At 39.2% G+C, this 144179-nt stretch overlaps 2 protein-coding genes across 2 annotated transcripts; both read right to left on the reverse strand.

Moving 5' to 3' along the window:
* Positions 1-2580: 2580 nt before the first annotated feature.
* Positions 2581-27095, reverse strand: LOC121638039 (multidrug and toxin extrusion protein 1-like). The gene is made up of 27 exons (XM_041982458.1): positions 26599-27095; positions 25269-25370; positions 25099-25167; positions 24854-25002; positions 24712-24754; positions 20505-20549; positions 20314-20411; positions 18558-18655; positions 18231-18412; positions 17825-17933; positions 16473-16516; positions 11996-12415; positions 11575-11676; positions 11415-11483; positions 11059-11207; positions 9146-9188; positions 7999-8043; positions 7820-7917; positions 7592-7689; positions 7222-7403; positions 6997-7105; positions 5551-5626; positions 5266-5335; positions 5047-5179; positions 4856-4950; positions 4704-4767; positions 2581-4275 (listed from the first exon to the last, which is right to left on the reverse strand). Exons 1-27 carry the CDS (start codon positions 26758-26760, stop codon positions 4040-4042), a joined length of 3090 nt encoding a protein of 1029 aa, XP_041838392.1. The 5' UTR covers positions 26761-27095; the 3' UTR covers positions 2581-4039.
* An 899-nt stretch (positions 27096-27994) lies between these two features.
* LOC121638970 (FERM and PDZ domain-containing protein 1) lies at positions 27995-88793 on the reverse strand. Its single transcript, XM_041984096.1, has 16 exons — positions 88594-88793; positions 67910-68023; positions 56740-56862; positions 56159-56322; positions 51757-51859; positions 51613-51658; positions 48774-48878; positions 46613-46708; positions 46203-46328; positions 45966-46085; positions 44861-44997; positions 41258-41477; positions 39362-39544; positions 39029-39170; positions 35814-37124; positions 27995-33534 (listed from the first exon to the last, which is right to left on the reverse strand). Exons 3-16 carry the CDS (start codon positions 56856-56858, stop codon positions 30038-30040), a joined length of 6369 nt encoding a protein of 2122 aa, XP_041840030.1. The 5' UTR covers positions 56859-56862; positions 67910-68023; positions 88594-88793; the 3' UTR covers positions 27995-30037.
* Between the last annotated feature and the right edge of the window lie 55386 nt (positions 88794-144179).

A 144179-nucleotide genomic window follows, 5' to 3' on the forward strand; every position in this document is an offset into this window, starting at 1 on the left:
CAACATTGCACATGCATCTTATCGTCTGCCTCATGAGGTTTTTGCAGTTAATCATTCATTGTTGAATTCTTATATATCTTTATCTTCTATCTAGTTTTTATGTTTTTTATTTATTTTTATTTTATAATCTTTTATTTAGTGTGGACGGCAAAGTAAGAATTTCATTGTTCAGGGAAACTTGTTTCCTTAAAATGGAAAATTGTCTGTATTTATATAGAGCTTTACTGTACCTGGAATGACACCCAAAGTGCTTTACATCATACATCACATTCACCCATAGATAGCAAAAGCTGCCATGCAAGGCACTAATCACCATCAGGAGCAATTTGGGGTTCAGTGTCTTGCTCAGGGACACCTCAACATGAGCTCAACAGGCCAAGGATCGAACCGGCAACCCTCAGGATACAAGACAACAACTCTACCCAGTGACCCATGCCAACCCTGTGCAAATGACAACAAAGGCTTTGAATGTTTGAATCTTGAATAACCTGCTTTCTGGAATAGGGACCAGGTAAACCCAAATGATTTGTGAGATTAAACTGGGATTAAACAGAGGCCTTTATTCATAAGACCTTCAACAGTATGTGTGGAAAAACTTTTTCACACACACTGGGGGAGGCTGGAAACAGAATCCAAGTGGGTCATGTTCAAAGCCTTTGTTGATGTTGCCAGGAGGCCATCAGTGGTGGAAATTGGATGGCCCCTGGTGGTCGCTGACAGCAAGGGAACCCTCAAGCCTTTCAGTCTTGGTTTTACCTGGCATCGCCTGAAGTCCCTCAGGGTGCAAAGTGGGGAAAAGGACTCTGGTACTGTTGTTTGTGGAAGCTCTGGTGTTGGTTTAATTTGCTCAGGCCATGGAGAAGGACTTTAGATTGCTCTCTAGGATATTCTGGCAAATAAGGAAGGGAAATTAGGAGCATGTCGAGTGGAGGACTGCTGACTGAGATCTATTTAATCCATGGTCACAAGATCAGGATAAAGATCATGGATACTAGCAGCTGAAATGAGTTTTCTTCTGGGGTTAACTCGACTCAGCCTAAGACGTGGAGTCAGGAGCGACAGCAGCTGTGGAGATGAGAGAGGTCCTCAGCTGTGCTGAAAACAAATTATATTTATAATTACTTATATTATAAATAAATGATATATTTATAATTATATTTATAAGTATTTTATACTTTCTTTAAACACAGCACAGAAAGTAATTTGCTAATCCCGATAAAAAAAAATAAATTACCAGTTACATATAACAATTTTTTTTTTTCACTTTTTGTCAAGATACAAATAAAATAATTTAAAAGAAAATATATTTTCTTTTAAACTATAAATATATAGGAACATCCAGTAGTTCTTCATTGTGTTCCAATAGTTCATGTCCAAAACTGCAAACCAGGAACACCTAGCAATTATTCATGTTCCAGTGGTTAATGTACAAAAGTGCAAACCAGAAACATCCAGTAATTATTCATTATGTTCCAGTAGTTCATGTACAAAAGTGCAACCCATTCTGTTCTCAGGTTAATATTTCAGGCAGAGGATTAAATCATGAGAATTTCTTGTTTCATGGCAAAATGTGCACATTTGGCTAATCAATGGCCTTGCACAGAGCAGCATAATTTAACCAAGACAAGAAAATGTTTATTTAAAAATACAAACGGTCTAAAAAGCTACTGAAGAAACACCACCCTCTGCTGGATAAAAATGTTCTTTTGTTTTTTTATTCGGTGCAAATGGATCCATCATAGTAACAGTGGTTACTATTTGTAGATTTAAATTTCCATACTAACAAGAGTTTTAAACGCTTTGTTTTTGTATTTAAAATTGTAAATTAGAACTACTGCCATCATTACTATAACTACTATCACAACTAGCGATAGACCTTAAAAAAGACATTAACAAAATTCCTCAAGTGGTTCGGATATTTAATAAGTCAAAGTAAAAATAATAATTCAAAGACATGTTAGGGTATTTTAATCTATTCATACTTACTATGATTTTTGTGGATAGATATGAGGTAAGGAGGACAGATGAGCAGCCTAAGACATTCTTAACTTTTCTGCCTTTTTATTTCAGCTAATATTTCATATTAGTAAGACATGATACCTTATTTTACTGATATATTTTAACTATTCTATACATCATCATGATTAAATTACATTAGTATCTAGTGACTAAATTATTATGTATGATTTAGATACTAAATCTATATTCAGCAATAATAAATGGATAAATTCCCTAAACATCTGTAGTTTCAGGGCTGCAGACCTGAATCACACCTCAGTTTAAGTTTGATCAGATTTTGATCAGTTAAACAAGAGGATGTAGGATCAAGACATTTCTGGATTAGAAGTCTTGAGATGGGAAAAAATAAATAAAAGGTGTTTTATGCTGGTGTCACCATAATAATCTTATTTTGTGAGGATAAAGACACAAAGCACCACACATACACTTGAATATCTGCTTATTCATACATTTATCCAGTCAAAAATTCATGTGGCAGAGAGGCACAGTCAGTAGTTCACATGGAAGTGAGAGACAAGAAACAAACATGGAGACAACTGCACATAAATACACAACACAATCCATCATTTAACAGTTTATTTGTGACAAAGTTCTTTGGTATCTTGTAGTTTGAGCTATTCCTATTTTGTTATTGAAATATTTGAAAACAACCACAATGTTAATGAAACTGGAGCAGAAAAACATTGCAATTTGTATGATTTGGTGTTGCAAAAGCTATGCTAAGAAAACAGAATGATAAATACCCAATAATCTTAAAGAGCCTCAGCTATCCCACCGCAGCACACAGTCTGCATTCCTACATCAGAATTCAACCTAACAACAGATTATTGCTCCAATATAAAATTCCTTTCTGTAACCACACATGAGCCACTTGGATGTGGATGTTCTGCACCTCATTAAAATAAAGAAAACATACATGAATGTGATATACTTAATTCAGTTTGTTTATGTTCATGCAAGTTGGGAAGCTTTGTACAAAGTTCATAAAAACATAAAATAGTAATCTGAAATTCTTTACATTAAATGTGTTTGTAAACAGTACAAAGACAATTTAATAAATGCTCAGAGTAAAATCTATGTATGTATCTATCTATCTATCTATCTATCTATCTATCTATCTATCTATCTATCTATCTATCTATCTATCTATCTATCTATCTATCTTTCTATCTATCTATCTATCTGTCTGTCTGTCTGTCTGTCTGTCTGTCTGTCTGTCTGTCTGTCTGTCTGTCTGTCTGTCCATCCATGTTCTACTTTTAGATAAATACAGACTTTAGATCATTGCGTTATGTTTTTATCTGCCTTTTACAGAGTGTCCCAACATTTAAGGCTACACATTTATAAAATCTGCAGCGTGACGATCCAGAATGTACCGTCCTCAGCTGGTGTTTTAATTAAAAGCCTCTTTGCTGAGAACTCCCTGAACAAACTGGCAGTGGCTCACGGTTCGGTCCTGACGCAGCTGGAGCAGCATTGTTGTTCTGTGGAGCGTCCTGGGTTCTTTGGAGTGTTTTTGCTTCCATTTCATGTTATCATGTTATCTACTCACACAGCATTTAAACCATCGCAAATATTTAGCAGCTGCAGGGCTTCTGACTTTCCTGTGCAACACGTGCTTCACAGAGAATCGGTTATTTACTTTGTCTCTGTTTAGTGGGATCTCTCCAGGTCTCTGGCAGGTCACAGTGTTTGAACACAGTTGGGAATCATCAACACCTCAGAAGAGCAGATTTGGAAAATTGTTGCAGTTGAAGTGGAATGTTTAATTAACTACATTCAGTGTTGTACTGCCTTTACTTAATTTCTTTATCTCGGGACCCTCATCATCTTATTTGTTTCAGCTCTCAGGCACCGAGTGGCTGCAGCATTGTGTACGTTACGGATGTCTTTTAAACATTGCATCACAAGTGACTCTCATATGAGAAAGTGATGCTATGCTAATGAGAATAAAACTTAATGGAACTTGCTATCAGACCTGCCTACCATCAATTTGATTGCCAGTTTTACATCAGAGGAGTCACTTCAGCAGATCGGTGAGGAAGATTGAGGCAACAATTCCAATTGCAAGGGTGATGATCATGACCAGCAACGTCAGGCCACGACGTAGAACCAGCTGTGGAACGGACAGAACATCTCCCACTGTGGTGGTGGAGGATTTATTCTGGGCAGGAACTGGTGCCTCCTGGTATGTATGATCCTCCTCATCAAAACCGGATGCCGTTACACTGACCTGGGTCTGGCTGTGGTTACAATCTGTGATTTAGAAAGGAAGCCTTTAATATTAAATGCTGTAGTAGTAGTTGGAAAACAGTCATGACAAGGAGAAAATGCATCCTGTGTTATTCTAAAGTTTTAGAATAAACAACCCGAAGTGACCAAAAAACAAGATCATAAACAAAAGCAGCCGACATGAATTTCCTCCGCAGGGAGTCTGGACTCTTCCTTAGAGATGGGATGAGAATATCAATCATCCGGGAGATGCTCTGAGTAGAACCACAGTGCTCACACATCCAGTAGAGCCAGATGAGGTGGCTCGGACATCTGGTTCAGATGCCTCCCTGGGGAGATTTTCCAGGCACATCCCACTGGGAGTAAGACTCAGGACACACTGGAGGGACACTGGCTTTGAAAACCGCTCAGAGGAGCTTGAAGAAGTTACCTGACTCAGTTTTCCAGCTCACCTTTTTCTTCCATCTGGATTGTGTCCTTTTCTTCCTTATTCTGAACCCCTGCCCTCACAAGAGCCTTATAAGAGACAAAAAATATATCATTCTCAGCATGTTTTGACTGAGAAAGTGAGCCATTAATAAGTGGAGGGATTGCAGATACGCACCTCTTCTGCAACTTTCTTCCAATCAAGTCTCCACACAAATATAATGAAGAAAATCGCCTGCATTAACACACATATTGTAAGTCCTGTCCATAGTCCTGTTGGAGAAGATAAGAGAAGAGTTTAAAGACTTTCCTGTTAAGCACGAGGATGAGGATACATCCCAGCTGCAACACATGCTAAGCCATTCTTACCCACAATCCCCATGTTGGCTGCAAACATCAGGGTGACACCAATGGGGAAGCCAATGAAGTAGAAGCCCACCAGGTTACACAGAGCACCAATCAGTTGTTTTCCTACTCCTCTGAGGACACCCCCGTTTACAGCCTTTTAGTAGCAAACACAAATTTGATGAAAATACTAACATTTTTGGATGATTTTAAAGTTCCACATGTCTGCATAGTGTTTCTTACCGCAACAGCATCAGCAAGATGTGTGAAACCAAATATGATCATGACATCAGCAACCCTTTCTAAAATTTCACTGAAACAAACAAACAACCAGGCAGACTGAGACTTCATTGATACGCATCTGAAAATATAGCTAAAAATTACTGTTTAATTAAAAAAAATGGCATCTGAAATATGTATTTAGATTTGTGAAGGCATAAAATTGTAGCTTAATCCAAGTCATCAGAGGCGACTTCAGTTAATGTTTAACAATCTAGACAGAAAACGACCTTTTAATGCTCGACTTACGGCTCTGTGGTGAAAATGTATCCGATGACAGTTCTGGAGGCGCAGAGGGTTGCTCCAACAAAACACGCAATTATGACTGCCAGAAGAAAAAAAAAAGAGAATGGCATGAAAAAATTAATAATGAACAAATGTTTGCATACATTCATTTTAAAGGTTAAAAGAAAAAGACAGCCCAGCTCATCCATCCATCCATCCATCCATCCATCCATGACGATATGGATGTGCTTGTAAAAACAGATTTTCTTAAACTCAGAGATCCATGCCGCAGCACATTTCTGATTCTAGAAGAATCTTTCTGAACAACACATAGTTGGGCTGCCCAATGCTGCAGCACTGGACTGCTAGAGCATCACGACCAACATCCGGCTTTTTTTTACTTTTACTACAATTTTAACAAAAGGCATCTAGGATTTGAATAAACACCAAAACAAAACTGCAAACAATAGGTTTAGTCTCTCCTTACCCTCACTGGTGTTCTCATGCTCCCCCTTAGCGTAAGCGACCCCTTTACAGAACATACTCACTGTGACATTTGGCCTTGTCTCAGCCAGATTCATTATTATTAAACACCCACCTTCTCATCGTCTAGCCACAAACATCCACACACCCTCTGACACTTCAATAAGAAGCTACAGCCACATTTAGCTTCTCTAGGGGTGTCCAACTCCAGTCCTTGAGCGCTACAACCCTACAGGTTTTCATTGTTTCCCTGCTTCAACACACCTGATTCAAATGAATGACTCATTGTGCAGAACTTCATAGGCTGTTGCATCCATTCAGTTTGACTCAGGTGTGTTGGAGCAGGGAAACATTGAAAACCTGCAGGGCAGCGGCCCTCGAGGACTGACTTTGGACATGCCTGACATTGCTAGAGAACTTTATGCTGCAGCTGCAAAATTATTTAAGAGTGGTTCGACTTGAGAGGAACTTATTCAGTCACAGGCAAATGATCCCAACCTACGTTACTTGCGTCACACACACACTGCCTGTAGGACTGATATTGGTGGATCTGATTATAGTCGTGCTCCTCAAGCTGTCAGTGTGTCATTTTCTTTTCCCACAGTACTTTGATTATAAGACCAAATGAATCTTGTTGGATTGGGTTTTGTTGTAAAGCAGCAAAGCAGTGCAATAGGTAGGATATCTGAATATATGACAATAATCACATAAGATGCAGTTGCAAGCATCTGTATGACATTTAATTACCAACTTTCCTGCTTGGTGGTAACCATATGCAGCTTGTTGAGGTACATGCATTTACAGCAGTGGCAAGCAGATGGTTAATTTGCAATAATATTTTAAGCTAACTGGAGCCAACAAGTTTAAATGAGAGTCCAAAAAGGAAAGTATAAAATACTTATTATTGAAAAAATATAGCCCTAACAAATGTTTACATGTTAAACATGCAGCAGGTGAATGTAATCCATCAGTGTGTGATGTTCTCACATGCACAGATGATGGGGAGTTTGCACGACAGCTTGGCCTGTTCTACGTTTCCTGCACCAAGCGCATTCCCGACCCGTACGCTGGCAGCAGCAGAGAATCCTAAAGGAAACTAATGGGAAAGTCAAGATGCACTATTACTCCTAAAGTCTACAAAAGACATTTTTTCATTAACTACAACGTCACTAACGAGGAAGTTTGATAACTGAAACCATTTGGTGGCATTACCATATACGCTATAACAGCCAGCTCGTACACGATCGACTGTGCCCCCAGCTCGGCTTCGCTGATCACACCTGCCAGAAATCCTCCCACTTCAAATATCCACCACTCCAGACAAAGCATGAGCATACTGGGGATGGCCAGGTGGATGAACGGCCCCCACTCCTGCAGACAGTCAAGTGACCAACCTGTGGGTGAAAGTGAGTGATAAATCACCACCTAAATCTCTCATCTATACTGTATTACATAATCATAAAAGGTGAAGAGTTCTGTCAACCATTACAGACTGGAAGGGTCAGAAAGTCCAACTACTGTAGCAAAAGACCACAGAACTGAAGAGTGAGAAATGAAAGACAAATAAAATTGTACAACTGACCTCCCCATGTGGACTTATGCAGACCCTTTACGTATATGTATATAAACAGGACCACAGCCAGTGAATACTGAGAGATTGCATTGGCTGCTGCAGATCCACTTTAAGATAAAAGAAAAAGAAGATGAATGAATGTGAAGCAGAAACAAGAACTGAAATTAAAATGAAATCATTAAGATATTTAACTACATTTTCTTTTACTCAAAGACACATGTATGTAGGAAAACTTACGCAACACCCAATTCCAGATAGTATAGGAAGACATAATTTATTATTGCATTAACAACATTTCCAATTGCTCCAGTTATAACCTGAGGCCATATAATTCCCTGTAAATGAGATCACAACAGGGTGTCAGTGTTAAATTCAATGAGCAATTTACTGGTCTTCTGTGTGTTCAGAAGCTGCACCTGATTCTGAAGGTATCTCCCCTGCAGCTGGTACATAAACGCAGCCTGAGGAAGGAAAACACAACGCTGCATAAGTGTCATTTTAACTTAATAAAAGAGAACATTTAAACATGGAATTAATGATTAAGCAACAAGTCTACTGCAGAGCAGCGGGCAAAGGTTCAGTACTTTGAGGATAATGCTTCAAGACTGTGCAAGGAGGATGTCCAAACATGAAGGGACATAAACGAAATAATTTAAAGAGTATGCATGAGTTCTGAGATCAGTATTTGGTCCGAGCAGCTTTTCTCTTTAGAAAATATAAGAATTTGCTCTTAATGTTTTGCGTCTTAAATTAAGGTTAATAAAAAAAACAACACACACACAAAAAAACGAACTCTTCTACACGGCCTGAACCCTCTTAAAGAGACTGAACAGCTGGTTCTGTGCTGGGCATAACTCTGGAGCTGATTGTCTAGAGAAGAATGATAGACAAGCTGCTAAACGGACAATCATTCACATCCTCTACACAACAGTGTGTGTTCAGTGTGAGGCTTCGTCAAGTCCAATACAAGACAGAAAGCCGGAGCCAGAGCTCATTCCTGCCAGCAGCCATCACCCTTCGAAACAAAGCGCTAGCATCTTCTTCTGATGATGAATTATTATAATTTTGTAAAAAAAAAAAAAGTGTAACTGAAGTGGTGGTGAAAGCCAGTTTGAAATGTAATTTAATGGAAAACATACTTTGAAGAGAATAATTGAATAAACTAAGATGGTCATTGTTTCCAGCAGGAGCTAAAAGCAGAAAGAGGGAAAACGGGCTTCACATATTCCTTATTAATTCCCTTCAGCTGGGAATGTTACAGGATTATTATTTCATATCTGCGACTGGTGGACGTTTATTCCCTAGAAACAGAAACATGGATTTTCTGATAAATGTCATGTTTAGCACCCGTGAGCCTGAGTTTGGGTCCTCCTTAACCACGGATTATGACAGTCTACGAACATCCCCGGAGCAGAAATATCTTGGAAAATCCCGGCAGAAACAAAATCCTCACACGTTCTTATTGTGGCTTATTGGATCACATTTTGATGCTGTGATTTCTGTTTTTGGTTTCACTGAATACAATCACGTGCTGTGTAATGATTTATAAACACTGAAACTTACCGGCAGGGCAGGCATAAAGATGTTCACATACAACTGAGAGAGTCTGCGGGTAGAAACACAAACAGAAGTTTTCTTGTGAAACTGTTCATGAATGGAAATATAATTAAAAACTATTTTGATGAGTGTTTGAGTCAGAAATTATAGTAACCTTCAATGGAAAGTCAAAACCAAAACACACACTGGCCTAAATGGACCCATCTTTGCAATTCTGTTTAACCTTCTAAAACCTGAGGTGCCCAAATAAGGACAGATGGCCAAACTGGGCCAAAAAGGTCACTTTAGGGACCCTGCCTGGCCTGTCCGTAGAAAAACCTAATTCTAATTTTTTTCTGCTTTATCGGAGTGGAACATTGCAGAGATAAAGTTCACATATTGCTCTATGATTTCATAAAGACAGGGTAGAGTCTGAGAAAAGGATTGGAAAAGGGTGGGTATTAGTTGTTTAACTTTGCATCGTCATCACATCTGGTGGTTTTATGACTTTTGGACAGACAAATATCATCACCCACGTAGCCAGTTAGCTAGATGATGTTAATGTGCTGTGTTCATAAGATAATGATTGACCATGTGAACACAGGGGCCCCTCAGGGATGTGTGCTGAGTCCCCTCCTCTTCACCTTGCTGACCTACGACTCTACACCAACACACAGCTCTAATCTTCTTGTCAAGTTTGTGGGTGACACGACTGGGGTGGGTCTCGTCAGCAACAGGGATGAGACAACTTACAGGGGCGGCATGGCTCAGCAAGGTACAGCGGTCATCTTGTAGCCTGAGGGTTGCCAGTTCAATCCTCGGCTAGTCGAGTTCATTTCGAGGTGTCCATGGGCAAGACATCAAACCCCTAAATGCTCCTGATGGGTCGTGTTTGAGCGCCTTGCATGGCAGCTTTCGCCATCAGTGTGCTATATAAATACGGACCTTATATCAATTTACGGAGCGAGGTGAGCCATGTGGTGCAGTGACAACTATCTCCTTTTGAACATGGATAAGACGAAGGAGACTGTTGTGGACTTCAGGAGAGAGCACACCCAGCATGCTCCTCCAAACACCAATGTGCTGCTGTAGAGAGGGTGAGCAGCACTCAGTTTCTGGGGGTGCAAGTCACCAAAGATCTCTCCTGGACCAACAACACTACACCACTGGCTCAGTTAGCCCAGCAGTGACTCTACGTCCTCTGCAAGCTGAGAAGAGCCAGAGCCCCGGTCCACATCCTGCACCACCGTGTGGTACGGAGCCTGCATGCCGTCCTGCCGCAAAACCCTCCCACACATTGTGAGAGCAGCTGAGAGGATCATATATATATATGTATATATATAAATGTCTGGGATAGGTAACCGTGGGTGATGAGTCATATAGTAATTATCATAATAGGTTTGCATGGAGTGGCTTCGGGTTAAAAATTGGGATCCATGCAGCACTCTGCTCACAACTGGATATTTAATACATTCACCTTTATAACTACATGGCTGAGATGGGCCAGTTCAACAACATTCATAATCTCCTCCAGTTCCCCCAATTTGAGACACACTGCTTTTAATGAATAAAACAACAGTTTTTCCTTATCCCATATTAAAAATCTGAATTTGACATTATCTTGGCCAGAGAAGCTGATTTTAGGCATGTAGGTGCTTTGTTACAGTGATGAACCAAATCGATCAAAACCCACTTTATCCTTCTGATTAATAAAGTTTTAGGTTGACTCTCAGAATGGATGCTGGTATTGAAGTGCATCTCCAGTACGTAAAAGGTCATAAATGCTATATTAACAATTCTGTTGTGTAATTACAGCTTCTTTAGGATGCACACAACTCAGAAAATATGCTGTTGTGAGTTTAATTTGGAGGTGTAAGTTAATTATTAAATTAACCGAATCACTCTTAATGAGAGCAGACAATGAGGTGTTGGGGGCTGACCTGGCCACGTCGGGACTTTGTCTCACAGCAAGTAGAAGAGGTTCGGTGTTGATGAGGACGGCCCAGCAGGGGAAGCAGGCCAGCAGCAGAATCAGAATCCCCCTCTGAAGGATCACACCCACCCGCTTCAAGTTACCGCCCCCATACGTCTGCATGAAACAGGTAGACAGAGGCTCAACTAAGCAGAGCACCAAGAAACGGTGTGACTGATCAAAGAAAACTAACTTGATACAAAAGCTCACTGCTGAGTTGTTTAAAAGTGAACCCCAGGATAACTTGGGAACCCAGCAGTACTGGCTGGCTTTGTCTTGGTTAGGTAAATAAAGTAAAAGAACAGCCTGTGGTGAGAACAGTACCTGAGATATGAGGGTATCACAAGTTAATGACAAACCGGTGCCAATGGAAATACCGGTGACGTTGACCACCTGCCAGGGGAATAAAGACACACAATGAAGGGTAAATCACACACATCTGTACTGGGATGGAAGAAAAAGACATGACTCAAGAAAGTCTCACCGCAACTGATAGTGAGACTCCTGCCAGCTCCGTCTTTCCCAGGTGACCACAGAAAACCATGCTGACAAAACTGATCATAAAGATCATCATCTGGGAAATGACCTGGAGACAGACAAGCATCACAGAAGAGACCAAACTGAAATAGATTTCACCTACTTTGAAAAAATATCAGAGGAAACATTTCTCGAGTCATTTAAAATTAAAAATGTCAAATGTAGACCCTGATGATTAATGGTGATCTTACACATTGTTATGGGTCTGAAAACTGAAGGGTTCATCCTTAAATTAGGACCCTTTGATATGTGGCACCCCGAAAAGCAAACTTATTCTGTTAGTGTCATTTCTAAGATCTGGAGTATATGCACGCGCAGCAGATGACTTCACACTCATGTATCTGAGGTGCGCCCCCCGTGCGCCTTACCACTGGTCCCGCAAGTTTGAAAAGTTGCACCAGCTCATTGCGGTACTCCGGCGGAATTAAGCCACGTATTCTCTTCAGACAGGAGCCCCAACCTTCACCAGAGTCCTGAACACAGGGAGCCGCTTCACCGGACTTCATATCCACCTTCACTTTCTCAGAATAAGAGACTTTTGTTTTTCCAGAACCATCCATAACAGTTGTTCTTGTCTGTTGCTGCCGGCGCGTCAGAGGGAAGCTGCTGAAACGTGAGCTGGATGTTGTGGAGTCAGAAAGGAGGTTGGAGCACAGATTACATACAGTCCACTGGTTGGACACGTGCTGTAAATTGAGGAGTGTCCTGAGAGCCAACCACCTCCTGCAGCTGTCGGGGTGCTGCTGCCATTGGGTAAATCGCATGTTGCGTTCAAGTGCGTATAAGATCTAGATAAGCGGGAACGAGTGTGTGAAGAACATCAACCTAAAATATGACAGAAAAACACATTTACTCTTTTATAATAACTTTTCTGTACAGACACGGGGATGGTTTCCAGGTAGAAGCAACCAAGTTATGCAACTTTGACTGATTAAATCAGACTGAATATTAAATTTTGAGCTCTTTGAATTGTTGCTAAATTTAATAATAATGATAATAAAAATCTAATAAGATTCCTAAAGATAAACATTCCTTAGTTTTTTTTTGTTTGTTTGTTTGTTTTTTTTGTCTGTTGATGAGTTTGGCCGGTTTACTTGGTATGTGGTTTTAATTTTTATTGGCACCTATTTTGTTTGGTCTCTAACTGAATTCTAATTATTGTAATAATTAATCATTAATGTCTTTTAGCATAGCCTGTAAATTAAATGTTTTGATTTTATTCAGTCGTATCTTGTTTTAGTTATTTTTGGTTCAGTAGTACCCTTTTAGAATTTAGTAAGTGGACAGTTTTCCAGTTTTTAATCTCTCTGGTATTCACACTGACATCTACAGGACATGGGATCTGAAAATGACACCCCTTACTCACTTCCTCAGTTATTAAGACTTTTTTCTTTTGAGGGTTTGGTTAGTTGTTTGGTTCTTCTTTGTCCTTTTTTTTTTCCTTAAATCCAGAACACAATTCTTTATTGGGCTTGGATGTGGGTTGGAGCTGGTGAAGGTGGGGTATTTCTTTTGTAATGTTATTTGTTCTTCCACTCTAAAGAAATTTCTACACAAATATGGTCTGTTGCTTAATTTCTTGTATAATAAAACAGTAATTTTCCGATGTAACTAGTTCTATAGCTGACTATTCCTCTGAAAAATCTCACCATTTGTCGTGCAGCGTGGTTATGTCTACCCTTGTCCCCCATCTCTGGCCTGGACCCTGAAATGGTGCTTGAGGGTGGCAGCACATCAGCTCTGAACCTGTCAGCTAATGATGCCTTCACAGATGTCTATGTATGCTTTGAGCCACCTTAATGACATCACTTTGGATGTTCCTTTTCTTGCTCTTCTTCCTGCTTGCACATCTGGTTACATTTTCCAGAACAGTGCTGCATGTCTGGTGTTTGATCAACCCAAAAAGACATGTCACTCTGGGCAAGGCAAGTTTATTTGTACAACACATTTTACGAGATAATTCAAAGAGCTTTACATAAAACATTAACAGCATAGATGGAGAAAAGAAAGCATTAAAAGGCAGCAAAAAATAGTAAAAAACTCACAATAAATCATAATAAAATGATAAATTAAATAAAATGATTTAAAGCTAGATAATTATAATTGATTAAATTCATGGAACTCAAATTCAGGCCATGAAGGCCTTGTTGGTTATTTAATTTTTTCCTGTGCTGATCATTCATCCCTTTTTGCAGCCCTTCTCATTTTGATTGAACTTATGCCAAATTCTAGGCACAGCTGCCTGAGAACAACCAGTATGTTCACATAGTTGAATTACCTTCTTAAAAGTTAGAAAATCCGTTCCACTGTTTAAACAACTCTCTTACTGGGGTCATGCGCTCTATCAATCATCTCACCTGACTCAGCCAGCACTCTGATAACCGCAGATTAACATGTACAATGTTAAAACTTGTACATGGATTAACTGTACAAATATGTCACAAATGTCACATTCACACACTGATGGCGGAAGCTGCCATGCAAGGTGCTCAACCACAACCCATCAGGAGCAATTAGGGGTTTGGTGTCTCGCTCAGGGACACCTTGACATGAGCTTGACGGCTGGGGATCAAACCGGCAATCTTTGGGCTATAGGACGACCACTCTACCCACTGAGCCATGCCGCCACAAAGTCCCTAAGCTAAGGGAAGTCTTGGTGATGCATTTACAGTTCTAAATTTACTTTGGGCTTGTTAAGCATTAAAATCTGCAGTTTTCTCCAGTTAAACTTTATGGCAAATCTAAATGTCTCTTCAGTTAGTGTCATTTAACCAGTTTGACACTGAAATTTATTGGGAAACCAAATTAAACCATGTATAAAATATAACTGTGAAATTGTCTATCTAAAACACTTTGTGCACTATTGTTTCATGTTTGATTTTTTTCCTGTCCAACAAAATTTCTGGCACTTTCCAGGCCAACAATGTAAATGAGAATTTGTTATATCCATCAAGGTGGAGGTCGTGTATTCGGCTCCGTTTGTCTGTCTGTCTGCTCAACATAACTCAAAAAAGTATGGACGGATTTTGATAAAATTTTCAGGAAATCTCAGAAATGGAATAAGGATCAAGTGATTAGATTTTGGGGTGATCATCGTCTGGATCCAGAAATTTTTTGGAGGATTCTTTACTATGGGAAGATGGAAATAATTTTGCCATTGGAGCTTCTAACTCAATAACAATGCCCACACTCACTGGCATTTTTTTTTACAGTGGTTTGGCAGATCTCTGTGCTTCGTTTTTACTTTTATTTAACCTTTATTTTACAAGGCAAAACATTAACGTAAAATAAATTTGCTAACCAAGTAATTAAATAAATGCTTAAAATAAAATAAATCAAATGTTGGAATTAAAAATAAAGCAGATATTTTAAACGTTTTATTTAAAGTAGAAAAGGCATACACCAGTTTGAGTGCATTTAAACTATGTATACAGAGATGTTGCAGTATGAAGTGAATACATACCAGTGCAATAATTTCATTTTAATCAATGGGAAAGAAGAGAAAGCACATTTAATTCAGTGAAAACAGGAAATGCTGTATATATGTCCAGAAAACAAAGAAAAATGTTGATTATTTAGGCACCAGCACAAAGTAGCTGCATATAATTCTCATTTTGACCTCATAACTTATGACAGGTCTCAGAGTATTTTTTTTTATTGTGCAGTAAAGCTGCAACTCTGAACATGAACCAAGCATGAAAAATGTGCTCTCTGATTCTAATCTTTTTAAAGCAATAAATCAACTGCATCAATGACTGGGATAACTGAGACATTTTTATACATGCATTCATGACCTCTGCAGTGCAAGGTCACCATTTACTACTGATGTCTGGGTCTGACTCCTCAACTGACTGAATCCCTTTAAGCATCAAAGGTGAATTCATCAAAGGATATGATGAATCCAAGAAGCCATTAAGTTTGGTTGGAAATGTAAATGCTGAAATTCTTTAGTTTCCTCTTTCCTCCTTTTCTTTGGCCGAGTCAGCAAACACTGTGGAAAAAATCTCTGCTAGCTAAAGCTTTACTTGTCTTTGCTGTTCCACTGTGTATCCTTATGAGGGAACAGTCAAAAACAATTTCTATACGCACAGTGAAGTTCAAGAAGAACCAACTGGTGACTATCTGATCCATGATCAGTTCAGCCATTTCTGTCTCAGTTTATAAAGGTCAATCTTCAATGTGTGTTCATTGGGCTATAAAGAGCTAAACAGACAGAACTAAGACGTAAACCTTCTGGCATCAGAAAATATCTTCAGGTGCTTAACCACCTGATTTACATGACAGAATGCAGTCAGATTTGTGCTCTGTCTATCAAAGACACCAACATAAAAACCTCCATGTCTTACATTATATCTGGTTTTTAAAGGAGGTCAAGACATTTAAAATGACAAATATAATCTGGGCCTTATTTAGCTGTTTCAACAATTTTTTTTCAGCAAGTTGTAGAGCAGCAAATCAGAATTTAAAGCTAACAGTTCTGGAGACTTCTGTCATTTCAAGAGAGCGACCAGGAAGTTGCTGATGATAACTCCAGCCACCAGGATTACGATCATGATCAGAAGAGCCAGACCACGCCAAACAACCAGTTGTTTAACAGACAAAACATCTCCCACTGTGGTAGTGGTGAACTCTCTTTGGGCTAGGCCGCTGGCAACTGGCTGTGTTTCGCTTTCAGGATCATCTGTGGACTGAGCTGCACAGACTTGGGACAGGTTCTGATTTGATTCTAAACGTTTGAGAAAGAGTTTGACATGTTTGGCAAAGGTTAACAACATATGTTTCAAGAATACTTAAAAATGGTGAAAGGGTGTAAATTAGGTCTAACCTGGATGCTCCAACTCAAACGTCTCTTTTTCTTCTGTGATTTGGACCCCCGCTCTCACAAGAGCCTGTTCAGAAACACGAAGAGGAATTAAAGAAATAACTCAGTGTTTTAATCTCAGATATTGCTATAAGAAATATTAAAAGTGCCCTCTTTTAGTTGTAAGATTTAACATATTAGGACATTTAAAAAATTGGGGAAATACTGAATCTTATAACAAAATCTTGCTTCTGATTAACAATGCAATATATTACATTGTATCAATATATATTTAACAAATCTCATTCAGTCTACTTTACAACACTGCCTCCTTCAGTTAATTGTGGTTTGCAGCAGTGGTTTCTGCACAGGTCCACTGAATGACTGCAGGTGTCCAGGTCCTGTGGCTGCAAAACAAGCCCAAATGCTCTCAAAGTGTTGTCTCAAGGGAGCGGAAGAAGGCGTGGAAGAAAAAGGTGGAACAACCAGCAGGGATGACCGCATGTGGGAGAGCTTTACAAGTAGTGGACTGAGGAAGGAGTTTGTGCTTCGAGAGCCACCACACAGATGGATCCTGGACATGAGCTTCAAATGTCGTGTTCCTTTTACTAAGCCGCTCCTGAACAAAACAAATCAGAAGCGTCTTACCTGGGCTAAAGAAAAAGTGATGTCCACTGGGCTTTATTAAGTCCAGAGTCCACGCAGTGTCTACCAGGAGACTTTAGAGCACTTAATGCTTCCTTCAACAGAAAAGCTTTTTGGAGATGCTGACTTTATTTTCCAGCAGGACTTGGCACCTGCCAGAAGAACCAAAACTTGGTTCAATGACCAAAGATTACTGTGCTTGTTTGGCCGGCAAACTCTCCTGACCTGAACCCCGTAGAAAATCTATGGGTCATGTCCAAGAAAAAGATGAGACACATGAGACCGAGCAATGCAGAAGAAGCCGCTATTGAAGCATCCTGGTCTTCCATTAAACCCCAGCAGGGCTGCAGGCTGATAACACCCATGCCACGCCGCATTGAGGCAGGAATTCATGTAAATGGAGCTTAAACCAAGTACTGAGTTCATATGCATGACTATACTCTTCGGATGGTCAAATTTCTGTATTCAGTATTCTTTTTTTTATTGAATTCATGTAAGCTGTAAGCCATAATCATCAAAATTATAACAAATAAGACAAGATCTCACTTCGCATGTAATGAGTCTATAAAACATTAGTTTATCTTTTTAAGTTGAAGTCCTGAAATAAATTAAGTTTTGCACAATATTCCATTTTTTTGGTGTTACTGAAGCTGTTTTATTGGCACATGGTTTTAATGTTGTTGCTTTCTGGTATGCACAGAATGCGTTTTTTTGTGTTTGGAACAGTTTTACTATATACACTGGTTCTTACATGCACAGATGATGGGGACTTTACAAGAAAGCTTGGCCTGCTTGGTGTTTCCTGCACCAAGAGCGTTCCCAACCCGGACACTGGCAGCAACAGAGAATCCCAGTGGGCACTGTGAAAGAACACATAATGACAGATATCACTACTTTATTTTGTATCCAGGTAAAACTCTTTTGTTGTACATTAAAGCAACACTTTCGGGATGTGTTATTAATATTTCCTGCTGAGAGTTGGAGAAATATGATGTCTGCAGAGTCCGAGATGTAGCTTCTGGGTTTTACATTCAGTAACATAATTATTCTTTAGAAGTTATTAAATATTCCCAAGTTAATGTTTCATGGAAGGAATTATAAACACGTTATAAATGTCAACATCTTTACGTTTAGGAAGGATAAGTCAATGGAGTTACCATGTAAGCCACAATGCACAGCTGGTATGCGATGGACTGAGCGCCAAGTTCCACCTCACTGATCACACCTGCCAGGAATCCTCCAATTTCAAATATCCACCATGAAAGGCAAATCATGAGCATACTGGGAATGGCCAGCTTGATGAAGAGACCCCACTCCTGCAGACAGTCAAGTGACCAGCCTGTCGTTCAAAGGTATAAATTCAAAGACAAGGACACACAGCAATAAACCAGACGTGGCAATCAATCCGGATTAAATGATTACAATAAGAATGGTACGGGAGTCTGGAACAAAGACAAATCATTTTAAATGAGAAGTGAACTGGCCTCCCCATGTGGCTTTGTGTAGACCCCTCCAACAGATGTAAACGTACAGGAACAAAGCCAGGAAGTACTGAGAGATGACATTGGCTGCTGCAGATCCACTTCAGTATCACCATGAAAAACAGTTTGAGCAAAAATACAAGCAGATAAAAATGCTATTATTTTATTATTAAAGACATTTGTTTTACTGTAATCATATCTAAAATCATGTCATAGGTTTTATTAATTTTGCTTTAGAGGTTTTGAAAGAATAAAGATTTCAGTCCAAGAACACTATAATTTTATTAATCTTTGTAAATTCCCAATTAAAAATATATTACAACCTCCGAGTGAATAAGAGTGCCAGTGGCATTAATTTGATCATTTTATTTAGTCCCATTTTCCCTGACAGCTTGTGTTTTACCTCATTTTGTTTAATTTTGTCGGCCTCCACAGATAAAAATAGGACAGTTTGCTAATAACAAAAGATTCTACTTCTGCCATTGAAATAAAAGTGTTTTCGGGAATAAGCATTGTCAGGGTTTACACCCATTCAGATGGGGTGCATTTGTAAAAAAAAAATAATTTATTGGTTTTTTTCAGACTTGAGCTTGATGTCCTCTCTTATTTAACAGCCTGCAGTAATATTGAGCTGTTGTAGACTAGCTTGCAGTGTTATTTTTTCTGACTAAATGAGAAGACGTACTGTGTGTGGAACAAGAAGGCAACATCATGGCTGCGCATTCCCGCCTCTGAACTAACATATATCTAGTTAAAATCTCAAAATCCAAGAATCAAACAGCCAACGTCTTAGGGGTCCAGCCACCTCAGCTGCTGTAACATAACACGTTATCAAATCTTAGACTGCATGCTGCAAATTATTTAATTAGATATAGGAGGGGTATAAATCACATGTTTGATCACAATTTCCTATTAATATGAGAAATGCTGATTTAATTAAATCACTTCCATTCATATCTAATCACAAAAACATTAACAAAAATAAAAAATACAAATATTAAAATATATTTTTTCCTGAGCTCAATGAGACATTTAAATGAGAATCAGTCTGTTCATATAACAAAAAAAAAGACTGCGCCACATTCTGTGTATTGACCTTTAAGATGTTCGCATCATGGAAAAGAAAACATGAATAATAAATTTCTGTTTCAGACAGGACATAGATGCTATTGGCTCATCGATATCTGACTTCATATATCTTTTGTCTGTAGCTGAAGCTCTCTCTGATTTCCCAGTTCATTTCCTGGTAAAACTAAGGGACATGGTAAAAAGCTGAGGAGTAATCATGACTCAGCATGGTGGTGCCATAGACAAAACTCCTCCTGGTCTTTGCTGTAGCAGACTTTGCTGACAACATGCTGTGGATTAATACAAATTGTTAACACTTTAATGTAGATGAGTAACAACAGAAAGGGGGGTGAAGAATAACTCTTTTACATGGACTTTATACTTTTTTTTATCTATCCTGTACTTGTACATAAAAAACTAAATAACACAGGGCTTGGTCTTGTGAGAAAGATGAGAGGAAATTTTCATATTCATGTTAATCAAAAGTCAGAAATTCACCAAAGTGAAATTTATCACTGATTATCTCAAACAATTTCTGTGATGATCCAATGAGTTACCTCACATTTTAATCTGGAATCAGGTGATGGAGGGGCAGACCAAGAAACCAAATGAGATTTTTTCTATGTGAAAAACCAACAGTAAATACTGATTTTCTCTATACATTAATCATTCATGATCATACAAAACTCACGCCACACCCAGCTCCAGAGGATAAAGGAAGATATAGTTGATGATTGCATTGAGGACATTTCCAGCTGTTCCAGTTATAACCTGAGGCCACATAATTCCCTGGAATCAACAGAACAACAGATTTTAGTACGGACTATATGTAATGGTGTTCATTAAATTCCATGTAAATAGTTTTGTGTTAAGGGGTTGCACCTGATTTTGTAGATATTTCCCCTGAAGCTGGTACATAAAAGCAGCCTGAAGATAAAAACAAGTTGAGTAAAGAAGCCATCCTAATGAATATGCTAATATCTATAATCCTTTCTTGTTTATCAATCAATCAATCAATCAATCAATCAATCAATCAACCTTTATTTCTATAGCACCTTCTCATACCCCAGGGTCCCCAAAGTGCTGTACAGATTAAATGACAACAAATAAAACATCAAATCACAATAAAACAAGCAGTTTAAAACAGTAAAACAGACAGATAAAAATATAATTAAATTAAAAGACCTAGCCTAATGATCCTGCTCTCCAGGGTTAAAAGCCAAAGTAAAAAGATAAGTTTTCAAAAGACATTTAAAATTATTCAAATCTTTGGCAGACCTCACAGAGAGAGGAAGTCCATTCCAAAGTTTTGGAGCCACCACGGAGAAAGCTCTGTCTCCCCAAGTGACTAACCGAGTCCTCGGGACTACTAACCTGAATTGATTTTCCGACCTCAGTGCCCTACCAGGACGGTGGTGGTGAAGCAATTCGAACAAATAAAGAGGTGCTAGACCATGTAAACATTTAAAAGTCAAGAGTAAGAGTTTAAAAGAAATTCTAAAAGCAACAGGCAGCTAGTGAAGGGATCGCAGCACTGGCGTAATGTGCTCCCGCCGTCTAGTACCCGTTAGTAAGCGGGCAGCTGAGTTCTGAATCAGCTGGAGACGGTTTAGAAGAGACTGATCAATCCCAGAATAAAGGGAGCTGCAGTAGTCCAGTCTAGAGAAAATGAAAGCGTGAATAACTCTTTCTAGGGCATCACGGGGAAGGTAAGGTTTAATTCTGTTGATAAGCCTCAGCTGATAAAAGCTAGACTGGACTACTGCACAAACCTGCCTGTCAAATTTGAGGTTAGGATCAAATAAAACACCAAGATTTTTAATAAAAGAAAGAATAAATAAGTCCAGGGTACCAATAACGCTGCTGCATCCTGCCAGCAGGTCAGATTTACCAAAAATAATGACCTCTGTTTTACAATGTTCTTCAACAGATATAGTGTACAGTGAAATCTAAAAGCAAAATATACCCTCTTTCAAATCTAAGGTTTTACATTAGGAAGTCATTTAAAACTTCATAAGTTTTTTACCAGACTTGGAAATTAATTAAATACCTTCACTGTTTCCATCGATATAAAGAGGGTAAGGAGCAGCCAGGAGCTCCACTATAAAAGCAAACATTTAGTCAGTTTGCGTCTCTGTAGCGTTCAGGTATGTTCAGGTATGTATGTTCTGTCTGGGGAGGGTTATAAGATCATTTCCAAACTATTCTGAATCCATCATTCTACAGAAAGAAAGATTATTCACAAGTGGAAAACATTCAAGCCAGTCTTCCCTGTCGTTGATGTCCCAGCAAGTTTGGCCCAAGGTCAGGCTCTATGCTTACAGAAACCACAAAAAACCCAAGAGTTACATCTCAGACTCTACAGGCCTCGATTTGCATTTTAAATGTTAAAGGTCCCATATTATGCAAAATTCACTTTTTAATGGTTTTGGAACAGTCATACTGGTCCCCCCGCATGTGTAGGAGACCCGTAAGTGTGAAACTCTTTCAGGCGCTCTCTCTCCCCCCTGCTCCACCTCTAGGGAAGTAAGTGCTGAAATGAGCTTGTTTGAAAGCGTGTACGTTATGACGTCATAAGGGACAATAACCACTCCCCACAGAGCGATGGACCCGTCTACCGGCTCTCAAAGCACGCCCTCTAAAAATCACCTAGCGCCTAGTGTTTTTCCCTCTTCGGCAACCCTCGTTAGCGGACATGGCTAAGCGACAGAAGCACTGTTCTGATTGTGGCTGCATAAATGAACACGAAAACGTTTTTTTACTTCCATCCACTGAACCCACGAGGACTGAGTGGATTAATTTTATTTTTGGAGGAAATGTACCCGGAAAACTTCCAAAGGTTTTGCATGTCTGTGGCCAGCATTTCAAAGAGGACTGTTTCCACAACATGGGGGCATGGAAAGCAGGCTTCGCCGACCGTTTGAAGCTGAAGCCAGGTTCAATACCAACTGTCCGTGACACAGCTGGAGAGGTAAGAGCTGGCAGTTATTTTATCGTTTCGGCCTTATTAGTCTGATAGCTTGAAAATATATTAACCTGTCAATCACCTCATGACGGGCGATGCGATGGGCGGAGCCAACAGCTGAGCTGCTCCACCAGGGTTCCGCCCACCATAAACGGCACATTTCTGAAGCTGCTAAAAAGAGGGAGGTGAAGAGAAGCCGCTGCACTCAAACTGAGGGTCGATTTGTCCATACCATGGCGGAAATATTTCATTTAGATATTAATGAATGGTCTCAGATTGGGAATAAAGTGTATAATATGGGACCTTTAAATTCATGACAGTACAATTAGAAAAAGACTAAACAAGTACGGCTTGTTTGTAATATTGCAGGAGAAAGTCTCTTCCCTCTAAAACAAACATGACAGCACAGCTTATAGCAAAGCTGTAACTGGAGGACCTGGTAGAGAGGTTTAGTCATAACACACAGCAGCATGTTTGGAGAAAGCCAAGCACATCTCAGCACTATGAGGCCAGATCAGTCTCAATAAGAATGAACTCACGCCAGGTGTTTCACAAATGCACACGCTCTGGTTTGTATTCGTATTTCAGAATCGGAAATGCACACGCTCTGGTTTGTATTCGTATTTCAGAATCGGAAATGCACACGCTCTGGTTTGCATTCGTATTTCAGAATCGGAAATGCACACAATCTGTTTCACAAATGCACACGCTCTGGTTCACAAATATAATTTTGAGGCACACTTGTAAGATTATACGAATTGCTGAACGTGCATTTACGAACTGCTTCTCATTTGTGAACATCTCTGCATTCGTGAGAGAATTCTCTGCGGTGGATTTTGAGACTCCCCTGACGCCGCAGTGTAACGAATCTCACCATTGGTTGACTAATCTGTCAATCAAATTTCCGAGTGTGATTGACAGATTCATCAGTCAATCAGTTAATTCGATAACATTACATGATCTACAACGAGGGAATGTAAGATAAATGTGTTACTTACAGGTTGTGATTGTTGCGTCTCCTCCATGTCTGCCCGCTAGTTGGACTTTAACTACCATGCTCAAATAGCAGTATTAGCTCTGCGACAGGTCTAAAAGTGTGGAGAAAATGTAAGGAGCAGTATGATTGGCTGAATGCAAACACACCTGATTGACCGATGAATCTGTCAATCACACTCGGAAATTTGATTGACAGATTAGTCAACCAATGGTGACATTCGTTACACTGCGGCGTCAGGGGAGTCTCAAAATCCACCGCAGAGAATTCGTAAATGCACGTTCAGCAATTCGTATAATCTTACAAGTGTGCCTCAAAATTATATTTGTGAACCACAGCGTGTGCATTTGTGAAACAGATTGTGTGCATTTCCGATTCTGAAATACGAATGCAAACCAGAGCGTGTGCATTTCCGATTCTGAAATACGAATACAAACCAGAGCGTGTGCATTTCCAATTCTGAAATACGAATACAAACCAGAGCGTGTGCATTTCCGATTCTGAAATACGAATACAAACCAGAGCGTGTGCATTTGTGAAACACCTGGCGTGAGTTCATTCTTATTGAGACTGATCTGGCCTCATACAGCACAAACACCTCACATCAACTGTGAAGCATGGTGGCGGAAGGCTGGTGATTTTGGCTTGTTCTGCAGCCACAGGACTTGGGACACCTGCAGTCACGGAGTGGACCATGAACTCCTCTGTATACCAAAGTATTCTATTCCAAAGTATTCTCACATCACCCTTCATGATGATGTAAGAGACTCATAATATTTAGAAAATCATAACTTCAAGGTACTGGTGCTAAAGGTGGTTCTACAAGCTACTGCATGATGAGGTGTACTTGATTTTTCACACACTGTATCTGCATCTTGACTTAGATTTTGTTCAGTAAATAATGATAGTATATTTAATGTGTTGTTGTTCATTTTCGGCTGTATTTGCTCATTTTAGGACCTGGTGATGTCCTGATAGATAAAACCTTTGAATTGAAAGCGAGTGTTCATGTTTTTGACATGAATGTGTTTTGATAGAACTGCAGTGCTACACAGGAGCCTTCAACATTTACTGATCAGGTGTCTGTGTTTCACAGGCTTGTTAGAATAAACAGCAGGCATGAAACTCACTGGGAGAGCAGGCATGAAGATCTTCACGTACAACTGAGCAAGGCTTGATAAGAAACAAGTAAGGATAAAGAAGGATAAATACTTCTGGAACTGGATTTGTAAAACCTACAAAGAAAGATGTTATATTGCATTTTCTATAGACCTGGCAACCTCTGGGCTCTGCTTGACAGCGAGTAGAATGGGCTCAGTGTTAATGAGGAGGGCCCAGCAGGGGAAACAGGCCAGCAGCAGAATCAAAACCCCCCTCTGGAGAATCACACCAATACGCTTCAAGTTACCGCTCCCATAGGTCTGCATGAAACAGGTAAAACAGAGAAACAAGGAATAAAAACTTGATTCAAAGCACTGTTGAGCTGTTTGCAGAATAAACTGAGCTGAGGACTCTACCTGAGATATAAGGGTATCACAGGTTGTTGACAAACCAGTGCCAATAGAAATACCAGTGACGTTAACCACCTACCAGGGAGAAAGCAATATCCACCAATCATATTCTGAATCAATGAAAACAAAGAGAAAGTTTATGAAAGGCATCAGTAGGTTCAAGCTCGTCTTCCCACCGCAGCTGCCAGCGACACTCCTGCTAGCTCTGTTTTCCCAAGGTGACCGCAGAACACCAAGCTGATTATACTGATCATGAAGACCATCAGCTGGGAAAAGACCTGAAACACATCAAACACAACACACCAGAAATGAATAAAAATAAACAACCTTGTGTTGAAACAGTGTTTAAAAAGCCTAACTGATTGTGAAACTCTGCTGGAGGGATCTCTCAGTATACTCCGCCTCCACTTTTTGCTTCAGATACATACTAAAATATAGTACATGAGAGTAATTCAGCAAAGTATTTTGTTTGTTTTACAGCCCATTTTAAATTCATCTGCACATGTATGACACACACAGTTCCTGTAATCTATGTTATTTGATATTGTAGCGACAGATGCACTTGATATCATTTCAGCTGTTTATTTTAAGTAAAAAATAATAGATAAAGCTTCCAAGGAGAAGCAACAGCAGTCACGTGTTATTACCTCCAGGTATAAGATCATATTTTTGGCTTTAACATACTCACCAGTCTGGTTGTTCGATAAAAGACAACCACAAATGAAAACCAGGCAAATGAATTCATAATAATGTTCATTAATCTACCAAAGCCTTGGGCCAGCCCTCATTTCTTTTTATTTAGCCAAGAAATCAGAATAGGTACAGCTACTTACTTTAAAAAAAATCTACAAACATTAAAACAGTGTCTAAATAAGACAAAATTTTACTTTGTACTATTCGAAAGAGCTTGAAAGTCAATATTTGGCACAAGCAATTCTATTCTTAATCACATCCTGAACACTCTTGCGATTTCTTTAACATGTCTTCAAAATTACTTCTCCAGGCTTCTTGAAGGACATGTCAAAGCATTTTGAGCTCGGGGTTCTGGAGAGGATTCATCCCTCTATCAGACCTGCTGCTGCTGATTATCAGTACAGTTCTTGTGTCATGCAGTGGCATACCTCGGCCTTTCATTGCAGAGGAACTTGCCTACGAATTATGGCGATTAAAGATTACATTACTCTCAAAGTAACTCAGTCAGTCTATATAGTGGCTCAGTTCAGTTCATAAAAAATGGGAATAATAAACAACTAAATTCAACAATCCTACATTTCAATTCAATTAATCTTTATTTATATAGCGCAAATTAACAACAAAGTCGTCTCAGGGTACTTTACAGGCAAAATAATGAACAATAACAAAAAATCGGAGACGCTCGTATTGCAATCCTTCCTGTAACTCCTTGTATCCATGGCAACATTGTTCTTCCTGTTTCCCTATAACTAACACATCGGTGGGCTATCCATAGCTACCATACAGTTTATAAAGAAGACGTTTTATTCTCACCACTGGTCCTGCCAGTTTGATGAGTTGCACCAGCTCATTCCTGTATTCTAGCAGGAGAAAACCTCGGATGCCTCTTGAACCGCAGCCTTTACCGGGGTCCTGAAAAGAGGACGCTTCAGTCAGGTCTGCGGTAAATTTAGTGTCCGCCGCCGAGCTATCCATAACCACAGTGTAGCGCTTTAAAAAGACGCGAGTCCGAAAAACGCCTCCCCCATTTGACACCTCTATGAATAAATGTCCTCTGGTGTCACAGAAAACGGAAAGAAAATCTGCTGGAAATGAGTTTTAACGGCTGGGAGCGAAGTTCGAAATCTCCTCGCGCTCCAACTGAAACACGACGCGGTGACAGTGACAGGACCACCAGGATATTTAGAACAAAAACACGTAATCACGGTCTCATTCACTAACACTGCGTAGTTTTATACAAAAAGTGTATTATGAAATCTAAAAGTGTCAACATCAGCATGGTTTTCTTTGCACGCGCGCTTCTGTCCTCCTTCCGCTCCTTCAACGGCAAGGACGTCACGCTGACGGAGAGATCACGAGATCTAGAACGGTCCACGGAAGTAGCGTAATTCCAAAGAAAACTGTTCCCGTGTGGAAATTTTTATTATATTCTAATTTTATGTCATTTACTTAAGTTAATCATTTAAATTTATTTCTGTGGAACCAGCCAGTTTAAATCCTGACAGAACCTCATGACCAGATGTTTCGTTAGGACAGGGTCACAGGAGAAATGATTTCTTTGGCAAAAAAAACATGTCGTCCAACACAATACCTCATATGCGAATCTAAATTCTCCAAATATCCTGAAAAAAGATAACCGAATTAATTTATCATAAATAAATATAATAAAAATAATATTTTTGTAAAACATACTTTAACGGTTAAACAATTTGCCTACATAGTGATTAAAAGAGAATCTCTTACCTATTACTTCTTAAACTTCTTCTTGTGTTTGAGTTATTTTTCAACAAAATAGAGTAGATTATAAAATTATATTCTTGCAAAAAATAAGCTTTAAAAGATGAACAGAGATGCCATTCTGTGATGCATACATGCAATGAAATGCCATCTTTTTCTTTAAGTTGTATAATTTAGTTAAAACATTTAGAAAAAAAAATATATATATAAGCAGTTTATATTTAGCGCCAATAAACGGCTGCATGTTACATTCTCTGGAGTGATTATAGTGGCAAAAGCATCAGGTTTATATGTATGAAATTTAAGTTGGTAAAAACATTATTCCAAGGTCCATGACCATCAACAGATGCAGTTTTACTGAGATGTAGTAATTTCTTTCTGAGAATGTTAATCCTTCTTTATAACAGGCGCAACATAGATGAAGTGTGTGTCTTTTTGCTGAGAAATCTGCAATAAAGAAATTAAACAGAGATCTTAACATGGATTTTAATGGTGGGAGTTGAGGATTACAAAGCAAGAGCAGACATCACCATTCAGTCATTCACAGATAAGATCCCTGATAAAATAACAAAGCATTTTATGGCTTGTAACAGCATGCTTCGTGAGCACAGATGATTACAAAAGAACACACTCCTTCATTAATTTGAGAGGGTATCCAAAATGGAAGTTGTGGTAAAAAGTTGACGAGTTCTCCTCTGATGCAAACTGGGAAGAAAGTACAGAAAACGATTTCTTGCTGCAACCAAACAGAATGAAACAGTACATGTGAATATATAAATTCTTTTTGTTGTCTTAATATTAATACAAACACTGTTTGCAGTATTTTGTGTTTCCAGCATGGAGGTGGTGAAATCTCTTCTGATGTTGCTGCAGTGAACATGCAGGTCCAGTGTACTTCAAGGCTTTTTTATTTTAAGAAACATTCCAAGTGAAAATGCTGCAATGCAACAGCTTATCCACTATAATAAGCTTTAAGCAAATCAGTGCTGAACGGTGTTGTTCATGATTTTGTGACAGATGCATTCAGCTTATTGACTTTTGATGAGAGGCTCTCAATCTCCACTGCATCAGTTTGACCAACCCTACATAATAAAGGCTGAACAAATCTCATAGTCAGTAATAACAATAATAATAATAATAATAATAATAATAATAATAATAATAATAATAATACTGCATACTGAAATCATGCTCTGTTTGGGCTATTTGTGGCCAAATTCTGGTACTGGATTACTACGTTTCGTGATCACCTGCAGTAATAAAGCACTTAGTGTTAGAGACAGGTTGGTATGAGTCAGTCTTTTCTTTCTTCTTTTTTTTTTTACTGTCCCCAGAGTTCAAACAGAGCTGTGCAGGATTTTATGATCTTGAATCAAAGTCTGAAACTCAAAACAAGCTCTCATAAAACTATGGAACATCCTACAAATATCATTTACTAATTATCTTTCATAAGCTGCAGACTGTTGTTATTAATATGTTTGTGCTACATAGAAAAATAAATAACTGTTTTGAAAAAAAAAACAACAAACAAACAAAACAGGTTTGACAGCATCGTCACCATGCACAAGAGGGTTCAGTCTTTTACCTGCTGATGGAAAAATAGGGTGTTGATAAAACACTAAGGGAAAAGCTGTTTGCAGTATTACAGTCCCATAAATCACACCAAAATGTGTGTGAAAAACTTCACCAGACTTGAACGTAACTCAGCCAAAATGTTATTTCAAGAAATCACATAATGCACATACATCAGCATACTTTATACTAGGTTTATAAAATGGCAAACAGCTCAGGCTCAATTCAATCAAATGACTTCTCAAGCTAGTTTTTGGTTTTTGTAAACAACAACATTCAACAAAAGTCCTCACTGACAGCCTGGACAACATTAAGATACCATCATTACGCATCAGAAAACTGCACAGTTCTCAGAGGATCAGAGGAAACAAAGTTTTGTCACAGAAAAATAGACAGCTGAATCAAAGGCCTGTGTATGAATGACTGAATCAAACAGATTTACTCTGCAAACAGTATTATGTGTATGTGTGTGTGTGTGTCCTTGGCCACAACGCTACTCATCGGTATAAAGCTTTAAGTAAACATTTCCAAACTTCCTTTTTCTTTGACATTTCTTACTTTCTCACAAACTGTTGCAACTTAATAATTAAATAAACACAAAAAACGGATGGAAATTATAAATAATACATTCAAGTACATCAGTTCCTCAGTACTACAGAGTCTAATCCTGCAGCTTGCTCCACCCAACACTTTTGGCCGTAGCTCTGAAAGTGATCAGTTACCACATGCACCTCTATGTTTGTTCTCTGGCTTAACTGGACAAAAAGTGGCTCTATGATGTTGAGTTCTCGTGGCTATTTAGACTTTTAGCTGAACTCCCAGAAATCTGCGCATCAAGCTTCTAAACATGCTGACTGTCCCAGATCACTTTGCCCTGTTCTGCAGCAGCTGTGGGCTCACCAGTGACCTCATGTACGTGGAGTCCTCAGCGGCTGTGGTCCACTCACAGTGCGGTGAGGGTGCGGAACAGCTGAGTGAGGCAGAAGACGGACGCTGTGAGCGCTGTGCACTGTTTGGCCAGCAGTTTGGTGCTCAGGTCGTGGCAGCTGCGTTTGCTGCAGGCTCTCTCCGCTGCCAGACAGAAGTCCCTGAACGAGCGCGCCACGTCTGCCAGACCTGCAACCGCCTCTGCGTTCCTTCGGTCACACCTGTCACAACCGGAGAACCAAAGGCAGATACCTGCCAGCTCCACCAGGGTTCGGAAACTGTTGGCCAAGGAGTGAAGCATTTCTTCTGGGCTCTGCCCAGTCCCCACTACCTTCTGACAGCCGGACATAAGCCGCCGGGCCTCTATCTGCAGCACCCTCTTGTTTTCTGTAAAGTGCACCGGGCAGCTGTCCCTTGGGTGACGACCTCCATGACCAGCCATGGATCGGTCAGTGCTGCTGCCTTCCAAAACAGAAAGGAGCTTGTCCACATCTATACGGAGAGCCTGGAAACCTGCTGGAGGGTCTGAGTAGCGCTGCTGACCTAAATAACTGATCATGTCCTTGTGCATTTGAGAAGTGTATGAATCAGAGGTGTTTGACAGAGGCGAGAGGAGAGGGCTGAGCTCAGAGGTGGAGGAGGAGAAGAGGATGGAACGAGGAAAAGAGGGGGAGTGGGTGGGAGAGACAGAGAGAAAGGAGGGAACAGGGGGCGATGTAATGAGAGGAAGACCTGCTGCAGAAATCTGGGTAACACTGCTTCTCTGAGCACGACAAGAGAACTCGTAGACCGTCAGCTCCTCATCGAAGCTGTCCTCCCCGCTGAAACAGTTTGAGTAAACTGCTGGGCAGCCACAAGCGTCCAGTGGTACCTGCACCCCCTCTGCAACTGATTCACACCCAGACGCGAGCACAGAACTGCAGCCGAACTCAGACTTCAAGGGTTGAGCAGACCCCGCTTCCACTGAGGTCTTTGTCTGGGACTGGTCTTCACAGATGGTAAACACCCTGCAGCCTGTGGAAAGTTTTGCTGAGTCTGAATTCTGCTCTGAAGGCTGACAAAGACCAGTTAAAGGTCTATCGCTACTGGTCTTACTTGCTCTTTGGGACTGACTATGAAACGCAAGTCCTGGTCCATTTAGATTCTGTGTAGTCACCACGATTGGAGGAGGAATGGAGCGAGACTGAGTTCTCCCTTTAATGGCTTGACTGTTTTTAGTTGGACTACTGACTTTGATGATTGGTTCTGGAGGATCTTTTATAGGTCCTGGAGGGTTTACCTTTAGGCTGGTGGTATCTCTTTGGAGTAGGCTCACTATGGAGGGTGGAGGCGCTGTTACCGGCCCAGGTATGTTCTCGTTAAGTCTGCTGTGCAGAGGCTGACTTTGATGTTGGGATTTGGGCTCAGTTTGGACCGGCATCTGAGGACAACCTTCTTTAACCTCAGACCCTGATGGAAAACTCTTCGCTGAGGTTGTTTCTACAAAAAACTCCCCGTCCACCTCAGATCCTGTTAGTGTTGTATCCGAGTCGTCTGATTCGGCCGATTCAGCTGTTGCGCCCATCTCTAAGTCAAGAGTTTTTGTGACATCATGAACATCTGTCACTTTGATGGCAATCTTTGAGTCGTCTCTACTGTTTTCCTCAGCAGGACTCTGGACTGTACTTCCATCTCCAGCTCGATTCAGACTGTCTTGGGAACGCGATAAATAAAGGGGCAGACTTTGAATCTTTCCCCTGAGTGTTGATGCAGACAGCCGGCCCATAATGGTTGGCGAACAGGTCTGGAAGAGGAAATGAGTCGGAGTAGACGGGTCTTTAGAGAGATCCTGGACTGTGGCGGTTTTAGCCATTATTAAGTTTGGACTGGTTAGATTCGTTTTGGCTTCAGCTCTTGGTATGGTGGAATCAGATGTGGTATTATCTGTGTTTGGATCTGAAGATGAAACATTTTGAGGAGCAACCTCACTTTTCAGTCTAGCATCTGAATTAAAAGTTGGAGACGTGATGCTGGTCGCAGCTCCGAGCTTTGCCGTGATAGAGTTTATAGCTAGAGTGTAATCAGCATTAATGGAGGGACTTCCTGTCTGAACTTCATACTTTGGAAGGGGCTTAATGTTGATGTGCGATTCATCTGTATCTGCTCTGGCTGAGGTATCGCTGATGCTACACTTTGCCGACTCAGTCCTGTCATTAGTTTTATCACATGAGCTATAATTTAAGGAGTTACTAACATCATCATCATCATCATCATCAAAAACATTGTCTGAGTTTGTGCTGTCTGTAACTTCGTCGCTTGTGTTGATGGTAGATTCAAGAACTTCGGTGGCTTCCTTATCGTGGGCGGTTTTAACTTTGACTGACGCCACTTTGTCAGCATGGTCGCTCGTCTCTGGAATGAAGGCTGAACTTTGCTCCGAATGATTGAAAACACTCATTTTGTTTGAGGTGCCCATGTTTTCAGAGTTTCCTTCTTCATGCATCAAATGCCCACTTTCTGATTTGTGTAGATCGGGTGCTGGTGGCAGAGGGGATGAAGGTGGAGGGGGTGGTGGTGAATATGTTGGAGGGGAATATTCATTCACATATGTGTCTTTCTGTGAGGAAATTAATTCAGAGCACAAAAGGTCTTTGCTACATTTTTCATTCCCGTCTGTTAAACATGTAGACAGTGTGCTGCCCTCTTGTGGCCTTTCAGCACCGAGAAGAGGCCTCTTTAAGCTGGATGAAAATCCTCTTATCCTTTGTTTCTTCTCATCTTCCTCCTTACCTTCCTCCTCAATGATGTCAGGCAAAAACATGTGACTTGTGAAAGGCCCATTCCCTGTCATGGCCACGGGCTCCTCCTTGTCTGCCTCATCTTTTCCTTCACCCACCTCCTCTTCTCCCTCCTCTTCCTCCTTCCCATCACCTTGCCGATCTGTGCTCTCCTTCCCGTCTGGATCAACCCTACAGCGGACAACAGTGATGATTGGAGATACGGTTTTCACTAGATCCGTGACTGATTTGGACTCCATTGCATCAGGCTCCATCTCCATTTCCTGTTTCCTGGTCCTGGAGGAGGATTTTAATTCTGGTCTTTGTGAGCGGAGTTTAGACGGGATGGGCTTTGACTCAAGTTGAGCAGGTTCTCCTTCAGAGTGAGTAAGCGAGGAGATAGTAGGACTGGGATTCTTGGTTTGCTCAAAAGGTTCTGGATCTGAACTTAGCATTTGGATGTCGATGGCTTCTGATATAATGTTTTTGGGGTGCCTGTTGGCAGTTAAGTTGTGCTTTGGTTCTGGATCAGGTTCTGGATATGTCACCCTGGAGGTGTAATCAGTTTCCATGAAGGAACGACGCTTCCGAGATCTTTTTCTGAGGTGGAACAAGGTTTCTCTGCTGCCACCTTCTTCTACTCCTTGCTTTCTGTCCACTCCTGCTTCTGAGTTTTTGTCTTGATCATCCACAGAGACCTTGATGTCGCTGAGGCTGAGAGTACTGAGGAGGTCCAGCTTCATCTGTCTGCAAATATCTGAAAAAAACAAACAGGGCTCAAGTTCAAGTTTGTTTATACAGCACATTTTCTGCAACAGCAGTTGCCCAAAGTGCTGAACAATACAACAACAAACATGCTAAGGTTGAAAATAAAACACCACACAATAAAACAATAAAAAAATCAATAAATCAAATAATCAATAAAATTGGAATAAAAAGTAAAACATGCAAATATCAAGCTCAATTTTGTTCAAATGCCAGCGCAAAGAAGTGGGTCTTGAGAAGAGACTTAAAACCAGAGATAGACTGAGCAGCTCAGATGCGAAGGTGAAGGCGGTTAACATAAACAGTGATGAGCTCCCTGTACGAAACAGCAACATAAACAGCCACACGTGAAATCAAAGAAGCTTCTTTTTCTTTGCATGTTGTTCATGTTGATGTTGGAAACTGTGAAACCATGTATGATATTCAGTTTGTTTTATGGGTTTGTGTTGTATTTAACAGCATTGTGTTGTAAAGAAACAAATACCTGGAAAAAGAAGTAAACTTTCAGGTAATAAAATGTAGAGATTAATGTTTTAAATAGCAGTGAGTGATTTTGCCACTCCTCCATCAGCACTCCCCTGGTCCTCCACACCTGTCCCTGACCCCAGCTCTCCAATCTACCCAACCTGTCACACCTGTCCCCCATTGACTCACCAGTTCTTATATACACCAGCACCACAGTCACTCCCTGTCGGACCTTAAACCTGAATAATTCATGGACTCACCCCTTCGCCGTTCCTGGTTCCTGTCCCTCCAACTGTCTCCTTCTGTTCGGTTCGAGTAAGACCTTTCCCTTGTGTTCAGTCTTGATAATAAAGTATAGTTAACCTATCGATGTCTCTGTGGAGTCCATATGTAACACCTGTGTTGTTTCTGGTTTTATATGTGAGATAAAGGTAAAAGTTACGAGTGGAAACAACGAAAAATCTTCTTAAGTAAGTTATTCAATATTCTTGAGAACAATTATGGATAAGTTCAGCACCCTTTAAGAAGAGCTTCTGCAGCTGAGGATCAGACCGCCAGAGGGGGGGCCGGTGACCCACGTCTAGGCAAGGGAAACCTGGGTCCATGATTTGTTGTCATCATAGGGGTGTTTTGAGAAGAATCAAAACTAAATTCAACGTCATTTGCATGAAGTGTTGATGTATTTTTTCTCCAGTAAAGTATTTTTTTCTGATTTTTGATAACTGAAATTTTTTTTTCATTATCTTTTTTCCTTCCTGATTTCTTTTAATCAGTCTGAAATTTGAAATGTGCACATTCCTAAGAGTTCACAAAACTTTCTGCAGTTTGTGATAAACGTTTGCATAAAATGGAAATGCAAAAAAAAAAAAAAAAAAAAAAAAAATTAAATAAAGATCCAGTATGAGGGAGGTAGCGACTGAAACCTTTGAGTTTTTGTGATTGCTAAAATAATTCCTTGTTCCAGGTGTTGAAGCACAGCTTCCCTGCTCTGGATCCAGGTGGGTTTCAGTTCAGCTTTATTGCATTTTGAAAACTGAAATAAACTAATTAGATTAAATCAGATTAGATTCCAGTAGCCGAGAGCTACATTGACAAAAGTGAACATTTGTATACGATTAATACTTATTTTTTATGGGGGTCCCTGATCGTGATGGATCCTGATGCAGTTGCATTAGCTTCACCCGAGTTTTCAACTATATCTTTGCTCTCTGCAAACATTAGTTTGGATATGTTTACCCATCGGATTCAATAGGAAAGTGTGTCCTTTCCTTTATTGCCCAGTTTTAATTAAAAAAAATACTACGGAGACAGTTATCAAAAAATTATTTCAAATCATAGTTTCAACTCCACTTCTGTATAAAACTGAAACTATAACAAAAGAATTTTAAAATATTTTATAACTTTCTTTTGGAAAGCAAATAGTGTAGCAGTAATAAAAAGGTTAACATATTTTCCTCTGAAATATCCGCCACAATAAATATAGAGACCCACACATAGCTCAATTTTAGCTGTATTTAAGTTATTAACAATTTATTATTACAATCTCAGTCTGTTTCCTCAAAATTCACCTTCAGTCTTTATTTCGGGGCTACTGTTTTTAAAGATACCCTCCTCCGAACCTTTCTGTCTTCTGGATTTAACTTTATGCTTCATGCTCTCTCCAAGCAGCAGCCCCCATCTTTAACCTTTCCTGCCACTCTGCAGTGCTGTTTAGTTTCATGCAGGAAACACTTCAGCCACCAGAGAGCATCAAAGACAGGACTCACAGACAATCTTTGATTGTCATCTGAATAAAACCTAAATCACCTCTTGGCACGGCACCTGAGGTGGGATCTTCAGGTGAAGTGAAGCGATCTCTGGCATCAAAGAACTCCTCGTCAGAGCTGCTGTCTCCAAAGCCAGGGGGTGGATGGAGGATGGGGATGGGCTCCAGATCTTCAGCCTTGGCCACAGCTCCCTCCTCCTCCCTCACTCCTCCGGTGTGAAGCTGCCGGGGGTGTGGAAGGCTGCGAGCGCTGTCGGGGGTGATGTTGGAGCAGATGTTGTAGTAGCAGCGAGCGTCGCTTTGGTCAAAGTTAAACACAAAGTCTTTGTGGGAGGATTGGGATGATGGAGAAGAAAGTAGATGCTCTTTCATACTACCCTCCCCACTTGCACCTCCTTCTTCGCTTGCTTTTCTCACTGTCACAGCTATTTCTTTTTGTAACTTTTCCCTCCTTCTCTGCTCTTCTTCATCATCGTCCTCTTCACTGGCCTCCGGAGGGCTTGGAAGGAGGTCCACGAGGCGGGAGAGCTCAGAGAAACACAGGGAGCTGTCGTCTGAGAAGATACTACCTGAACATTGTTGGGAATCGGGAAAGCTCTGCGAAGAGGGGGAGTCGGGTGAGAAGATTTGGGGATCAGCTCCATCACCTGACTTCCTGCAGCCTCCTCCTCCTCCTTCTGGTTTGTTGACAGTTGTAAGGTGGATAAAGGGATGGGAGTGAACAGGTGGAGGTATAAGGAGGTGAGGCTGAACGTGCCTGTCTGAGTGTGGGTGAAGCTGTATTGGAGAGTGGAAGCAGACGTAGGTTTGTGGGCAAGCGTTTGGATAGGTGGAGGAAGAGGAGCAGGTAATTAAGTCATCTTCTTCTAGGGCATCAAGAGAGTCACTGGATGGGCTGGTGATGACATGAGTGTCAGTGTGACATGAATCTGATGCTTCTGATACAGATGGCTGCTCCTCTGCTGCCTCTCCACCTCCAACCCTCTCTTTTTGTCTGGCTTGCCCTCCTGAATCGTCGTCCTTTATTTTGATCTGTTTTAGTCCACCATCTTCATCTCTCTTTGTCTCCGCTGTCTCCTCATTCTTGCCCTCTTGATTTTTTTCTGAGGCAGACTTTTCTTTTTCTGTGTCCATGTTCTTCTCTTCTTTCAGCTTCTTGTCCTCCCAAGGTTTATCTCCCTTGTCTTTGCCACCTTTATGCCTCATTCTGTCTTTTCTTTTCCTGCCATCCGGGTCTGACGCGGATCTGACACGTGGACACGGCTTCTCGTCCTGAGGCGCCAGACTGAGCAGCGGCTCCATGTCCAAGTCCGAAGAGTCATCAGAGTCACTTCCGCATCGAGACACGTAACCTGTAAGGATGCATCCACGTTAACACAAGACAGGTGCAAAGCCAGTAAAATTTCTACATCTGCTCTTTTAGAAAGCGACATGCAAAAATTTGAGGCCCCTTTAGTAGATGAGCAGATCTCCAAATGGTGAAGCACTGAAGCTGCGATTTTTAAAAATAAGTTTCACAACATATGTGATCTCAAAATTACAAATAGAAACAAGTAATGTAGAAGGTTGGTCTCCTCAAGAGAATTAGGCTCTCAGATCACTTTTAGCAGACTTCAGTAGGTGGTTAGGGCTATAGCTTGTCTTCACTCATCTTCAGGCAGGGACAGAAGCTGCAGATTCCTAAACTCTATGAAAGTGCTGATTCTTTGACATTTAGTTCTTTTTAACAGCTGCAAAGTGTTCTGGAAATTAAAATAACTGACATCCACTTGGAAGAAGAATCAGGCTATGAGAAGACAGCAAAATCCAGTGGCAGATTTATACATTATGAAGCCCAAAACAAACCCAGTCATGGGGTCCTCCATTTCCCCTATTTTACACCAGTTTTCACATCTTAGCTATTAACTGTAGCTTATTTTTTTCAGCAGTCTTCATTAAGCCAAACTCAGTCAACTTGTTTTCCAGCCATAAAATGTAAGATTAAAGTCTGTCAGATGGTTACAAATACCAATTAATCTTCTAAGACTTTCTTCTCAGCAGTTTCCCTTAAGAATAAAGAGTAATTGGTCTTTCTCTGTGGATATTTATAGTTTCTGTAACAGATTGCACCAGGTATCAAAGTTAGTGAACCTTTAAAGTTAAAGGGGAAAAGCATTAAATGCATAATAATAAGTTGTAGTGGGTGGAAGCAACTATTCTCTGGAGTTCACTGAAGTAAAACAAGTGCACCTACAAGGAAACAGTGGTGATTTACTCGGTAAGTATCATATCTGACTTTCTATTGGAATTTAACAGGATCCTCTCACAACCCAGTATCATGCAGAAAACGTCCAAGAGCAAAAGTTTTGTGAGTGCCCAGGAGGAGTCTGAGTGTGAGGTAAAGAGCTCAAGACAGAGCTGAACATTTGCACATGGACAACTTAATTTGAGAAAAGGAAGCAGAGTTTGGAATGGAAGTACAACACGTTTGCATCTAAGCAGTGTGTAAAAGTTTTGATGGAGAGCTGGATCAAAGTTAAGTGTTAAAACAAGGAGGTCTACTCTCAAACAGAAAAAGTACGCCTTTGATCAAAGACATTAAACTGCCCGAGTGGTTAATGGGGAAAAATGGAATTTTTGCTGATGTCAAGAAACCTTTTCGAGGGAAAAAGCCTCATTTGCCTTGAATTACAATCAAAAGATTTGCTGACACTGACAGTGTAATGTTCCACTATCCAGCCACACCTACACACATGACTTAAATGGAAGAGATTACAAGCCTTTGATGCCACTTCAAAACAAAATTTACCATCAGAAGTTTGAATAAGTCAGTAAATCAGAGCTTTTTTACTCCTATGGTAAAAGGTGTGGATGAGGAAAAAATATAAGGTGAGGAGTTTTATGAAAAGACTGCTTTCCAACTGGATAAGTCATAATTTGGGCTTGTGTTGCATTGAGCTGCACAACTAATTTTAAACTGAAGAACAGATTAATATTGTAGAGATGAACACCATCTGTATAAAAGTTAAGATAAAAACAAGATTGAAACAGGTCTATAATGCTGATCGGCTACAGGAGGCATGAGCTGATAGTTTTAATGCAGCCTTCGCAGTACCCTGACCTATCACTGAAAGTCTGTGGACAGACCTAGTGCAGCATGCGCAAAAACTAGAAGCTATCTAAAAACTAAATTCAATCATGCTTGTATTAGCGTTGTGTCTTTGTTATTTGCAGGGACAGAAAGCTCAAACTTGTGTATACTTCTGTGTCTCTGTACCTTCCTCTGCAGAGACTTTGTGCTTCTTGTCATCTATCCAGGGAAAGATGTTGAGGTTGGGGTCAATGAACACACGGCAATATCCTGCTATCAGGCAGGACATATCCTTTGCTGCAGTTGCCTCCAACAGTAATGTGATGGGCTTTGTGCAAAACAAAGGAGACAATATGGTATGAGATGAGGCTGGGATGAAGAGGATATGAAACAAACAATGTCAGCAGTGAAACAAAATAAAACAAAAACAAAAAACACTTAGCTTGCAGTTTTACTTCATTTTGTGGCTAAGTGTGCATATAGTACAGACTGATATGAGTGTACCCTCTTCGGTCTTACCTTGATGTCCTGCAGGTATATTTTGACCAGGCTGACCTTGTCTGATTCAGGCAGCAGCTCGATGCGAGTGATACTAGTAAACTCTGTGAGGGTGGTCATTATGCTCAGCTTGTGGTTGACCACCTGACTGACCCCGTAGCGCGCTCCCACCAACAGGGTCACCATCGACTCCCTGTCCTGGAGCTGAAAGGGGGGGGTTGAACACAGAGGAGGAGGAGGAGAAAATGAAGCCTCATTTTTCTTGCACCTTTCCAAACAATTTCTATGATGGACTTTTCTGATGGTTTTATCTAATAAACCATGTGGAAAGTCCTTCTCTTCGTATTTAGTTTGTGTTTGTCCTTCTAGATCTGGGGTCTTTACAACAAAGCAGGTTAAACATCTCCAGAGTTTCTTTAAATGATCTGAGTAGATGAAGCCAAACAAAGAGATCAGGACCATGATGCTGGTCATTGACTGATTTAGTCAGTCCAGATTTTCTGACCCTGGATATGTGTGGGGCTGACAGCAGATCAGGGATTTAACTGGGCCAGGGCTGTCCAAGGCTGCCCTTCATCAATACTGCACAAATACTAATCATTTTAGATCATCTTCATAAAATGTAAACAGTTTGGAAAGATAAATATTTTTTTTACCCCACATACGCAGTTAATGAGATGATGCTGTCTGAATGGTGGGGGTCAGATTTAAGGGGTTATTTGTTATTTCAGTATATTAATATATTATTATATAATATTATAAATATATTAAAAATAAGTTATCATTTTTGTTTTGTTTTGTAACTGTAGCCAAACTGTTACTGCATCAAATAGCCTGTAAATTGTCGCTACTGTACATAGCCCCCACCCCAACCCCCTTCTTCCCTCGATCACAGTCCCCCGAAATAGCAAATCCTAATTCAACCCCTGCAGCAGATGATCAATCACAGTTGTATATTTCTGAAAGGCTGGAAAGCATCACAGCTGCTGCAGTCAAAGCAGAAAGGAAACATGTGAATGCATGAATTAATAAGCTAATCAATATCACTGTCACGTCATTAAAGCACAACTCATGCTTATTCTTTTTAATTAAGTGTGTTGCAGTTTCTGGAGATACATAAGTTTTGATTCTGTCAGATCCAATACTGGCTATTTAAATAAACTGTGCCGCTAATGACAAACAAACAGAAAAGGGAATCAGTCCAGTCAAAGAAGTTAATGTAAATATCCAAATTCTCTTTTGTCTTTCAGACTTTGAACCTTTAATAAAGTTGGATTGAAGGTGACCAGTTATTTCAATCAATCAATAAAAATAAAAATCTGACAAATATGGGATTAATACGAATGTACAGACATCATTTGATGCAGGTCAGCATGTGTGATATGCTCCACACACAAGACAGCAGGAAATCTTTTACAGTTTATTGATCAGAAAAAATAAAATTAGTTATTGTCATTTCCAAATCTTTAACAAAAACGTCTGTAGAAACAAACTTTACTTTCTGTTTTAAGATAACAAAAGTATTCCCTTGCAATGAAACATCTGTCAAGATGAAAATCAGTGAGAGTCAAACTTTAAGAGAACTGAACGAAAACTTTCATCATTCATGCACTGATGTTTGTTTTGATGTTTTATTGTTCAGGAGGCGGAGCATCAGCTGTCATGGCGATACAACCCACTAAAAGTAAACAAGCTTTGTGAGTTTTAAGCTTTGTGAAATTATCTTGATAAGCTACTAATCCCACTTCAAATGTCCAGACCACTGAGCAATGTGTGCTCAGACTCATGACGTGGCTGGCCTCAATTTTCCTGAACTACTCAGCAGCCTCCACTTTGCTCATCTACACTTATAAGATTCAGAATTGGAGGTTAACTTTTGTTTCTCTTAATTCTGTAATCAGAATTTGGATATTTTACCATCATAGTTGCACCGAAGGATTTCCCTCCAAAACACTTGAGTTCGCTCAGCTCCTCCAGGTAGTTGATCCGTGCCTGATCGACCGACAGGCCCTTTTGCTTGGGATCGTGCTGCGATTGGCTTTTCTTCATGTGGTAGCCAATGGCCTTCCTCAGATCTTTCTCCCGCATGTTCCTCAACAAAGTGGAGGACACAAAGTTCTCTATACCCCAAGTCTTCCTGCAGCACAGAAAGAAACATGGGTTGACAGGATTGTTTGACTTGTGGAAAATAGTTATTCACATGTGTCTGAAAGAACAGCAAAACTTTCAGCTCAAACCACCTTCATTTATCTCTTGTTTTTATCTGTTCTGAGTTCTGAAGTAGCTGTAGGTTTGAGATGTACTTTTTTGGAAGACCAGAAAGCAGTAATCTAATCTACTACAAATAAAAGCATGCATCAGCACCTCCGTGCTGGCAAGAGAGAGAAATAGGCGGACTCTGGAGATGTTTTTAAGATAATAAAATCCAGTTTTTGTTATATTTCTGATGTGTGAAATAAATCCAGCTCAGAGTCGAAAAGAACACCCAGGATTCTCACACAATGAGAAGGATTAAAATGATGTCGAAAATACAGTTTAAAAGGACATTGACTGGCTCCAGGTCATCAGGAGACATGGCGATGTAAAGCTGCTTATCATCAGCATAGCTGTGAAAATTAATGCTGTCTCCTGATGACATCCCCAAGTGGTAACATGTACAAATTAAAAAAGTATTGGGTCTAAAATTGTTCCTTGGGGAACCCCACATTGGATTTTATAGATCCTCAAGAAGCATGTATCCATACTTACATAAAATTGTTGATCTGTGAGATAGGAGTAAAATAATTTAAGAACAGTACCTGAGAGGCCCACCAGACTTCTGAGTCTGTCTAGTAAAATCTGGTGATCTACTGTATCAAAGGCGGCACTAAGATCCAGTAAAACCAGAACAAAAAGTTTCTTTGAGTCTAAATTAACAGATTAACAATCATTAACAATTTTTAAAAGGGTCGTCTCGGTACTGTGGTTTGTCCTAAAACCAGACTGATATTTTTCTAAATTTTATTTTAAAACTCATGCAGTTGAATAAAAACAGCTTTTTCTGTCATTTTACTTAAAAATGGTAAGTTGGATACAGGTTGGTAATTATCAAGAATGTTTGGATCTAAATTACTCTTCTTCAGAAGGGGCCTCACCACCGCCGTTTTAAAGGCGGCAGGGAAGACACCCATCTGAAGAGAGTTATTTACTATGTTTAAAAGCTCAGGTTCAGAGAAACCATAAAATGTTTTTAAAAGTGATGTGGGAATGGGGTCTAAAAGGCAGGTTGTTGGATTTAATTGGGAAAAAACTCGACCAAGCATCTTTGCATTAACCAGGACAAAACTCTCCAGTGTTTCCTCAGGTAAAAACAAAGCTTCAGGTCTGTTAAAATCAACATGTCGCTGAGATAAAGGACTGGATCTAATAGTATTGATCTTACTTCTGAAGTGGTCTGCAAATACCTCGCATGCAGCGTCTGATGCGGACATGGAGGACTTGTTAAAATCTGTGTTTATTAAAAGATCAATTGTTTAAAAAGGAAGTTTGGGTTGTTTTTGTTATCTGTAATGAGGTTTGAATAGTAGAGTTTTCTTGCCTGTTTTACTGAATTGTTGTAGATTTTGAGTTGTTCCTTTAAAATTTCATAATGGGCTGTTAATTTTGTTTTCCTCCATTTCCTCTCTGCTCTCCTGCAGCTTCTTTTTAACTCATTAATTTCCTGGCTTCTCCACAGTGTTTTTGATTTAACTCCTTATGTTTTTGTTTTAAGTGGAGCTGCTGAGTCACGGACTATAGTTTGCTGTTAAAATGGTCAACAATAAAATCACACGGTGCAGGTAAAATCTTAGCAGGAGTTTGGTTTAAAATTTCAGTAAAATCTGCAGCCACTTCAGAAGCATTATATTGTTTCCTCAGTTCTCACTGAGGTCTCCCTTTGGCTAAAACTGGTGATGTTAAAAAACACACAGTAGTGGTCTGACACAGCCAGGTCAACAACAGAGGACACGCCAGGGGACAGGCCATAAGTTATGACCAGGTCCAGGGTGTGTCCTCTGTTGTGAGTAGGTTGTGTGACATGCTGATGAAAACCCATACTATTTAAAATGTTTAAAAACTCGTTGGCATAGGGATCATTACTGTTATCAATATGAAGGTTAAAATCACCAGTTATTAAAATTTTATTGTATTTAATATGTATGGTTGATAAAAACTCTGAAAACTCTTCGATAAAACAGGAAGGAGGGTTTGGTGGTCTATAAATTGTACTGGATAAAAAAATTATATCACCTATCACCCCATAATTTGTTGCCTTGACACCTGTAGTGCTCTTGTAGCAGGTTATTCCATCAGCCGCCACAGTGAAGTCTCGGATGTCATCGCTCACTGAGCTCCACCAGCAGACTGAAGGTGGCGGACACCAACACACATGATAAACTGATCTGTAAAGCCAGTCATGTTGTGGGCTTGGAACTGGACTTTCTGAGGGTGGGACAGCCCTTCCTACCCTCTCCACAACATGCCGGACAGCCCCAGGAGTACGTTCAGCAACAGACTCATTCCTCCTCATGTCAATGCCACAGGAAATCATTCCTTCCTGTGACCATCAAACTGTACAACTCTGTACTGAACCAAAGGTTTGAACCATCAACTCTTGTAAAAGTAAATATTTATCTGTTTGTTAATGTCTGTGCTGTATATTTACATTTTATTTTTATTTAACTCAGCACCTTATCTACTTTTCACTTTGACTCTTATTTTTCTAGATTGCTTCTCACTGTGTCACTGCATTTAACTGTTTTTAAGTAGCACTGCAATGCAGCAATTTCCCTCATGAGATTAATAAAGTATTTTTGATTCTGATTTTGGCGGCCAAATAAAAGGCAAGTCATTTCTGGGTCTTAAGCCAAACAACTTAACCCAATCACTCAGGCTTCTGCTCCCTCTGGACCACTACAGTCATCTTATTTTATTTCTGCTCTTACTATCTCCACCTACAAGGCAGTCTTAGCCCAGTCGGTTCTCTTTTCTGCTTCCATAACAAGCAACATCCCTCTACCTTTAAGAAGACTCATCTCTTCCACTAACTCAGACATACTTTGTGCTTCTTTACCTGTTGTACTTGCACTCAGTCCTTGTAAATTGATTTTAAGAACTTAATGCTTACACAAAGGTTTCTTGGTGTACTTAAGCTTAATGTTCCTCGCTTAAAGGTCACTTTGGATAAAAGCTTCTGTTGTATGTCTAAATGTAACGTGTGCTTGTATTTTGTCAGCAGACCATTAATTTAACTCCACTCGGTCTAAATAAACTTTTATCTTAAAAATAAATACACTCTTTATGGTGAAGTTTGCATGTACCACAATGGAGGTAAAACACAGAGCCTTAAATAAATAAAAACATGTATTTCTTCTGCAGTGCAACGTGCTCTCGGAGCTCTCGACGCCCTTTAAAACTTTGAAGGCTAGGGACTCTTCAGGTTAAATCAGAGAATTAAAACCAAGGATAAAATGTGTGTGCATGGCATTGTGTGTTTCTCACGTGATCATCTTCAGGTTGGCTTTGGGGCACTGTCCGCAGCTCACCAACCTCTCCTGAATGTGGAGCGCAGCGAGTCGCAAGGCGGTGTTACACCTCATCTCCACCGCATAGCGCTCCTGCAGCACATCATTCACACCCTAACACACACACACACAAATGAAAAAAACAGCACAAAACATTCTCCATTTAGGACTGAGCACAGTTTTTAAACTCACCAGAAGCATTTTCTTTCTTTTTGCACTTATATTCTGATATTAATATTAATATTAATATTAACATCAAAATGAGGAAAAATTGCTCCAAAAAACAAATTAAGCTTTTTTGACCATGACAAGAGCTCCAAAAACATTACAGAGCATCAGCTTTTTTAACTCGATGTTGCATGGCTAATTCAAAAGTGAGTTTTTACCTGTTAAAGAAGAAAACATATAATTTAATTAAAAGTATTAGAGAGTAGATGGGCTTGAAGTTGTTTTTCTAATTTGCAGTCCTTTTGTTGCTTCATGAAAGCATAAATCATCCTGACTTGTACCAACAGTTCAGGAAGTGTTTTGATGGTGTGGGGCATATTTTCTTGGCACACTTTCGGCTCCTTAGTATTACCTGAGCATGGTTTCAACATCACAGACCAAAATCTCTGAGGAATACCTTGTTAAATGTATGCAGTGAAGAATTAAGATAGTTCTGGGGTCCTAGCAAGGTGGAGTTAGTACATGTTCTCTCTGTCTCATAAATGTGGACTCTGCTTTCATTTCTAAGCTACTGTCACTTTCAAGCACATGTTCTGCTGCAATTAAGGTACATATTTTCAGATATTCCATTTGTCAGTTTTTAAACATCACCAAGTTTGCTGTGTTTGAGCGTCCACCTTCATGACCAACCAGTAAATACAATTTGCTTTAGATAAAAGACAAATGAGCCTCCTCCAGTTGAGCAGGTGGTTTATCTGTCAGTGAAGCCTAAACACAGATATTCTTTGCTGTGGCCACAAGTCAGTTATTTTTTTATTTTTATAAGAACATGCAATTAAAGACATGTAAAAGTCATAATATGCCTAATAAAACAGGAAAATCCTACATTCTGGCATACAGGCTTATCAGCTTACCTGCAGGTAGAGGTACTCAAATGCAGTCGGATCCTCATGCAGCAGCTTCCGGAGGTTTTTAGGCATAAAACAAATCCGGAATAAACACCTGTAGTCATGCACCTCCTTCTTTTGGACTACCTGAAAACACATTTGATTTCAAATACATATGTGAATGCAGGTTCAAGAGAAGTTACAGATTAAACCCACTATACGTGCACATGCTAAATTATTCTTTGCGCAAGTGTTAGTGGATACCTGCTGTATTCGCTCCTCGTCATGTAACAGTAGTAGCTTGCTGCTGCTGTACTGCTGCTCCAGCACCAAGGAAAAGTGCTCAATACGGCTCAGGGAAAGCTTTTCTTTCAGCGTCATCACAATGTCCTGATGTGCAAAGAAAATGACAGCTTAAGAGAGAATATTTGTGAACATCAGAGGGCAGGTTTGCTGAGCTGAGTTGATGTTTGGAAGTTTGAATAAATGGAAAACTAAAGAATCCACATCTGAATGAAGATAAATATCCACTATCTGAGTTATACACATTGTTTATATTTAATAGCAGTATTTCCTGCATAATTGGCATCTTTTTCATTTCAAGGCTCCTTTTGAACCTCAGCATCTGAAAGTCCACCACAGATGTCAAATAGCTCAGTATCGTTACAGAATACCTTGACTGTGGTGTTGGATTCAAATTTGAAGGCCTTGGTTTGTCCATTCTCTAGGTAGACCTTTAGGACATTAGGCAAAAAGAGCAGCGAGTTCCCCTGCAAAGAAAAAAAAAAAAAAAACAGATCAGTGGTTAAAGAAAATGTAGGCATTGTTAAAACCTGCTGGTTTGAGGAGGTATATATAAAAGCTAACAGGCAAAGATGAGGCACTTCATTCATGTATTTTTTCTGAGACTTACAAGCATTCATCATGTTTTACACATCATGCCATTATAAAAAAGACTCAGTCGTTTCTTTGCATCACATCATGTGGCTTGTGATCTTTCCTCTTCTTTCCTGTTTTCTAAGATTTACTAAACTTTCTTTCTGTATTGACACCATGATATGATGACAAAATGACGTCTGCATGTTTTCAAATTCAAGCGCTGAGCAGTCAAGGTTTAGATCACCCCCCCATCTTCTGTCTATGGTTTTCTCTCTTAATGATGATGAACACAGTACATCACTCTCCTCCATCTCTGGTGCTCTCTCTTTCTCTCTGCACATCTCCCTCAGCTTTTCTCTCTCTAATCTGATGCGTACTTTCCTGTAATCACACACATTAGGACTCGAGATAGCAGATATTGATCAGTGTTTTCTCTGTGTTTAGTAATGGGCTCTCCAGCCTTTGTGGGTTTCCTCGTCCGGCTAATTTCACATCCAGCAGCAGGATGGAAACTCCTAGCAAACATAGTGAGGTAAATTAAAGAAAGTGTGAATGCACTATGGAATATAAAAAAAATTATAGAAATTTGTTAAAAGAAAATGAAGCAGTTTAGTCAAATATTAAAATAATAAAATATTTAGTTAGTTAAACTCCACATATACTTTGCAGAATCACTGATTATCATATCATGATTTTATGATCCATAGATGATATTACACTCATATACCCATTTTACAGAGAAAAGTCCCCTTCATCCCCTTAAACCACTGTTTGCACCCAGCCAGCGTCTACTGTCCACATTTCTCAAAACATGGAGCATTACTGGAGTTGTTTCCCTCAGCATTTTTTTTTCTCCACAGCTTCCTGTCCTGCTCCTAATCTCCTGGTGTTTTGGGTGTTTGTTGTAAGGTGCCATGAAAACTCTTCTGTGATGTACCAGTGCAGCAGTATTTGGTTTAAGCTAATCAGAAAATTCTGTTTAGATGACAGTATCTCTGAAGACACATATTTATGAGGCTCTTGTTGTCTTGTGTGCAGTAAATATTATTTTATAATAAATATAATACATATTAATTGTTACTGAACATAATATAAATTTAAATTCAGTTTTACTTGAATTGTCCAAATAACGGTATTAGAAAAAGTATTAAAATATGTTGGAGTGTAATGATCTCTAGATCTAGTTTACATCTAAATATAACACATGTCAATGTAAGACATAAAACCAACCACATCCAACTGAAATCTATTTGCTACAAGATAAAATGATGTTCGTCAGCTGCAGCTATAAGAACAAGAAAAAGAAGAAAAATCTGTTCAACAAGTTGAAAAGTCCCTAAACCTTCTTGTGTGTCAGGCAGACAGTTGCAGTTGGATGAAAAAGTAGAGCAGCAGTGATGCTCGTCTGAGTCTGACCGTTTACCATTGTCACCCACTAGCTTGGATACTGAGCTCTCATCATCAACCCAGTATAAAGCAGAATCATTCATTCACAACCATATGAACAAAGTCAAAGACCCAGACAAGGGAAAAAAAAGATAACATAACAAGATAACAAGAACACCTCTGGATAGAAAGTGCAAACCCAGAGGCCGGAGGTCCGCTGTGTTGGTGGATGATGGGGTGAGCAGTGAGCTTAAATGCCATTCCCTAAATGTAAGTAGAATTTTTCTTACACCAGAAAATTAAACCTATATAAAACTTCAAATATGCTGAGAGCAGTAGTTTAAACACAGTCCACATTTCAAGGCTTAGTAGTAGGTTTTAAGAGGTTTTAAGTAGGTAACAGGTAGAAACATGGAAGAAGCAGTCATGGATTCTACAGCTGGAAAGCAGTACTGAGAGAATCTAACAGCAGCGACGCGGCACCAAACACCACTGAAACTCAGCGAAACTGGACTTCCTGTCTTTAAAGCTTCACAATCATTGCTCCGTAACGTAGACTCTAAAACCCACCTGTGTGTGTCCATTGACTTCCACCTCCTCAGCAAAATGGACCTTTACAGGGTTGGACTTGAGCTTGGCCCTCTTCTCTGGTGTGATGAATGATGACTTTGGGCCCTGTTATGAACACAGTAGAAATTGTGGAATTTGTTTTCATATGATAGTTTCTAATCTTATCGGATCTGAATTTGGTGCAGATGAGTCCTGCTGAAGCACAGTGAGGTTGTACTGCAGACAGTAATGTTCCAAAACATTTATAAAATGAGGTTCTCTTGATGGAAAAAATGTAAACCACACTGCATACGACAAAAAGGTAAAAGTTCTCATTCATCCAAACAGACGCAGGTGTAACTGTTGACATACAGTACAGAACAACAACAAGAGGTTTCAGTATGTAGTTATAGTATGACATGTTACGGAGATACAGTAAGGGAGTTATATTTAAGATACACACTCCCCAACCACTTTATTAGGTACACTTGTTTAACAACTTATTAATAAAAGTAGCTAATGAGCCAATCACATGGCAGTAGTGCATTTAGTCATGCAGACATGGTCAAGATGACTTGCGTAAGTCCAAACTAAGCATTAGGCATGAGGAAAGGTGATTTATGTGATTTAACGTGGCATGGAGTATTTCAGAAACTGTTGATCTACTGGGACTTTCACATACAACCATCTCCTGTTTACAGGAAATGGTCTGAAATAGAGAAAACATCCAGATCATAGAAAGATAGAGGTAACTCAAACATCCACAGGTTACAACCAAGCTATGCACTGGACTCCAACGGCCTCCATAGTCACCAGATCTCAATCTAACAGATGGACAGGTGGTAGAACGGGAGATTCTCATCATGGATGTGCAGCCGACAAACCTGCAGCATTTGTCATGTTTCCAACATGTTGTTGAATCTATCACACCGAGAATTAAGACATTTCTGTTGGCAAAAGGAAGTTCACCCCAGTATGAGCAGGGTGAACCTCATAATGTGACCAGTTCATTTGCTCAACTGATTACTAAACAGCCACTTACAGTAGAGAGATAGAATCACAGACAAAAACTGTCAAATAATCTTTATTTTATTTCCTTGCATATATCATTACACGTATACCTTGGTCCAGAATTCCTCTGAAGGTTTTTCACCATTAACAAGTTCCTCTAGATGGATGTTTTCTGAGTAATTCGACTGATTCCTTACATCTCAGTAATGATTTCTTGGAGGAGCTGTGAGCTGTGAATCACTCTGTGCTTCCATCAGCACCGCCACTGATGAGAGGAGCAGTCATTAATTTATCGATGTTACACCTTACTGCAAACACATGTCAATTTCACAGGTACAGACAGAGGTGCATGACACACACCCACACACACACACACACACACATTGAGTGAGCAGTTGTGATTGAGTATGTGTCAAGAGGTGGAGCTGGTGATGTGAATTTTTGAGGTTGTTGATGGGGGTGTAACATGTCACAGCTAACAGTGATGTAGCGGTGGGACCTCGGTGACAGGGCTGTGGTATCATTTACACCTCATCCCCGGACTCACCGGCATGCTGATTAATGCTGCTGCAGGCAACAGCACTTTAGACTCCCGTGTGTATAGACACACTGCATGTGTGTAGCATGTGGTGCTCACAAACAGTGTACATACATAAGTGTGTATTTCTACAATCCCATAGGATGGAAAACAAGAAATGCATTAAGTTTTACTGTAAAGTGCTACTGGGGGAAGACCAGCCATTATCTACTTGCAGGGAAATATATCATTTTTTATTTTCTTCTTAAACATGAGCTCGTACTTAGGGTTAAAACATCAAACATACTGAGTCAGAACATCGCCACCAGCAACTGTTTAACTACCCAGAAGCTGAACAATAAAGGTGACTTTATTTGCAACTGACAGCCTCAGACACATTGTTCACATTTTCTTTTAAAGCTGCATCATCTCTTTCTGGACTGGATTATCTGCATCGGCTATCTTACAGTTATTAGACACAGTCATCTCCACATGCCAGGTGTGCATAATTAACATATTTCTGCCTATTTGGATAGTACCTTGTAATTTTATAATCATTCTTATTGATTTATTTATTTTTGCTTAAGTATACAGAGAAATACAACAACAGATGGAAGTGATTTCATGATAGGCAAATTAAACTGAACCTCTGACCTCACGCAGGTATTGATCACTGTCTCTCTGCAGATACTCACCTCTTTCAGCAAGATTTCAACAGAAATTCTTTTCATAGTGCTGATAACAACCAGTTTAACCATCTAGCAGTTGCCAGTGAAGGCATTCTTGGTCCTTCTCCCCAAAACGTGCCCACGGGTCGTATGTGTCATGCAGGCAGGTAGAAACTATAATTATGTTTGGAACCATGTAACTTCTAGTGTTTGTGAGAGCAACTGTATGTGAAGTTCAAGAACCACATGCATGACGGTGATGCAGTCAGTGTGAAGAGTCTAACCACACGAGAGTGGGCTACATGATAGTTAAAGCAATGCATGCTGCTTTGTTTTCCACCCCTCTCCTTTCCTGTTTCGTAAGATTTTTAAAAGATGACGTTGAGAACATTTGCTCCCATGGTACAAACGCATGTGAATTGTATTTTCTCATGATGCTTTTAGGGTCTGTACTTCACAGGTCGCTGTTATGAGTTAAGGACATGAACAAACAACCTGTTTATTATGAATAGAGGACTTTTTGTGTTTTATAGGGGTCAAGCTGTAAAGATTCTGATACCCAAACATAATGGGACATAGTCGGAAAACCCTGAATTTTACTTGAAGTGTTACACTTTGTGTAAATGTGAAGTGTGTGCATGTAAATTGTACACAGTCGACTCACCACCATTATTCTGAGGACCGTCATGGCCAACGTATCTTGACACTCCCTGAAAAAAACAGCAAGGGAAAGTGTTAAGGTGAGACCTGATACACACTGCTTAATTTCAACAAGCATTTTCTGGTCTGCATGTAAGTCTGTGTAGACCTGATTATTTCAGCAGCTTGCTCTGGGGTCAGGTCATCGACAGCGACGTTATTGATCTTCACAAGCTGGTCGCCAGGGAGGAGCCGACCATCTGCGGGACCACCTGGACACACAAAACGTCCTTGTGTTGTCACGCCTGACGGTGTTCAGTTAGCCTGCACTCATACTGCATACTGGGGCTGATGTATTCTAGTGATTTCCTTTCATCTCACACCGCTGCATAATTTTCTCATATTTGCTGTCTCACCATCTTATCACAGGAACAGGCAGTATCATCATTGTGCTTCCAGTTTGTGTTCTGACAAAAAAAACAAAGAAACATCTATTTTCCCATAACAATAGTCTTTCAGCTTTATACCATCTTCCTCCATCATCAGCACTGGTTTTTGTCCACACCTGAATGACTTAGGGAGTAGTTATAGTTCTTTCTTGCTGTTTAAATATGAATTGACATTTAAATACAATCATGAGCCCTTACTTTCTATTTTTAACTCTCCTCAAATCAGTTAAAGAAAGAAGTGGACAGTAAGAAAATGTTCAGTGTTTAATAAAAATAAATACACCACTCCTCCTTCATCCTCCTTTTTCATCCCTGCCATCCTGTAATTTAATTAGATTTATATATATATATATATATATATTTCATGGCCCTGTGATAAACTGGTGACCTGTCCAGGGTGTATGCAGCCTCTCGTCTGCTAACAGCTGGGATAGGCTCCAGCCCCCCCCGCAACCCTGAACTGGAATAAGCGGTATAGAAAATGAATACATAAATATATATTTCATGCAACAAAATAGTCCAAATTCTGTGAAAAAGTGAAATGAAAAAAGAAGACTAGAAAATTAAAAACTTACATACATATTCATTCCCATTTCTAAGAAAGCCCATGTATAAGATGTGTTACTACTAAATACTTTCAGAAGCCGCATGATTAGCTAAATGAGGTCTACCTGTGTGTAATCATGTAATCTCAGTATAAACACACCTGTTCTGAAAAGCCCTAAAGCAGCGCTCACCGTGGCTCTTGGGCCAGTGTCCTACAAGTTTTAGATGTCTCCCAGCTCCCAGGCACAAATTAATGGGTCATTAAGAGGCTTGTGCAGAACTTGACAATAAGCTGATGGAGAACCATATAATTTTAATCAGGTGTGTTGCAGCAGGTAAACTTTTAAAACCTGCAGGACACTGGCCAAGCAGATCCCTGCCTCAGAGTCCATATATATATATATAAACACACACACACACACATCCCTGCAGCCAGTAAAAGTTGAAATTAAAGCAAAAAAACTGAAAAATGACCTAGTGTGAATACCTTTGTGAGCCACAGTAAATTTTTTTCTTTCTGTAGTGTGCAACAGCAGGTAACCGTCTTATTCAGAGGTATTTAATTGTGATACAAGCCATGGACAGATGCCGGTGACACTGAGAGGTCTGAAATTACCTTTGAAATGAGGATTCATATTTCAGTGTCTAGATGCTGCAGAGCCTGCCAGAGACTGAAACACAGAGGTTGGACTGAGCCAAGGCTCAGCAGTCCAGCCACTGGAGACGTGAGCAAGTGTGTGTGTGTGTTGGATAGAAACAGATGGTGACAGTGCAGACTTCAGCCAGACAGGAGATAAGAGGTTCTGTAATCTGGCCCTGGACCTCAGGGGAATTCAGAACTGTGTTGTTCTGCACATCAGCACCAAACTGCACATCAGAAAACAAACGTAGGCTGAAAGCAAATAGGAGCATGATTTAAATACTTTTTGATTTTTTTTTTAATTAGTTGTAAAATACAGCTCTGGGAATCTGTTTTGTATAATTGCGGGAGTCAGACTTCCCCTCTGCTTTATAATGAATTAAAACAGATGGAATCCATATTAATGTTATCATGTCAGTGCTGCTTCTTTGCTTGACCTGAGGTATACTGTCTCTTTTCTGGTTTAAGCTTGATATAACCAGGCCTGTTACTTTTAAACAGTAAACATTTGCTTCATTAGTCAATAGAAAACATTTACAGTATGGTTTAAGGGTCATCCAACCATATGGCACCCGTCATGTTAATGCAAATGATCTGTTAAGTGGTGATTTAGTGGACAAGTGCTGGCTTTTCCAATTTTCTCTTGCACAACTGACAGGAAGTGACTGGAAGATGTTCCTCAGTCAGTAGGGAACAAAAAAGTCTTCCATTCTCTTCTTCTAAATTTGTTTAGACTTTTAACTGAGAATTCATTAACTCACACCCCCTGCTTTTTAAGTAACTCCAGCCAATGCAAAATTTGGAAAAATGCAAGAGACGCTGAGGGTGAACAGAGTGGGTTGTAAATGCATGAGCAGGATTTATTCAGTGACATGTTCAGCTCAGCAGGAATTTGACGGATGGGGAGCAATACAGATTCACAAGACCTCTTACATTTGCTTGAACAGCAGCATGTTGCTGATAACTGGACAAGTTTGAAACTCAGCAACGGTAACTCAAGTGGTCAGTTTGAAAGGCAGCCTACGAAGAAATGTGGGCCTGTAAATTACTGCATTTCACTATACTTTTGTTATGATATCTAAACACTAAATGCATAAAAATGCATTCTGAAAATTGGTAGTTGGAGCATCATACTCTAGACAGCAGGAGAAACCTAAGGGTAATAAACTGATGCAATGTAATTTTAGCATTAGCATTCGTGAAAAACAGGCTACATAATGTTACAGACTTATGGTAGTATGATGAGTTCAAAGATTTGGAAAGTTTCGAACAGCAGAAGGAGGGAAATCTATCTAACAAAATATATATATATATATATATATATATATATATATATATATATATATATATTTGCTGTACTGAAACTTTGTCTGCCGGCAAGCTGAGGGCCCATGCTCTTTGCAGCTCTTTGCATCTGGAGGGAAGGAGCTGAGTTTTATTTTGTATGTATTTATGCTGTAGGAGAGTCCCAAATGACTGCCTCTACTCATGTTTAGGGTGAAAAACTGAACCTTGTTTGAACCACCAGGGGGTGCTTGAGACAAAAAAGGTCACTTAACAGCAGTAGGTGGTTTTTTTATTACAATGTATTCATGTAATGTTGTTTGTAGCTCAAAAAGCAAATTTTAGGGTGTACCACCCCTTTAAATACCCACAAGAATCCACACAAACACACTCATATTAGTCTCCCCAGTGTGTTTCCTTTGTTAAAGATGCACTACAGAACTTTTGCAGTTTTCTGTGATAAGCCCCTAACGGCTAATTCACTAACCATCTTGCATCCTACCTGTACTCTGAGATACCTCTAGCCAGTAAAAGACAGTCTTATCTTGACTCTTGTCTTATCTCTTATTCTTTCTCTCATTCTTTTCCACTGTTCCTCCAATTATCTGTTATTGTGTTTCTGTGCATATTCAGCCATATTGCATATTCAACCCGGCCGGTGTGTTTATATCCGTTTGCTAATGTGCGTCAAGCAAAGCTTGGCCGCAACGTCACACATCTTCCCAAAAGAAAAGTTGTATAGTGTCGTATATCAGCCTCAGGATGCTGCTGGGCAGCAACAGCTCCAGAAATGCTTACAATAGATGTCACTGTGCCATCAAATGAGTCAGGAACACTGTGTTTTAAGGTAGAAAAGTTATGTAGTGCGTCTTTAATGTAATTTTGCGTGCATGTCTGCAGAGTCAGTATACAGGAACAGCCAGTTCGTTGTGTGTGTTGGTCAGAGGTCTGCAGTGGTTTGGCAGCGCTCCACTGCTTCATTTGCTGAGGATACTTTATGCAAAACAAGTACTCTATTCTGGAAGCAACACTAAAAAATGCTCAGTTCCCAAAAGTATTTCTCCTATAAACGTAATATTACTCCAGCATTGATAGAAAACCATTGAATATCGGTGTTGGACAGTCTGCTGGTCACAGGAGAGATGAGGATTTAGGACTTCTGATACGAGCTGACAGAATCATCAGACAAATTCAATGAAGGAAGCTGTTTTAGTACAGCTTCTTTCATAGGACAGGCAGGGTCAGTGTGTTGGGGCAGGATGGAGTATCCAAGCACAGTAACAGACTCCAGCCTTTGGCAATGGAAATATACTCTTGGCAGGTGCAGCAGAATATAGGTATGTACTGGAGGACGAGAACCAAGCAGACCTAACTGGGCTCAGCTGAAGTTGCAGCATCAGCTAAAAATCTAAACTCCCAGAGATTATGGAGTGGTGCTGTTCTCCATTCATTTCTGAGCGTACAGAGAAGAGATGTGCTGCATGGTTTTAGGAACAAGAAGGTTACGTACCAGTGTATAGGAAAATCATAAATAAACTCAACAAGGTTTCTACATCATATTAGAGCACCTTGATTAAAAGCTCTCAATAATCCCACACATTTTGTCAAGTCTTTTTTTTTAAAATTATTACACTTAAGAGATCTGGTCCTACCTGGGGTAACCTCCTGCACCAGGATGGGAGTCTGAGAGGAAAGAGTGAGGCCATGGGAGTTGAAGTTGGGGTCTCTTTGGATTTGAATGTTGAAACGGAATGGGTAATTCCTCTGATCAGAGCTGCTGGACTCTGCTAGCTTCCCATCTACTGCAACACGATCTCTGGAGGGGCAATCAGAATAAGGTCTTACTTCAGTGTGGGAATTTCTGCCAGGACAGTTCAACAGAATGCTCTACACTGTGGTGGATTCATTATTATCCTGAAAAACAAGCTCAGCATCATCAAACCTTCTTTTGACTCATGGAATGAAAAAAGTGTTCAAAGTTTCAGTGTGCATTTCTTAAAGAGGTAATGATTGTTATCTTTACCTGACATCAAGCACATAGTACTGTATCATAACTGAGTGTGAAAATGGGATTTTCTTATTTTTAGGCAGTCATCTTCATACATCTGATTCAACATACACCTAATAAAAGGGCTGTAATAAAAGACCTGGCTTCAAATTAAATGACGTTCATGCCACCTGAAACTGAGGATCTGATCAACACATCTAAATATAGACAAAATCAGAAGTTCACCTGCTCAGAGAGTGAGACCTGCTGCCTAAATCTCGGGACCGTCTCAGCCATCGTCCTACCACCTGCTCCACTCGGCTGGTCCTGCGGGACGGGGAGCGACTCCTGTCCTGCAGCTCCATTTATCTGGCAGGGAACAAACCACAAAGACATAATTTATGCTTTTTGACAAAGATATATTCTAGCAAGTGCAATGCAAAGCAATGAAATCATCCAAGCAAGATTTCCAACATGAGGCAGTGTGTTTTCCTGATTTGGCCTGAAACATGGTACATGTGAGCTCACAAACAGCTCCATCTGGCACAGACAACATATGCATCGAGTAAACAAACTCAACATGTGCTCTTCTCATTTGGCAGGAGTCATCAGTCCTAAATGGACCAATATAGGCTACTTAAGCTAATGAGTGTTTTCATGATGACAGTAAACATGAATGATATCTGAAAAATGTATACTGTTGGAATTACAGCTCTGAAGAGCAACTTTTCTACAGAAAAGGACAGAAAACGGACTAAATGAAGCATCAACAAAGTTCAGTAAGAGCTTCTGAGAACTTCTCAGCACAATCATTTCTCTCAGAGAAGGTTAAGCAACACTCAGACTGCATGTTCAGGTCTCTTAAACTATCAACATCCATGCACTCTGAAAAGAACTTGTTAAATGCAATTTATGATCTTCAAGACTGGTTCCAACCAAACTATGTTATACTGCACATAATCAAAACATGAATGCAAGAAAATTAAACCTTGTGTTGATTAAATTAAAGATTCTTTGCTCAGGCAGGTAGTTATTTATAATTAATGATTTGGTTGCTGCAAAAGATTTAAACATCTATGTAATTCCAAATTAGTTTTAGAAATGTATTGATGTTCTGCACAAAATTAATCCAAATCAGAATCAGACTTGACTCATTTTGCAAATTTAAGTAGGTGGGGTCTACTTATTTTTACAATCAAATTAAAATGTTTAAGGCTTAACATATAATCCAAGTGGCAACCATCAGTAGTTAAATGTTTTCCTAAGTAATGGTTGGAGGAACTAGTACTGAAAGTGCTGTTTTAGTGTTGGTACTTGAACAGAAACAAAACAATAACCAGCTCTGTTGGTGGCGTTGAAAGAAAATTTAATTCAATTAAAGCATTTTGAAAAATTCACAATTACAAAAAGCTTTTAGTGGAAAAGCTTTAGGATTTAGAAAGGTCCTGTGATTTATTTAGCTATTTATTTTTCATGACATGAAGTTGGATGGCTGGTGAGCTGGCATGAAAAGACCCAGTGGGACATCTGGGAATTGCACATGGGCTGAAGCCAACAATGATGTCACTAACAGCGCCATGGAGCCTAACAGGCTGTTAGCCATAAGTTATGAGCCAACCAATTCAATGGTGCCTTCAAGCCTCAATAAACATCAATATCAATAGTTCATAATTTCCAATAAAAACACCCTTTCCTTTAAATGTGTGGCAGAGAGGAAGGAGGATGTTGTAAATGTTTGTTGAGGTAGATGTAATGGACATGGGTCCCTGCTGTGTTTGTGCGGTTTTGTCAGGCTAATTCACAAACCCACAGTGTGGTAATGAAATAATGGGCGTGTTCTTGAATACAGCAGTTTCACTTATATCTATTATCATATTTTGTTTCTTTTTTTAATTATTTCTGTTCTTATTATTATTATTACTCTTACTCTTATTATTATTATTGTTACTATTATCAACTAGTTGTGTAATGGCCTACTGGCTAGGATGATCGTAGCTATATATGTTGTAAGTAGTATGGATTACATGGTCTTCTGTATGATGTTTCAAGTCCCCACCCGCACTCCCCACACCCTTTCTGTCCCTCTCTCTCCCCTCCCTCTTCTCTCTACTTTCTTTTCTCTCTCTCTCTCTCTGTCCCCTCCGGTCGAGTCCAGCATTAAGAGTCTGATTTAATAAAGTTTTTCATCAAGAGGGACTTTATACATGTAGTATAAATCCCTGCTTGATAGAGTAAAATTGCCCAGCACCAGACAGCAGCCAGACAATCATTCTGTTTGCAACGATGCTGGACAAGACAGGTTAAAAAAAAAAAAAAAAAAAAAGAAATAATGGGCTATTGTGGATCCCTGCAACATGTTTACATGAGCTCATTAAGACCAGCAGACTGTAGCAAATTTCCACAAGTGAGGAAAGCTCCAGACGCACTTGACGAAATCTAAAATTCTGATTTGTTTGAAATAATCCTGGAAGTTATAAAACCTGAAATACTAATTCAATATGAAGGTTTTCAATGTCAACTTCCTCCTTGTGTTACAGAGCTCCAACTTACGGAAGCCAAGATCAGCCATGATTGAAACTTTAAAAAAAGAAAAAAATCTTCAGATACCAAGTTAACTACCGAATTATCTCAAGGATATTCTTGAGATAGCAGAATAATTTAAGTTTAAACGTTTTTTGTTAGAAAAGCAAGAGGGTGAACATGTAACACACACAAACTTTAATTTGAAGTTATAAATTCTGCCAATTATGAAAAATGACTAAATAATCACACATCTTTACACTCAACTTGATGGATTCATGATCTTGAAAAAAAATGTTTGTTATTTTGGTATAATTGCTTTTTTTTTCTAAAGAAGGAAGACAGCAAAAAGAATCAAAAGGAAAAGCAGAAAGATGAAAGAGGAGATGAAAACACCACAGACAAAAGGCAATGACCCTTCAATCCACACTATCACCAGACAACAAACTGCTATATTTGTACATAAACACACCAGAAAATTTCCTACAGCTTTTACTGAAAAACAGAGAGTTCTTAAATAATAACCAAAGCAAAAAGACATGTCACAAACGTATCACAACAACCAGAAAAGAAAAAAAAAAAAATAAGAGAAATTATCTCTTAGTGTATAAACCCACTGGACAACTCAGTGACTGTGTCAGCATGTAGAGGACGAGGAATAAGGAGTGATCAGTGATGAGGAGTGGTGAGGGAGATCGTGCAAATGCGACCACGCCTTTACGGAGGCTAGAGGCAGACCAGGGCAGCCAGAGACCCGGGCCCTCGGCAGCAATCCCGGAGCACGAACCTAAGCTACCCCATCCTGAAGATGACTCTAGCACCACCCAGAGGGTGGTAGCGGAGAGCCCCAGCCAGAGCCCCCGCGGTCTTGGGGCACAGGCCCCAGTGGGCCGAGGTCAGCAGCCGCTGGCCCCGCCAAATCATTGCCCCATTTCTTTGAGATTATGACATGATTGAGCTTTCTAATTAGCTTGCATGTATGTATGAATGAATGAATGAATGAATGAGTGAATGAATGAATGAGTGAATGAATGAATGAATGAATGAATGAATGAATGAATGAATGATTGAATGAATGAATGAAAAATAAACATTATCGGGCATGGCTGCTTTTGGTTTATGTACCAAGTTATTCAACAGCAGAAAACCACAAAATAAGAAACTAATAACAGAAAAAGAAATTTTCCATCTGCTGGTGCTTCTTTCAGGAACAGCTGCCCTTTATTCCTCATACTGTTACAGCAACTAGTGACCTTTTAACATCAATTACAACAGCAAATGAAAAATTTAAAGCACTTAAATGAATTAAATGCCTATTTCACTGTCAGGATGACTATTAATAGTGAGCGATAAACAGTGAGTTGCTTTTTAATAAAAGCACCAAAGGCTTGTTAAAAAACGTCATCATTAAGTTCTGGGATATAAAGACAGGAGTCACCATGGAAATTCACACATCCTTGAACTCCTGTCTTTGTAGGACCCTGTAATGATTAGGAGTGTAACAACATTTCAGTTTACATCAATATATCAGTTCAATGATTCAATTATAACTAAATTCTAAAATTATTTTGTTTTGGACTCTAAAAATGAGAAAGGTTTACACCATATCCTCCTTTAATGGCTCCCAAATGGAATCAAACTCATATTGTGGTAGGGTTTGTAAATCAATATAATGTTGTATCATGATGAAACCATAGTAATGATATTTTGATGTCTTGACCTTTAGTCTAGCATTAACAACCACAAATGAAGGCCTAATCATCTAAAAACCAAATCAAAGTCATAAGCAACCATATGATGTTTAACACTTTGTCCCACACAAATCTGAAAATCCCACACTGGTTTTCACGCCATTTTAGAGTTTAAAACTACAAACACACACACACATACATACACAACAGTTCCTTCCCAGGTGACAGACAGTGAGACTGTCACCTGGATAAAGTATAAATCAATCATCAGATGATACTTTATCCTCTTTTACAGCATCAGTCTGAATCAACTGGACTGTGAGTGAGAAACAGAACCTGACAGTGAACATTCATGAAGAATCACCTCATTTTGAATGATGGATGAAACTGAGAGAGCATGAATGAAAAAGTGAAGAAATGAACGAAAGACTCACTTATTGAAGTAATTAATAAAAGACTTAAGCAGTATGGGTGATTTCATAGAAAATTAAAAAAATAATCAAACTGAATTAAAATTAATCGATACGCATGAATGAGAGGATGGATGTGAATGAGCACACTAGTGTTATATTGTAGTTACTATTGTGAAACAGTAGAGGGAAGAATGAATCCATGAACATAGCTGTGGACTGATGCCTAAAATGAAAGAGTGAATGATCTCAGCAGGACTGCTGTGTCGATCAGCGAGCAGCTGCAGGAAGGAATCTCCCCCGTTGATGGGCATTAACACCATCCATTAGAGAAAAAAACCCTGGCAGGGGAGAGGAAAAGGAGAGGAGAGGATGGGAGAAGTGACAAATACAGGAAATTGAGTGAGATGAAGAGTAAAAACAATAATAATAGAAGAGGAAAGGAGGCTGTAGTGATGAAAGTTTTGAGTGACATAGCCGGACAACAGCGTCTCCTGGGGAAAGTGAGTCATAAGAACATTATCCATCCATCTGCCTGTGTATAACCCCCCACCCCCCAACCTTTCCTGCTATCAGCCCCTTGGCACTTCCTATTTCATATCTCACGCTTCATATTTGCTTCACTCACTGTATCTTACTTCAGTCACTTCTCAGGTTGCAGAGACACAATACAGAAGGCTGCTTATGTCTGTTAGAGTCAGAATCACATTAAGCTTGCAAATCTGGTGACCTCATCTGTGGAACTGACCCCAAAGCAGTGAAATTATAGCTTTTCACAAAGTTGCTTCTTTCTTTAAGTGGATAAACCAGGACAGATTACAATAGTCTGCACTTTTCAAACAACAAATACTAAGGCAAAGCAATGAATCCCCTCTAAATCCACAGAGATGTTTCACCCTAAGTAGCTTTAACTGACTATGCAAATAAGTTCGAAGCCCAGGGACCCAAATCCATTACGATAAAATCGTAACAACACAGCAACTACTGTTTTGCAGTTGAAAGGGAAAAAGTCAGCTTTATTTTGTGAAAACAAAACAAGCTCCTGGGAAACAAATTATCTAAATTGATACAGCTGAACACAATATTTTACTCAAACGACTGGAGAACTGGGTGGGCCCCTCTGGCACTGCGCTACAGTGGTTTAAATCTTATTTAGAGAAAAGAAAGTACTTTGTGTCAATAGGTAATTTTACATCTGAGCAGACAAGAATTACATGTGGAGTTCCCCATCGTTCAATCCTGGGGCCTCTTCTGTTTCACATTTACATGCTCCCACTGGCACACGTCATAAAGAAAAACAAAATTAGTTGGACATGCTACGCAGATGACACACAGATATATATTACAATGTCACCAGGAGATCAAGGCCTCGTTCAGGCTCTTGGTAAATGCATTGGGGAGATTAATGACTGAATGTGTCTGAACTTTCTTCAGTTAAACAAAACTGAGGTGATTGTATTTGAAGCCAAAGAGAAACGATTAAAGGTCACCACAGAGCTTCAATCTAAATACCTAAAAACCACCAACCAGGCCAGAAATCTGGATGTATTGATGGACTCAGACCTTAACGTTGAAAAACACATCAAGGGAATCACAAAATCAGCCTACTATCACCTTAAGAATATATCAAGGGTAAAAGATCTGTCTCAGCAGGACCTGGAAAAACTAGTCCATGCTTTCATCTTTAGTCGGCTTGATTATTGTAACAGTGTTTTTACCTAAAAAATCAATTAGACACCTGCAGCTGATTCAGAACTCTGCAACTTAAGTCCTCACTAACACCAAGAAAGTGGACCACATCAGTCCAGCTCTGAGGACTGATGTGGTTCATCACTGGCTGCCCGTTCATCCGAGAATAGACTTTAAAGTTCTGTTGATAGTCTGTAAAGCTCTGAATGGTTTAGGACTAAAATACACTGCTAAAAAAAATAAAGGGAACACTAAAATAACACATCCTAGATCTGAATGAATGATATATTCTTATTAAAGTTTACATAGTTGAATGTGCTGACAAGAAAATCACACAAAATATTATCAATGGAAATCAAATTTATTAACCCACGGAGGTCTGGATTTGTAGTCACACTCAAAATTAAAGTGGAAAAACACACTACAGGCTGATCCAACCTTGATGTAATGTCCTTAGAACAAGTCAAAATGAGGCTCAGTAGTGTGTGTGGCCTCCACGTGCCTGTATGACCTCCCTACAACGCCTGGAGATGCTCCTGATGAGGTAGCAGATGGTCTCCTGAGGGATCTCCTCCCAGACAGGGACTAAAACATTGGCCAACTGCTGGACAGTCTGTGGTGCAACATGGCGTTGGTGAATGGAGCGAGACATGATGTCCCAGATGTGCGGCCCGCCCAAAGAAATGCCACCCCACACCATTACTGACCCACTGCCAAACCGGTCATGCTGGAGGATGTTGCAGGCAGCAGAACATTCTCCATGGCGTCTCCAGACTTTGTCACGTCTGTCACATGTGTTCAGTGTGAACCTGCTTCATCTGTGAAGAACACAGGGCGCCAGTGGCGAATTTGCCAATCTTGGTGTTCTCTGGCAAATTCCAAACGTCCTGCATGGTGTTGGCTATGACCATGGTAAGCACAACCCCCACCTGTGGACGTCAGTCCCTCATCCCACCCTCATGGAGTCTGTTTCTGACCGTTTAAGCAGACACATGCACATTTGTGGCCTGCTGGAGGTCATTTTGCAGGGCTCTGGCAGTGCTCCTCCTGTTCCTCCTTGCACAAAGGCGGTAGGTCCTGCTGCTGGGTTGTTGCTCTCCTACGTCCTCCTCCACATCTCCTGATGTACTGGCCTGTCTCCTGGTAGCGCCTCTATGCTATGGACACTACGCTGACAGACACAGCAAACTTTCTTGCCACAACTCGCATTGATGTGCCATCCTGGATGAGCTGCACTACCTGAGCCATGTGTGTGGGTTGTACACTCCGTCTCATGCTACCACTAGAGTGAAAGCACCGCCAGCATTCATAAGTGACCAAAACATCAGCCAGAAAGCATAGGAACTGAGAAGTTGTCTGTGGTCACCACCTGCAGAGCCACTCCTTTATTGGGGGTGTCTTGCTAATTGCCCATAATGTCCACCTGTTGTCAATTCCATTTGCACAACAGCATGTGAAATTGATTGTCAATCAGTGTTGCTTCCTAAGTGGACAGTTTGATTTCATAGAAGTGTGATTGACTTGGAGTTACATTGTGTTGTTTAAGTGTTCCCTTTATTTATTTTTTTTTAGCAGTAAGCCTACCGGAACCCTCAGGTTATCTGGATCCAGTTTCTTATCAGTTCCCAGAGTTCCCAGAACCAGACATGGAGAAACTGCATTCAGCTTCTAAGCTCCACATGTCTGGAACAAACTCCCAGAAAGCCTCAGATCAGCTGAAACCCACCTGTTCTCGGCTGCATTTCAATAGTTTTGTTTTTAAAAAAAATCCAAATCTACATCTGTATCTTTTAAGCTTGAATTCTTCAACTTGATCATATTTTAATACTTTTTTTTAAAAATCCGATGTTCTTTATTTTTCTGTTTTAGTGGTTGTTGTTAAATTATGCTTCTTGTATTCTCTAAAATACTTTGAATCACCCATGTCATTGAATTGTGCTATACAAATAAACTTGCCTTGCCTTGTCTAAGTCCCATTTATATCACCAGTGCAGACATTACTGTATATGAAGGACATGATTGTCTCAAACAGTTGAGTAAAAAGTAAAGAGTTGTCTAACACACTGGTTTGTAAACAGGTGTCAAAATCCTAATAATACATGAAAAAAGAACAATAAGTTTCTATATTTTCTTATTTTTAAGGTATAAAGGTAAAACAGTTTCTGATTCAGGATCTGTTCCTTCTTTATGTCTAACAACATCCTGTCTATGACATAGATATTATAATTGGACACCAATCTGTCGCCTGAATACAACCCCCATTTGCCATGTTATTCAGGTCCTTTCTTCCTCACTCACATCGTTTCCCTGCCATACCATTGTTGGCCATGTAATCACTCTCTTGTGTGTCCCCTCCTCTCTTCTATTAGATTATTGTTTCTATAGAAGGAATCAGATTTCTCACATGTTCTCTAGCCCCCTAACACAAATGCAGAAATAGAGCTTTGAAAACAAGGCATTGTTTTTGATAAACATATAATCTCATCCTGTATTAGATTTTTTTAAATTACACAATAATTTAAATCTCATTTTGCAATAAAAGAATGACGTTTTGTAGATTTATTCCCAGGTTGTGTAAATCCTACAGCTTGCTGGTGCTTCTGGGTGTGTTGCTATACACACCCACACTGTTGGGACAGTTCATAGTGATGTCACTGGGATTTTTGGTGGGTTTTATAAAATGAGAAATGTTCATTGATTAAAGCTACACTGTGATAATCTATCATTTTTGCAAAACTCCTCCTGAGAGGATCATCAGTGATTGGAAAAAGGAAGAAATTAAAATAAATTTACCAAGTATTTCAGTGTTTAGTTCTAAAACAGAAAACAACACTCCTCTGAACAATCAAAGCTTCTACATGACCAGTTTTTACGTTTAAATCCCTGCTATTGAAAAACCCGACTGCCTATAGCTCAGAAATCAACAGAAATTACAAGCAGAAGAGAGGAAACCTGATTACCCACAAGCTGCCTTTGGTTAGTGTCGACACCTAGGGACCAGGTCAGAGAGCAGTCATACACCAACAGAAAGGTCAGCAGTTTGATCTCCAGCTCCTCTCCAGAGTGAGTGTTTGTATAATATAGAAAAAGTGCTTAAAGAGATATGCAATCGATGAATGAGCTTAACTTCAAACTGTATTATGCAAGAAGTGCCTTGTACCAACTCTGCATGCAGATGTGGATCAGCTCAAACAAGTATTCTCTGATCAGATAAGTCCACGTTTCAGTTGCTTTTGGTAGTTGTTTTTTATTTTTATTGACACAAGTTGTTCCACAAAGACACGCAGTCTCTTTAAATGTCTGTTTTTACAAAGATGTTATTACAGAACGCTTTTTTTTGTTGTTGTTGTTTTTTTTTTTCCAGGGGGCAGATGGCTCCTGGGAGGAATGATCTCCTGTACCTTTCCGTCTTGCAGCATACTTGAAGAAGCCTCTGACTGAACACACTGTTGTTTCTCAGGATGTGAGGAATTGCTCATCATGTTCAGCAGCTTGTGCATCATTCGTCTCTGGACAATCAGTTCCAGTGGCTCTAGAGTTATCCCAGCAACAGAAGCAGCAGTTTGTTCAGTGTCTTTATGTTCCTGATGCTGCTGCCCCAACAGACGGCTGCAAAGCTGGTTGCATTGCAGGGATCCCTGTTTTTTTTCAGCTGGACAATCTCAGATCTGTTGGTTTTCCTCGGCTAAGCAGTTATTTATTATGATTTGGATTATTTGAATGCAGTTATTTGGACTAATGTGAATTTGTTTTGATTGGATCACAATGAATTAACTTGAATTGTCTAATGTCTGCAAAGTGCCTTCAGGTGACTGTTGTGAACTTGCACTTTATGATGAGCTGAATTAAACTCAGTTGAACTGGAACTCATTGTGAACAGGCAGGACAGTCAAGTGTGTCTTAACTGTCCTGCACCCCACATCTGTCTCCTGTTATACAAGTATGGAGCATCATGAAGAGGAAACTCAAACAACAACTACAACTGTTGTATTCTTGTTTTCAGAAAGAATGGACACAAAACTCTTAAAAACTGCAATAATTAGTATCCCCAGTTACTATAATTAATTATAAAAAACGAATAGTCAGCAAAAGGAAGGCTGATCTAACATGATGGCAAACATGCCTGTATGAAAACAGTGACTTTTACATAATTTCTTTCATTCTGGTGTCTCTTTAATTAAAAAAATAGAAATTTAATTTTTCAATGCCTTTGCAAAAAAAGATTTATAACTTGGAGTTTTTACAGATCAAATAAGGATGTGGAGTTTTTCTCTGCACCTTTGTGCTGTTTGCCTGTACTTTTCTCACGACGTAGAACTCACAAAGTCTTCTTTTTGCCAAACATCGTTTTACAATCATACAAACAAAGTAATAGGATTCCATTTTTTACGCACATTAGCTTGGGCTGGTTTCACCTCAGGTGGCTGTGTCTGCTATAAAACTGCTGCAGGAAAGAGTCATCTGCCAGAAATGTTGGCTTTTTCTTTATTGCTGAGACTAGGGCTGGGTGGTGTAACAAATGCTGCAAAGGAGTACACACACACCCCCACAAACACACACAAGCTGACTGATGGGGCTGCGCTGTATAAACTGTAGGGCCTGTACCTTTGCCTACACTTGTGCTTTCTTGTGTGCGTTTATTCATTCACATCATCCTGCTTTTCTCTATCAATAGTCTCCTCTCATAATTACACATTTTCAAAGACGGGTGTACTTGCTGCTGAAACATACATTACGTACAACTTTTGCATAACACTAAATGCACACACGCAGGGAAACACACAGAACTGGCAAATGGGATTACAGAGTGTGTCTGCAGACTGTGACAGGGAGTTTGTGCGTCACTCCTGCTGAGCCAGATTAGCCTGAGCTTCACTTCAACCTTACAGATCTGTTTAAGGTAACATAGGCCACAACTATAAGACAGACACCAGTCCATCATTCAGGTACTTCCACTTCTCAGTTTGTCTCAGTTTGTCTGTCACACTTGCAATTTATCCCACACTCTCTAAGCCCTTAAATGCTTTCAACTTTGTTTTTGTGTACACATACAAATCCCATGCACAAACAAATCTGTTTGATATTAGTAGAGACAGATTTACACACCTGCTCGCAGCCCTGTGGATCAGGGCTCCATGAAGGCACCGGTTACTGTCCCACTCCGCTCGCCATTTCTCCATCATCCCACTGAAGAGGACTGGGATGATTTATCTTCATCTCCTGAGGACACACACAACATCAAAATAAGATGTGAGGTCCAAACTGTGGTGGACTATAGTCAGGATTTTCTGAGTTATTGTCAATAAACTTGATTTGATTCTGAAAAACAAAGTAAAGGAGGAGGGTTGTGAGGGGGACAACAGATAAAAGCTTCGCTCTCCAGTCACATGAGATTAAGAAACTCAGTCATTTTCATAGCGAGAAGAAAAGAGACGGTGTGAGACAGGACAGAGGGAAAAAGAGGAGGGGATGAGAGAAAGATGAGAGGGAAGACGAGAAGAAAGGAAAAAATAAACAGAAAAAAAAGCTTTTTTCTAACAAACAGATGAAAGCAAAGATGTGTCACTGAGTGAGAAGTGAAGACAAATAAAAGGAGAAGACAGTAAAGAGAGTTGAAGGAAGAGAGGAGGAGGATGGAGAGATGGATGAGACAAATAAGATGTAGGGCTTCATCACAGAGGATAGGCCTGCCTGCCTGGGCTGCTTATGCTGTTTGTGGAGTCCCACTTCCCCCTGCTCTGCTCCAAACACCATCCATATTTAATGAGGCCCTTACAAAGCCCTGGGAAACAAGATGCTGGGAACTCTCCTGTCCCTTCTCCCTCCCATTTCTGCCTTCCTGCCACTCAAATTCTCCCTCAGTATTTTTCTTTAATAATTCTCAATCTTTTGTCTTTCCTTTCCCTTGTTTTCTGACATCTCTTTAGTCATTTTCAAAGATTAATTGTCTCCTGCTGCTATCAACAAAGTGTGAATCAGCAATATCTAACTCTGCAATTCAAACGTCATCACTGCTTCAGACTTAAGTGCAATCAGCTGTGTTTTCTAAGTCAGGAATAAACAGCATGCACGTGTGCTGCCCTTTCGTCATCATTCTTGTACAGGCTCCCAATCAAAAACAAACTGAAGTTTTTTGCTTTTTGGGATTGAATGTGTGTGTGACCAAATGTCTGATTGCAAGACTGGATGTATGTTTTTATATGTGTGTGAGAGGGTTGGAGTTTGTGTGTGTGTGCGCCTGTTAGTCGGAGTGCTGCTTGCATCAATAATGTATCTAGATAATGCAGCCGCTTCACTCTACCAACAACTAACAGGCATACTGATGCACACAGAGGAAGACAGAGAATGAGGGGAGGAGAGGGAGGGAGACAAAAAACACATGAGGTTGCAAAGAACGGAAAGATGAGAGAGGGAAATGTGAGCGATATAATAACGGAAGGTGAAAGTGTGGGAATGGAAGGAAACCTAAAGTCTACGCTGTGATCGTTGACATTTCAGCTGGATTTCAGTCAAACAGTCTTCAGTTTTTAATGCTATTTTTAAAAATAAATGTGGGCACGCCAAATAAAAGATGCTGATTAAATCCTTTCTCACTGCCAGAATTAGCCGATTTACCTTCAGAGCTCTGAGGGCTACAACTTATTCAGAACCAGCCAAGTATACCGTGACTTCCCAGAGGAATAGCCCATAAATACAACAACATTACACTGCATCCTGCAGGCTGTGCTAGATCAGTTTCTCATAGTCATAATTTTTTTAGATAACTAGGCTACTTTTCCATTTTTGACAGTGGACAAAGAGACGAGTCAGTGTGTCGAGTCAGTTTTTGATCCTCCATCTGAGACTACAATCAGAAAATGTTTTTTGTCCTGATTAAAGCTTCATAAGGTCTTGTGTCCCCATCAAAGCATAACCAGAACCAAAACTACCAGGTAGGACTGAAAATAAAACCAAATTTGACTTCTAATTTTAATTGATTTTCTTCCCTTTCTTTATTAAAAAGATGTTAAAAATATTAAAAACAATATTAAATGTAATAATTTTAATGAAGATGTGCCTCATGTACTAAAACAAAACTTTAGAATAGCATGAATAAAGCTGGGCTTTTCCACTACATCTAAATGCACCATATTTTCAGCGATATGCAACATGACTGTATCTGTGATTTCTGTACACCGGGATCCTTTCTTATCATGCAGGATACACTAAAATGAATCCCCTGTTCCTGGTTACACTAAATTCCAGCTGTGAATGACGGTTTACTTTATTGTGTATCTGTCAGTGCTTTCACATAGACACTGTTCTAGTTCCTTTTTCTGGAGTCTCATAACATTGGTGCTTTTTGGCAAACTGGCACGCATTCATACCAGTTTAACCAGAACCAAACTCAGGTGACTTAAGTAAGTGATGTTTATTTCTTGAGACAGGTGATGGGGAAAAGACGGTTTGGAGGTAAAAAGGTCTCTGGACACCAGTTTGATGAATAAAAAAAAGAATTATTACAAAAGTCTGGCATCTAAAACAGATCTGCAGAATCTGTGAGGACTCTCAGGCCAATAGTAGAAATCCAACTGACTTTCTGTATGAACTCTCCTTTTATAGAAACACAGACAAGGACATTCCTAACTTCACATCTGGACCTATCATAAGACTTGCATACAAGGGACACGTGACACTGTGTATATGCAGTTTGTGGAGTCCGTGTGATGCTTACAGAAACAAACCAGTACAAATGAAGTTGGTTAGTATGTCTACATTTTGGTCATAGTGCCTATGTAATGATAAGGGCCGACACGACTTGGCCATGAAAGATGATGGTTACTTCACAAAACCGAATCAGTCTCGAATGATTGACAAAGGTGACATGTTGGAAATTAGCTCTTCCTTGATGTTGTTTAGACTTGTCTAAAAACAAGTTACTGTAGATGACTAATTGGAATTAATCTAGAAAATTGATTTATCGCCCTGCCCTACTACTTAGGGATGGACAATAAATTTTCAGTTTTAATTCAATTGTAAGATATAATAAGAGACAATGTGCAACTAGCATCTCAAAAAACAATTGTTATGTTTTAACCAGCATTTGCTCTCATTGCGTCACCTCCACAAAAAGGTGTGTTTGCCAGAAAAACATAATCAGAGTTTTAATGTTTATAATGTACCATTATCAGAAACATGCAGAGCCAAAGCGACAACTTTTAAAAAGCTGTGTGTGGAACCACTTCAACAGAAATGTCCGGTACAACGTCTGCCAAGTGACAGTGTGGCACAAGGAAGCAAGCTTAAGTAAACATAAACAGTGAAGCAACACATCCCACTGAGTTAAACAGTAGTGAAGGAACAAATCATTTAAAACCTATTTAGAATTTTTTATTTCAAATGGTAACTGCTGATGGAATGAAGGACATTTTAGCCCTTTGTCTTGGCCAGTTGGCCCATCAGAAGAAACTCTTCTTGATAAATCTGGATTGCTGTCCTGGTGACGATTTGATGATGTAACTGCTGTAGTGACAGTTGTTTTCGTCCAATGACCTTGCTGACCTGATTATTGATTTCCAAATCAGGACACAAAATTGTGTTAAAACACTCTCAGCTCTCAGTTAGTGATTTGTAGACCATGGCCAGAGTGTGATGGTTGGTGTTAAATCTCCCTAGTTTCCTGAGAAGAGCAAGAGGCTGTCTCCCTTTTTGTGAATGTAATTAACATTAAACTGGAAGGAAAGCTGATCATCTTTTATTGTTCCCAGGAATCTGAAATAAGTGACTTGCTCCACAACCTGAAACCTGCATCCCCTTCTTTCCTACTGCTTGTTAAACACAACTCTTTGGTCGTAGCAACATTCATGTCCAAGAAGATGCTGTGAAAACAGGAGGCCAAGGTGTTAGGAGGTGTTGTTGTTGCTGCCCTGCAGGCAGGCTGGGCCATGTCATCAGTCTATTTGAGGAAAGAGAGGTCACTGCTGCTGCATTGTATTTCATTTATGTATATGGAGAATAGCAAAGGAGTTAGCACACACCCTTGATGAAAACCAGTGTTGAAAACAAGAGTGTCAGTGAGGATGTTATTAATGCAAATCCTCTGAGACCGGTCTATTAAGGTATTCTACTCATGTTCAGATCACCCAGGTGCTTCAGTAGTAGTATGGGACAGGACAGTGAGTGTACACAATTTAATATTAAGTTGTATTTTGCCTCATAGACGTTTACCAGGGTGATTTCCCCTTAGGCCTGGTACACACATAAAGATATATTTAATCTGATGAGAATTTTATCATCTCACATCTGAAGATAAAAAATCAGGCATTTAACAGTGTTGATCGTACTGTGTGGTGGCGCCGATAATCTCATCACAGAACAACACACACATAACGATGCTGTCCGGCAACCGATCTAGAATCTAATCCTCCGAGCCAGAAATCTTGTATGATCAAACATGAGCTAACAAAAACCAAGAATAAGAAACATAACAACAACCGGAAAAATAAAGAAGAAGAACCATGGCAACAACCGGAAAACACAACATCCAGCATGGAAGAGGACATACACGATGGTGGTGTTGTGACTATTATTAACAGAAAAATCCAGAACTGAAAAAAAAGATTGAAGACAGCATGAACATTGACTTTATGTCCTTCCTTGCTCCCCAGCCAGCTCGCTCTCTGATTGGCTACGTTCTGCTCCACGTCACAATCCACACAGTCACAATTCAGGAGTCAACGGTTTTCCACACGTTAAGACTTTTGGTCGTAAATATTGAACATGTTCAATAATTCCGATTATCGGCCACCACCTGTTTCGGAGCCAACTGTAGGGAGGAATTCTCTCGTAACACACCTCAGATTTATGGGAAAATCTTATAAGATGTAAGATAATCGGGCGTTTGCCGTCCTTAGTCGGGAAGGGGCAAAATCGGGACAAAAACAGCCCGATAATCTTTATGTGTATACCTAGCTTTAGGAATTCTGAGAATAATGTGGAAATTCAGCTTAAACCACGTTTCCCTTATACTTCACAGGAGTTGTTCTCAAACCTTTTCACCTCCAACATAACATACGCTGGTGTTTGAGAACCCCCATTGGTGGATTCTGTTCACCATGGTAACAAAGAACCTACATGCCCCAAATCAGCCTATCTTGCAGAGATAATGCCAAATTCAGATTTTAAATCTTTTTAATAACTTTATTTTTTATGCCTTAATGTCTGTGTGTGTCTGTGTGTATATCTGCATGTGCGTGCAACTGTGTCTGCACACAATCTCTTGTTCCATTGTTTAGTTTTTATTTTGTAAAGCACTTTGCTGCATTTATTTGTATGAAAAGGGCTATATAAATAAAGCTTTGACTGATTGATTGATTGATAATGCGTTCAAAATTTAACACGTAAATTTCACAGATTAATATCTTTGCGTTAATGCGTTAATTTTTACAGTCCTAAAAAATCCCTGATTTATTTGATAAGTGTAGTTTATATTCTTATTATTACAACGATCTTGCAACTTGCTGAAGTGATCTTGGGACGCCTACAAGGGTTGGGATGCTCAGTGTAAGAGATGCTGCTTTAGAGGACAGTCTGTATTTTATTTATTTATTTTTTTTGTAATGGTCTTCATTCAACTATTCAGTACCTTGACAGCAAAGGGTCCCAGGCTGGGACTCGAGTCTGGGCTGGTTACTCCGAGGAGCTGTGACCTCTGTACATGGGACGGCTGGTTAACCAGTTGAGCTAAACGCCGCCCTTTGATTCAAGATTAAAGGTAAACTTTCCAAAACTAACTGTGATAACAAAGGTCCCAAAATCAAAATTCTCCTTTAAGACCTTGAAGACCCACTCAGGTTTTTGACATTGGTTTGTTGACTACTTTGCAGGCTGGAGGTTGAATTAAGCTGGGACTGTGCTTGACATCAGTAAGTGCGTTTCCATTACCCCTAGAATTGCACAAAACCTAAATATCGCAATAAAAAAACTTGTAACGGAAACACCTACATTTCAAGAAACCTTTCAAACTTTGCTAAAAAATTTTTACACTCTAATGAGAAGGTTTTTCAGACCTGTGCATATAGAAGTATATCAGAAAAGTGTAATGGAAACACTTTTGTCATATTTACCGTTCCCTGGACGTGGCATAGGGGGTCACGTGACCAGGTCATTTCAGGCACGGTATCAGTAGATGCAAAAGTACATGGAAATCTCTTTACAAATAATTAAAGAAAGAAATATGCTGCCATCCTTGAAAGCAAACAACAGCAAGATGCAGCGTTTTAAAAAGAATTATGAATCTCCTTCCTCCTCAAAGTGAAGTCTCACGAGAAGAGATTTTACGAGAATAACGGCTATTGCGCTAAACACCGTTCAATAGAAACATCTGCAAATCGCAAATGCCCTTTGTCGAAATTTTAGAAATATTTCATTTAGCGAAAAACTGTAATGGAAATGCACCTGAATGAAAACAATAAAGCAATAATTCATAAAGCTAACTGGAGAGTTGAGAAACTCAAGCACAGACTTCTACTCAGCTGCATAAGAAATAAACCTGTGTGAAATCAAATCACACATAAAATCATCTGTGTAAATTACATGTAAAAGTAAAGATGCATTTTCAAAAATTATTCTAAAATTATGAGCTAATAATTAAATAAACAAAAAGAAAGCAATCAGCGTACTCGCACAAGAAAGCATTGGAAGCACAATAAAACAATAAAAACAGCCGTATCTGTTGTTGGCCTAATATCTTAAATATAATTCATAATTCCATCCTGTAAATAAAGGACATACCTCACATAAGCACTTCTGCAACAAGCAGACACTGATGTCAAGTTAAACTTTAACAAGCCACAAAGTTTGCATAAAGATGAAGTAGCATGGGTGAGCGGAGCTTCTAAGCACTGCACATTTAATTCAGCCACGGCTGCTGTGAGCAATACATTATAATTTTAATGCATATAAATGGTATGGTACGCTGGACACGTTTTATGTGCCATTTATTACACATTTTAACAACATACAACTCCAGATGTATGTCATTTCACAAAGTAAAATAAACACTTTATATATTTTTTTATTCTATATATGCATTCTAAAAATAGTTTGCATCAGTTTTTCTTTACTTTCACACCAAGGACACTTTGACATGTGGACACACCAGGGATCAGACTGCTGACCATCCAGTTGGAAAATGACAACTCTATCATAGAAACGCAGCAGTTTGCAAGCAGGATAACTTAATAATATCAGAGCTAGTTGTATGTTATGTTCATTTTTCATCATAGAAACCATGTTAGGAAAACTAAAACAGCATCATTTTGATGGCCCGTACCTGCACAGAAAAGCATCTGTATCCTAAAACATGCCACATGTATTCAGTATTGATAAATTTGGAACTTTTTGGAGATTTCTGGAAAGTTATTTGCTTATATTTTCTAAACCCACCATGAAAAATACTGACTTTATCACTTCCAGTGCTTATTCTACAAAAAAATAGTTTAATCTAAAAATTAACTGAATGTGTCACAAAAAACAAAAGGAGCAGATGAATGTCTGCCCTCAGCCCAGGTTGTGATCACTAAAATCCACCTGAGGACATAGTAGAACTCAGCAGTCCGACCCCACAGATTAAATTCACAGTATAACTTATGATTGTAGAAAAACACAACATGGTGCATGTTGAACCATGATGCGCATCTGTGTATTTTCTATGAATATTTAGGATTAAATAATGCTCAGTGATTGCATTCTGCCTTATTTCACTCAACACCAGTCTTTAAAGATGCATTATGTAATCTTCCGACCTTAAATCTTTGCATGCTGAACTCATTCGGCGGAACAGTGACATCTATCATGCACATTTCTGGAGTTGTCGTTGCCAGCAGCTTCGTGAGGCTAACTTTTTCATCAGGGACGCTGCATGACGCTGCAGCCAACACACTGGCTGTTTTGAGTGCACACCAAAGTTGATTCAGCAAAGAGATGAAAGAAGGCATTTTTGGAGGAAGAGAGCTAAAGAAAGCGAATGGGACAGAATAAGAAATAAGAGTCAATATAAGACTGTCTTTTGCTGGCTGTAGAGATCTCAGAGTAGAGGTAGAATGAAGATGGATGCCACATTAGCCGTCGATAGGGGCTGCATCGCTGGGAAAATTGCAAAAGTTCTATAGTGCTTCTATAAGATCTGTTTGCTTGGCTCCTCAGGAGCAATTGTCTGACAAAACGCGCCATCTGAGAAAACTTCAGACTATATACTGCAGATATAAGCAGCATTTTAAGATTTTGTTTCATATTTAAAAAATGGTGACAAACATATGGAGCTCAGGTTAGAAAAATAAACTAATATCAAGAGCTGCACCTCTCCTCAGTGCCCTCAGGCTGCTCTTTAACAAGTTCCAGGCTGTTTCTCTGCATTATGTTGTTGCTCAGATATTCTGGATCTTCTGACAAGTGCATGTGATTTATCAGTCAGAAACTTCAATGCTATTTACTGTCCATCATGATGTCTTTCATTTTCTAAATAAGCTATAGTTTCAAGACATGTTGTGCATCCACAGTGCGTCGTCCAAATGTTGTCGCAACAAAAGCATTGTGCTAAGTTCAGACGGAGCAGGAAAGGTTGTCAGTGCCATCCATTCATTTTCTATTGCTTGTGCAGATTGGAGGATAAACTGTCTGAGCAGCAATCCCTTGACCCCTTTCTTCCGATTCACCTCCATCTGTTATAGTGTTTCCAAGCCTGAATGATATGATCTCTCCATCGTGAAGTGGGCCTGGCCCGAAGCTTCCTATAGGTGGGAGAAGTCCAAAACACCTCCTTTGGCCCGCAGAAGGCATCCTGACCAAATATCCGAACAACGATTAATTCCTATAAAAAAATCTAGTAGTTAAAAAAAACCTTGAACAAAACAGAGCTGTCAGGACTTTTTAAGAAACAGAGGAAGTAGAGGCTCGCCTCAACTCCACTTATTCTTTATTTCCTGTGCCATAATCTTTCCTGTGTCCCAGAAATCAACCAAAGCCATGCTTCTATAAGGATGTTTCACTTCTTATAATGCACTCGCTTAGAATACAGAAACAAGGTGAAAGGAGGTTTGTTGGGGGAGAAGCAAACGAGAATACACCTGTGTGTCATTTAAAGAAGTGTTGACTGTTTCCCCGATGTCTGCAGGACTTGGTGCATTAATCTATAAATTGTAACAAACACTTTTAATCTTCCTTGGACTAATGTAACATCATGCTGTGGTAAGCTGCAACAAAATATTGGGCAAATAATGCAGCTGTGTTATTCTAATAATAATAAAAATAACAGCATTTATTAACTGCTACGTCTCCTCCTATCTCCCCGACACGACTCTGGTGGGAGATAGCAAAGCAAAAAGAGAGACATAAAGGATGTATAAACTCGGTAAAGGGATATAGGGAAAGGGATGAAGAAAAACAGGTGAGGGTGATCAGATTAACAGAAATAGGTGAGCTAACTGGCAGCAAGGAGAAGGCAAGATGATGAGGAAACTAAATTGAAGAGATTAAATAAAAATCAGCGTGTGACTGGTGGATGAAAAGTTTACATAAATGCACAGTAAAATAAAAATGGTCATGCTCTACAAGAAAGTTGATGGTTAACAGAGAGTTTAAGACAGACTGGTGGGACTATTGTGTATCACAGTAGATGATGACTTAGTGAACTCCTTGTATCACCTGTGCATAAATCAGCCAGAAGTGATGACAAATCACAAGGTGGAACATCTCTCAATTAAAAGGGAATATGTCAGCAACAATTTCTGAAAATAAAAATGCTAAAGAAAATATGCAGATTTACCGGTTTTATTCATGTATCTCAGACCACATGGCCGTCTGGCGTAGACACAACCCTGATGTGCATATATCAGCATGTACACCACTTCCACTGCTTGAGCAGAGCAAGGCATCTGGTGCAAGCTCTGCCTGATTTGCCATTTAAATGGTTAGCCTCATGCATTACTCATGCACATTGAGCTTCAGCTGTCAATATAACTGTGACAAAACTAACACTAACAGATAAATGGCCAGCAGCCCGCATATTCTACTTATTATTCCATCAATCAAATATAGAATCAATAAATCAAGAAATACTCTTGCCTTAGTAAAGGGAGAAATACAAACCTTTTTAACATGAACCATTTGTTGGTTCTTTTCCAGAAAATGCATCAAACTAAATTGAAATTATGCCAAATTTAAGGCATTTTTCATATGTTTCTCTGATTTTGCTCCCAGTTCTTTCCTCAGTTTTTTCCCATTGCACCATCACATCAAGCCAGCTACAAACTAACGCAGCCTGTATGCACAATGCACAGCGAGACCGCTGAGCATCCACGTTTGAGTGGATTCATGAACCCATAACCCAAGCATCAAAGCACAAATTTAGCATTTTTTGTAATCAAGTTATTCAAGTAACTTGAGAAACAGTTTCAGCCATAGACTCATTTATTCAGTCTTAAAGAGAAGTAGACATGAAACAATCCAATTATCAGACAGACATAAGCGCGTGCACACACACACACACACACATAATCCATGGCACCTAATGAACTTTAAAGGAAGAAGGTCTACGTAACACTTAATTGACCCAGACAGACGGTGGTTGTCCTAAGACTAATGCTAATGCACACATGTTAATAAAACAATGGGCTGGATATAAAGTAGAGTAAGAAAGTAATGTACAATAAATTATATTATCATTCTGTTAATGTTACCATAATAACAAGCACAAAGCTAATGTTAGTTTTGAAGCTAACATTAGCTTCTGTTGCTTTATTTACACATAAATGACATCAAGTTACATATACACCTCAAATTAATCCATATACAGGGGTGTGTTTATGGATTGTGAATTGTTCTGGATTTCCCACAAAGACTTTAACTGACGTAAGGTACTTTTTTAAGGAGTCTCGGGTCATTCAAAGGAAGTCAGGAAAGATTTAGTGCAATGAAATATTAAGGGTCACTTTGGTTCAGTGGACTGTCAGCTCAACTGAAAGCTTAAATGCAACACCTCCTAAGTGTCTGCTCTAAGTTAATGAGCCATTATATGTAACATTTGCTCTAGAGTCCTATCAAACTATCAGCCAAACAAAACAATACTGGATTCAAACCATGACCCCAAATAAGGAGATAAATAAGTATTAGATTATAAGTAATAGGGCTCCTCTTGATAATCTGATTTATTTCTTTTATTTATGTTTGATGTTATTTATTTATTTTGAATGATGGATTTATGTAATCTTCCTGGACTTGACTGAAGGGGACAGAAAAAAAAGAAGAATAATAAAGAGAATTAAAAAGGAAAGCAGAAAGAAGAAAGACACAGAAGGCAATGACCCTTCAATCCTAACAAACACCAGATAACCAACTGCTACACCTGTACACAAACACAACAGAGAATTTCCTACAGATTTTACATGAAAGCAAAGCTGACAATCATCAGGAAACATAACCAACACAGCAAAATAAAATAAAATAAATAAATATATATATGTAAACATGTATCAAAACAACTACCAAGGGACCAGAAACAAACACAGAAAAACCCTAAACAACAGTATATCTTAGTGCATAAACACACTCAATGACTGTGTCAGCATGCAGCAGATGAGGAAGGAGGAGTGATCAGAGATGAGTGTGATCATGCAAATGTGGCCACACCTCTACGGAGGGTAGAGGCAGACTAGGGCGGTCCAGAGACCCAAGCGATCAGCAGCACAAGCACGGGCTGGAGCACAAACACAAGCCATCCTACCACAAAGACCCCCCCGACCCACCCAGAGGGTGGCAGAGGAAGGCCAGTGGGCCAAAATCAACAGCCACAGACCCCCCCAGGGACCAGCCATCCAGGGCGGCCACAGCGAAGGGCCCATGGCCCTAAAAGCCCCGAAACCTGCAGTCAGCAGACCCCAATCCCTACTGTACAGTGTTAATGGGGCACTGCATCCCCCTCCTGAGCTGCCGGATGGTGGACCAGAATCTCCTCGAAGCTGTCGGGAAGTCATTCTCCATGGCCTCTCCAAACTTCTCCCATGCCTGAGTTTTTATCTCAGCAACCAAAGACATGTTTCTATTAGCCTGCCGATGCCCATCAGCTGCCTCCAGAGTCCCACAGGCCAAAAAGGCCCGACAGGACTCCATCTTCAGCTATCCCTGACTGATGGTGTCCACCAATAAGTTTGGGTATTTCCGCAGCGACAGGCACCAACGACCTTACGGCCACAGCTCCAGTGGAGCTGTGAAACTGGAGCAAATCTCATCTATTAGTTGATTAATGTTTCAATGAAATTCATGGTGTTGAGTCTCTGAAAATAACTGCAATTTTGATTCTCCACTCGATCATTAAAGCAAAAGGTTGCCTTTGTGTATTTTTGTCCATCAAATGCTGCAAACCCTGTTTCTATTTTCCCAACATACAAATGGATTACTGAACTTGCTCATTGCATTAGTGAGAGAGTTTTCTCAGACAAAAAGCCACTGGCTTCTCTGTTGAGCGCAGTAATTGATTTGCTGTCATGGTGGCAATTAGACTGGGTCTAACTTCAGTCTTTCAGTGTGGGCGACTTTTTTCACAGCGGCCCATTTTGATCTTATCAGAGCTCAGCTTTTCTTAATCTAGTTCACTTATACTCAAATTAGCTTCCTGTAGTCAAATCAAACATGCTCTCCAGACATATTCACAGATGTGCAGACCTGTGCACACAATAATTCGGGTTCTGATTAATCTTTTTCTCATTTAAGAAGGTTTAATCTAGTGATTAAGACTTAAGTATTTTCAGTCAAAGAAAACACAGAATATACTCTCTACTTCAAAATTACGATTACTTCATACACAACATCTCCTGCTTCATGAAAGCTAATTTTCACTGTACAAATGATGGCATCGTAAATGCTGCTGCACTCTAAGAAAACTATGTAAAAAAGTACGTAACTAATAGACCAATTTTTTATATAGTAGAAGGTGCTTTACAAAGATAAGACAAAAAAAGTAATGAATGTGGACGCTTCCAACGTATTTCCATAGTTTTTTAACCTGTCCTGTCCAGCATCATGACAGCAGAATGATGGTCTGGCTCACATATTGTGCTGAACAAATTTACTCTGAAAAAAGGGAGCGTTTGGATATGGGGTCCTGAATATTAAATGTTTTTTTATTATTATTTTAAAATATGTTTTTGCTTATAACTGCTGGGCCAGACTGAAGAAACAGCAGAAGGAAAAAGGTGGATAGAGGAGAAATACTAAGAGAAACAATAGAAAAAGGGAGAACAAAACAAAATGTAGAAAACAAACCACAACAACTGCAATCAAAGCTGAACAGAGAAACTAAACAGCTGCTACACCTGGAAAGAAATGTTAAACATCCTAAAGGCTTCTAAGAGAACACAACAGACTATCTATAGGGGCACCTGTGAGAAGAAAAAATGTAAAAACCATGACCAGGAATGAACACAACAGCAACTAATATATGTGTGTAGGTCTGTCTGGGTGTGTCTGCAACCAGCAGCCACCACAGAGAACAGAACAGAGACATCCCACTGAAGGAACAGCAATGTGTCTGGACAGAAGGAGGTAGAGGAAGGCCACAGGCAGAAGGGCCCCATCAGTCCACCAGACCCGCCAGGCACTGGCCCCCCGTGCACTAGCCAGGGTCAAAACCCAGTCATCTATCCCTCTAAATTTCACACCCCAGACCAAACCTATCCCTCCCACATTCCCATCCACATCTATGCTGCCATCCCACTTCATCCAATCCCAATCCATACCCCTAATCCCATCCAGTCCCCAGGATCCACTCCCAAACCACATCTGAAGGAGCAGCCCAGGTGGGCCAGAGGGAAGGGAGGCCAGACAACCATACACACCTTCCCTTCATCAATTTTGTCCAACCATGTCCACATCCACCATGTTGTTCTCTATCTTTTGTATTTTTTCTCCTTTTTCTTCTCTTCACTCTCCCCCTTTCTCTTTTCTCCAGCACATCCAGTATTAATATGTAAATTTACAAATAAACTAATTATTAAAATAAAGAATAACAATTAAGTATCAAGAAGAGCCTTAAAAATTTATAAAGCTCCTCTTGGCAAAGCAAATTTGCTCAGCACAGCATGGCAGCCAGACCATCGTTCTGCTGTTATTAAGACATCACATGGAAAAAAAAAGTAGTAACAGTAACAATATGGCTGTAAATGAAGGAGAAGCAGTTCTGATCAGAAACTTTCAGAAATGATCACAACAAAAGCAGAAAGACCTTGTTGTGGAAGCAGATCAGATGCTGCTGTAGTACTTTTATCACTTTGTAAGCTTTTGCTAGATGTGCAACCCTCATGTGGGTAAAAGCATTATTTTTTTAATGAGTAGCAAGGATAAAGTGCTCCTCGCTAAAGCCTGTTAAAGCTTTTCTGCCAGGGAAATATGCTATTTGAACACATTTATGTCCCTTAAGTGCGAGTTTCATCAATGATGAGCTGAAATGAGAAACTGGAGATAAGCCTTTAAAGTAACCTTTAATTATGTGTAGATTTTCACAGAAAATGGGAAAAACATCAAACATCTTTGCAGTCGGAAAAGCAATGGTGTTGTATTTGTATAATCAGCTCAACTTGTTGATGTAAATTGGCACAATCCATCGATTATCCACTGTCCATACAGCCATTATGTGTCTCTTGGTTAAAAAGTTCTTGGACTATAAAAAGCCACCATGAGTCTTGAAAAAATGAGCATTGAGTTGAATATGTACTGCTGGCTCATCTTGTAGAGGGTCACTGGTGGGCTGGGTCGTGTCCCAGCTGACACTGAGTGAAAGGCGGGGTATGACCTCAACGCATCCCCAGTCCATCACAGAGAAACACACAACAGTTCGAGCACACACCAGACAGGAAGCAAAAGCAATCACAAAACACCTAAAAAAAAAAAAAAAAAAAAAAAAAAGCCCCAGCCGGCCTCCATCTTCTGTGTGACATATCCATGTGCAGTTAGGTCTGGATATTTTGACATAACAAAACATGTTGAGGTTGGTTACAAAATAAATATTTGCTTAAAGTGCAGAGTCTAAGGTTAGATTTAAGGCCAAATTTAATATGCAGAATCCTCCTTTTTTAAAGGCTGAGACACAACTGAAAAGCTGTTTCATTGTTATCAATGTTTCAAGGGTTATTCCTTCCATCTTATTTAATCAATTTTCAGGGCAAAAGGTCTGAAGTTGATTCAGAAGTGCGGCATAAGCTATCAGCAGCTGTTCCTGTGGTCCCACAACATGCAGTCGAAGGAGCTCCCAGTGCAAGTAAAATAGGTCATCCTTAGGCTGCCAGAAACAAAGTGAATCCATCAGAGGTAGCAGGAACATTAGCAGCGTTCAGAGCAACAGTTTGGTGCATTCAGTCAGTAAAGGCCAAGCAAAGCACTCTTAGTATAATCCATAAACACCAGATTTTATGGCCTGCAAATGTTCAAAATTAATATTTATTTTACAGCTGTGCTCTTAATCCATTTAATCTGAGCTCCTGATAAAAGTAAATATTAAAGAGCTGTTATTCCTTCCTCTAATTTGTATGTGGAAAACTTCAAATAATTCAGCCTCTACTTGAATGTCACATTAATTATATAACTGCAACTTAAATATGTGTTGGTAAGCAACATAGCAAAAATTGTGCAAGTTTTCAAGTATTTCTGGACATTATAGTCTTGCTGTGTGTTATTTTTATAACGGCTGACATGAGACTGAGCTGTACATTCCCAGAAAACAGAGTTCATTTCTTTGAAGCAAACTGCTTCCAGCTTGAAGCAAATATTCCAGCTGTGAGCTGACTGCTCATCACTGTTAAACTGTGAAAGTTGAATTTCAAGGCAGATGTGTCCTGTGAAGGATTCAGTGAAAAATCAGAACGTAAGCATGTAAGCTGGGGTTCAGGGACTCTGTCCAGCAGTCAGGGCGTGTATCCATTCATCTCAGCTGTCTCTGGTAAAGGTTTGTGAAGCTAGCAGGTGAAAAATGAGGCAGGTGTTGGCATTGATCCACCACTCTCCATCACTGTGGCTCCACACATAATCAATTCACAAAGCGCCCACTGACCACTTACCCCTGAAATTATGAGTCTGTGTTATTTTAAAAATGAATCCACTATGTTCAGTCCAAACATTGTTTTCTTCTGAATGCTCTAATCCTGGGGTATAGTGATACTGTACTGAAAACGGCTACCCTCTTACATCAGTGGAAACCTTTCCACATTGGAACAGCTATACAAGTTTTCCTCTGTAGATATCACATGACTATATGTTTAGCACCTCATGCTCTGTTTATGTCATTTCTTTGGCCAATTTATATTCACCAGCCACCTTAAAAGGTACACCTGTTGAATTGCTTATAATAGCCAATCACTGGCTGCAACTCTATGCATCTAGTCATGCAGACATGTTGAAAATGACTTGCTGAAGTTCAAACTGAGCAGAATGAGGAAGAAAGGGGATTTATGTGTCTTTGAATGTGGCATGGTTGTTGGTCTGAGTATTTCAGAAACTGCTGATCTACTGGGATTTTCACACACAACCATCTCTAAGGTTTAAAGAGAATGGTCTGAAGAAGAGAAAATATCCAGTGAGCAGCAGTTGTCTGGACCAAAATGTCTTGTTGATGTCAGAGGTCAAAGGAGAATGGGCAGACTGGTTGGAGATGATAGAAAGACAACAGATAATAAGCACAGGTTCCAAACAAGGTCAGCAGGATAGCATAGCTGAACACACAACACGTCCAACCCTGAAGCAGATGGGCTACAGCAGCAAAAGACCACACCGGGCGCCTCCTGTCAGCTAAGAACAGGAAACTGAGGCTACAATTCACACACACTCACCAACACTGGACAATAAAAAATGGAGAAACGTTCTGGTCTGATGAGTCTCCATTTCAGCTCCACATTCAGACGATAGGCTCAGAATTTGGTGGAAAAATCATGAAAACATGGATTCAATCTATAGTTGCATAAATGATGTGGGGGATCTTTTCTTGGCACACTATGGCCCCCTTAGTACCAGCATGGCATGCTTTAACCACCACAGCCTACCTGAGTATTGCTGCTGACCACGTCCATACCTTTATGACCACTTCCAGCAGGATAATGCACCATGTCACAAAGCTCAAATCATCTCCAACTTCTTCTGGTTCTGGCTCTCCAACGGCCTCCACAATCACCAAATCTCAGTCCAATAGAGCAGCTTTGGGATGTGGTGGAACGGGAGATTCTCATCATGGATGTGCAGCAACTGTGTGATGCTGTCATGTCAATATGGAGCAAAATCTCTGAGGAATGTTTCCAACAACTTGTTAAATCTATGACACCAAGAATTAAGGCAGCTCAGAAGAAAAAGGGGGTCCAACCTGGGACTTGGACAGATTGTATTTCTATAGTCAATCTCTATATGTTCTTTTTGTCTGACAAAGAGCATTTACATTTAAATTGTAATTGTTGTGTATATATTGAATAATATTCCTGGGAACATTTATCCTTGTGTGTAGACACAATTCTGTAATAACTGTGGTATGAGATCATTAACTTGACCATCCAATCCACTGAGCTTAATGCATTGAAGAAGGGTTAGCTGATAAGATTAAACATTAGGGGCTGTGTCATAGATCCCTGAGTTTAGATCACACCAAAAAACAATGATTTAAAAAAATTAGGGCTGGGTCTAATTTCCTGAATTGATTTGATTACTGCTTATTTCGATTAGATTTCAATTAAATCAATTCAATATTGATTCATTTACAGCTAATTGTGTGACACCAGCTATTTTTTTTATATCAAATACATTCTCAGAAAACAATTATTATAAAACCTTGAGTTGTGTTTACTTGACAATCAATATCAGTTATCTGGGAGTAATCAGATTACTATAATAATCTTATCTGACACATCTACATTCATTTTTGAAATACCAGAAAATGCAGTTTTTCTCCAGATTCAGAGCCAGAAACGCTAGGATGTAAAAAAACACTCAGAATAGGAAAAAGTAAAACTTTTTAAATGTCCTGATGAAGCGTTTCATTCAGCAGAGTCGCTCTAAATACTCTTAACGTTCAGATCTCAGATAACATGTCGATGTAAATAAAACCTATAAAACTGGATCCATTTAAACCCGTAATGCAACTCAGAAATTCCTAGAATGACGTAGATTCACCTTGTTCCGCTGTGCGTGTTTCCATGACAACCGTGACGCTATCGGCGTAACACCAGAGAAGGCGAAATACTTCATCTGCTCCTCACTCGTGCAACATCTTTCCATCTTCAGTTGCTTGAGAGAATCTAGAAATCTCTTGAATTTTTGTCTGATTTTCAGCTGGTTGAAGTGTTTTCCGACACGTGCACTCTGTCCTGTGACGGAAACCAGTGTGTGTGCATGTGTCTGTGTGTGTGCTCACTGCCATGGAAAACAGAGAGCAGCAGTGACATGCCATCATGTAAACCAGATAAAAAGCAGCAGTGTTTATGTTTTGTATATAAGGACGAAATGTTAATCTGTTCTATAAAAAATATTACTTTAAATGATCATTTGAGATTTATGTACAGTAAGTACATACATGCGTGGTGACATCACTTCCGGTTGTGTCAACACCCGCGTCTTGGCATTAGCTGCTAATGTAAGCGGTAATATGCTGCAAAATACTTAATAGATGAATATAATCCACCCTGGTGAATGAAAACATCTGAATGTGACATCATCTTAGCAAATGAAGCTTATGTTGGATGGAGGAACACAGGAAACCAGTTGTGTGTTTATATGCTAAGATCTCACTGAGCCTCGGTAAGTCACGCGAGAGTAGGGTCACCTTACCGGAAAAAACTATATTAAAAAAAATCTAGCTCAAGTTTTATTAATCAATATTGGATTCATTTAATTTGAATCGATTCAAATCGATAAATTGATTTTTTAAACCCAACCCTAAAAAAATCTAACAGTCCAACTCCACAGAACAACATAGTTCTTGGGTGTGTTGATATGCTTTAAATAAGACAACAAATTCCATGGAAATCTCTTAGTTTGCCTTACTTATACGGACCACTGAAAGCAGAACGATTCCTGCTGTCATTCAGCCAGAAACCCTTTAATAAGGTGTTCTGTACTGAAGCCAAGCTCGGCTGAAAATGTCATCGGTGAGGCAGATCAGGGTTGAACTACAACCTTTTGTATCTCATTAGAGCAGGTGCTTATAAGTTTCTGATTCACCACTCTGCTGTCACAAGCTGGAGAAACCTGGAGTGCTTTTGCTCTGTCTTCATATTTTCAGCTGCTCTGAAAATGTTTTTTTTTAACGATTCACCTCTTACAGTATTCAAGTTTCGGGAGTAACTTACATGCAGCACTTTGTGAAGTCAGAAGTTGACTTCTGAGGTCAAGAGTTCAGTGCATCATATTTTTGATATGAGTAAATTTTGATGTATATTTTGCCGGTGTTGTTAAGCTTTGTGGCTCTGGGTGTGAAACATGAAGGAACGAGGCTGAGCAGCATTCTGATTCAGTGAACTTTTTAAAGGTGCTACACAAATAAACGTTTCTCCCCAATAATAAAACAAAATTGCCGACAAGCCTTAGGAAAATCCATTTGTCCTAACACAGCTAAGCATGTGTGTGTGTGTGTGTGTTTGTGTGTTTCCTCTTTTGGTACAAAGTGGTTGATAGACACATCCAAGTTTTCTCCCAGTATTAAATTTGACTAAAGACGCATCAAAAATGTAGCCAAGCTTAAAAATAACATCATAAATTAGTAACAGCCGGGTGGGCCTTCATAACACAGCCGGCCTCATTCTTCTTCTTCTGTTTCAGTTCTGAGAATCAGGGCCCGCTTTGTAAGAGCGTTTTTGCACAAAGCACAAATGCATGCATACACACACATCCTAGGACATCCAGTCAACAAGCAAACAGTCAAACCACACTCAGCTCCAGATTGTGCTGCTTAATAGCATGACACGAGGCGCAGTGTTTCAGAGGGCTGAAGCATGATGCAGCAAAATATCACTGTAAGATGCATGTTGTGTGTTCTTGAGGGTGTGTGCACAAAAAGTGAGTCTGTGTGCTGATGTGCATGTCCGTGGTTGCAGTGATGCATTAGTAAAACACATTTCACACAGACTATGTACTATTAGTCTATTCATCATTTTTTCAGCAGCAGTTGAATAAAGAAAATGACTGACTCACTGGCTGTGGAAGCAGCCTGGGAATTTCTGAGTCTTGTTGCATCTAATGGCTGATGTCAAACCTGGAGCCTTGCAGGACCACCTCTTCTTAAAACCTTCAACTTATTGCCAAACAGCTCGTGAATCAGATTGTTTCTAAGCTTAAAAATCCCTCTTAAAGACCTGTCTCCTCCTATTTGTGGTCTTCGGTTCTTCATCAGCAGACTCAGGTGGATTTAAACAGGTAAAGTGGTGAATGGGTGGCCGTTCCTATGTGCTGTTTAATCTGAATTATCTTTCAGAGGGAGGAGCTGGTGATTACAGATGACTGATAATAATAGTGCATACACTGGTCAAATATACGGGAAAATCATGTTTTAGTCATTAGGTTATATACAGGATTATTCTGAACTGTTGGGACAATAATGGTTAGATATAAGGGAAAGTTTGAGCTTTGTTGTCATTTTTAGGGAGATTAGTTATCCTGTCATTAAAACACACTGCTTCGTTAGGAGGCACTAAGGGGAAGCAAATTATTTCAGGAACGTGGAGTCTAATTTTGGTGCCTAATGTCTTGTTCAGTCTATTTGGCTTTATAACAGCGATGTGTAAAGACCTTACCGAGTGGCAGGTTTCTCTTCTCTAATCCGCTCCTGAGCGCAGGGCGGGCCGTCCCGACCGTTCTGGATGTGGATGAACTTACAAAAAAGCCGCAAAAAAGCACCTCCTCGAGGTACAGAAGTCACGTTAATCCATGTCACCTGGCGGCACGAGGAGCACAACTCGAGATCCCAGGTAGAAATTAGAAAGTGCGTTTGATAGTCCACGGTGCAAGTCCCAGGACAGGTAAGCGCGTGAGATGGGGACTGACGAGGCGCACGCGGCTTAACCGTCGATAATCTTCTCACTCAACCAACCCATCCCACCTTCTCTCTCTCTCTCTCTCTCTCTCTCTCTCTCTCTCTCTCTCACACACACACACACAAACTTTTAATAATCGAGCTCCGCGCGGCAGAAATTAAAGAGAAAGCAAACATCCGAGACAATAAGACGGCGCGAGACCACTATTGTTTGCACACCTGCATCCGTACACAATTGTTCTCGCGCGTGCATGACTGCAGCGCCACCACAGAGAAGACACAAAGCTGATGTGCTCTCCTCCCTTCAGAGGCTCCTCATAAGCTGAGCATAAATACCACAGCAAATTTTATGTTTCTCTCTCTCTCTCTCTCTCTCTCTCTCTCTCTCTCTCTCTCTCTCTCTCCTTTTTTTTTAACATTTATTTATTTATCTTAGGAAGTATAATATCGCACGTGATAATCTCAGAAAAAGCTAACTAAATTTCAATGGAGCGATAACGGAGCTCTGTCGCCTCCTGCTGGCAGCATGACTTAATTGCAGCTAACTGGTTACCACTTCTACCCAAAGCCGCCAGCAGAGGTGGAAGAAACGCTCAGGACCCTAAATCACCCTGCTTTTTCTTTACATAAAATAAAAGAAAAATAAGTCAAAGCAAACAGAATTTATCTGTATAGACAAGAGAAATTTGGAGCATTTACTGTAAGAATCCATGACCTCATCACCAAATGCAACTCGACCTAATTGATTTTCACAAAAAAATATTTCTGTCACAAACACGTAAATCAGAGCACAGACAGCTTTACAACGTGAGGCAGTTGCCTTTTTCTGAACGTCTTAAACTGTAAATCTACCCTGCTTGTCTCAGCTGAAAGGAAGCCCAACAAAGACTCTAAACTGAAAATTCCTTGAGTTCCAATGTTAAAGTACCAGCAAACATTATATGGTCATTTAGCAGATGCTTTTATCCAGACGAAACCACTTTGAGTGAGAAACAACATTTTAACTTCAGTACAATGAGAAACGCTAGCAGGTGTTATCAAGTATTTAATCTATTAAACTGAGGGAGAACATGTAGAATAGGTGTAAAAGTGCAAAGTAAGTGCAGGTTATGTCTTTTGGTGTGTTGGAGGTGCAAGGAGAGGAAGTGTTCTTGAAAGACATGACTCTATAAGAGATCTTTAAGGTTGAAATGCTGCTCTGATGAGGACTTTTTCTTTTAATCAAGACTTTTGCAGGCCCACAAATTCCATGAGGTGATGGTCAAATAAACCTGCACATAGATCTTTTAACATTATTGCAGTTGTTCTCAAACTGGGGGTCACGCTCTCTGGGGCATAAAATAATTTCAGAAGGTCACCAGATAATTGTAAGAAATATAAAGCCTACATTTACAAAACAATTTGGGATTTTTACCAGGGCTGTCAAGATTAAACCACTAATGAAGAGATCCATCTATCCAACATTTTCTATACTGCTCAGTCCAATTCATCCCAGCAGAGAGAAGAGGCAGGCTGACCCCTCCCACCCTGGACACCATCTGTTTGACCCTCTCCCCTCTGGCCGGAGGCTGCGGTCTATCAGAACCAGAACCTCCCGCCACAAAAAAAGTTTCTTCCCCTCTGCCATCAGGCTTTGGAACTCACCTAAAGACTTACCTGACTAACTGACACAACGCAATTTGTTATATTAGCGACATCAAGCACACAGGAGTTATATTAACACACTCCCCCTCCATTGGTCACTTCAACTTGTACATTTTTATACTACAGACTGCACATTTCATGTAAATACACTACTTTACTTTATCTTATTTAATGTACATAACTTTTATTTCCACTCTTATATAGTTTTTCAGTTTTAATGTTATATGTTCAGTTGGCTTGTTCATATCTTTATGGTTCATATTTATTTATTTATTTATATGTAGGCACCGTCAAATCACAACAAATTCCTTGGAATGGAAGTTACTTGGCAATAAATCTGATTCTGATTCTGATTCTGACAGGTCACCAGTCCATCACAGGACACAGAGAGACAATCATGTTCACATTCATTTCTAGGGAGAATTTAGAGTAACCAATTAACCTAACATGCATGTCTTTGGATGGTGGGAAGAATAAAGAGATTAATCTTTTAAATTAACACCTTAATTTTTTAACAGATTAACAAGAAAGTTAGTACACATGCCATATTAAAAATCCAAATTTCACATTATTGCTGTGTAATAAACTGATTTTGGGCATGTAGGTGCCTTGTCAAAACAGTGAACCACCAACAACCATTTTATCCTCCTTATTTATGAAGATTCTGACAGTTTTCCAGCCTTACGTGTGAGGGTGGGGGCTGCAAACACCAACGTACTATCTTGGGGGTCGTGGCTCAAAAAGTTTGAGAACCACTGGATTATTGGACCAAGATATAAGTTTTGAATTGGAGAAATAGCAGTCAGTTCGGTTTCCTGACATCTCAAACTATCTACTACCTCATATGAGCATCTCCAGGGCCAAGATGATGAAAAAATGGAAACACCTGAAAGTCTAGAACTTTTTCATGCCGAGATAAATAAGTGCTTTCATTTGTTTATCCCCACTGAATGCGTTTAAGCTTTAGATAAACTTTCATTTTTATTTAAATCGAGCTCTACCATCAGTTTGCCCATCTGGCCACAAGATGTCAACGTTACACAACTCCTCTGCTGCTTCCTCTCGTTTTCATCCTCACTCTCCCTTTCTCACTTTCTTTCATTGACACACATTCACAGGCTTCATTTGCAGCTTTAGCAGTTGTCTACCTTCCACGCTGCCTTTATTAATAAAATCATAACCACACAGAGCATTTCCAGTCAGCGCTCGATCCCCTTCATCCTCTCCAGGAAACCCACACTGCCACGCATGTCTACTCTCATTTAGCAGCGATTAGGAGAGGAAACGTTTTTTGTTGCTCTTGTCTCAACCACCCTGCTTTGTGGTGGGCTTGATCTCTGTCCTTGCCCGTCAGCTGGTGAACAGAACTATTTTGGGTGGGTGTAGGGGGATTTTTTTGCCCTGTTGATTGACCTGAATCATACAAGTTAGCTCCATATTTCAACTATAAAGGTGACATAAAGGATGTAGCCAGAAAATAAGCATGTTCTATGACTAAAATGAATAAATTCATTCTATTTTGACTCATATGGAACAATGATGAAAATGAAAAAAGAAAGATCTTTATTTATCTTAAAACATGTATAGTGATTAAAAATCCCAGAATACTCCACGAGCATCACTAAACACAAAGAACAGGAAATGGAGAAGATGTCAGTATTTTTTTGCTTGTTTTTCCAACAACTTAATCTACCCAGTAAACCAAATGTCAGTCTGTAAAACAGAAATACATGTGTCCTCTTGCCCGAATGCTCCAAAGTTCCAACCAAAAATCCAACAAGCAATTGTATTAACTCAGAACTGAGCACATTCATATTCTCATAGTTTCTTCTCCCATTTCCGTGCTATGAGGAGATGAAAAGATCTTTCATGTTGTTTCCTCTTGTTGCATTATTTATTGCTGTGTGGCGCTTTATTAGCTGGTTTCATCTCACATTTCCCAGGCTGGTTTTGGGGAATCCTTTGAAATGTGTTTCTGACTCCAAACAATCCTTTTCCTGCTTTCTTTCAATTGCTCCAGTCGCCTCCTTTCTCATGATAGAAAAAAAAAAAAAAAAAACTTGGATTTTCAAAGTGAATCGAGCTACCCTCTGAAACCAAAATCCATTCAATGCTGTCCTGAGGAAGGGAGATGTTGTGCTTTTTTCATTGCTGACATGAAAGAAGAACAGAACATCCTTTAAGTTTTATTAGCGTTATTAGCATCATTAGCGCCGTTTGGATGAACTTCAAATGATTGGCTCTGAGTTATTTGTGTTACAATAGTTCCACAACATGAGTACTGTTTCATGCGCTGCATTATTGCCGATTATGTGGGTATGTTTTTTCTTTTTGAGAGCTGATGTGTTTCACACATAACCACTAGATGGTGGAGCTACTCCTGCTTCAAAACAGGAGACAAAAGGTGGAGCTGAGTTACGGGAACACATCAGGGATCTGGGGATTTCTTTTTTTTAACCACATTTGGTTAGATTAATTTCAGTATTAACAAAAAATACCCAGTTTATAGACTTTGCAAAACCTTTAAAGCACTTTTTTTTCCCTGTCACATGTTGTTAGTGCCTCTCAGAACAACTGGGATGTTTTACTTGAGCACAACTAACCAGACAGCCTGTGTTGGTCACCACAGAATATCTGATTACATTGGAAATGACTGAAACTTTAGATTGCAGTGTTATCTGGAAACACTGGCAGAAAACATGCAGGCTTTGACTCATTTAAATGGTCTAAAGTCGTCGCCGTGCTCCCATCTTATCTAAAATGATTCACCCTGATAATTTTACACAGCAACACCAGTTACAGTTGGTAATTTTGCAGTGCAGATTTAACACTGTATAACTAACATTTGACAGAAAATCCTACTTATGAACAAAGATGAAAAACTTCCAGATGAAGATCTCTGTGAAACCAAATGTGTTGTTGGTGTGTCTAATGCATAAAGGGATGAAACTCTTTTCTCTCATCAGGGGGTAAACACAGGCAGAGAAGCATGCTCCTGTAAATTATTATGAGGACAGAAGAAGAGTCTCCTTTGGCTGGATAGCAGCTTAGAGCACCAGCATGACTCTGAATCAAAGGGGCTATCACATCGGGTGAGAGATGACATGAAGGTAAAAGGGAAATGTTTTGGATGGCATATGAACAGTTGGTGGTGGAGGTTGAAACCTGTGTAAACTTAATGGTTCGGCTCCCTCCCCCTTCTCCATCTTCTTCTCCTCAACATGGATCCTTGCATCTTTATCAGGAAACTTCAACCACTCTGCAGCTGATGGTGGATAAGCCCAGCAGGCCTGATTTGGTTTGAACTCGTCTTTTATTCATTCCATCTCTCCCAGTGCCCACACCTCCACCATGGCCGGGTTCTCCTGGCAGGCCTTAATCTCTCCCCCTAATCGGCTGCAGACGTGAGGCTTTGCCATTCCCCACAGGGCTGTGCATGGGATATGGCCAAGTTTTCAGAGTGAGTGCGGAGGCACTTGGTGCAGCTATGGAGGAAATCTGTCAGTTTAAGGTAAAGAGTACTCAGCATATGAGTTTGCTGTCTTGGTGGCGGAGACTGCTGGGAAGAGAGGCGGAGGTTGTGCTTCATCATTCTTAAATGTCAGCAGAATTAATGAGCCCGCAGTAACCAGCTGATCCCAGCATTTGTGACCACTTGTTTCCAGCTTCAAACGCACACCAGCACTTTGATTCTCTGAGGGAGTCATTCTCAAAGTTCCTATTGTGGACCCAAGTCATAATAAACTTACATAAACAGCTCTGTCTTTCATGTCTGTCTTATAAAAGAGGAATAAATAAGGACAATCCACTTCAATGAGAGCTTATGTGGAGAGGATGCAGCTGGAGATGGGACTGGGCCTTGGTATTGTTTGCCTGGCTGTACCATGGTGCCTTGTTGGCGTCTCCTGGAGAAACAGCAGGACATGTCACCAACATAAATCCCACAATGTTGGGTCTGCAGGTGCACCAGTGGTCACTGTGGGTCAAACCAGAGTTATATCCACACTGAATCACACCTTATCATTATTTTTGTTCAGAACAATGACTTATCCTTTTATGGACAGTCTTCAAAAAACTGAGAAATCAAGCTAAACTTTTAACTAGTAAAAATTAATTTTTCTGTCCCCCCCCCCCCAACCTTAATCATTTCTGGGCTGTAACATCGGACAATATGTCGTTTCACTTTCTCTGCTCTGAGTCAGTGTTTTCATGCTAATTCGTCCCTCCCTTAGAAGTGGTTCAAGCCATTTACAAATCCAACTTTTGGAATGAGACTCCAACTCCCTTTCGTCTGGGATTAGAAAGAAAGAGGGGGGGATGAGGGATAGAGAGGGAGTGTGAGACGGATCATAGCACATACAGCGATGCTGAGCACAAACTTGAAAGGATTAGAGGAGGAAACACAAAATATCTTGCAAGCTATAAAAGTTTGTGTCATTTGTTGTTGGCTGGAAAGTGAAATCAGCAGCGTTTCAAAGGACATCTAACAGATACAGTCAAGACACAACTTTATATTTACCGATAAGCAGAGTAGTGTTTGGGTTACCAGCCAGCTGGCAGCACATACGGAGAAAGTGTAAAGGCCAGCAATGGTGAGGCAGTTGGAAAATGGGAGAGGTATGTTTTAAGTTAAAGCATATAAACCCCAAGAGAGAAGATAAGGCACTCATTAGCGCAGGGGAAGCATGTAAGACTTCTTTACCTAATGTTTTTCAGAGGTCTATTTGCTCAAATCTTAAATCCATCATCTATTTGTTGTCATAATTAAAATCTAGTATGTTTTACCACAAAATAGCCTTGTTTACATGAGTCAGACACGTGCTGCCAGATAAACATATTGCTACAGAACCCCCTAAAAACAGAAATAAACCAGTTTGTACAAATTATTATCCAACTGCATTTGCTGGCTGTAGTCTGACAATCTGGTTATTTAAAGTGTTTTGGCTTCCTCCACCGTTGTCTCGCACCAAACGCACAAGTGCAACGTAGCTCAGTGTGAGCCCATTATTTTAAATGGAGAGTTGGCCTGCCAAATAGTACTTGAAATGAGCAATAACACTACACACAGCTTTGATTTTTCTGCCAGGTTTTGGAACCAAAGTTGAGCTAAACTGAACTTGGATCCAGCTATACTGACCCTCAAAATCACATCCACAGGCGTTCCAGGCATGATAGGAGGCCAAAATTGTTGATTTACAGCAGATTTATGTAATTTTCCCCTTGATGTTCGATGGGAAAACTTGATTATGGTAGAAAAAAAGATATAGCCCGTTAATATCATGACTGTGCAGATTCCACTGTAGCTGTAGCATCTTAAATAGGATTTTATGGGTGTTTAACACTTTTAGCACATTTTGGTGTGAAACACAATGCAAGACAAGATTTTTCTTATCTGAATACACCATGAGAAATTCTGTCAGTGGTGTTATCAGACTGATGATGTGGCTGCTGAGCATGCTAGTGAGACTCGAGTTGGACATGAAGCAGTTGGTGCAGCGCGCCAACACATGCTGACCTTATGTTTGAGGGAATGTCTGTCTTCAGTGCACATTGTTCGACCCTTTTCTCTCACAGAAAAGAGGGGGAGACAGACAAAGAGAGCAAAACGTTCTTTTTCTTTTCCATCTGGTCCAAATCTAGCTGGCATGCAAATGGTTGCAGAAACACACAGATACACGATTGCGAAAAGAAAAAAGAAAAGAAAAGGAGTTTCTTCTTCATCAAACAGCCTGGTGTGGAGCAAAAACAAGGACACTGAAAAGCTGATTGCCTGAATGTTACATGAGGCCTTTCTATGGTTTTCTGGATTATTTGCAATGTGTACATTTTGTAATATTTGTAAATCATGTAATTAAACGTGCTCCCACTGTGTCACACATGCAGCCAGGGTGGAATCGGCATGAAATGAACTCCCTGTATTGTCTGTGGAGAACTTCCAAATATGCTTAAGATCATGTTTTTCAGATTTTTGACATCAAAGAATTAATTTGTTCTTTTATATCTGATTTATTAACCACCTGAGAAAAGTAAAACAAATGTGGTGAACTGCTGTTCTTCTGAAACAAGTGCCACAGCATTGGGTAAATGCATTAGTCACTGACAGGAAGCCGATACAGCTCCAAGTTGTGGTTTGAAAGGACACATGTCGTGACAATTAACCAGGGGCAGGAGGAAATGGGTTACTGGCAGCACAATGCCCCTGAGTGGCCTGATATATGCCTGTCTGATAAACATTTTGGTGGGAGAAAAAAACCAAGTGTCAGCCGGATGTGCTTTTGAAGTCTGCTTGTATTGTTTTTTTTTTTTTGCTGCAGATAAAAGAGACAGGTGCCTTTGTTGTTGGAGGAATGTGAGAAAAGAAGCTGCCATTTTGTGTCATTATATCCTCTTTCATATTGGTTCCCACTGCAAAAGGCACGTACAGTGTTTACAGGAAAGGCAAAGCTCCATTACCTGCTAGTTTTATGTTACCTTGAGGTAGTGGGGGTTAAAAAGACTAATGGCCTTTGATGAAATGGAGAAACACTTAAGCCCCAGAAACCAAGGGTCTTTGATCACTTAACCTGATCTTCTTATATTTAATAGCAAGACCCAAAGAACAAGCTTGGGAACAGGCTGCACCTCCTTTGATGATCTGCACTCTGTTCACATGCACCTCCAGCAGAAGAAACATCAAAATGTAAAAGTATAAATCATACAGTCAAGACAGGACTTTGCAGTGTCTAAGTGAATCAGTTAACCTCAACACAAATGAAGAGCCCTCACCCCAGATTCTGCCATTTTAGACAGTTTCTTAAATGAAATATTAAAAACTTCCAACCTTTATTGTTAATAAAAGAAAGACAAAGAGACGTTATCATCATTGTAAAATAACTGTCATTCTAGCAGCAACTATAGTAGAAAGAAATACGCTAAAAGCAAGGTAGAGAAGTAACAATATATATATATATATATATATATATATATATATATATATATCAAAAAGGTTAAACAGCTTACAGAATATAGAAAATATGTCTTTAGGCAATATGTATATGATATCGACCATAAATGGACAATATATGTAAATGTACACGAACAGTGTATGCATGCTTGCATGTATGTTACCAGTCAAAAGTTTCCATCAAATTTGGGAAAATGTGTGCAAACTTTAGTTAGTGTGTATATGTCTAATCTAATCAGCAAGGTCTAATTTTAAATTTAAAAACCTGTTTAAAAGGTGAAATAACAAACATTAAATTCCACATTGCAAGTAAGTCCAGAACAACCTGATATTTCCCTCAGGAGTTGATGGAAACCAAAACACTTCAGTCCTTTCTCAGGTTTTTCTACATGGAAAATATTATAACTACTAATAAGATTTAGGTTTCTGTGTAATGAATGAAACTGTCACTTTAGAAGCATTTACCTGTTTTAATATTTAAACAATTAAAAAGGCTGGGACTGAGGAGGAGGAGGAGTGAAATAAGTGTCAGTTGAGGTTTGGGTTTGTGGCTGACCTGCTGCTTTCTACACTCAGTTTTGTTGTAACGCATATTTTGCTGACAACATAATTTTCAGGCTTGTCATGATGTGATGAATAATAGTTAAACTGGTGGATATTAAGATTACATCTGTGAAGGTCATTATTTCCACCACTTCAGAGCACTTCATAAAACAAAACAAAGTTAAAGATATCTGTCTGGTTTATTACTTTCCACTTTACAAGTATGAGAATGTTTCTTGTTATTCTTTCTTTTATTCACTGAAAACCTCCCCATGGCTTCTCTGAAACATCCTGACACATCTATGCTAGTATAAACATCCAACATTAAATAATTTCTGTAAGTAATGATTTAAAAGTGGACTGTCTGTTCAGATGTGAGCCAACTTTGCCAGATGGCCAGCCAGGCAGAGTCTGGCAGCAGCTCTGAATTTTTCCCCCTAATGTATGTTACATCTGATTCAGCGATGCTGGCCTACATGGCAGTGGAAGGGAAGCAGGATAAATAAGCCTTTTGTCAGAATCCAAAACAGACAAAAACAGTCCGTGGCCAAGTTTAATGATGGTGGCAGTTTGTCTTTTATTTGAGCTGGAAAAAAGAACAAGCGCTGTTTAAAGTGGTGTGTGATGTGACCCAGCCTTTCTGACTTGTATCATTAAATTTAACAGTGAGAGGAACTTGGCATGACGCATATTTTTCTTTTTCTTTGTTTTCTGTTAGTATTCTGCTGTGCTCAGTTTGATAAACTTCCATCATGGTAGTGATGCTGAGCCATCAGATGTGTTATATAATTTGCAACACTCGTCATTACTTTAATTTAAGTTTACTGGAGCTCATACTCGCAGTTAAATGGAATCCTGTGTGAGTTGCTGTTTGGGTAGGATTGAGCAGTGAGAGACACTTCTTTCTACCCAACATGCAGTTTTTTGTTTTTTATTTCAGAGCTGACTTCTCAAGCCTACAACCAGCATTCAGATTATGAGCTCATCTGCTGCATCCATGTTATTGCATTTCTATTTCACAACATTAAAGACAAAAACTCCCCAAAATACAAGAGTATTTTGCCACAGAAATAATCTCCAACCACTGGAATATATTATAACAGGATGTAGGTTTAAACAGGAAGTAGAGATTTGGATGGTTGGTTATAGGAAAGAACAGAGATAACAGCAATGGAGAAAGGGAAGAAAGGAAGACCAAACATGTCTTTATTTGGTCAGTTGACCAGCATGACAGAGGACAATGACAGGCAAAGACCCAGCCTGGGAGAATCACTGTTTCTTTTTTTTCTTTTTTCCCAGTCTCCATTTGACCAGATTCTGAATCAGCCGAACTAAATCCAGATCTGTCGCAGCATCGAGGGTTTGCAAATCATTAAAGTAAAGTAGCATGTTTTAAAACGGCTTTATTTATCACAACTAACAAAAGGCCAGATTGGTTGAGTTCTGTCAAGTTGTCCCATCTCCAGCTGACCAATGTCCTTACTTATTTATCACATAGCTTGTTTGGGCAGCCAGATGTACACAGACACTGCTGTCTCCAAACTGTGATCAGCAATGGGGCACTTTTTTATTTCTTTTGTATCTTTCTCCTGATCTGTCTCTTGATTATCCTGCCCTGAAGATCATTCTTTTGACCGTTGAACTTGTTTTCTCTCTCATTTAAATTAAGTGTGAAACCTCATACAGATAACTGTGTGTTAATTATGTCCAATGATTTCTGCAGTGTCTGATCGTTTTAAATTCTTACTACAACAGTCCATCAGTTTTCTTTTGCTTTCTCATTGTCCATTAAGTTTAATCAAAAATAGCAAGAAGAGAGGGAAACAAAGAAAGTTTTCAAATCTTTTTGTAGGCACTGCGTGTTTACAAATCAAATCATTCCTGGCAATGTGTCAGTGGTTCCTCGTCATTTACAAAGCAGTTTGTAAATAAAGTTCTAGGCATAGCACTTTCAGTGTGAGTAGCAAGAACAAATCACATCAAATCACATAAAAAACAACTGAAGTGCTTAACAAATATCAGAAGCAAAAGATAAACAACAATAAAGCATTTATAAAAGCAGTAAATTAATAAAAAATATAATAAATCAAATGAAGAAAAAACTATATAAAGAAAAACTAAATGAGAAGGTAAAAGCATACAAAATAAAAACAAATAAATAAATAAAATAAAATAAAAAAAGAACAAGATGAAACCACAGGAAAAAGATTTTAGATTTAAGATACTGTATATGTATATGTATATGTATATGTATATGTATATGTATATGTATATTTTAAAGGAATCTATGTAATTTGTATATGATTTAATTCCTTAATGTCAAATCATGTTTGATATTATTTTTGAGACCTTCCAACTTTTATTATTATTATTGTTATTATTATTATTGTTATTATTATTATTATTATTATTATTATTATTATTATTATTATTATTATTATTATTATCTCTGCCAAGGCAGAGGTAGTTTCTTCACCGTTGTTGGTCTATCTGTCTGTTAGCAACACAACTCAAAAAGTTATGGACAGATTTTGATGAAAGTTTCATGAAGTCTCAGAAATGGAATAAGAAACAGGATATTAGATTATGGGGGTGGTCCGGATCACGGGCTGGATCCAGGAGTTTTTTTTAAAGGATTATATACTATAGGGATATAAGGATAATTTTAACATTAGAGGTCCTTACTCAAAAATAATGTTCTCAATCATTGGGGGGAAAAAGCAAGAAAAAAAAGAGACAATGGCTTGAGGAGGTCTGCGCTCTCTGAATGCTTCTAGTTTAAAATCTGAGACTTGTCTTCTGCCCCCTGGCGGATACTTTTTGCACTACAATAATTCTGACATCACACGGTAATAAACAATACATATGCTCTTCTTCCACTTCTGCTTCTCCTCTTTGTTTTATTTTTTCATACCTTTTAACAAGCCCTGAATTTTCTGCCTAATATGTCTTGGGCCAGGCAGTAAGAGGTTAAAAGCTGTAAGAGTTTTATTATAAACCTGCAGTTCTGTGGGAGCCTGCTTAACATTATGTTGCAGAAAGCAGCTTTTTCTTGATTAGTCCCAAATTTGGGGGTGGAAAGCAAAGTTTTCCTGATGATCTAAGTTTCCCGGGAGGGTCATTCAGTAGCAGAAGATCTGAAATGTATTTAGCTACTTCAACCATTTAAGACTTTATAAACCACATCGATTCTTTGTTGAGTGGAATGTACAAAGATACCAGAATGGGAGTGATATGATCTACTTTATCTGCCTTAGTGAGGACTAAAACAGCCGCCTTCTGAATCAGCTACATAATTGATTATGTCTGTCATGCCAGTTGCATTTTTCAGCTCCACCAATATTTATTTATTTATAAATATATAATACATATTTATATATAAAATATATAAATATATATTTATAAATGGGCTGTATGGTGATGTGGTGGTTAGTACCGTTGGTTTGAGCCTCGGGCGGGTGGAGGTTCGAAGACTGGCCTTTCGGTGTGAAGTTTGCATGTTTTCCCCGTATATGTGTGTGTTCTCTCCGGGTACTCCGGCCTCCTCCCACCGTCCAAAGACATGCATGTTGGGTTAAGTGGTCACTCTAAATTCTCCCTAGGTGTCAGCATGAATCGTTCTTTGTCTCTCAGTTTTGCGATGGACTGGCGACCTGTCCAGGGTGTACCCTGCCGCTCACCTGATAATTGCTGGGATAGGCTCCAGCTTCTCTGTGACCCTTAATTGAACTAAGCAGTACAGAAAAAAATAATTTATTTATTTATCTATTTATTTATTTTATTTGGATGGGACGGTGTATATTAATGAATGTACTATATATTGCCACAAATACGCAATAAATATGCTGGATTTACCAAAACACTCATTTCAATTTGTAGTTCACTAAAAGAAACCGCTTACAAAAATAGCATCAAGTGTAATAACAGAAAATTAAAAAAAAAAAAAAAAAAAAAAGAAAAGAAACAATAAAACAGAGGTTGGGTTAGTTCAACATGTCTTTAAGTGCTTGTACTTAACAATGGTTGCAAGGCAGTGCCTCTATAAAGTAGCCATTTTAAATAACTCCTGTTTTTCATTAAAAAGAATGACAATGATCACAGTGCTGATTACTATTCAGCCGTGTTTTAAAATGTCTCTTAAAGGTAATGTAGCTCTCTAATGGCAAAAAGCTTGAACAGAAAAAGCATTCTGTGCAAAGATGGGTTTTCTGAGAAGTACTTGGTACTCTGCCTGGAGGCTTACCTGGTACAACTAATACCATTTCACTTTTGATGAAGTGCACGATGGGGGCCATTCTGTTTGTTGAAGTATAGATGACAGCTATTTTTTAAAAGTTTGAAATCCTCAGAATGTAAAATGTGGTATTTCTCTAATATCAGGATTCCTATCAAACACCTTGATTGCTTTTTTGTTCGATAGGTTTAGGCACAGTGACACCAGCAAATAACCAGATTGTAAAACTGTATTTGATGTAGGACATTGGTCGAATTCGGCAGCCTCTGTTGTAATGAAGGACTAAATTCGCTTGAAGGTTTAAATGCTGAACTTTGTCGTTTGACATGTTATTAACGTGAGGCTGGAGTCCAACATAGTTGCATTTAAATTAAGTAACAAGTTTCAGTTCCTCTGTCTCCAGAAATACAAACCATCTGCCCCTCGTCATTGGTCGTTTGATGGACACAATGCAGTCAGAACCTACTGCTCAACTGAAGTCCAAACAGCTAAAATCTGACTACAAATGCACTGTCTGACCACCATCAGGCAGGCGGCACACTAGTAAGCACCCTTCAAGAAAGCTCCCTTGTGCTTAACACCACAAAAACTAAGGAGCTGTGGGTGCAGAGTAACTGTGGATTCATGACAGTCCCCACTTTTCAAGCCCCTCACCATTAAGGGTCAGCCAGTGGAGCAGGTGGAGTCTTTTAAATGCTTGGGGACTGAAACTGACTCACTTCCATTCCAGAGAAATTTTGTCACCTGTGTTTATCTTATCATATCTCTAAAATCAGCAATTAGCTAATGGACATCGTAGTATGTAACATAAAAAAGTCTGACATTTTTATATAAGAGTAATGTTTTACTTGAACTGTCAATGCACTGTAAAATCTAATAAACTGGTTTTACAAAAAAAAAAATCATAATAAAAAAAGAAAAAGAAAAAAACTTCTAGCCTAAAAAAATTAGGTTATTTGTTAGCTTGAGCAACTCAGGACAATTAACTGGAATGATTTGAGTTTGTAGTACTAAAGACAAGACAGGACAAATGGGTCCAGACTGCAACCAAATGGTCGCATTTTGCAACTAAAATATGAGACAGTGCCAGTGAATTTTTCATCTACGCACGTAATGGCGACCAATACCAATACATTTGCTGGTCTTTTTCTTGTAGTAGTTATAATTTAATTTATTTTGTCACTAGCAAACTTCTACTCCCCTCCTCAGTCCAGTAAGTCACAGTAATGCGCAAACTAGCTGCTGGTTTGCCGACTCAAACTAACTTCAATACGAGAAAAGGAGACAAACACCAATGTAGAAGATGACAGCCAATGTGCGTGTGAGCGTGGACGAACGACCACTGTGATTGGCTTATGTGTGAAAAGAGGCGGGTCTTGGGGGAATTTATTATTCCTCAGTGTTGTCAACATAGCGACTTTGTCGCTATACTTAGAGAGTTTTCAGACCCATCTAGCGACTTAAAAAAAGCGACTAGCGACAAATCTAGCGACTTTTTCTGGTATTATTGGAGACTTTTGGAGACTGATGTGAATGAACGTAGTTTACTCTTCCCAGTGCGGAGCGGGTGCTACGCAGACCCCTCCCTCGTCTAAAAGCACTCATACGAGGCTTGGTGTTCTCGGAGCAGCAGCAGCAGCTGTATTCAGAGCAGACTAGGGCTGCAATGATTAGTCAACGTTGTCGACAGTAGTCGACAATAAAAATAGTCGACAACGAATTTAGCCGTCGCCTTTTGTCGGCAAGAAAAAGAATAAAAAAACTACCGAGTGAGACATCGTCTTCTTTTTTAATCTCTGCTGAGAGTTGCACATGCGCAGTGAAGTCCGCCAGGGGAAAAATATGGTGGCGGACTAGGGAAGAAAACAGCGGCGGAGAACGTCAAAAGTCTGGGATAACTTCATGTTAAACTTACAAAATAAATTAAATACATGTGAGATTTGTTAAGCAGACTTTGTGTACCACGGAAGTACGTCTGCAATGCTCGAAGATTTAAAGAGGAGGCACGTTGGACTTAACAACCTTATGCAAAATTTCAAAGCTGAAAGTAAAATAAGATCCATTTATAATAATCATGAGATACACAATCCGACTGGTTGACTAGCCGTTTTAATAGTTGGCGACTAATCGACCATCAGAATAGTTATTAGTTGCAGCCCTAGAGCAGACAACGTTCACCTCTGTTTCATGACCAGGCTGAAAAGGAAACGTACAAAGCTGCTGCTCGAGGATCCTGCACAGGCTTACCGTCAGAGTAATGTCTATTAAAAAGGGTGTGGACAAAAATGTTTAAAAAGTTAAAAGTGTTGTGACATGTTCCAGACTCTTAGAAACAAACAAAAAAACAAACAAACAAACAAAAAGAACAACTAAAAAACTTAACTAAAAAATAAAGAAAATATTGACAGAATTATTATTTTTTTTTTTTATATAATTTTTTTTTTTTTTTTTTTACTGTCCTAAACATTTTTAGGTTGCCTTTTTTTTTTTTTCCAATTGTTGCCTTTACCACCACATCCCTCTTTATGGCAGCATCCATTACAACTATATATACTAGGCTGATTATGCTAATTAGTGACTTCTAGTGACTTTTATGACAGCCAATAGCTACTTTTCTTACTGAGGAGTGGGAACAGTGGCTGGAGAGGAGTATCAGTCCCTGAAGCTGTTTATTGCCAGGAAGTAGATGGACCAGTCATACCATGCCTAATGGGGGATGATGGAGACAAAGTTGCCGTTCTGCTTCAATTACAAAGTGAATCAAATAAAATCATCAAATCTGATTTGATTTGACAAATTCTATGTCTACTTGTTTTGTATTAGTGTGGCCAGTAAGATGTGTTTTTTTATGTCAACGGGGAAAAAATGTGAATTGTTAACACTGTAATTTCTGAATTTATTGTTCAAGTATTTATTACTAATATAGTGAAAATGAGAAGAAATGTGAATATTTGCTATGCAAGGCGATTTCAGTGTGCGCCCCTAAATTTTCTGCTTTTCTAAGTTGGGGGCTACTGTTAGCCTGGAGCCCTGGCACAAGACTTTATTTATCCAACAAAGGGAACAGAAAGGACAGTTTACGAGAGGATACAATATACATTTGTGAGCAATAACAACAGCAACAGTGACCATCTACATAAATGAGCTTGATAGATTTTAGTTTGCTATATATAAAGTTGTGGAAGAAATATGATGTGATCAATTCTACATCAATGTGAAGAAATACTTCACAAAATCTAGGTTTTATTTTCAACAGAAGTGATGATTTCAAGTTCACCTTCTTAAAGACGCACTACAGAATTTTGCAGATTTTCTCAGTGAAGCGTGTCCTGTGAGCTCTCCAGCCAGTAAAAAACTTATCTTATTTTGACTCTTGTCTTATCTTTTGCTCTGTCCTTTTCTCTTTTTCTTTTCCTCTTTGTCCAATAAGTCGTCTTATGTTTCTTTGCTGAATCAGTTGAGATGCTCGTTCAAAAGGCATGGTAAGGTATGTTAACATCTGCTTGCTTATATGTGGCATTGTGTGCACATAGCAAAACTCAGATGCAACGTCATACAACGTCCCGGAAGAAAAAGTTGCATAATGCTTAGTTTCAGCCTCGGGATGCTGCTGGGCAGCAACAGTTTCAGAAAAGCACATGATAGATCAAAGTGCCATCAAATGAGTCCGTAAGACGGTGTTAAGGTCCTAAAGTTACGTAACGCATTTTCAAAGTAATTGATGAACTGAAAGTTGTTCTTGCTTTGCAGCAGGATTTTGGTGTGGTTGTGGATTTTTTTTTGCTAAACTAATGACACACCACCACAGACGTCTCTGTCACGTTGCAGCAGTCTTGATTATTAAACGCAGCGATGCCCAGTAGTCACATGTGTAACCCAGGTGATAAAGGGTTGAAGTGAAAATGTGCCTCAGCCAATCAGAGCAGAGCTTGCTGCTTGCTCAGCCGTGCTTTACCCAATCAGAGCACTTGTAGGACTGTGAGCAGCCTCTGCTGAGAAACAACGGACAGACGATGGTGACACGCTGCTTGTGTGAGCTGGTATGCTGAGCTGATCGAGCTGTTAATAGGGATGGTGAAACCGAGGCCTCATGAATCATCGAGCCAACTTTGAACCAAATGCTTGAAAATGGCTTAGTGTTCTGAATCATTTGACCACACCAAAGAGCTCCATCTGCTGGCTGTGGGAGTCTGATGTATCAGAAGGACAGCGTTGACACCTCACATCTGTCATCCCTATCTCAACTTTGAATACCTGTTCAATAAACGATACGTAATCTACCATCCGAGTGCATATTTATTTTCTGTTGTTCATATAAATAACAAGGAGGGGTATTAGGTAACATTTGTTTAGGTAACAGAATTGTGGTGTAACTTAAGTAAACCAATCTGTAATGTTAGTAGTTACACAGTGGGAAGGCATGAGGGAAGGAGTGTTTGTGCAACGGGTATAGTGACTGTGTTAGGGATTTTATACAGTTGTAATAAAATTGTTTACTGTTTTATGTGTCTTATATATTTATAATAGATATTGCAAATGCGTGTTTTCGTCTACCTCATGAGTTGTTTTCTTTTGCATAGCTGATCGTTGTTAAATGTGGAACAACAGTTTATAGCACACTGCACATTTATGTACATAGATTATTTACTCAGTTTTTTTGTTTATCTTCTATCTATTTTTTTTTTTTTCAAATAGTTTATTTTTATTTTATAATGTTTTATGACATTCAGGTTTGACGGCAAAGTAAGTTTTTCATTGTTCAGGGAAACTTGTTTCCTTACTGTGCAAATGACAAAGACACTTTGAATCTTGAAATGTATTATGAGGTAAAAAAACTTTGGCAACATTGTGATGTCATAGATTTTTATTTAAAAACGTATTTTCTGTCAGGCTTCAGTCTGCTCCTCTTCTGGCACACTACCTCTCCAGCTTTGGAGAGGTTGTACCTGAAAGAAACACAAGAACAAAATTGTAATTAACCAAGTTTAAAATCATTAAATTCTCTGCTGATGGTGATCAGAAACCAGCTTGGTGTCTAAGGTCCTCCAGGTTGTGGTTTTTCCTCTGCAGCTGCAGACTGAGACGTTTCCTCTGATGCTTCTGGTTGAAGTTTATGATTAACTTTAAAGTCTGCTCTTTGCAAGGCTATTTAAAAAACATCTATATAAAGAAAGGGGAATTTAGCTTACCTGTGATGTTGAAGGCACCGCCTGCTCCGCCCTTCTCTCATACTCCGAGCTCCTTCAGCAGTTACTCTGGCAACGGCGTCTTGCGCAGACGTTTGTTTCCCCAAATCTCTAAAAGCTAAATGTGATTCAATATAAGCTCATGCTGATGTGATGCTTTTCCTAAATTTGTTTTCAAAATACAATGTCGCACAATCGCTACAGAATCTCCTCTCAAAAACCCGCGATCTCCTCAGTGTTCGGAATCTGAGAGATTGACAAGCCCGGTCCCTTCAAAGATCCCGCTCGCTGCTCGATACGCGCTGATGACGTAACGAGGCCTCGTTTGGTCTATCACGTGACTTTTGGCATGCTGAATCAATGCTCAGAGACAATGCTCACAACACTTCCGTGTCACATGCTCGACACGTGATCGAGCAGACCGCTCGAGCATAACATCCCTAGCTGTTAACGTTCCTGCTTTCTGAACGGCGTTCATGAGAGTTAAACTCCCGAATTGGTGAGTTTTGGAAAAAAAAGTGATTAATGCTGAGTTAATGTTCGACTAAAATATTAAAAACTCAAGTTTTTAGTTCAACGCTAACTACACTAGCATCTGTGAGCCAAGCAGCGGTTAGCTTGCCTTCCATCCCGTCTGTGAAGCTACACGTGGGAAAAGAAACTGCCTTAAATGTTAAAACAGGGCAAAGTGCCTTTTATATGTTAAAGCAGAGTATTCTTTCTGTGTAAACAAATACCTGTTGAAGTATATTTTCTATATTGTGGGTGATGTTGCTCTGATTTGTTTAAATTGTTTAAGACATGTGTTCTTTGTGTTAATGTGAATACCAAAGAGAGTAATCTCTATAAAACAAGCTAAATTGTAAAGTTCATCCTGTATTGTAAAAAAAAAAATGTGTTTAATTCATGTAATTTGCTCATTCTAAAAATAAGTGAATGCACCTAAAAAAAAGGGAAAAAGGCATTTCATTTTCCAATGGTTGAGAATGGACTTGATTAGTCTGTACAGTTAATAACTGTTTATCTCTGGCCATGTTAATTCATGCAGGCCAGGTTTTTGGGTTTGAGTTGAAGCATCGATGGCGAGCCAACCCAGATGAGACTGCCTGATCCTCGCACCTGTTGAAGGATTGGTCTTGAGAAGCGGCTTGCATCCTCCACCATACAAGGATATCCTCACTTTCCTCAAGGTTATGGGGGTAGGATAAGAACACCACAAACTATCAGCCAGAACCCACCATAACGTGAACTCACAACACGTGCACAGCGTTCACCTTGAGACTGACTTGTTGTTATTTTATTTGACTTGACTATTGACCCCAAAAGACACCCTTTTGTCTTTCCAAAGTTGATATCCACACTGCCTGTGCTGTGGAAGGACTCAAACTGTCCAGATGTGAGTGTAATGTTATCTGGTTGTTCTGCTAGTGATGAATGTGATTAATTGATTGTGTGAATATAGGGCTCTAACTATTGAACTGGTTTGTTTGATTTGTTATCATATTAGCCCTAATCTGGATCCAGTATTTACAGAATTTGGATAAGGAACCTAAATACGAGTGCACTCGGGTTGGGAAAATTACTCATCGCTCATTTCTTATGAGGAAAGTAGTTTTTTTTCTAACTATATCTCCTTTATGTGAACCTCAACACTTGTAAACAAGTGACTTTTCATTTCATTTCTGTCATGTTTATGTTGTACATGGTAATACAAGGTACCTGTTAACCATTTTGTGCTTCAGGTGTGTTTCTTAATTATTGCAAAGGACCTCTACCTCTCAGTTGAGTCGAGAACCTTCCAAACAGGGCCCAAAGTTAAGTCAGTCTCCCAGTATACATCATTATTATAATTATTACATTATTAACAGTAAATTATTATTATATCAGGAGACAAGTGCTACACATGTCACGACCAAAATTCATTTAAAATCCTTCATTTTTATCATCAATCAACATTCTATGTTGTAAACTGTGTTTGTATGTCCATAACACGTTGTCTTTAGACTGAAACTTTGAAATGAACATTTCTTTGAAACTTCACTCAGTGTTAAACATTAAATATAGTCTCACTTGAGCAACAGATATTTTTCATTTTTCATCATTCTTTGGGCCAAACAGTTTCAGCAGAGAAAATATCCCATTAGCAACGAAACAAAGCAAAATTTAAAAACTACTTTTTACTTTAAGTGCGGTATGAAGCGGGTTTGTGAGTAGCCTCCATGTAAAACTGGGCACTCTTACAAAGTGCCATTGTGGGATCTTTAAAGAGTTGCCCAACATTAAAGCAAGCTAGTGGTAGCAGGTGGTGTTGGAGGAAGAGGATCTCCCTGTGGTCTCATTCAGGCCTGAGAGAGGACTGAGACAGGTGGTCAACCTCTTTAATGTTGCTAGGCTTTTAATCTGTGCATGTGGCTCTAAACCAGACCACAATGTGCACTGACCAAGAAGTCTTTACAGGCAGAGCTGTGATACAGTTTCTGCTGCTGATGCAGGCTGTTTCATGTGGTTTGAAGCACTCTATGTGTGTCATGGCTACTTAATCCTTCAGTGACATGTGTATTCCTTCCTGTATTTTGGACATCTCGTCTTATAAGAGCGTTTAAAAATTCTTTGTCACCTGTCCATGACAACTGGCATTTGCTCCATAACAATGTATGTGCTCCTGTTTGTTCTCAGGTTATTCTTGGCCTGGTGTCATAAGAAACGTAATCTCAGGAATCATTTCAACAAATAACAAAGACATAACGAAAGAAATATGATCTGCTAAGATTCCTTCTGTGTGACAGGAGTTTGTATATCTTGTTTATCTTAATTGTCCTCTTCAGTTTGCCGACTACCACCAAGTTAAGGCTGGTAGCCAGCAAGTGAGCTTGTAAAACAAATCATTGGCTAACAAATGTGAGTTGTCTTGTGTTGTGGAAACAAGCAGGTGCATTCTGAGGCCCTTAACACACACAGCAGTATCACTTTCCATAGGGGCTGGTCCTTGTTACTCTTTCTGCTTGATGGATTACATCATTAACTGATCATTGTTTTTCTGCAAGTGCTAACAGGAGGAATTGTCAATATCACAGCTTTGGGTTTCACGTTTCCAGAATCCCACTTGCTGCAAAGACAAAGAAGAATTTGTTAAGGTGGCGAGTTGTTGAGGCTCTTTGTACTGGGTGATTCGGTTTGTTTGATGTCCCACCTGCATCTCTAGTCCCGATGAATCTGACAGCTGTGGCACGCTCTCAACAGTAAATTAATCAGTCTTGTAAACATGCATCACATTTCTCAATGTTTGTTGATTTACATGAAACATAATCTCTCAGGTGTCTCAGGTGTTTTCATACTGAAAAGTTCAATGAACTTGTTGGAAATTCTTAAAATATTAGTGTTGATGTAGGGCAGCATCATTTGGGAAGTCGAGTATTCGACCAATGGAAATGAGGAAAATATGAAAGTCCTTGTACTAGTGGACAGTTTTGATGACAATACAATAGAATTTCTTATCCAGCAGAATTAATGCAAATAGTTTATTTTGTAAAAAGTTGCTATATAGCCAAGATCAAGCCGCAGATGATAAATGTTATTTATTAGATTTCACCATAACTAACAAGTAGCGATTTATGTTAACCCTTTAAGCCCTTTATTTTTGTTTTAAACCTCTTATTGAAAATTGTATAACCATAATGAATTGAGTCTATCGCTGCAACCACAAGGTCTATTTGAACACTTGTGGATTCCTTGTAAAGGAAGATTTAACATGTGTCAATATCAGTATAGATGTTGATGATGATGAAACGGCACAAAGAAAAAAAAAAATCAGGATGAATATCCCTTTTGGAGCGATGCAGCTGTAGCTCTGATCCTCTCACAAATCACAATGCAATATGTGACCATCATCTCTGCGAAGGCCAACTCTGATGAAGTGATGATGACTCAGGTGAGGTTCCCATAATGGCCATTTTGCCTCAGTTTGGCCTCCTATTGGGAGATTCCAGGTTTAAAAGTCCCATTATGTAACTTTCCAATCTTAAAAACTGACGTTCCAGACTTGTTATATGGCACAGTGACATTCTTTATCAGAGGTGGGTCTCGAGTCTGGGACTCGGACTCGGGTGTTGAGAATTTACCTTTTTGGTCAAACTCTCAGCAAGATCTTTTGCATTTGGAAATTAGTAATCACTCACCCACAATATGTTTAAATGTTTATCACAAATAGTTCTCAAGTTGAGTAAGCTGATTGTTAAATTGGTGACATGCATGGATGGATGGACATCTGCTGCAGGACATTAAAAGTTTACTGAAGTAGCACATAAAGCATCTTAGCTTGGTGACAAAAAAAAGTCAAAATTCAAACTTCTAAATATGATTGTTTAGACCCTTCTTTCTCCTTGGCTTGAGTTTCCTTCATGCAGCAAAGGTATTCTGGATCTTTTCATTAGTGCCAGTGTATTCATCCTTGGTAATGAGCTCATAAGGGGCTTTTTAGTAAAACATGGCTCTCTGTGATTGAATGGTTTTATGTGGAGTCAAAGCACTCAGGTTTGCACAGTGGGGTGCCACTTCAGATCACTCACTGTAAATCCCGGCGGAGCTTTTGGGGGAAACCCATCGATTGCTGCTCAGCTCTCTCCTTTTCTTTCCTCGTCTACCCCCAATTCTCTTCTCTCTTGGAAAATAATCCACTTTCACCGTTCCAATCTGTTTTCTCTCTCACTTCCCTTGAAACTAGTGATTAAGTTCTTCACCTGTTTACACAAAAGGGAGATGTGTTTGAAATGCAAATGAACACCTGAGATTTTTTAGGTTCATGGATATTGTTTTGTGAGATGCTGTAGCACTATTTAGCTTAAATTAATTTAATGAATATTTTCAGCTCTATAATGATATTCTGCATGGAATGTAGTTTAAAGACATAATGAAAATTAGGATAAATGTATTTGATTTCTTTGCAAGATTTTTGGTATCAAAAGGGGGAAAAAAAAATCAAATTGCAAATTCCTTGCTAATTCTCAAAATTAAGTATCGAAAAATTTACATGAACATATGATTATGACCCTGTCTCATTATATATTTAATAAAATATAAGCCTAAATGGAAAATCAGTGTGTGGAAATTGAATTTACACATGCCATGGAGGAAAGACATCAGCAATGATCTTAGAGAAGCAGTTGTTGCTGCCCATGGCTCTGGAAAGGGTTATAACAGAGATGAGTCACGAATGGAAAATACTAAATACAGCTGCCGATCTTCCCAGGACTGGACATCCCAGCAACTTCAACCCAAGAGCAGAACGTGAGAGAAACTGAAAAAATCCAAGCGCACATCTCAGGCTCTACAGGCCTCAGGCTACGTTCACGATTTTTTGGTGTTGCATTTCACACTATCATTTCAATGCAACCTTCATCACACTTAAGTGTAAATGGTAAGTGGTTGTGAAGAGACACGCATGCGCCAAGAAAAGCCCAAAATGTCGCCCAGCACGTATACTGTTCACGGAAGTAAATATGGATGCCTCACATGTTTGTGTCAATCTGGTTGTACTTGTCTTAATCAACTAAATTATGCCCAATTGATGAATAAAATTATTCAATATGCCATGATTACCCTTCTACTGGTGCAGAGTTGTGCCATTTGTCCTACTTCTGTGACGTCAGCATGACTGTTCAGACCGAGGTCGCTCTGACACAGACTGGATACGTATCCCATCGATCTGGGAAGGGTTATAACAGAAATTAGTCACATGTGGAAAACAAAGTTTTTGGATAAGTATCTGATCTAGGACCACATATGAAAGTTGGGTTTTATTGGGTTGATTTAACAACATCAGATTTCTGCCATTCAGACTGTCATTTAAAAAATCCAATAGTCACATATGGCAAAAAAATGGGAACTGCAGTGTCAACGTAGCCTCAGTTAGCAGGTTTCATGTTAAACTTTGTGACAGTACAATTATGGCTTGTTTGGAAAGATTGCAGGAGAAGCTTCTTCTCCCTAAAAAGCATGAGTTAGGTTTCCAAAACTGTATCTGAAAAAACCACAAGACTTCTGAAACCCTGAGCCTCATTCACCAAGCAGCCTTACAAACACATTTGCTCTTAGGAACATTATGTGAAGATTGTGGCGTTCAAGATAACATGAAACATTTTGAACATCTGAGTGTCATCATGTTTGAACAAAACAGTTCATTAAAAGACAATAATAAAATTACAGTAAGTTTTTATTGTCAGATTTTTAAAATAACTTTTAGTAATTTACAAAGCATTTGTTTATTTTAAAATAAATAGCAATATAATGCAGATCCTCTCCTAATGCTATGATTTCTCTCAAAAGAAAATGAAACTTTTTTTTTAAACTATTAATCTAATATTAGAAATAAAGACAGAAAAGAAAATGCATTGGAATTAAAACAACTCATTTAAGCATTTGCTGACATGTCTCATTGACTCTGACTCCCAAACACACACAAAGTTTAGATGGTATCTTCTGTGGTCCATCGAAGTGCCATCTGCAGGGCTCAGCCTGAGCCTGTGACATCACTTCCTCTCTCACATGGAGGCGTTTGTGGGAAATTGCACCACCATGACATCATTTAATGGTTCCAACATGTGCGGAGAAGAGTTATATCCAACTAAAAGCGGATGCTTTAATGCAAGTTGAACTTTACAACAATTCTCTGACCACCTGGCCCTGATTGAGCTCTTCTTTTTCTTTTCAAGTAGACTGAAGTTTTCTGTTTTCACAGTGCGAGGCCTTGAAATGACACCTTTCCTGCCTACTTAAGAGACAGCAGACCACAGGCATATTGGACTCCATTTCCTCCACAACTTTTAAGGTGAAACTGCACATTAATCCATGTCTTAATGATGTCACACTGCCCTCTGCTCTCTCACTCTCTGCTGATATTATCATATTTCACAAAGGCTTAGTCCAATAACTCTATATGACTCCTCCAACTCTTTCATCCTGCCTAAGGATCTTCACACATCTTGTATCCATCATCTGTTCCTCCCACACAACACACACTCCTCCACTATTCTCACGTTAATCTGCCTGTTCCTCCCTCATCCCCTTCCACTCTGCTCCAGCCCTCTGCTTTCTCCGACATGGTACATCAGGAGCCACTGAGCACAGTCAGTTTTGTGTGCTCGTTGCATTTGTGTTGGCATCAGCTCAGGGTTCTAATATTGCCACTTCAGATTAAGTGTACTAGATGACTGTGGAAAGCGACTTCCTTCTCATGAAGCTGCAGTAAAAGATCAGAGACTGTGGGAGGAGATGTCCACTAATCCAGCTACTTATGATTCTTGGAGTTTTGTTCCACTAACTTCAACCAGCAGTCATGGAAAGCTATTAACTGTGCATGGCTAATTTTTCTATTTGCATCTATGGGTAAATCATCTTCACATGCAAACAGCTCAATCACTCTTGTAGTCCAGAAAAAGAGACAATAAGACAGGAAATATTCCAAAAATTCCCAACTTTTTGCATGCCGTCAAATTGGGTAATAGTTCTGCCATTTGTAATGAACTTCAGAGAAAGTAACCTCCCTCCAAATATGTAAGCCAATGTTTGTGTATGTGTGGGTGTGTGTAAGCTGCTGTGCCCTTTGATGTAGCGCTGCCTGGATCCTCCAGTAGTTAGTTAGCCATTCCCAGGCTGTCTGAGCCTGTCCTTTTCTCTTTCAAGGACAGGACACAGATAGAAATACTGAGACGGGAAAACAACAGAAAAGCAGGCTTTCTTAGTTTTACTGCCTTTGGCAGATTCAGTAAAAGAAATCAAGCTAAAAGACACAGCTTTTTACTTAAATACTTGTTTAATTAGTGAGCCTGTTAATGATGGAGGGTAATGTAAAGATGCATTTCTACATTTCAACATAGACTTATGAATAATATCTAAAGATATCTAATAATATTTATTTTATCTCAAGAAGTAGAAACATCTGCATGGTGAAGTTTCATCTTAAAACAAACGTGACAACGTGACAGAATAGTAGCAGTGAATAACAAAAAAGAACTTGCCAAAAGATGACATTAAGAGATGGTTTCCTAAAGTTGAAGCCTTTGAATGTGGCATACTAGTGACATCAGCTACAGAGTCAGGATAATAAACTTCTAAACATCAATCCCCAGTCATTTTACTGAAATATCCCTTTAGAGTGCAGATTTCAGTCACATCAGTGTGAGTGGCCTTGGATGCAGCCTCTAGTGGGTAAAACAGGAACTGCAGCTTTGGACACGGAACGACACCAGACCAGAACTAATAAAGACACATTGCTCATTTCTTCACACATTTAACAGAATAAGCCAACCATCTACTGCTTTAATCAGGAAATGTAGATGCTTTGGTTCATTTTAAAATGTTAAAGTCAGAAAATACAGATGAAAAAGGATAAAATTCGTACTGTACCCAAATACATCACAGCGAAACCTAATTGCTGATCATTTAATGGATATTATTACATTTTTTTATAACGATAATTTAATGAAATTTTATGCTTAACAATGCAAATATTAAGCAATATTGTATGTTTGCAGTGGAGAAGAGAATGATGAACAAAACTAACAAACAAAAAAACAAACAAACAAACAAACAAACAAAAAACAACTTTGATAAACATGATACATTTGGTCCCAGAAGCGGTTCCAGAATATGACGTTGAACAGCAGTTGGACAACAGTTGGAACCATGAGATGATCATGGCCAGCAGGCTGAAATAAGTCTGGTGAGAAACCACTGGACCCTTCACAAAAAGCGTAAATAAAAAGTAGGATTATCCCTATTTATAAGCTTTGGATGGCATTTAAAGTGATAATGTCTGCTAACAGACAGATACAATATCTTTTCCCCAATATGTTTTGGAATGAAAATCCTTTTCAATAAAAAGAAAATGCTGCAATAAATACTTGTATGAGTTCAGCTCACATCAATTCAACAGGCCTAGATGTGGTCAGTAAGGATGGTTGCAGACACTGGGTGTCATTATTCAGTACAATGTGTCTCAGATGTAAGTTGCTTTGGAGAAAAGTGCCTGCTAAATGACTGTAATAGTAGTAGTAGATGTAGTAGTAGTAGTAGTAGTAGTAGTATAACAGCCATTGTAGGGTTTTTTAAAAATAAAAATAAGGATGAAAAATATTTAAAATTCAGTTCAGCTTTGCTTGATCTGTTGTTTATTTAGTAATATTTCAAACATCCACATGAGAATCTATTTTTAGGCCTGTGGACATCTTCTGGCCTGCAATTCTGAGTGTGGCCTCGACTCCAAAATCACAGTCTACCAGTGATCCTGAGGGCTTGCTTTATAGTCCTGTATAAATCACTTCCTTTAAGGCCAAAAGGCCACATATTTTTCCTCCTCACACCTTTCCTTTAGTCTCTCTAAAACAAACGCCTTTGGAAACATCCAACCTGCTCTTCCTATGTCTGGGCTGCGCTTTTAAAAAACCAAATAAAGCTTTTGTGTGTGTGTGCGTATGTGTGTGTGTGTGCATGTGCGAGTGTGTATTGTGTGATTGAAGCAACCTGCACATTGAGAAACATTCAAAAACCTGCAGTATTTCCAGTTAAAAAAATGGAGCAAATTTATTCTCAGTAACACATTATCAAACAACTTGAAAACCTAAAATAGCTTTCCACCTGCACACATTACATTACAAACTACACAAATGTTAATCAGAGGAGTATCCAGGAGTTTTTGAATGGCTGAGAGAGAAGTTAGTGTGGGGTGGACAATAAAAATATATCACTAACTGTAATGGCCAGCAGGATCGTCTGACTTTGATTATAATCAGTGTGTGAAACACAGGGATTCTTGGGTTTCAGGGAAACTGTAAATAGCAGCATTGAGCCTTTTCCAATATTTAAAACAGTACTCTGCAGATATGAAGGAATATTATACAAGATATGAACATGGACAAAAGCTGATGGGTATTACAAACACATCTCACAGAAGAATGAAACAGTTTATTTCTCATTTTGCTGAGTAAACACACAGGAAGAGCAAAGAACCAATCAACCCAAGCGTAGCTGTTTTTGTAGCTGCTGGAGTCTGCAGTCAGTTTTTGTTTTTAAGGCTAACAGAGCGTTAACCACCACACCCTCAAACCCCACCCAGCCCCATGTCCTCCCATATCTCACTAACTGGTCAGTCACATATATGGTGCTGGCTCTACTGATCAAAAATTAAAAAAATGTAATTATAAATACAAGTTGCAAATAACAATAAATAATATAGCAAAAAAAGCAAGAAGACCGATAGGGGTAGCTGAGAAATGGGAAGACATTCATTTTTATTGGAACGAGGGAAACACCACTGATTCACCTAGCCTGACACGCACAGACAAAAGCAGAGCACTAAGAACACCTGAATTATTTTTACCCATCTGGAATTAAATAAAGAAATTACTTAAAAACATCATTGCATTTAAACCCTTTCAGAAAGTGAGTTTTTACTTATTGTTATATTCGGTTACTAAATTTTCCTTGTAACTTAATAATCATTAAAGTTTTATCTCAAAACATGAATTTATTTTTTTTCTTGCATGTGACTGTTGCTATATCAGAAATCCATATAACAGTCAAACATCATGTTTGGACAGTTGAATGAAGCACAAACATCACGGCACTGAGCAGGACAGCAAAGCGGCTTCGGTTGTCTGTGGTTTGCTTTCAGTGACCACTGATGCTTCCAGCTGAACGTCGCCAGGGAGCAGAAAGTAGTTCCACCGTGAAATTAACTTTGTCTGCTTTCATACAATCATAAAATGGCCCAACTTTTCAGACTTGGTGAAGTCTTGAGTTAATAAAAAAAAAACAAAAAACAAAAACATAACTCAAATAGAAAAATCAGATAAAATTAAAATGCATCTTAAAAAAAAAAAATCCTATTAAAATATTGATGTCTCAGTTTTCCACTGTAGTAAAACGCACCGAATCTGTGGAACTGTGATGAGTCTGGACAGGAAGTCCCACAACCCCACCTGAACATGCAAACTGATCCATGCACATTTAACTATTTTATGCAAAGGAACTTTTTTAAACAAGGAAATGATCACATCAGTAAGCTTGAAGGTATTTGTATAAATTAGAGAGTTTTGTTATTTATTTATAAGTTATAAGTTATTTTATATGTTCAAGTAGGTTAGTGGATATAAACACACTTTTGCAAGTGCTAAAGTCATTGTAGCTGGTTTACACATTTTCAGTTAATGAGTCTAATTTCTCTCCATATTTTATGTTCCAGAGCTGGATGTGCAAGCCTATCACAATTGTTTTACTAGCCATCATTGAGGAGTGTTAGATATTATTTTAAATTTGTCTTTGAATGTATAACTTGTGCATGACATTAATGAAAATATTTAATTGCAGATTTGCAAGTTGGAAAGAATAACACACACACACTTAACAAGAACATTGCGCAATCTTGGATTAACATACGTTACTTTCCGTTTCTAAGTGAAGAAAAGGAGAAGCTGACATTTAAAGATTCAAACTGGTATTAGGAAAATGTCTGGCCTGCGACATGTGGATGCTTTTGGCCGTACTTCTGTTTTTGCAGAAACAGGCGAGGCTGACAGCAGAAGATGCCTCTTAACAGTTGATTAGGTAGTTCTAGCATCTAATCACTGGGCAGTTTAGACAAGGTATAATCACTGGGTTCAGGGAAAGCAGTGGGGGTCCTGATTTTGGCTATCGGCAGCAGATAGGCAGCAGATAGCAGGAGATAGACTGAATGATGACACAGTTACCACATCAACCACATCTCTCTCTGTTCAGATTAATAACTTCAGGTCTATATATTTTGTTTTGACACATGTTTCATAACTGATTCTCTGACATCACCCTGCACTAAACATGTTGTGACTCAAAAGAGCTTCTCCAGTTGAATTTGCCCTCTCTGGGCGAAGAGGAGGAACAACAGCAGTTGCTGTGACAGGAAGAAGATAAGCACATCCACAGCATTCAACTTTTGACTTTTTTCAGGACAAAGTCATCTCGGATTTCATCTTATCGTAGAGGCAACACATCTCAGACATAAAAGAAAAGTAAAATAAAGCAGTTGGGCAAAGGCGTGTGCTCACATTCTACCACCAAGTTTAGTCAGACATGACAGAGATATACATCCTCATAAGGGCAGCACATTATAGGTAAAATGTTGCTACCTATCAGTCACTCACTACTCTGAGCTTGTAGATTTTGAAGGTATAAAATGTTTCCTCCAGAGCTTTTCAGCCTGAAGGGTGGGGTTCTTATGAAGAGGATTCCCTCAGGAATCCTACGTATCTGTTATCTCACACCTACCACAACACATACATGTTCACACATGCTATGGAAGCACACACACCTCACTCACTTCTCTTTGCAGCATCTGCTCTACCGCCTGTCACCCTCCACCTCCACCAGAGCACGAGTAGTGTTCTCCCTCCTGATACACTGTTAAGACTCCACAACTTTGTCCGTGAATAGTCGCTAAGTGAACATCACACAAATGGATGTTTTTTAAAATAAAATTAGAAAAACAATGGATGAGGAAGAGCAGGAGGAAGAGAGAGGACACTTCTTGTGGAGGAGAAACCTAGATGTAGGTGTGTTAGCGCGTGTGTTTGCGTCTTGGCAGCTCTGCACAAGTTTGGCCTCTATGATGTGGTTGGCAAGAAACTTTTTAAAAAGAGCATTTGAAGAATCTCAGATGTTACAAGACGGAACACCCACATGTGTTTGTGTGTGTGTGTGTGTGTGTGTGTTTGTGTGTGTGCGAGCTGCTGAGTGAGTTCAGATTGACTCAACTCTTTCACTTCAATCACATCTTTGTAGGTCTGCTTGTGGATCCTATAAGCAAAGCATGGGGGGAAAGGTTGCTTCACACAACTTCTGTGGTTGGCTGAGCCATAAAGGATCTATCGCACCAAGATGGGTGTGGATGAAACGATAAAATATCAGATAAGAAGTAAAAAAAAGCAGTGGTCAATATGTGTTTTAACTGAGAACGTGAACAAGCACCCTTTTTAGTTTGAGACTCAGATAGTCAGAAACAGACAGAACAAAGATGGGGATAAACAGAAAGTGAGGGTGAAATCAAAAACTACAGCCGACAGACATTTTAAAGTGGAAATGTGAAAAAAGAATTACTTTATGTGCTTTTGCGCATATACTGGGGAGTCTGCAGAGACTATCAACTCATCTCTAGCATATAATTTTTTCTGGGGCTACCTCGGTCCAAATATGTCAGTGCTCCGTTCACATTTGCAGGGCACTGATTCATCACAAACCCTGTCCTGTTTCACAACCTGTAATCATAAAAAAGGAGTTATTGCATGCCTAATCATGTTGCATGAGGAAGATATTCAAATGTATTTTTGTGGTTTTGAATAGCATTTCAAGTGTAGCATTTTGAAATTTCCCTTTGATTTTCGTGTAAAATAACAATTCAAATCAGAAAATCTCTTGGAGTGTAGGCACGTGTTCTTGTTTCCCTCTCTGTGTTGGATCTGTAATGGACTGGTGACCTGTCCAGGATGTTCCCTTCCTCTCACATTGTAGCTGATGGGACAGACTGGCATCCTCATGACTGATCATTCATCAGATTAAACTGGTATAGTGAATGGATGGATGGATGGATGAGAGACATGCCATATCAGAGTGATGCAGATAAAAACTGCTCCATGCTTTTGTTAAAGATTGGACTACTGCAACTCCATGTTGTTCAGTCCCAAATATGCTCTGAAAATCCTCCAGATGATCCAAAATGCTGCAGCGAAGGTTCTAATGAGAATTATCAGCAGAGACCATATTTCTCCTGTTTTAGCTTCTCTTCATTGGCTCCCTGTTCAGTCAACAATGGAGTTTAAATTCTTCTCTTCACATATGAAGCTCTAAGTGACCAAGCTCCATTGTAAATCAAAGATCTCATAGTTCTATATTTTCCTAATAGAACACGTCAGTTTGAAACTTGTGGTTCCTGGACTCTCTAAAAGTAGAAATGGAGGTAGAGCTCTCGGCCATAAAGCCCTTCTCTTAAGGAAGCAGCTCCCAGTTTGTGTTCGGGAGGCAGACACTCTCTTTATCATTAAGATTAGGATTAAAACCTTCCCTTTTGATAAATCTTCCGGTTAGGGATGGTGTGTCATCCCTTCAGTCATGCTGCTATATGGTTAGACTGCTGAGGAGTATCCCACGACACACTGAGCACTTTCCTCCATTGTTTTCTTCTTTACTCTTTATAATAATTTTATGACGCTAATGGCATCTTTAACTTGAATTTCTCTTGTTTTTTTCCCCTCTCAGCAGGTGTTCTTGGCTAAAAGTTGCAGTGTCTGTTGGTCTCTCTTTCCATCCTCTCCACCTCCAACTGGTCGAGGCAGATGGCAGCCCTCCATGAGCCTTCATAAAACCTACTTCTGGAAACAGAGGTGCAAAGAAAAGGCTGAGAAGGGAGCTCTTGTACTGCATTAACTCAAGCATGTTACATTTCATTAAGAAATTATTAAACTGTATCGCCTTGTTAAAGAGGGAATAATATGACTTCTTTAAAGATTAAACTTTTCATTGACAAAATAAATTTATACCTCAGAGGTTTAAATCCTAAATAGGAAAAGAATAAAGGAATACACTTGATGGTGAAAATCCTAACTCTTCAAATCTATCACAAACACAGCTTGCACCCTTTTAGCTCCCTAAACAGCTCCTCCTACTTTGCTGATGCATTTACTTGACTGACAGATACATGAATCAGTCTATCCATGAATTGAAAAGGTTGCACATATAAATAATAAATCTATGGCGTCTGTGCATTTTTAATTTACTCTTTTCAAGTTGAAACAGCATGAAGATTGTGAGACTTCAGATCCTTCATGTGGGAACCAGTTTGATGTTCTTTAATCCACTAATGCATTTATCACTACTGAACTTGGAATGAAGCAATGAGGATAAGGGATGTGATGAATATTTGACAAAGTGACCTTACATCCTGCAGGTTTCCTGACAGTTAGTTTTAATCCATTTTGCTACTTTTATTTGTCCTTTCAGAAGATGCTTTATTACTTGTTAAAAAATGTATTAGTATTTATCTTTCATGACGGCTGGTCTCTTCGAGTAGAGAAGTTACCTTTGAAAACTACAGAATCATCCTGTCATTATCACATTTGCTTTTCTCTCTTCTTCTCCCACAGTAGACCAACTTCCCAACCTTCAAACACTCTGCTCCAACAGAAAATTACCCCAAAGTTTGTGTAAGAAATGTCACATAAACCCTCAGTTATGTTGTGTGTAGTTCTATTTTGGGACAGGATCAGTATGTCTGTGTTCATATGGCTGTAATAAAGATTGTGAGGCAGATTAATGGTCCAACAAATCCAAAACTGCTTAAAAGACATTATAAAAAAATAAAAATAAATAAAAAATAGATAGATGAAATAATAAAAGAAAGCTCTCTAACCTTAGCAATCTGCTTTTAGGGCACCACATGTGTGGCACTGGACTTTTACTTCCTAGAGAGAGCTCAGAGAACAGCCAAATTAGGGGTGAGGGAGGGGCTCCACTGAGAAACTCAAAGCAAAGTTCAGTAGTATTATTTGAAACAAAGTGACGACTGCATGTTTCAAAGCAAATAAGAAGTGAATTTAATGTCCTTTAAAAAAAAAAAATTGGCTAACTCCTTCATTTTTTATGATGTCACAAAGAACACTTAACATATCCTCTGTCAGTTTTACAATCTGAATGATTGGAACAACTGTAAACAACACAAACATAAGACATTTCCAGAGATCAAGAAAATGTTAGCTGCACATTTTCTGGTTGGGGACCGTAACAATCATCACTTCATGTTAAGCAGAACTTATGGGGCGTCACTTGAAATACAGCCATAAATGAGGGGAAATATATATGTCTGCTTTAAAGAAGCACCCCCCCCTTCTCTGCACAACAAAGCTCCCAGCTGACTTTTGTTATTTTAATGACATTAACTGGGTTTTACTTAATCAATAGTATAATAGAGCCCCTAATGCCCACATACAACTCCACCCGAGACATAAGAATATTATGATCTATGGTATCAAATGCAACTATCAAGTCTAAAGCACCAGCACTGTGGAGTGCCCAGCATCAAAAGTCAAGAGCAGGTAATTTAAAACTCTTCAGAAGGCTGTCTCTGTACTATGACAAGATTTCAAACCAGACAAAAATTTTTCGGACATGTTTTTGAGGTCAGTGTAAAATTGCAGTTGTTCATACACAACTTTCTCTAAAACTTTAGATAAAAAAGGGAGTTAAAAAATGGGCCTACAATTAGATAAAACAGAGGGGTTGACACTGGCATGCACAGATAGAGCCTTGGTAGTGCTGAAGCACTTGCCCTTGCCGTTGGGGCTGAAAAAGTGCCCCTTTTTTAAAGATATTTTTTTATATACTGTATGTGGCCCACTATGTTGACGCGATCACACACCCGTTACACACACATGCACACGCGCGTATGCCTGTTTCATTCCCGTTGTTTCTTTGGCAACGTGATCACGCAAAGCGGGCGCCAACGAGGCACATTGTAAGCATGTGCATTGTGCACTGCAGCAGCTGGACCGTCCGCGAAGTTAACGCCCACCGCTCAGGTAAATTTCTGGGGCACCTTCTGCTCCTAAACTAAGCCTAAAACTATTTGTCCCTGTTGTAAAGTAGCCTGTCTGTCTCATTACAGCTGGAACGGCTGAGTCTAAATTAGCCGACTGCCTGGTTAACAAGCTTAGCAGTAGCCATAATCAGTGGTATCTTGCCAAATGTTAGGCTAAGTGGTCGCTACAAACGCGTATATGTTTGGCTTTTTCTTGCATGAAGTTTTCATGACATTTTCATAAACCACATTGCACAGCGTTCTCCAGTTGCCCTTCTCTTTTGTTGCAGCTTGTAATAATTTGAAAAATTGTTTTTTTTTTTCTTTATTCCAATCAGCATTATTCTAAGCATTCTTTAACACGGTTGGCTTCGGCTTTTATCAATTGCAGCATGCCTAGGAAAGAGAGATTAAGAAAACAGAAGTTAAAGGAGCTACACCAGGCAGCTCATGGGCAGCAGCTCTCTGCTGGCCTGGATGAAGCCATCAAGCAGCAAGGAGGATGAGGAAGAAGATGATGAAGGACAAAGATAAGAGCCAAGACCAGAGTCATGTAACTGTTTAAGGACTTTTAATAATTAATAATAAATAATAATTCCTTACATTTCTATAGCGCCTTTCTAGATACTCAGTGCGCTTTAAAATGAATGGGGGACCTCAAGTTTTTAAAAAATTAACTCTTCCACAAATTTTATTGAAGCATATAAAAGTGTCCACTATGTGGTTTGGCAGCCAAATCTGGTACAAGCTGTATTAGCCCAGTACATTATTCTGTAGCCCCACAAATATAAATTGTTTCCATGTTAGGCCTTACAGAATTCAGTTATCTTGTATTTATTGTAGGCTAATAAGGAAATGTTGACCATCATAAATACCCAATTAGAATTTGTCTGCAGACCACAGCCAGTGGTGAGGCATTGAAGTCAGACTATGGCAGTTGCAGACTGGTGTTAGGCTGAGTGATGTAATGCATTGACTCTTGTACCTAAGCAGTCTTACACAAAGATGCATCACTCTATTCTCTCTACTGTCCCACAGTAGACCATCTACCAACATATAAGATAGGGAGAGTAGTGTCAGATCAGTACCAGGTTTATGTGCAGTAACATATTTCAATACATTTGCAAGTACATAAAAGTCTGTAATGTTTCTTTTTCACACTTTAATTAAACATAGGTTGCAGTTCCACACGCTCTGCAAAGTGTCCTTTTTTTAAAAACTGAGCACCTGCCCCACAAAATGTCTGTGCGCGCCACTGGGGGTCGAGATTAGTTTTTTTAAATAAGGGGCTGGTTTAAAAGCGGAAGGAACAGCATCAAACATTAAAGATTGGTGAGCATGGGAAGGAGGGTCAAGTACAGCACGACAAAAGGACGACCTTACAGCAAACAGCAAAAAGTTATTGTACATAAAATCTGATTGAACAGTATCATATGGTCACGTGCATGACTGCAGTCACTGAAAACTCTTCTAAGTAATCACAGATTTCCCTTATACAGCGAAAACATGAAATGGTTGTAAGCTGATGTAACATGTTAATTTTTTATGTTATTTATTTGTTGTGTGGGATTGTGATAGGGAAAAAAGAAACATAGCAGAAAATTTACTATCTTTAAATTCAGACAAGCATGAGCCATGATCATTCCAGATACTATCCAAACATACAAATAAAATCAATTTTATTTATGAAGCACTTTTCCTACCAAAGGCAACACAAAGTGCTTTACATGATAAAAACAATTTATGCATATCAAATAAAACAAGCCTTCACACACACACACACACACACACACACACACACACACACACACACACACACACACACACACACACAAATCTTCCTCACATGCAGTCGCACAGACATCCACCACACATATGTACAAACAGAGCAGTTAACCCCCCTATTCTGCACAAACATGAACTCCCTAATTGCTGTCTCTTAGAAAAAAAAAACAATAAATAAATAACTAAATGAATACATAAAAAATAAATAAGTAAATAAATAAAAGTAATAAGTTAAAAGTAAAGAATAATAAAAACAATTAAAAATTAAAAACAATAAATATCTGACTTGACGCTGCTGTGCGGAAAGAATGTCTTGGGGATCCTGTTGCACCAGGATCCAGCCCTCCCATGTCCACAGATGCAACCATCCAGACAAGGGTAGGCCAGAGTCCACACCACAGCCATGGGGCTGCAGTGCAGGACCCCCAGCCACCTGGCCAGGGGTGATCACCATGGCAACAACCTCCAGTCTGAGCAGACAAAACTCCCAGCAGAAAACAGAGGATCCCCATGAGCAAAACAGAACAGTCGCTCTTTTCTCGGTCAGTCAGAGATATTAGTAGTAATGGTGTCTAATACTAATACATATTTTCACTCACAGTATGTCACCAGTTTAATTTATTAATTATAGCCAAGCTGCAAACAGACGGTCCCCTCTCTTAAGTAATTTCCATCCGGGAATCTTTGTTGATTACAGTAAATTCGATATTTGTCTCCCGACAGTGACACAAGACTGATAACTGACAAGGGCAAACCAGCCTGTAATGACTTCACAAACCTTTCCTGCTATCAACACCTCACAGCTGTGTTTGCTTAATGTTCTTATAATTTAGCTTATTGGCTGTCTTTTAATTAAATAGATGTTGGAGAAAATCACAACGAAGTAAAATAAGTAAAATAAGTAATAATTAATTCATTCATTTTTGCTGAAGCCAATATTTGGTTTAATTTCATGACTGAACTTTGTATTGAGTGTGCTCTATGTAAACTTTTATTACTTTAAATAGATATCATGTAGTGTAGATTTATGCAATAATAAACATATCTAAACACTATTTGGTCATAAGTATTAATTAAAATAAAACATTAGATTAAAAGTTCCTTCCTGGAATTAATAAATGAATGTCATTTAATTCCTTTTTTCTTAATTCCTTTTTTCATTTTTTTCCTGCACTGACATTGTGGTTTTTAATACTACAGTTAGTTTACAAAGCATTTCTCACCCATTCACACACACCACTTGGGGTAAAACCATCATACAATGTGCTTATTTGGCGTGAGGAGCAACTTTGGAGTCGACATCATTTCCACGCTTTCACGTGTGATCAAACTGTTACCTGTCAAATTGAAGGGAAAAACTTGCTCTAAGATCATTTTCCTTTACAAGTAACCAAATTTACCTTTTTTTGTCTTCTTTGAATTGCTGCTTGGAAGTGTGTATAGAGCAGGTTTTTTCACCTCAGGTACTCGAGGGTCACAACCCTGAGGTTTCAATGTTTTACCGCTTTGAATCAAATTAATGTGCCATTAACAGATTTCTGCAGAACCCGAGGACAAGCTGTTGAGGAGATCCAAATTATTTAAACCAGGCATGTTGGAGCAGGGAAACATCTAAAACATGCGGACGAGTGAGTTGGGCCAGAGTTGTAGAACCTTGGTACTGAGTGAAGGAAGTTTTTATTCCTGTATGATTACAAAATATCAAATTTCCCACATATCATTAGCAAATCGGCACCCTATTGTCTCCCTGCTGTTCAAGGACAGATCCCCACTTTCAGTTTTGACAACGTAGCAGAACAACATCTTTAACTTTCACAGTTTAAGTCCTGAAATATTTCTCTAGAACTTAAACTTTAAAAAATAATGATTATCTCAAGCATGAAGGACAATATTAGGAGAGAAGATGAGCACCTGGATTTCACTGATAAGAACAGATGATCAATATTATGTAATTTATCAATTCTGTTCGACTTTGCTTGGTAATGTTATCGTCATTCACAGGCTAGACAGGGAAATGCCATCAAAGAATGACATTTCATTCCACGAACTTTCCCTCCATCTGAGTTTAGATTGATAGACAAAGTCACTGTGAAAGACTTATTTAACATTTCCACATCTTTGGTGAACAGAATGTCAGTTTTTATGGATTTTCTCCCACTGGAATTAGGCAGAAGTATGAAACCGTGATACAAAGTGTGATTTCTGTCACTGATACAGTGTTTATTGACCTTGTTTGAGAATCTATGTTGACTCACCTTTTTTTAATGAATGTTTCCCAAGGTGATTTCTAAGATGAGAAATATAGTTTTTAATCAGTCTGTTTCCTGAACTTTGTTCTTTGCAAGTCTTTCCGTACGTTATGTCCTGCTTGCCTAATACCTGCTTCCTTTGAGTCATTTCACATTTAGAGGTGTGTCCTACCATTGTTATGCAGATGAATTCCCCTTCATGTCTCTGTTGAGCCTCAAGATAACATCTCTGATATATGTCCTTCTGAGCTACATTAAGCCAATAAAAGCTTAGATGGCAGATGAAACAGAAATGCTGGTTTCTGCGGTTCCAGGTTATGGCCCATGGGTGATAGAAAGTCTGGATTTTTTCTCTTTTTCTGAAACATACTATATATAATATTAGTCAACATGCTAATAGCTCAGAAATACTGTAATAATTTGGCACATTGTCTTTTGTGCAAACATGGAAACTTTTGCCTGTGCTTCGTCTTATCTCGACTTTTTAAAAACACTTTTACTTAACGTTCATAAACCAGATATGTCAACTGAGAAGCTCTTCTTATTTACAATGGTGAGCAGAGGCAACAGTAAAACATACATACACAATTTCATAAAAAAGTAAAATTTCAATCTAATCTGCTCCTCAAGTTTCAATTAATGACAATGTCAAGTGCTAAGGAGCAATTGATAGCAGGATTACAGATCATTGGATCATTGGAAAACTGAGTTTTAGTTTAACGGAGACTGGTTCCAGTCATTAGAAGCTGCAAATTAAAAGGACAAATGGCCAAAAGATGTCCAGGCTTGTTAATGTGGCTGCTGGAGCATAACATTTGGTCGTTGGTTATATATGGATGCTGAGTAAAGAGTTGAGGAAAGCAGGAGTTTTTACTAATTTCAGCTTTATAAGCTACAAGCACTCAGAGTGCAACCCTCCACCTAGCCATTGTACTGTTTGCCTGTGATTGAGGGCATTATTTTAGAAACTCTAATGGCAAAATTATCCCTTTCTACTTGTCTGAGCAGTGAATATCTGGTCCAGCTGCAAATGCTTCAGAATGTTGTTCCCAGGCTGCCGATTATGACTCATAAGTACGAAAGCTGAGAGCAGCCACACTTGATCATTTTGCTTTTAAAATTGTCATAATTTGTCATAATAATTTAACTTTCTCATTACATCAAGATTCCCTGACTGCTTTTTCATAATAAAGGGATTATTTATCTTGTTGTCACATGAAAACAAACTTCGTTATCTTAAAATAATGACATAAAAAAATCCTAAAAAACATGCAAGTGTGGCTGTTCTCGTTTCCTGATCATAAAATCTCATATTACACCCGTTCACATGGCTGCTCATCAGATTTTTATTTCTGATTGGAGTTTGCATGTTCTCTCTGTGTATGCCCAGGTTCTCTATGGGTAATCAACCTCCCATGGTCCAAAGACAAATATGTTCACTTAACTGGTCACTCTAAATTGTCCTTTGGAGTGAATGTGAGTGGTTGTTTGTCTCTCTGTGATGGACTGGCAACCTGTCCAGGGTGTACCTGCCTCTTGCCTAGTATTTAGGATAGAAAATAGATGGATCCATGAAATTCCCTTATGGCTCCATTACAGACACACTAGTGGGAATTAACATTTTAGCCAATCACATGGCCGCAATTCAAACTTCAGGAACTAAAGTTCAAACCGAGCATCAGAATGGGAATGAAAGGGGATTTAAGTGGCATGGTTGTTTGTGCCAGACGGGCTGCTAATCATCTGGGATTTTCACACACAGCCATCTCTAGGGTTTACAGAGAATGGTTTTAAAAACAGTAATAATTAAAATTTTTGGATTAATTTCAATTTTTGGACAAACAATGAGCTGCCAAAAAGTCCTCTGACCTGCTGAGCTTGTAACAAAAAATCCTGTACCACAACTCCACTGTTGCCTGGGATCCCAAACTACAGACGTGAACCGTATGTTCAGGGGCATGATTACGTGTTCTCCTGCAGCAGCAGCAGCAGTTCTGCAGGTCTTCAGCCGTCTGTGTTTTTGTCATCGACAGGGTTATGAAACAGTTCAGTCTCACACTAAAGATTGTTCCACAGATGTGGAGCTGACTGCCTTCCAGCTCCTTTGATGTGATGCTGGAGTTTGTAGTCTGTCTATCTGCCTTGGCTGATGATGGCGGCAGCTGAGGGTTAGATCTTATTCGTAGCTCAGTGTAAACAAGGTGCTCTTGCCAAGCTCAGTTAAAGCTTAACAGTCAAGGAGCTTCAGATTGGGAGGTGGGGCTTGTTGTAATCAGTAATATTAAGATGGAGCTGACAAGAGATGGAGATGGGGAACGTCGTCTATGTATTGTTGTGTTTTAGGATTTTACATTGTTTTGTAAGCTGTTGATGCATCAAAGGGATCCCATGCCTCAGCATCAGGCGGCAGAAGTTCAAAGACGATGCAGGGGTCATGGGATGGAAGAGGCAGAAGGGGATTTGATTGGGACGGGGCTCCTGTTGTCCCCAGCTGTCCTGTCCATGCACCCCCACCCCCCCGACCAAAGGGCAGCCTCCGGTCAGAAGGTCACAAAGAAGAAAGGAAACAGGGGGGTTCAAATGCAGGCTACAAACCAGAGGAGTCTTAAGGAGGGGTGGAGTCTGTGCACATGAATGTGTGTGTGTGTGAGTGTTTTGCGACCATGCACTCTGTCATCCACATCCCATTCCCTGTTCTCACACACACAGGGACAGCATGACCAGACGTCCCTTTGGCCTCTGATATATTTATATGCTCAGAGCAGTCTGTTCAGAGAGGGAGACTCGCGAGATGCACCTGAGCAAATATTAACATCCTCCATGAGGAGCCTTTGATGTGCAGGGGCCAGAGCTCGGGGTCGGCAAACGCTCAGCAGGCTCAGCTCAAAACGCAGGGTCCACAGAGTCAATAGAGGAATGGGAAGATCCTGAGGAGCAGACGGGTCAGAATCACAGACCCACATGTTTGCTGTGCAACACATTGTAAGGTCAGAAAATACAACATTTTTGCATGAACAACAAAAAAACTTGCTCTGAAATGTTTTACAGGAATAGTTGAGACTCCTTTTAAAGGCAAAAGCTATAGCTACCACACAATAAACTGTCATTCAACCCTGCTTCTGGAAAGTTAATGAAACTCAACAGTGCACACCGAAAAAAAAAAGAAAAAAAAAAAAAAGAAAGAAATATATATATTTGAAAAAGGCAAAAAGATTAAATTCCAGAGACTTAAGTGTCTTTGCTGCTAAATCCCTTTTCAAACGTTGGGAAGAGACTTGAGGGAAATAAATATATAAAGTCATCCAAGAACGAGGCTAAGTGGTTTATCTCCTTTCATCTTGCCACCGCTGTATGAGGACTAATCCTGCCTTGTGTCTTCAGTGTGGAGCCGGGCCTTTCTGAACTACATTAAATAGAATAGATTAGCTCCTCCGAAAAGTCACGAGGTGGCATTTCAGAATCTGCCTTGTTTAATGGTGCTGTAGATAGAGGATGGCATGAGTCAGTATCTGTGCTCGGCTTTGTCTTTGAGTGTGAAGCTGACTTCTAAACTTTCACCAAAAAGAACTTTTTTTAGGATTGCTCATATATGGGGCGGAGGGGGTGGGGGCATCGATTGTCTTTTGGTAACCAGGTTTATTTGAAGTTTGAAAAATCTTTATGTGGAACTTTTAGTGTTTGTGTGTGAGATATGTATTCATGTGGAGGGGGATGTTTGTAGCCCTGTAAACATATAGCTAGAAAACTGATTAAAAAAAAGAAGAAGAACATCATCTGCAGGAGCATTTTTATCCATCTTATCATGAAAATGTCAGTTCCTGTACACAGACAGGACAGTTTACGGCAGGAAGTAGCATGTGGGTGTGTAATGCAATTAAATGAGTCCTTCATCTTGTTTGATCTGCTTCATTTCATTTGGTCTTACTAATTTGGAAGAAAAATCAGATAAGGAGATGCCATCATGTGTTTTCACATCAAAAGTGAAGGATGACAATGTTTCCACTATGTTTCCTCTTCATCTCCTCACTCAGACTTCTGAGGACAGCGGTGATTAGATCATCTCCAGGCCTCTACACAATGAGTTATTGTTGGAAAAAGCAGTTGAAAATTGGACTTGTCAAAGCGATCTAGTTAAAGCTCGATCAAAGGTTTTACTGAATGCCGTCACCTTTTATTCTAAGCAAACTTGTTTATAGCCACTCATTTCTGTATTTTTGGTAACAGCGAAGTAGAAATGCAAGCTAAGCAGCAGAAATCAGCTGAGTACTCCATTGTGCAGTACTACTAAAACATCAAATGATTCAAAATAGTATCATCTCTCAATAGATACATTACCTGTACAGCTACACTAGTATTATCTCTCAGGGCTTATAAAGCTTTAATTAGAATTTATTATTATTATTATTATTATTATTGTCTTTTTATCCTATTTTGTATTTATATTATTATTTATTTGTGTACTGTGTGTAAATGTATGCATCCTTTCTAATTCCACTGCTTGACACCTGCTTAGTCTGTCTGGTGATATTAATGCATGTGACATGGATAGATGGCCACCTAGACATGGGAACAAGATTATAAACTCATGGCCATATGTTAGTTATGCATGGACATTTATTGCTTATCATGCATAAAGTACGGATAATTTAATTTAATTCAATTCTAATTTTTACTCTAATGTATTACCCTAATAAAAAGAAAAGTTGAGTGAGCTTTAAAAAGTCAGGTGCAAGTTTCTGTTGTTGTGTGAACCTAAATTAAAAGGCTAAATCAAAGAAAAATCTTAAATTTAACCAAGTTAGGTTAGCTATTCAAGGCTAGTCATGTCTCAGCAGAAAAAAAATGTTAAGTTAAAAAAAAATGTCAAAAAAAGTTGAGGTAGCTTATGTTTATAAATGGCCTCAACTTAGATGCATGAGGAAATCTGAGTAGAAGTTTGTCCAACTTAATAACTGAACTTAACTGACACAAGTCTTTCATTAGCAGTTTATTTAACAATGCTTTGCTGCTGGTTGCCTTTCTTTATTAAGCTTTCTCAACTACTTCATACTACTACTACTTTAGTTGGAAAGGCTGTATTCCATTAATTCGTTTTATAGCCACTTATTCCAGTGCATAGTCATGGATCCAGTCATGGAGGACTGGAGCCTATCAATACAGCTGCAAGGCGAGTAGCAGAGGAAACCCTGGACAGAACGTCAGTCCATCACAGCGAGGCAAACAACCACTCACACTCATGTATATACTCACACTATATATATATATATATATATATATATATATATATGCAGAAGGAAGGCTGTCAAGCATAAAGTCCTTAGGAGCACATGGCCAACCAATAACATATCCTTCCCACGCTTAAGTAATCTGTGGCTACACAGTAAAAATATATTCTATTTTTTTCTGATTTCACTTGATGGATTCCATAGAAATACATACAAAAGACAAGCAAATGCCTCAAACCTTGCTTTGATGTTCTTTGTGAAATTCAAAATGTAAGTAATAGTCAGGTTAAGCTTCTGCTTTTGATATACATTTGAAAAATGTGAATAAGAAAAGGTGAATGGACAGAATAATCTAATGTTCATTAGCTTAATATGCATTATTAGCATTCAGAACAAAATTGAAAAAGGAGAAAAAAAAAAGATTCATGTTGTGAACTCATGTTATGGCTTAATGAGGCCAATATAAATGTGTGTTTGGCTGAAAAATGTCAGCATGTTGGGTGTGAATCTGGCCACGTCTACCGCAGTGAATGCAATGACTAACTGAAAATTGAAGCATGGAGGCGGAAGTGTGATGATAAAAGCTGCAACAGTTTAAAAGGCATATTGGGAGAGGTTATATCTGCAGACTATGTAATAAATGCATGACAATTTACTAAACACTGATTGACGAGATGAACCTCAGGTCAAATCACACAAGCTAAAGTATGAAAGCTGGCCAAGTATGTCTTAAATCCAACAGGAGAAAGAAACAGCAATTCAACCTCCACAGCAAAGACTGGTTGAAAAAAAGCGCAACATCTGTCAAGAAACATGTCTAACATGAATACCTCCAGCTTCAGCTTAGAAAAAATGCAGTTACTGTAAGACGATACAGTGTTATGTCATATGACACAAATGATTTTACATAGAGATGTACTCACTTATCTTACAATGTGCCATCAGTGAGGTCATTCATATCTTCATATTCCTGTATGTGTGTGATAGTAAATACATGTTTTGTAAATGTATACGTGTGGACCAGATAGGGTGTCTGAAGCAGCTGAGGAGGTGTTCAGGAGATCCTCCAGATGTACTGAGTTGGGGGACGTATTAACAAGACCACAGCTATGCTAGATATGCCCAAGCCAAACAAGAGTCAGAGCTAAAAAAAAGCAGGCCACACACTGAGGGCTTCCAAATCAAAGGAATGGAGAGAGGAAAGAAAGGCCGATGTGAGATTTGGCCATTATTCCTCTAATCTCATGTCAGACCAAGGCCAAGACCAAATATTTCAACACTTAAAGAAGCCTGTTACCATTTCAGGGAAAATCTGGAGTTTTGATTTGTTGAATGATGGGTCGGTTATTGTTTTTCATGTCTGCTTAAATGTGGGGGGAGCATTCCTCAGCGTGTCAAATTTTAAGCTGAAGGATGTTATTTATGGGCATATATTGAGCTCTGCACATCTGTTGTGCACTGCAGCACAAGTTCCCAGCATTCAGCATCGAGTTTGCACAGCTAGAGCCATGCTGTACCTGCATCTAGCTGCAGCATGTGGGACCATATGACCTGCATCTTTCAGTGTCTGAACCCTTTTGGAAAATATTCATGAATTTGAAAAAGGAAAGTGGCTCTCAAATACTATTCAGTGTTTTGTGCAGTGGTTGGTGTAGAAATCAGATAAAAGCACAAATTGCTTTCTGGATGTTTATAAAGTATTTTTTTTTTATTCAGTAGAGGTTAAAAAACACATAACATTGTACAACTGCTCCAAAACAAGAATTCTCCTAACTTTATGAAGTCTTCCAACTTTTTGCTTCAAAGCACGAAAGTATCATCAGCAGAAATCACTTCAGTCAAAAAAGTCAAATCTGATGTAGGAGACATTTTGGGGGCAAAAAAAAGAAAACAAACCAAAACAGAAAAATCTTACTTGGAGGAAGTAATTCTTGATTTCAATGATTGTATTTGGAAAATCAAGCAACACAAACAACACAAATCCATGTGGATGTATTACACTAATTCATAGCAGCCATCCAAAAATCAATAAATATCACCCAAAACACTTCTCACAGCCAAAAAGCAGTAACTTAGTTTATAGCAATGAAAATAAAAATTACAGACAGAAAAAGAATAAATAAAATTTAACATTTGAAACAAGGAACATGTTAGAAAAAGGCAAAACCAAACATAGATAAATTTTAATATGAATTTATTTTCCATCAAAGATTAGGCTTTAAATACAAAGCAAACATTTTTTATAGGAGACCCGGAATTTAAGTCACAGTCACTCTTTCTTTATCCAAATCTACAGATCCGCCCCATGTGTGCTGAAAAATTAGAAAAACATCAATTGTGTTAAAATACATAAAACTCCTTGGTAGTTAATAAATCTACGACCATTTATCTCGACAGAAGTATTAATGCAGTTACATGAATATTCATGCTCACACACATGGGATAATGGTGTCGTCTCCAGCATTACAAAAATCTATTCACCACTAGGGGTGTAAGCACACATCAGTTCACAACGCTACATCTATTAAACTATCAGTGAGTCATAACAATGGCGTGTTTGTACACTGTGGAATTGTTCGTATCTTTCCTCATGGTGAATACCAATCTCTCGTAAATTGAAAGGAAGGAGCAGTTGACCCTTCCTTGCACAAGTAAATGCTCCAAAATTGCCCATAAAAGGTCATGACTTACAGGCCGTGTGCAAACAGACAGAAGAGAAACAGATGAGGAAAAATAACAAACAGAATGACAAAATTCTGAATGACAACAACAACAAAAAAAATAATATTAAAGATGTGCAATAACGCCTGATTTTCCTCATTTTATAGTGTTTACTTGATCATAAATAATTGCATGGAGAGCTACAACTACTATAAAAAATAATTTTATATACTTATTTATTGCAGGTTGCCATGATAACATGAAAACTCAAGCGTGGCTATCGTCTGTTCCTCATGTGTAAACAGGGCCCGGTGATGGACCTCTGTCTGTCAGCAGAAACACATTTGCAAGGCTGTCACATGAGGACCAGAGCTGAGGATGGGCCGCCTTCTTTAATGATTAATCAAGGTGCAGTTCAAGGCACACATCTGATGAAAGAACCGTATATGAGACTAAATTAAACTCCTATCATTCCATCATTGTTCTTAGTTTAGTCTGATGTCTCTTTCATTTCTCCGTTTCCCCCCTTCGCTTCCTTCCATCTGTCTTCCTTAGCCATTGAGAGGAGCTGACATGCTGACAACATAAACTTATGATGAGAAGTTCTCATCATAAGTTTATGTTGTCAGCGTGTCAGTTAAAGCGAGCTGTGGCATGTTGTTTCATTGCAAAGGGTGTTTGATGTCTTGATTTAAAGCTGCTTTGAAATCTGTTTATTTTGCTTTTGCGCGCCTCTTTTTTCTGCACGTTTCTCTTCACTGGATGCTATGCTGTGGGTTCCTCTTATCTTTTGTGGCTGAGACTTAAAGCCGGAGGAAAATGCAACAAAGGAATGCACGACTGCAGATGATGTCACATGTGGATGATGATGACTTGAAAGTAAATTTGCAGAAAGCTTCCTTGAGGGCATGTAGACGCGGCAGTTTAATAAAAAGACATATGCAGCTTTTTTCTAATGCACAGGGATCAGGTAGGCGGTCAGGTGTGAACCCATAGGAAACTTTTAAAAGAAACTTTCCAGACAGAACATTAATCAAAGCACAAAAGGTAAAAATTTAACCTGACTTGTACATCACGCAGGGTATAATTATTTGCCAAGTCAACCACTGTGAGCTGTCTAGATGCTAATATGAGGTACCAAACTATGTAACTGATTAGATTTTCGTTGTGGAAACTGCAAAGATAACTTTAGTGGCATAACTTTTATTTCAGTTCTTATGAAAAACTTGTCTATTTTAGGGTAAAAAGTCTAATTGAAGGGCTCAAGGTAGCGGAGTAAAAGGTAGTGATCATCATTGCTAATTATTTTGCAGCTAAAAAGAATAATATTTCCATTTGGAGTTGATGAAAAACTATTAAAGAACAATGAATAGTAGACTCATAGCTAAAAAGGTTGTTGATACATGTCTGCTCAATGTATAACTGGGTATATTTGTGAGCAAATTTGCAATTGTTTATGAGATTTATGCTGCTGCCTTCATCTGGCTAAAAATACTCTTTGTTTTTCAGTCAATGCTTAAGTAAAAGCTGCTTTTTTATTAACTGCCTTCGGATCCACTTTGCCAGCACCTTTTGAGTTTCCAAACCAGGATTCATATAAATGATTCTATATTCTGATTGTAGGCATTTAAAAAAACTTTTAAACTATTAAAAGAAGGGAAATGAAAACAATAGCTTGACTTTAAAGAGAGGAGTTCTCATCTTCCATCACCACCGTCCATTAGTTCTGAATTTTAAACCTTTAATCAAATAGGTCTTTCATCATCAGGTGTATAAACCTTCCACATTCCTAATGCGATTTTGATGTGTGCGCATTTGTGCATTTGTGTGTGCATCCATGCATGCACTCATCTTTCACATTATGTGAAAGCTTCAACCATATCCATATGTCCATACATGACATTCCTCAGGCGTCTCACACAACATGAAACAAAAGCAGAACAACATACCTCTGCTCTGCCTCTACAACAGCACATCTTTCCTCTTCTTAGAAAGAAAATTACCAGCTACTACAGAACAATGAAACTTAAAGTTTTCTGTAGTGACAAGAAGAGACAGAAAGATGCACAAACATTTCTTCACCAAGATGGAAATCATTCAAGCTTTCCTGGAACATCTCTTGAGTTTTTGCTGAGACTTTTTATCTCTGAGTAATCAACCTTACCTTAGTCAGCAAAGCCTGCACTGTTGCAGACTGATTCTGTTTTCTACTCATCTAGCTGATTATTTATTACTGCGATACTGATTATCAACAACAACACCATGTGTTTGAAACTGCCATGGAAAATATTAGCTCATTTCGAATTTGATGGCAGAAACAACCCTCAAACAACCTGAAGCAGGGTGATATCGTTTAGCATTTCTATGTGTAAACGTCTGGGAAGTGAGGAGACCAGTTGCTGGAGTTTCAGGAGAGGAATGTTGTCCCATTCTGGTCTGATGCAGGATTCTAGCTGCTCTAGCAGTCTAGCAGTCCTGGACCTTCATTGCTGGGTTTTTGCTTTAATGATGCTCCAGATGTTTTGAGCTTTGTGTGGTGAAAGTTCAGGACTGCAGGAAGACCAGTTTAGCAGCCGGACTCTTCTCCTCTGGAACCATGCTGTTGTGATGGATGCAGGATGTGGTTTAACATTGTCTTGCTGAAATTTGCAAGACCTTCCCTGGAAGAGACATTGACTGCATGGGAGCAGATGTTGCTCTAAAACCTTCATGTACTTTTCAGCATTGATGGAGCTTCACAGATGTGGAAGCTGCCCATGTCATAGGCACTAATGCAGCCCCAAACCATCAGAGATGCAGCTTTTCACCTGTCCACCGATAACAAGCTGGATGCTCCCTCTCCTCTTTAGTCTGCAGGACACGGTGTCCATGGTTTCCAGACAGAATTTCACATTTTGATCCATCTGACCACAGAATAGTTTTCTACTTTTCCACAGGCCATTTTAAATAAGCTTTGGTCCAGAGAAGATGGTGGTGTATCTGGATCCTGTTCACATATGGCTTCATCCGTGCATGATAGAGCTTTAACCTGCATTTGTGCATTTGAGGCTAAAGTGTGTTCATACAATGTTTTCTGGAAGTGTTCGTTACTTCATGCAATGATTTCCAGTAGACAATCATATTTGTTTTTAATGGAGATGGTCCAAAGATCTTCCAAAGAAGTTTTGATCTTTGGACTTGTCCCTTACTCACAGAGATTCCTCCTGATTCTCTGAAACGTTTGATGATATCACAGGAGGTGGGATCTTTAAAGCCTTCACCAGTTGTTTTTGTTTTGTACAAATGACTTTTCCAGCCTTCTGGAGCCCCCGTTTCAACTTTTTACAGATGTGTTGCTGCCATCAAATTCAAAATGACTTAACATTTTCCATGAAACATAAAATTTCTTAGTTTTAACATTTGATATGTTGTTTATTTGCTGTTAAGAATTAACAGTTTTACAAATCATTCCATTTTTATTTACATTTTATACAGCATCCCAACTTTTTGAAAAGGGGTTGTATTTGAGCCTAAGTGAAAAAGTTATTTGAGAAAAGAAAATTTTTGCTTTTCTATAATTACACATTATTAACCCCCCAATACCTGAATTTATTTACAGTTTTATAAAAACAAAATAAATATAGGTACAAACCTGGGAAAAAAAAAAAAATAAATAAACACAGGAATATAATACAATGCACTTAGAAGTTGGGGGTTAAAGGCCTTGCTCAGGGGGAACAGTGGTTCACCTCAGTTTTCAGCCCGGGCTGGTTCAGCTGGAGGGGACTCGAACTTGGTTCTCTGGTGTGAAACACCACCTTCCTCCTCCTAACCAGTTTGTGCAATATTACATTTGTAAAATCTTTATGTAACACGAATTGTAAAAAGTAAAGTTTTGCTAATCAAAGCAAAGACGTTTTTTTTTTTTTTTTTTTTTTTTTTTTGTTATTTTATATTTACATTTTAGTTTTTTGTCAAACTGGTTTATTTTACGAATAAGCTGCTATACATTCTGCTTTGCAACTACATTGGTTTAAAACACATTTTAGTTAAAGAAAAAATAATAATTTGAACAAAATTACATGAGTTACTTCAGCTGTGTTCAATTACCTTCTAATTGCCCCCAATATTTTTATTACTTAGCAGAACTAATAAAAAACCTTTTCTGTGAAACTGCATCCTTCAACCATTGAAATTTACATGTTTTCGTTCTTATAGATTCACAAGCTAATTTAAACCCTTGTTTCATGCTCAATTATGACTTTATTCATAACTAAACGTTGAATTGAAAGATGATATAACACCAACAGTTACAATTTTCTTCGGTTTATTTCACATTAAAGATAAAACTTTGTTGTATTGTTGGTCTCTGTTTCAAGCGAAAATTCCAAGCATTTTTGCAAGAGACTAGCACTAAAACACAATTAGCTTATAATAATAATGTCTAAATAGACATGCACGAGCTGAAATACTATCTTTGATGTTATCAGTGTCCACAGCATTATGCTTTTCCTGCTCAGAAGCCTTCCCAGATCTCTGTCTTCTTACTTTTTGATGTGAACAAAAACGTCACCGTGAGCTGATAACAAAAGATATCAAGTTATTTAAAAACTGCTCACCTTGTTGCAAAGCTTCATTTTATGAGTTTTTCTTTTCATGCCAGCTGTGTGTATTCAGGCTTTGAGAGGAACAAGGAAACATGGGGAGTTTTCTGTGGAACAGTCAATGTGGGCTTGACAGGTTGTCTCTGCAGCTCCTTTTCAACTGCCCTCATCGTGTTCTGTGGGAATTTTCCAGCACAGTTGTACTCACAGGCCTTGTTTAAAAGAAAACCAGATTAGATGTAGATTAGAGCGCGAGCTTGTTATCTGTAAACAAAGATTCATGATTCACACATATAACTTTCAGCTACGAGTTCATGACTCCAAGTAACAGCTGGAGCAAAAGCACGTCTGTTTAACACAAACTGTTTCTATTAAACAAAAACACCAGACGGTTTTTTTTAAGAATGAAAGATATGTGAAGTGGTGTAAAAGTAAAAGCTGATTCACATTTTCAGTTGATAAAGAAGCTTATTTTATTTGACAGTTACTAACATGTAGTTTGGTTTTACTTTCAAATTATGCTTCATCTGATTTAGAAGGTGTGGTATCTATGTTTTCACCAGCATACAAAGAAGAACAATTTCACCTCTGGGTGAGATTCCAATATGGAAATTCCCAAATGGCTTCATTATGAACACACCAGAGGAAATTAACATTTCAATAGAGTCAGTTGCATGATGTAGTTCCTGAATATTATAATTGCTTAAATGACATGGAAATGTATCTTGGCAGCAACTCAGTGTATGACACTTATTAGCTATTCTATAAAAATGTTTATAAAATAATATTCTGTCATATTTATATAATATAAATATTAGATTAAGACACAGCTGTATCATTATCTGTCCTTGTTTATCATTGAGGCTAACTTGGTAATTACAATGAATGTGTATATATGACATTTTATTATATATTAATTTATCCTTTAGTGAGTGAGTGTGTATTGGATCCCTTATTAATGTCCACTGAAGTGGTTAAGTATATACCATCCTCACCCATGCATATACTAGAAAACAGCCTTTAAGTAGGTGTCCACTGTTGTGTGTCCCTGAATGAACACCTCAAAATAAGGGAAAAGAAGCTGTTGAGTGCAGCGGCAGAAAAGATGGGACACAAGCAGATGCTACTTGTATGATAAACTGCTACTCCCAGATTGGTCTCTTCAGCCAATAAAGCTGCTGCTTTTCCGTTGCTAGCTCTGTACTGCTGCTGCAATTCTTTGTAAACCTAAAATCTTTCCATACCATTGATATGAAACAAGCTTTTTAAATGACGTAGTCTGTCTGATTGCATGGACTGAACAGCGTATGATCAATATGCAGTCAGAAAATATTTCTGAAAAGGTAGTACAAAGAACAAAGTGAAGCTGGTGCTATTTAACCTGAATCAAAATATATACTTAAAATATTAGGTGTGTCTTTTTTTCTTGTTTTATGAGCTTCTCTCTAAAGTTATAAATGTGAGGGGTTGTGTGTACCTGTTAAAGAAGACAGACCTCAGGTCCCGGGGCTATTTGTTAAGTAGAGGGTATGGTAATTAGGACAGACTTTGACTGGGACCAATGGTCTAATTCGGTGACGCTGTTAACAGCCTCAATAAAGATCAAATGCAAAGCAAACAGATCAAAGAGCTCACCGGATGGGTTTGAAAGAGGAAGCTACAGCCTAAATTAATTAAAGCTTTCCTTCCCCAAAGTCAGGTGGCTGAGAAGGGACAGGTATGTAAGCAACATGAAGGCAACACCTGGTCAATGTCCAGAGGTGCAGCTTCAATTAAGCTGTGAGGAGTGTGTGTGTGTAAATGTGTGTCTGTCTAGCTTGAACACCTGCCTTTTCCCTGCACAGGGACACCTGCGCTGCAGCACGACTTGTTCTTTGTGTTATTCATTAAAAAAGCATTACAGAACTTTGGCAGCTTTTGTCAGTGAGGCTAATTCCGCCTCCATCCTGCATCCCACCTGAACTCTAAGTCCTCTCCAGAAAGTAAAGTCAGTTTGACATTGACTCTTTTTTTTATCTCTTGCTTTGTCACATTCTATCTTTCTTTTCATCTCTGGTAATAATGTCCTCTTACATTTCTTTGCTGAATCACGCATGGTGCGTGGTGTGTTGAAATCCAGTTGGTGTATGACATGGGGTCTAAAGTAAAACTCAGCTGTGACGTGATGTTTTAAACTGGCTCACAAGTGAAGTATGGTTTCCTAATCTCAGGAGGGCTTCAGGAATGTACGTACATAATGATAATAATAATAATAATAATAATAATAATAATAATAATCATAATAATGCAATAAAAGAAAAACAAGGAGAGAGAAAAAACAAACAAACAAATACAGGCATAAACATAATTACAGAGAATATGCTATCAGGTGAGTTTTGAGTCTGGATTAAAAAAGATGGAGAGTCATTGTTACGAATGTCCGGTGGGAGTGAATTCCAGAGTTTAGGAGCTGAGCGGCTGAATGCTCTCCATCCCATGGTGCTGAGATGGCTGGAGGGCACAGTGGGGTGGTTGGAGGAGAATGATCTGAGGGAGCGAGAGGAGGTGGCAATGGTGTGCAGATGGGAGGTGTGCAGGAGATCTGACAAATAAGGGGAGGCAAGGTTGTGGGTGGCCTTGAATGTGTGCAGGAGGGTTATGAATTCTATTTGTGATTTAATTGGAAACCAGTGCAGCAGCTGTAGGACTGGGGTGATGTGGTGGAAGGAGGGGGTCTAGGTGATGATGCAAGCTGCTGAATTCTGGACCATCTGAAGCTTATGAAGAAATTTTCTAAGGGAGACTGAGGAGAGGAGAGCTGCAGTCGATGCAGGGGGTGACAAGGTTGTGAACAAGGATAGAGGCGGTGGGGGAAGGGCAGAGACAAGAGATGTGTAGATGGAAATATGCAGATTGGGCAACATTACTGATCTGAGCTAAAGAGCTGTCAAGGATGACTCCCGGACTGTTAACTGTGTTATCAAAATGAGTCAGAAACATAGTTTAAAGGTCAGAAAGTTACATAGTGATGCTTTAAGGAACCAATCTGGTCAAATTCCACTTAGATTTATCTAATTGGTTTGATATAGATTAGCACTTGTTTTACCATACAAACTAATTAGTAGCTTTCAGAGATTGTAGCCCATCACAGCCTGTCAATCAAATGTCATCTCAACAGCCAGTGCTTTAACAGACATCTTGGAGATGGTGTGTCACTGCCTCAAAATCAGTTTAAAGCAACACATGAAGGAGCGAAAGCTCAGTGTTTCACATGAAATATGTTACAGGAAATAAAAGATGATTTAATTAGCTGAAAATCTAGTTTTCACCAGTTAAAATGCCTGGCCTGGTGAATATAAACAAACTGCTTTTGTTGACTTGATTTTCAGTGTTTGGATGCTGCTATGAATGACTGTTCTGACAGTTAAAGTGACAGTGTTACCTTTATTAATAATTAGTATTGGATATGAAAGAGTGAAACCTCTAAGGGCTGAGAGCATCTCTAAGGAAACAGCTGCTTCATGTGTTTATTGTTGTTTTGTTTTTATGCTGCAAGGTGATGTTGTAGCCGGTTTATGCTCAGTTTTGTGGTGTTTGATGCCTTCATGTTTCTGATTCATTTGTCTAAATCCATCGTAAACTATACAGAAATATTAATTAAGAGTCAAATAATTATTCAGGTGATTAGTAAATAATAATTCCTTTTTGACTCCTCAGCTCTGCA

Source organism: Melanotaenia boesemani, chromosome 4, assembly GCF_017639745.1.
Source record: "Melanotaenia boesemani isolate fMelBoe1 chromosome 4, fMelBoe1.pri, whole genome shotgun sequence".
In the NCBI taxonomy this organism is placed as follows: domain Eukaryota; kingdom Metazoa; phylum Chordata; class Actinopteri; order Atheriniformes; family Melanotaeniidae; genus Melanotaenia; species Melanotaenia boesemani.

Bases quoted from the DNA above. Each gene is read 5' to 3' on its own strand.
- LOC121638039 (XM_041982458.1), bottom strand. From the start codon at position 26,760: ATGGATAGCTCGGCGGCGGACACTAAATTTACCGCAGACCTGACTGAA. The intron at 24,755-24,853 runs GTCTATAGAAAA...TTTCTTATCAAG, and splicing joins CAGAGCCCAGAGGTTGCCAG to CCTTGCTCAGTTGTACGTGA. The intron at 9,189-11,058 runs GTCAGCCCCCAA...TTCTACCCGCAG, and splicing joins CAAAGTCCCGACGTGGCCAG to ACTCTCTCAGTTGTATGTGA.
- LOC121638970 (XM_041984096.1), bottom strand. From the start codon at position 56,858: ATGGAGCTGCAGGACAGGAGTCGCTCCCCGTCCCGCAGGACCAGCCGA. The intron at 51,860-56,158 runs GTAGGACCAGAT...TTGTGTGTCCAG, and splicing joins GGTGCAGGAGGTTACCCCAG to GTGGTCCCGCAGATGGTCGG. The intron at 39,545-41,257 runs GTAAAATATCCA...CCCCCCTTTCAG, and splicing joins CCTTCGGTGCAACTATGATG to CTCCAGGACAGGGAGTCGAT.